General features: G+C 39.3%; 2 protein-coding genes across 2 annotated transcripts; both read left to right on the forward strand.

Annotated features, from left to right (window-relative positions):
• The first annotated feature begins 46,266 nt into the window (after nucleotides 1-46,266).
• ANKFN1 (ankyrin repeat and fibronectin type III domain containing 1) lies at nucleotides 46,267-108,675 on the forward strand. Its single transcript, XM_049811768.1, has 17 exons — nucleotides 46,267-46,458; nucleotides 53,732-53,942; nucleotides 58,442-58,636; nucleotides 60,125-60,238; nucleotides 74,566-74,663; nucleotides 76,168-76,258; nucleotides 80,074-80,181; nucleotides 86,733-86,832; nucleotides 87,992-88,124; nucleotides 88,744-88,860; nucleotides 92,616-92,831; nucleotides 94,962-95,128; nucleotides 96,567-96,717; nucleotides 98,493-98,661; nucleotides 102,128-102,294; nucleotides 105,582-105,801; nucleotides 107,879-108,675. The coding sequence occupies exons 1-17, from the start codon at nucleotides 46,273-46,275 to the stop codon at nucleotides 108,673-108,675; spliced, it is 3,240 nt and encodes a 1,079-aa protein (XP_049667725.1). The 5' UTR covers nucleotides 46,267-46,272.
• Nucleotides 108,676-137,404: 28,729 nt separating this feature from the next.
• On the forward strand, nucleotides 137,405-138,847 carry NOG (noggin). The gene has a single exon (XM_049811807.1). It carries the CDS (start codon nucleotides 137,953-137,955, stop codon nucleotides 138,622-138,624), a length of 672 nt encoding a protein of 223 aa, XP_049667764.1. The 5' UTR covers nucleotides 137,405-137,952; the 3' UTR covers nucleotides 138,625-138,847.
• The last annotated feature ends 5,332 nt before the right edge of the window (nucleotides 138,848-144,179 follow it).

Here is a 144,179-nt window from a genome sequence, read left to right on the forward strand (position 1 = left end):
GTCTTCAAAATGAACAATAACTGTGTTTTATCTTTCATTTCTCTGTCTCTAGACATATTTCTCTTTGACCTAAAAAAGGTAAAACCAAGACCTGAAAAAAGTCCTTCACTGCTCTTGCAGCCTGCTTCTGTGTCATCTTCAAACCTGTGTTAATGATCATCTCATGTATGATTCAGATTAGGTTTGTTCTGTAGTAGTAAACCTTGAGAGCTTGGAGTGCATTTTGGAGAAAGGTCTGGAAGTTCACTATGAGCTTAAAGTTGATGTCTAAACTTACCTTCCCCAGAAACATATGAGAAATGCATATACAACGGCTCTGAGTTCAGGGTTACTTTCTTGCCTTAAGGCAGATGGTGAGCTGAGAAAGATAGAAATCTGCAGAGGGATCCTAAAACACTCTTTTCTAAATCTTTTAAGGCTAATGTCTCCTTTTCCTTTTGCATCCTGACAATGTTGAAATAAATGATCTTTGGATTTAAATTTCACATGGAGTCAAGCTGAGAAGATGTACCTGAATCCAAGTTTCTTCTAAATACAAAGTTGCTGCAGCTTTTGTTCAGAGCTAATCCTTGTGTGAATCATATGGCAACGCTCAGCATGCCTGGTCTCCTGAAGATGTTCCTTTGAGGTCAGCAATTGTCTCAGGCAAATATTTGCCACTTCATAAATCTCTGCTTGTATAGGCTGGATTCTATAGCCTCTTTTTGGGGCAGTGCAAGATTATACAATAGCTATCATGCATCACCAGGGGAGTAACAAATTCTTTTGGATAAGGAGAGTAGATATTCAGACTGAAACACAATGTTTTTTGTAGCCAAACTAAGTTTCAGATCAGTCAGATTGTCACTTGAAATAGATAGGAATTTCAGGTCCAACATTTTAATGACTAAAATAGTATGTTGTGGAAGTTGACATATGCAGTCAGTGGACTTTTGAAAAGCAAAGGAAAAAGTTTGAAATATTTCACTGAATGTATGATTATAGTGCTTGGGGAAGTTTCTGTAATAATATTTAAAATTATGACTGTATTTCAAGAATTATTATAATGAAGTGTATCAAATTTGTTCAGAAGTTAATGTTGAGTTAGAATTGCCATTTGGCCATTTGTACCTCCTGAAAAGTATATATATCACTAGGCATTTTATATATGGAAAATTTGACCTATGGTCATTGCAAAAGGATATGGAAAAGAACTGGCCATTTTTATTGGATTCTGTCTGGTGTGACAATACTTTTTTTGGCTCACAAGTGAAGGTAATCATTCAATTTTATGTAATATATAGCCAGAAAGTTATTCTTTAAAAATAATCAACATAGCATTTTACTTTGAGTTGGAATTTAAACCAGATGAGGGTTGTTAGGGACTTTTGAAAACTAAATGGGCTGATATATTATAAAATATCCCACATCTAATTAGTTAATATTGATTATTTTAGAATTGACTTCCATTGTATAATTACTTCTGTATAATCTGATTGCTTTTCACTGCAGTACTGTGTACAAAGAAACTCTGTGACATCACTGGGCAGCTGAATGTCTCTATGTTGTCTATTTAAAGGGTTCTTCAGATTTCTAACACAATGTTATAAGGCTTAGACCAATGTTGTCTGAACTTGACCATTGTGGTCAATTTGGGATTAAAAACAAATGTCATAATAGCTATATGTTCACTGCTTTCCAGGATATTCTTAGATAAAGTATATTTTGGATCTCATTATCTACATCTATTTTGAGCATTTAGGACAGAAAGTGTGTAGTCTGAGTGTTCACAAGGGTAAGGAGAGAGCCTCAGCTGTGACATGTTTCAGCACGACCAAATTCAATTGAACTACTACAGTTTATATTAACTAAAGAACTGTTACTTGCAGCAGTACATTAAAAAATAATTCAATTTCATTTAGATAATAATAAGAGGCTGAGAGTTGCAGCATTTGATGTCTTATGGCGAGGCTTGTATTTTTACATTATGTCATGCTACAGGCATTTTTAAAACTCCATAAGTTGATAGGAAGAGGAAGGTTTGGAGAGCATACCAGATTCTGAGCAGTGCAAGAGAAAAACAGGGTGGAGGGAAAGACTGGTTTGAAGAGTTGAAATTTCTTTTTTTGTCACTGCTTGTCTGCAGTTTGGTGATAAGCATTGCTCCAGACGGCTCCCATCCTATCTTGTTATTGTGCCTACTGAACAACAGTAAATCTTTGCTATTTTCTGTTTAAGGGAACAAAACAGAATAGCAAAAGCGTTTCTCCAGTTGATATCTGCTGTTGTGTTCATATGGGTATTTATTTAAACCCACAGTATGCAAGAGTAAAGCTGTGGAAGTGGTACTATTTACACTGAGCATTGTCAGTCCTCACAGTCTGATTATAGTACCAGTTAGGATTATGTTTAGATTCAACATTCAAGAAACAAAGAAGGAATTGGGATAGAGAGAGGAGAGATGCTATAGGAGGATAGTAACAGGAAAAGTAAAAATATTTTAGCTTATTACCTCCTAGTCTACCTGGCTACCTGGTCACAGTGTACGGTGAGCTTTTGCAGGCAGAAGTCGCTAAGTGAGAGATAAATGTATGTGGTTTTATACAAACTTCATATCTTGCAGCTAAACGTTGTTTATAGATATTAATTAGTTCTCTGCCTCTGTTATTTTGTTATGAGCCTCTGTCCAGGTTTCTGGCATGCTTTTTATGAGGATGATTAATAGTGAATTTTAAAATTATTTAAAAACTAACTCCCCTGCAGGAATCTGTAGAGAGGAGAAAGCTGATAGTAATGCACTGCTTTAGTGCAATACTGAGAAACTGTATGTCGAGAATAAGTGTAGTCATTGTTGCGTGTGATTTTTTTTCCTTTGAAAACTTTTGCTGAGCTTAATATTGCTATTGAAAAAGGTGATGTTTTAGACTTCTTATTTAAGTTGTTGACATAAAGTGTATTTAGTTGTAAACCCAGCAAACTCTCTGTAAATTGTACGTCTCAGACCTTACTCTTGCAAACACCTACTCATGGGTCTTACCTCATCAAAACCAGCTATTTATACACATAAGTGTGCCGATTGGGCTTTCTTGCTTTAAATCAATGAGTTAAGAAAGACCACTGCTTTCAGGACACTGATTGATTTATGCATGTTAGCAATAAAATACGTAATGTACCATAGTTCTTTCAAAGTGCCCAGCCAACTTTATTGGGACTTTTATCCTGCTCACAAAGTTTGCCTTACAGGACCAGGTTTCAACACTGATAGACTTCCCAACAAGTGGCTAGATTGTTTATTTCATGTTAGTTAGGCCACTACATTTCTTAAATAGGGTTTTTAGATTTATCTTGGGATTTCAAATTAGTATTATAAAGGGGTTTTGTTGGGACAGAAAGGGAACATAATCCAAAAGCCTCTGAAATTAATGCAAGTTTTTAGCTGATTTCAATGAGCTTTGAGTTTAACTTTCAAAGGATGTTTTGGAGAATTATTTAGCCTATTTAAATAGATACCTCATTTATGAACCTGATTATACTTTTTTCTGTCTTGCTAAAAATCACAGAGTCTTTAGGATCAGAATCCCAAAATGTCCAGTACCCAGTACTGTAGCTGAAATAGTAGCTCACACTTCATTTTACTATTCTTTTTTTCTTTTTGTTCTTAAAGAAAAGATTGAAATTATATATAAAACCTAAGACATCCAACTGGTCAGGCAGCAGAATGGGACTGATCAGGGTCAGCTGCTAATCATGTCTCCACCACTATGTAACTAAACTCACACATAACTATCACCTCTTCACTTTGTTGCTTCCTCTGTGTCTTACTTATTTATATTGAAAGCTTGAAAGGGGAAGTATTCTCTCCTGATAAGTGTTTGTAGAGCATATAGCCCCAGTTCCATCAGGGGCCTCTTGATACTACAGTAATAAAAATAAACAATTAAAGTCTAGAATAATTGCTTTAATTAGATGTTTTAGAGCTGACCAACTGCAGATTATGGTAGAAATGTGTCATGCTGGCTGCTGTACCGGGTGCAGAATAACTGGTTTGTATTCCTAAGCTTGCAAACAATATTCTTTTCAACTGGAGTTATTAACCTGTATTCCCCCCAACAAATGAAATGTAATACCAGTATGGTAACAAACATAACAAAAGTGCACGCCATGTTTCCATGGATTACTAAATTGTTTTATTAAGAACCAGACTTTTTCTCCTTTATGGAAGTTCTGGTTTCTGTTCACAGTTCTCTGTTTTGCAGAGTTGAAAAAAAAATGTTTATTAACAGTTGGTTATGTGTAAAGTTCTAGTTTGCAGTGGGTGGCAGTTTTTAGTTTTACTAAATTTGTGTTGTCGATTTATAATAGTTGAGTGCTACAACACAAAATGTGCACCATGTTTGATAAGTATGGAAAGTTGGAGAGAGACACACCTTGGTTTTGTGCAAAGATTTACTGGAATCTTCAGCTGTGCTTGTCTTTCTGGTGTGACTAGGGAAATTCTTGCAGACAATAAAAAAATAGACTCAGGTTTAGAAGTGAAGAGTAAATCAGATAAATTATTTCCTTTCCGTAATGAAACATGAATAGTTTATACATGATTCTACACATGAAATTAATCATTAATGGTTTCCTGGTCCTTGGTTAAATCTGAAACAGGAATGGGTAGCTTTTGAAAGTTCTTATAGTGTCTTACTGTAGCCACTAATAATAGTTTCCACCATATATGTGACAATGTTCTCTATGTGTGAGAGAACACTGAGTGTTGAGAGTTCAGTAGACATTTAATAAAATAAGAGTTTGTTCTTCTGAACAGAAAGTGTTTTAAAAGAGTGGCTTTTAGAAATCTGTCCTTATTGGGAGTCACTTTGTTTTTTGATTTAAAGGCTGGACTCAGTTTTGTACGGGAAGAACTGGATTATTAACACGGAAAACCAGTCACCAGCAGACACATAATATACATGTCTCAAGATATTTTTGAAATGTCACCTAAAAAGTTAATAGCTAATAGAAAAATTGCTGCAAAGGAAGCTAAGGTGTCAGATTATGTGTATTAGCATATGCAGCAACTCTGTGTGGTCACTTTGAACACTCAGTAAGTACAAGACAGTTTATTCCACTTTCTAAGGATTTGCGGTATGGTGAGTGGATTAACACAGAGAATTACTGCAAGGTAATCGGTATGCTCTAAATTTATGTCCCAGTGTAATTTGCAGTAATTTCCTGTTAGACAAATGCAACAGAAGATGAAACGGAAATAAACGAACAGACAGAAGCAAAGCAAACCCCAGCTTGCAATCCAGACTGCAAAGCTGGAAAAAACCCCAAGTATCCATCTGGCTGAATATAAAGGAAACACAATCCATAAAAGGGGATACTGAGATCTCCTACAAATTCAAATGAGGACAGCTATGCATCCTTAGAGAAGCCATGACCAAACTTGTATGGGTAGAAGTATAAAAATAGACTGTCAGTAACTTTGTGGTTTTGTTTCCACGTTCTGTAAGAAAGGCAACCACTGGTGGTGGACAGACCACCCCAGTTTGCATATGACTAATCTGTATAGGAGGTTTAAAAATTAAATACGATTTTTACCTAGTTTCTCCTAGTCTGCTTGATAGTGTGTGGGCATGGCTTTTATGTGGCATATTGGGTCAGACATGTTAAGAAGAAGTGGTAAAAATAAATTATTTGCTAACCACTATGAAAATTAAATGCAGCCCCTGTGTATGGGAAAGGTGGAGAAGATTTTTTTATGTAATTCTGTCTTGGTGTACTGAAGCATTTGTCCCTCAGTAAAGTGCTGTTGACATAGGAGTGGGACCTAAAGGCCCTGCAGCCATCTTTTCTGCCTTGGTTAAATGTATTCATTGTAACTAGAAATATAAAGATAAAAAGTGGCTCACATAAGCCAGGCACCTGAACATGTCTTCATTTCAACTGTTACAATCTGATCTTTTCATAAACACAGTGTTACATTTGCTTTTGAAATTTTAATTTATTTTTATTTTGAAATTTAATGATCAAACACAGCAATTTGAAATTTTTAATGGGAACCTCAACAACTAAATCTCGTAGGCTCCTTTGCAAAATCTCACCCTTTGAACAACAGTGAAATATATGGGTCATTTCCTGGTCTGACTTTTGGCAATGGAACAGCAGTATATTTTTGCAAATGAGATGTTTCTCCCCAAATTTGAGCACCCAGTAACATCAGTCTTCAGTGATGCTTGCAGGCTGGCAGGAAAGACATAATCTCATAAAAGTGTCCTGGTCACAGACATAACGGGGTTTGCCTGTTTTCCTGTTTGCCTGGGCATACTGTGCAGGTTTATCTGGATTCGTCACCTCCAGTGAATAAGAGCAAGAGAGGTCTTATTTGCCTCCACCTGCTTCTGCACCAGGCAAGGTTAATATTGCAAGAAAAAAATTGTTCTAGCAAAGGAAAAAGAAATGCTTTTCATTGCAAAATTGGAAACATCAAGACAGAAGAGAAAAAGGGAAAGAACAAAATAGACTAGACTTGTTACCAGTCCTCTGAGTGAAGGAAATACAAAGGGATCTTTCTACCCCTCTTCCTCAGTTAGGCAAGACAGATCAACCAACATTCATCTTTTATCCTGTTATCTAAAAAAGTTCTACAGGGACATGTCTTTAACTGGAGCGAGGAAACAGGCAGTTCATAGATGGGTTCAGTATCATCAGGTGACACCAGTCCATGACTCTTAAATGCTACCACACTATAACTACTAATAATAGTATCTACATAGTGTATCAACCTGAGCATCCCTGTAGTCATCCCCAGATCCATCTCCTTGGAAATCTCTTTGCAGCACTTCTTGTTGAAGATGGGAAGCTAACTTGGAATTAACTCTGTTCATGAATGGGGTAGTGTCCCTTCATTAGGTCATGTAACAAACTCATAAATCTTATTTTCATTCCTAGTTTGTTCCAGACAAGTTCTTTTGTATAAATGAATGTTGTGGTTCTCTCTCCAAGAATGATGTGGCTTGATGATATGGGGAATGGTATCTTTTTAGTTTACATAGAAATTGCCAAGAAAAAGACGAAACAAAAAAAAGTATTTTCTTAATTTAGAAGTTACTGCAGGAGGTTGATTTCTCAAGTGCATAAACCTCTGCCACATCATTTTATTTTGTGCTTTTCACAGCTGATTAGGGAAGATAATGCTGGAGACCTTTGAAGAAAAAAATGAGAAAAACACAAAGTTATGAACTGGAATAAGAATGAAAGCTTGACTGCCATCTGTAAATAAGCTGTCTTGATAGGGGGGTGTTCCTACTGGCCTTTTCTCTTTCAGGGCAAAAACTAATTCAGTATTATTTTCCCAGTTTTCTCCCTTGAAAACTTGAGCTCTGAATCTGGCTATTACCCCCAAAACATTTAAAAATCACATCCCTGATGTTGTATGTAAAGCTCTTCCCCTTTCAGGTATCAGCTGACCAAGATATTTCAGCCCGTGCCTAAACATAAGCAGATTGATTAATTAGTTGTACTGAAATGGCTGCGTGAATTTCCACTCATAAAGAAGGACTCATGCTTTCAAGTATCTTTTTTTAACTGCATCTAAAATCTTCACCCGTTATCAAGAAATCTGCATTTCATAAAATGTATTTAATGATGAAAAGATTGTTTCAAACTTGTTTTCAGATATACCTGTGAATTCATGCTTCAGTCCTTTGGATTGTAACTGACTTTCACTACAGAAGGTATTTGCACCACTTAGCTTAGGTGGCAAAATGGGGGGCCCAAACTCACCTCATTGGAGGTAGGTGACATCCAAATTTAACCAGTCTCAGTTACTCTAAGGTGCTTGCCTCACTGCTTTGACAATAAAGGGAGCACTTACTACCAATGTATATACCTAAAATGAAGGCAGAATCACTGTCTCTTCCTCACTATCTCTTCCAACAGAGCTAACAGCATGGCATTTTGATTACAGGATTATCTGCCTCTAAGGTAGGTATTTGTTGCACGTCTGTTTAAACTTAAGTGCATATTTCAATGTTTTACTGCATAGGAGGAAAAAAGTCTTTCCATACCGATTGAATGAATGTTAGAAAAGAGACTAATGTAACAGGAAATTCTAATGTTGTGTTACTAACTGCCATAGTGATGTTCACCTACTTGATCTACAAAATTAGGATCTGGGCCATATTTTGTCAAAGTTTTATAGCCTAGATTTCCACAGTTTGCAAATTGTAGAAATCTGTCGCTCTGAAACTTCTAACTTGTTTTTCAGACTGTCAAAGCTCAGAAGTTCAGACAGACATTTGGCTGAGAACCCGAAACCTGAAATTTTCACCAAACTGGAAAATGAGTTGAGTTTTACTTGTCACTGTGTATAATACTGATGTTTACAGCAGAAAATATTCCTTTCCTAGCTAGAATTGTAAAGGTTTTAAAATAAGGTTCTTCAACTTAAATACTGTGACATTTGTGAATTTCTGCCAATTTTACCAACAGCAAAATCATTGGTTCTCTGGAAATAAATACTACAAGCCTCTTGGTAAACCACTTTAGGCTTCAGAAATTTCCAACTTCCTAACTGTGATCAATAAAGGATTCTTCAGCTGGCAGAATAACTTCCCTTTATATAGATGCTTTCTTTACACACCAATTTTGGTGTCATCAGTGGATTCTATATGTGAAACAGTACTAATATACAGTGGAGAAATGTCCTAAACAGCAAGAACAATTTTTCAGTAATTGAGCTTGCATATAGAATAGTGAAGAATTTGCATGGTTACAGATGGTGTAGAAGATTAAATATAAAGGCACTGTTACCTGCAGGAATGAAATCCATCTTGTCAGCTAGTTGGAAGACTCACGAGAAGGAATTTCCTGTTGTGGCCAATTTCATCTCTCCTTCCTCCGCCCCCATTACGTCTTTGCTGTGCCTGCTTCTTCAGCTCTATCCGAATATATTTTCACTACGGCACATTTAGTTATCAATCAACGGGAATCTCAGCTGCTGTTGTGCTTGGTGGACAAACTGTTCTTTCTTTACACTAACAAGGAAAGCCTGAAATAGCCAGACACACAGCACTGATTGATGCAGCTACAGTTTATACACCTAGATTCAGACAGTCTGAAACTGCCAGAATTAATGGCTTATTATTAGAAAAATACTTCTGCTAGACTTATAATTTAAAACCATTTAAATGTCTCAGGCATAATCACTGAAGTTAAAGTTTTAGCTCGTAGCTTGATGGTATGAATTAGACAAATGTCCGCATGTCCCAGCTGCGTTTTCTCTTAAATTTTTTCCTGGTTTAAGGTTTTTCTGTATTTCTAGGATGTGATATCTTGGATGATCAAGATCGATGCACAACTTTGTATAGATTACATTATGTCCCCAATTTACATTGCTGAGCAAAAGAGAAAACTGTCTCTCTTCCACTGAGTCAAGCCTGGTGCAAGCAGGGCCTGGATCTCCTGTAGAATACAGCTCCCACTTTTCAGTTCGTGTAGCTAGCGATGTTCTGGTGTTAACTTCAGGGAGGGAGGAATAATTAAAAAGTGAAATGCAAACTTCCCCACTCCATGAGCTACAAAGAAGGAGAAGAGAAGGACATGGCAAACAGCATCAGAGATAGGAGCTGTTTCCTGCTTTTTTTCACTTTTTTTTTCACTTTTTCACTAGTGAAAAGCATGTTTAGAGGCTCTTGCAATGAGCGTGGTTCTAAAGGGCTGAGAGTATAAAATGACCAAACTTGAAATCAACTAGAATTCTTAAAGCACATTAACAGTCTGATGTGGGGGAAGTTACAAGAAAGACGATGGCACCCCAAAAGTTTAGGACTGTGGAATGTCGTTGCATAGAGTATGACCATACATTTTCACTTACAATCTTGAACTATCTAGTTAGATCAACTCAGTGAGTGCGCACTGCTCAGGGAAAACACCAAGAGGCCACCCCCTAAAGGCAATCTACATTTACGGTATTTTGGCAAAAGCAACAACTGCTTTTTCTCCTGGACTTATTCTATGACATATAACACAATTAAGGGCTTCAAAAAGAACATGTTTGAAATGAGGGGAAGGTACAGAGTGAGATGTGAGGGGAGTAAGATACCACACAAACAGGGGCTATGGGACAAATAGCTCGATTTTGCCACACACATTCTTACTGCCTATGGCTGTGACTCTTAACCTAATGGTTAGCCTTTCTGTTTTATATATGACTGGCTTTCATCATGAAAATGAACCATGATTTAAAAGCTCTGGCACCACAAAATGCAGAATATCAAGCTATGGGAAACCTGTCCAAAGGTTGTATTACTACTGAGTGCTCAAAAATAGTGCTTGGGCTGCCCAGTTAGGTGAAATCAGAAAACATGAGGATTGTGGCTTTGAGATTCAAAGCATAAGGCTGTGTGTTGTCTAAGCAACAGTCTGCACTCAGAAAAAGCTATCAAACAGACCCGGATATTCTCATCACTGAGCGTGGTTTGTAATGTGCAGTACACAGCAGCAGGATGCCCAAGCAAGGACAGTCTCTTACATTTTGCTGAACTGTAAATGGCTATAGCTTTGCTACCTGTGTTAATATAATACGCTTAGTTTGTGTCACTGTGTAAAGTTATAAGAGCAAAATTATCAATGCACTTAAGGAAGCTTTTAACTGATGGACTGCTTCTGTTAACTAACTAAAATAACTTTTCTGACAATACTCAGCATTTCAAAAATCTTTATGAAGTCTAATGCAAATATTTACTTATATATCATCTGCTAGATATCTTTTTGTCTCTATTCTGTTGTAGCCTAGTCAATCAGAACACCTAGTGCTTGAATCAGGGCAAGCTTTTTGTGAATTGCTAAACTAAAAAAGGTGGTATATGCTGAACAGCATATTTTTTTCATAAAACGTTTGTGCTTTAGCAGCCATCAGTGCTGTTATTTTAGCAGTCCTCTTTTTAAAGAGAATATTTTTCATGGTCTACTATCCCATTCTCTAAGTCATCAATAAAAAAAAAAAAGGTCTCAGCACTACTGCATTTTCCCTTTTGAACTAAATGTGTGCTATTCATCAGCTTTTGAAGAGAGAAAGGACTTATGGGCTAGCTGGGGGGGAATAGGGAAGCTCCTATGTAACCTTGAGAACATGCGGGGCTGCATCCAGAGTTGCCTGTGTACTGTGGACACACAATGTCAGTCTGCCAGCTCGGCTGGCAAAACAGATTTTTTTTCCTGCTCTTGCAAAGGGCATCTTTTTTTTTTTCCAAGCTAGAGTTCTGGTAGCTGAGCTCAATGTGTTAGCCTGTAGAGCACAACAGTCTGAACACTGGTTGTTATGCCAGACCATTGTTCTTTGGTTTGGCAGAGCGCTAAGTCACTCTGTAAATATACATGGGGTGTTAAGCATATCTCTGTTCTCTTTCTATAAAAGCTGCTTCTGAAAAGGTTTTTTTAACTTGAGCAGTGGCAGGAAAAACACAGTTAGTATTGATTTCGCAGGTTATCTGAGGCAAAGTCTTGTTTTGCTTTCTCTGGATAATTTGAGGCATCCTTTATAACCATGACTTTCAGACGTCCCTCAGAAAAGAAAGAATTTTAGAGCCTTTTTTCCTTGCATTTTTTTAAGTGAATTCAAATCTGAGTCCTTTATATTTAGCCCTTCTTGGTGAATGTCAATGCATGTGCTGTATTTAAATAAAACATAGCTTTCTTTTCTATTTATTGACATTTCATTTGTTTCAGGAATAAATTCATAATATAGTCAGTTGCAATATGCAAGTGCTTTTTTTTTAATCTGGCTCTGAGTAGTTAATATACTTTTACACAAATTAGGGCTAAATTAATGATATGTTTGCACTAGGAACACTAGGACTGTTTGCACTCTCATTGCACTAGGAAGTTCATGCAAGGACATATTTCTTACTTTTATTTAACATCCCAAATTTTATTGACTCAGAGTCTTAAGGTTAATAGGCATATTTATAAATATACCCACATCAATTTATATTGTGGCTCTCAGTAAGTGCTAGAGAAGAGTTGTTTGCACAGGAAGTTAAGACAAATTAACTAAAGATATGATTTTAAAGTATATTAGTTAAAGTGCATTAAAGCTTGGTGTGAATGTTCTCATTCAGAAGTAAAGTGACTGTAGTTCACTTTACCTTAATGCACTTTAAATTCACACCTTTCAGCTAATTTAGCTTAACTTCCTGTGTGGACAAGCCTTAAGATTGTTCCCATTAAATGGCTGTGCTGAGCTTTATTTTCTACTTCTTAAACGCAAACATGTAAAATAGTCTTATGTTCTAAAGAAACTGTGTTTTAAAAGGAGATTTTGTTACAAGTTTTCCAATCATGACATTCACTTGAATGGGGTATTAAGTGGTGAATTTTAGGATAAATTATAATTTTATTTTTTTATTTCAGTTATGAGATTAGTGAGAGAGGGAATATATTTATCCAAATAAAAAACATAAGACACTATGAGTAGCACATGAAACTATGACAACTCTTACTCAGTGACTCTGGAGTATTTTCCTTGGGAACCTATTGGAGCAGAATAATGAGAGTTTGAACTATTTTTTTCAGGATTTCTGAACATTCAAAGCTCTGCAGAAAAGGTGCTGTACATAAGCAGATCAACCCACCAGCACATACATAGTGACTTTGATTGCTTTGAGGATGTGCGAAACTTGGGAGTAGGGAGACGTACACACACAGAGCTCTGCCTAGGAAACCTTGTTACTAACACGGTAGTGCACAGACATTTTCTGTGAAAAAACCCCTATCTCACTAGTTAGCAGTCATTTCAGTACAGGTATTCCGTTTTAAAGATGGATGTTTGATGATTATTTATTACAGTGCCTTTGTGTATTTTGGGGTACTTAAGGCATACAAACTAATCACCTCATTACTCAGCATAGGTTTTTCATTAGTTGAAGTTTAGGTTTGCATCTTTTTATTCTTATGTTTATTATCAGAAAAAAAGATAATTGCTCTTCCCAGTTCCATTAAAAGCTGTATTGAGCTCTTCTCACAGAAACTTTTGGTTTACAAATTGTGTAACATTATTTGACATGTTAGGCTCTTATTAATATTGCATATTTATAATATCAGGGATATAAGCAAGATTGACCTAACTAGTACTAACTGAAGTCGAACCCCTGTTATGTGAATTTATCTAGTGTACTTGTAGCAACATCACTTACCCTTCACACAACTAGTGCTTCTGCAGTTACCTGTAGGTTGCTGTATCAAGCACAGCACAGAGCTGGGTGATCTAAATGCGTTCAACTGAAAACAAGGATGTGAATTAGCGGCTGGATCTGCAAGCTGTGTTGGTCCCAATCCAGCAGCCTACCTGAGTTTCCATTTAATTTTTAAGCACTTAAGTGGTCTCATTGTTTTCAGTGGAACTACTTAGACTTCTGAGGGGTTAAAGAAAATCATGTGCTTAATGCTTTCCAGGGTTAAGACCAGAATGCTAAACACATTTTAGGGTTTAGCACTATGCATTTTACTCTGCCGATGACATGAACTTTAACCAGGGAGTGTGTGTTACATTTGCCAGCTGTTATCCATGGTGTTCTATGTGTGTAATAAAAATTGTATTTTTGGTCTTCAGATTATGGTGAAAAAAGCTCCAATTCTCTTTCATACTCTTCTTTTCCCGATTTCTCTTATTGTTCACATTTTTTAGGAAGCAGTAATACCTTCTAATTAGACTAATTAGATCAGTCTTTATTCACTATATTCACTTTCTTCACTTTGAACATAACTTCTGTTCCCTTTTTGCATTGTTGATAAAAGTTACAAATTCCTTGAGAAAATTAAACTCTCAAGTACCAGTAATTCCTGGTGGCCTTTTCCATAAAAATCAAACCCTATGTGAAATAGAAGAATAATATATGAAATTGTGGGTTTCAAAAATGGGTAAAGAATAGTAGACAGATATAATAGTGAGATACATTGCCAGAGACCAACTTTTCCACACACTTTAATAAGTAAGATATAATATATTGATTGGTGCTTGAAAATATATTTGTATCTGATAGGTACTAGGGATTTACAGGGTACAAAGGAAACAAAAAGCCTTTGGCACCATTAGTGGTTCACATATTTGTAAGACTCTTTTGCCACTGGGAATTATGACAATAATGTCTTCTGTGGGTTTGGTGGTTACACGTTGCCATCTCTTGAATCATAAACATAGAATATCATGGAGGGAATATGTCTTAATCAACATAGGCAAGAAACATTGTACAGATATTATTTGTGTTACAGGATCACCTACAGGCCCTATTTTATTAGGTATTGCATGTAAGAAAGCAAGCTTGCGTTGCAGACAGATGATGGATGAGGGTGGCAGGGGTCAGAGAAACAGGAAGCGACTTGGTCACAGCCATATAACAAGAATAGAAACGAAGTCTCCTCGCTCCCAAACCCAGCGTGTTATCCAGTATTCCACACTGCTTCTCCATCTGCATGCTTAGGTATTTCTTAAGCTGAACCACTGCTTGAAATCTGAGCCTACCTACCCTGGATGTGACGATAAGCACCACCAAAGTTTTAAGTACGTAAGTTGAATGTGCAGGTATAGCAAATTACTTAGCAAGTGTAGTATCGGGTTTCTAATTGGATCTGCAGAGACCATCATTCCAGTTGTATTTTAGCACCAAAATAGCACATTAGGTGAAACGAATTTGGCACAGATAGTGAGTTTATCATCTCTTTGCTTCCTAGGTACATATGATAGGTTCAAAGTTTCATTTCTATTTGCTTCATAGAGAAAAGTGTAGTGTGTGGGAAGGACTGTAAACAAGTAGTCTCTGCAGCCAAGTTTTTAGATTTAGGGATGATTGTCAAAGGAAACCTCTTTTCAAGCAGTTTTAGCTTCGAGAATAATTAACTTGCACCAGCTTTTAAGCTTAAGTCGTAACCTCTGTGGACTTTTCCCTGGTATGCCACGTTCATCTTACAATAAGCTGTCTTTTTTGTAAAAAAGAGAAAGTCAATCGTATTGTTCTGAATCAAACATGCAATTTTATGGCAAGCTGAATCTCTTCTGTAGTGAGAGGAGGAGGAGTGAGATTGCTTCCTTTATGCTGCAGCGCAAGCGTAGCAAAGGATACGGGGAGGCAGATGAAGTATCCCACAGCTACAAGAAACATTGTCCATGTTGTATACATGTACACTATCTCACAATTCTAGTATGGGAATGTTTAGCTTCTTGTACTTGGGTCATGTGTCAGACTAGAGACAATTGACATGTTTTAACATTATAGTCATTGCAGTCACTCAAGAATTTCAACTGGGAAACACTTTTTCACACTGGAGTTTACTGACAAAGAAATATGGGGTACCACACCTCCACATTTTCCTCTTTCTGGATAAAAACTTGAGCTTCAAAGATTTTGCCATATTCAAACATTTATGCAGGATTTGCGGTAACACAGCAGGCCAACTGGAGCATCAGTGACTGTCCCCCGGGAGGCAGTTGTAGTAAGATGGTTCTTTCAAGAAATGTTTGACAAAGTGCGCATGCACTACACAGTTGCTGTCTGCATGCAATAGATCTGATGCTTTACGGAAGTTTTGGACAGACCTGCCCTACCACACATGTGCTTTCAATTCAGGCTGCACTCACTCAGTAAGTCAAGTCTTTCAGGAAGCATCTGAGCTGCTCCACAAGCTCTGTGTATTTTTTCCCTGCACGCACAGATTTGCTCTGTTCCTCATGTGCACAACACTCACTCCCCATACAGTAGGTCTGACATAATGTTTTCAAGGTGTTGAGCTGGCTGCACAGGTGTTGCACAGCATACGTGCACGTATTTAAATCTGGATTTATTATAGGGACCCTAGAAGGCTGTGTCTTACGTTTAGCTGAAACAGTTGCAATCGCAAACAATTGCTGTGGCAGAACAAGGGCACTGAATTGTTACTGTATGGACAGAACTACAGATGAGGGAGGGTAGAAACACCTCAAGTCAACTCTGCTGTCCAGCCTTTATGTGCATGTGCCAAAGAGTAATTTCAAGCATGCGTATTACTCCACCATATCTCATCATACTAGGTGATCTGATCACTATCAGACAGTCTATGCATCACGTGTGCACTAGGTCTGGTGACTTGCAGAAGTTTTAAACTTGCTGTAAATGTGATACACAGATCATATTTGCCTAGGGCAGCCCTGAGTATAGACTCATTCATAGGCTGCAGGGACACAAAACATAACCATGCTCTACAGCTATAGTAGCTTTGAATATTTAGGAGAGTGGCAACTTGTGCTTCAGTTGCAGTATTATTTAGGAGTTATTCTTCTGCTGAAATACAGGAGAAAATTTGTTCCTGGATTTCTATAGAAGAAGAAAGATGACCTTTGTAAGTGTGGTAGATTATTTTAATTGTCGATGGAAATAAAATGCATTGTGTAGTCACTCCTATGCCCAGTTTATTTATACCGCATGTCCTACCAACATATTGACTTATTAAATTTTCTGTTTACAAAAAGAGTATGGCCAGTATGTGCAGATGTGGCTGGTTGTTACTTGTTTAAAACTTCATTGTCTGCTCTTCCAAGAATTCATTTGCATTAGAAATTAGACTTCTGCACAAATTGTTGGCAGATAGTAATTACAGCTTAAACTGTCAGCCACAATACACCAAAGCTATGGTTCTTATATTTGCATTCTGTATTCCTTCACTGTCCACTAAAGCAAATTAATTACACTCTGTTTCTTTTGCAAGTCAGCAGGAGGTAAATTGGTATGGTAGAAATGAAAGGGAAGAGTCTAAAAGAAAATTGTCAACCAATTTGTTAAGTTTTCATTTCTCTTTGCTGCATTGTTTTGCAATATCAAAGCCTGAAAATGAAATGCCTGTCATTGCTTTGGGCATTGTCCTAGCGCTGCTGGCACGGGAGCTGTTAGTGGTAAGTGAAAACGTCAGATGGTTTTCTGAATGGCAGCTAAAGGGCATCATGAAGACCTAAAAAATCTGTTTCCTTTAATTTCTAATGGGCTTCATGATTGATTATATTTAGGGGATATTGAATAACATGGCCTTAATTTATTTTTTTGAGGCTTCTGGTATCTTGGCCTTTGCACATGGGGGGATTCCATCTTAATTTTTTCTTGAAAATAAAATCATCTCTTTTGCTAAAGTCTATACTCCAGAGAAATAATGTGGGACATCTTCCATTATATTCAATGGACTTGAGGCTTGCGTTTATATATATAAAAAAAGAACAATGTTGTAGGTGCATGTATTGCTCCTACTCTTTACACCTGTGTTTAGATTAGAGAAGCTGAAGAAAATCATTACTGAAGGATGAGGAAGAAGCACAGTATCTATATATTGAGCGCGATCCAGGCCCCTACCCGCATCCTCCCCTCAATACCGTATTACACCCCTCTTTGCTCACTCAGTTATGATTTACCAGAGTGCAGAGATCTGGGAGGGTAGAAGTTATTAGTAATGCAGCTGAAATCTTGTGGGTTAAATATCGCATCAACATCCTACCAATGCTTCTACTTCTAGAAATTCACCTGGAAATTGAGTTTTGTGCACCACTAACCAGTCTGATTGTGAGCCCTTGTTGATAAAATTCAGGTGACCTAATTTTCTGTATTTTGAATCATATGGTCTCTAGTCCCAGTGAGAAAATAAGAAAAGTGACATCTCCTGTTATTACACACACAGAAAAGAAATAATAGCCCTTGCTTCAAAATACCTGGGGTAACACAAGCAACAGGTCATCTTCAATGGCATAAGAATTTTTAGAGGTGAATAATTGATTTTGAATTGAATCTTGTTGTCTAATGTAGAAGAAACCCCCTCAAACTGGAAGGTCTCAGAGCATTTAAAAAACATCTTTGTTCAATATTTCTAAATTAAAAGTAGAGGGAAAAATATTTTTTTAACCCATTGTGTAACAGGTAAAAAAGTAAATATGCATTTTCTATAAAAACTTTCACTGAAATTTGAGATTTAAAAAAAAAAAGAAAATTAAAATCATCAATACAGCTAAACATTTTTCTACATTTCTGAGTATCTTCAAATAATAATGCTCAAACCCAATCATTTTAATCTCTATAGTATTGACTTTCAATTATATGATTTCAGTTTGCTGAGCACATGGTGTGTAGTAATACAGGGGGAGTGACACTAGAGTTGAAAGAACTTGCAAATATTAGAAAAGCCTTTTGGTTTGTTTTGTTTTGCTTTGCTTTGTTTTGTTTTATTATATTTAGGGGCAAGTCTGTGGAGTTCACAGAAGTCAAGTATGTTGGTTCTCTTTTATGCAATAATTCTGGTTCCTTCATTGAAGGGGTTAAAGATCCAATCTCAACCTTCGACACAAGTGCAAATTGAAAGATGTAAATCTGGTCTCACAAGTCTAGACATAACTGTCAGCTACTTTTAGCCATTGTTCTGTATTGATTTTTATGTTCTTAGTTTTATTTAATGAACGGGTTATTTTTCCCTTCCTCTGTAATTCTGACCTTATTCAGTAGAATCTCAATCTGCAACTCCCCTTTAACTTTCAAAAAAATCTCTTCCATAACAGGTTCGGAAAGCAGTTTCCTGTGAATTTTTATGAGGATGTTATGAAAATTAGGGTTGCATTTTTGACCCCATTTAATCTGCAAGCATCTGGCTTGCACTGTTCTGTTTGGTGATGTTTCTTTCCCCCAATATGACTTTGATAAATACTTTTGGTAGGCTGCTTAGCCTTTGCAATTCAAAGCATTAGAGTTATTTACTACACTCCTGCAAACTTTCCTATTGTTTCCACTGTCCTTTGTATCAAATAAGTTGGAGACCAGCACCAGCTTTGCAGCAGATTGATTATGTGGCTGTTGATGGCTGCTTCTTTTGGTAGTTTTGAATTTCAGTTCAGAGCAAGAAGAACTGTGCAAGTACTATAAAATTATATCTTTCTTGCTTTTATTTTCCCTTTGCACATGATGCTTTTATTAAGATGATATACTATTTTTATTTGCCATGAAATCTTAGTTCCACAAAACTAATTTAGTTCAGATGGCAATACTTGACATATGAATTTTTAAGAACTTTGATGTCCTACAGGACAAAATTCTTTTCATGCACCTTTAGTTGACGAGCTGTATTTTTACTGTCAGTAATATTTACTTTTTTTTTTAAAGCATAGTAGTACCCCACTGTGAGCAGATACCCATTGTAGTAGGCACTAAACCAACATTTATTAACAAAATTCTTGCCCTGAAGAATTTACAGTCTGAACATCAACATATAGAGGAGAGGAAAGGAAGGACTGTTTATTCTTTTTTACAGAGGAAAAACTTGAACACAGGAACATGAAGGCTCAGATCACAAAAACATTTAACTGTTCTTGAAATCAACTAATTGATTCAAGGTCCACGATCACTCTCTGTGTAAGTATCAAGAGGGAAGACACCAAAGTTAGATACACACTTCCAAATAAAAATACTGTGAAAAAATCAAAATAACATAAACTAGCTACAAATACATGTTTACATATGGTAAATCAGGATGTTTCCATCTATTGGTGGAAAACACTCTTCCAGTACGGGTATTTATTGGCAGCAAGAAACTCAACTATATTCATGGAAATTTATAGCTCAGTGCTCTGATGATCAGAGAAAATTAAGAGACATCTCAGGGATGTAGTCAAAGAGATCTTGGAGTTTTTTCTTTGTCCTTGAAAGCTAACATTAGAGGCCTCAAAGTTTATTGACGTGGACTTGTGATTGTGTGGAGGTTTTGTTTGTTCTGTAACAGAGTTATAAATACATAGTTTATAATGCTTTTGATTAACATGGGAAATACCTGTTAGAAGCACAGAAGCTGTATGACATGTACAGTGTTTGCTTGCCATAAAACCTCTCATTGATCTGCTAGAGACCTTGGGCTTTTGATCTCTACTCAGTGGATGCCCCAAAACCAGAACGTAACCTGTAGGACTATAAAAATAAAATTCTGAAGTTTATCAGGGACTTGTATAAAAAGCCTTTTTGACTGACCAATCTTAGAAGAAGACTTAGAGAAGACTCATCGAAACTATGCACTTGAGATGAAAGGAATACTTGGGAACCTGGTAATGTATCTGATTATGCCAGCCAAAAAAACAGGTTAAATAAATACAATGCTTGAAAACCGAAAATTATATGTAAGCTTTGTTGTTTGCTGTGCTGCTTATTAGCAGCCAAAGCGATAGAAGCCAGCTCATTCTGTGTAAAACAACACTAAAGTTGAAATGACATTATTTTATTGAGGTATCCAAGCAAACGATGTATTTTTAAGAAAATTTAATGTTTCATAATTTGTGGGAAACTTAACTTTTATTATTCTCTTGACACAGCATAAAAATAATCGGATAATTTGAAGATCTATGTAAAATCTTAGAAGTTAACATTCTTCTAATAGCGGTTCGCTTAAGACATATCTCTGTAGTTAGCTTACAGATAGCTTTGTTTCAGAGTTAGGAGAGGAGCTGCTTTTACATTATCGCACTGGATAACAGAAAATCCCCAATAATTAATGCCAGATCCTCAGCTCTGATAGTTTCATTGAAACCATTAGGTCTATGCCAGTTTACATCATTTGAAGATCTGACCCAGCAGGTATAAAAATGAAAATGGCAAGGCAAAAAAATATGAGCAATTTGATATCAATAAAAATGTGCATGAGGTCAGTGGGGACAGAGCCTTTTCAAGTTTTCCTTTGACTTTTTTATCCTAAAGAAGAACCTTTTTTTCAGCCATTGAGCAAGGTAATGTACAGCAAATGATAAATTACAAAAGAAAATAATCTGTTGTAATAAAATCTGGGCAGAGGCCCAAGTATTTGTTCCTAAAATATTTTTTTCCCCAGCTGTATTTGTGCATTAATACACTGATGTTTCTAAAGCAAGTATTGAAAAATGTAACATCTTTTAAGTAAGAAACTGGGCTTAGTTATGCACATCTCCAAAAAAAAATTTTTCCTTTTTCAAAATTCGAACTTTGACCTTTCTGAAATCTCACTATCACAACAGACAAGTTCCAACTGTTTTTATTTGACAATGTTTGCTGAAAAAGAAATTTCAATTCAGAAGTCTGAATTAAATTTCTGACATTGAAAGTTACTCAGTTGCCCAGGAAAGAAACTGTAATAGATCAGAGGACAAGTTAGCCTCTCCCTTTGAATAGCAAAAATATATTCAATAGTTTGTATTGAAATTATTGTCACTATAACTTATGTCTGGAGAAGATACATTAATAATTCTTTACCAAAGAAAAAATTAAATCAGAGACAAATACAGAATTTGCTGATAACTCAGAGGGGATGTTTTCTTTTTATTTCACTGTAGCACTAGTAGCAAACCTCAATTAAAAATTGTTGTAAGGAAAATTACAGGTTAAATAATGAGCTTAGGGAAAAAAAAGAAAGCTCAGACCTGAATGTAGGAAATGAAAAGTTTGAATTTTACTGAGCCACAGCAAAAGAATATTGTATTAAGGAGTTGGGTGTGTAGCCCCACATGTGATTAATTAGCTGCACCCAGGTGGTGAGATAAAAGAACAACAAGCAGCTTAGCTGAGAGTGAGCTGTAGGGAATAGGGGGCTACTGTAGAAGTGCTGGGTCAGGGAAAGGGGCCTGCTCTACCAGCTAGATGAAAGGCCTCGCTGGGTACACCTGCTGTGTAGACAGCAGCAGAAGCCCTTGGAAACAGAGGTCTTAAGAGAGGCCAGACAGCAGGATTTGGTTTATCTGTTTTCTTTATTGATGACCTGTGTTTGAACAGTAAATATTCGCCTTAGAGGAGAACCCAGCGATGCTAAAGATGCTTCATTAGAAAGCGCGACTGGCTTATAGCAGAGTGGGGAAACTGAGGCAGGAATGTTGGAAGGTGGCGTTGTTGCTTGTACTGCGGCAAAGTAGTGTTCGGTTCTCCTAAGCCTGTGTCTGACTGCCCCCTCCAGCTTTGTTTTGCCTTGCCTTGCCTTCGGAGTGTGTCGCGAGCAGTGGAGCAACTTGGAATGTTCTTCAGATCCCTTACTGAAGGTGAATAACGATGATAATACTGGCTAGTAGAGAGCTGCACAGAGGATCTGCGAACAGAGAGTAAAATACGTGGATCCTACGGAGAAGTTCCTTGTCTAGAGTGGTTTGGGTGTACGCTGGGGCCTAGCCTTGTTATAAGGAACGGAATACATAGAATCAAAGTGAAATTCTATATGGGACAAGAAATGGGGTGGTCTTTATAGCAGGGTGGTCTTAAACTGAGGTTTAATGTATGTACAATATACAAACATTTTTGACAGACCATTAACACCTATAATCTTGTAAATATTTGCAATTTTCTAGATCATAAATATAGCTGCATAAGCAGTTCTTTCAGGACATCATTTATACTCCATTAAAGGTTAATTTACAAGTTAGTACCTTATAGAAAGAAGATATGTGTACTTTTATGTTAACTTTCTGTAAAGGGAGACTGGTGTCTCCAGCAGCAATTTGTAATTCTCCTGTGACGCTCCCAGTGGCACTATTCAAAGCACTATTTGAATTCTTTTCATCAGCTCATGTTCACAGCAAACTTAATCTTCTGTTTTGAAGACGGAGGGAGAAAGAAAAAGAAAAAAGAGCAAGATCTTAGGTCTTCTGTCTGCGTTCCCAAGCATCCAACTGTTTGTTTAAATAGTCTCCCCTGACACACATTCTCATTTGTCACAGTGCTGATGATACCTGCTGCTGTATCTTAGCCCAACTTAACTAGCTTGGTTATGCTAGAGTCTTGGTCGTGAAGGGGGGCAGGGGCCAAAGAGGTAAATAGTAGGGGATTGACTCTGTGGGCTATGACTTTATTCACTGTAATGGCATTTGTGCTTTCTAAAGATCAAAGGCCAGAAAAAGGGTGGGGGCAGGGGCAGAGAAAGAAATTGTTCACTGTAGACCTTCTCAGAAGAGCCTGTGAGAAATTAGGTGCCTCTCTGCACATTTGATCATCTAACTTTGAAATCCTGATGAGAGAGCTTAGAGAAGGATCTGAAGAGAAGGGAGAATAACCACTCATAAGTTTGAACTATTGGGGAAGAATGCCAAGTTTAACTAATTTTGATTTACTTTATTTTTCTAAATAACAACTTTCCTAGTTGAGCCTGGTAGTTAAACAACTGAGTGGCTTTAAAAATTGCTGTTAGCTGCAGATACACGGGGGAAAAAAAGAAATCTTGTAAATTAATATACTTTGTTGTCAGTTAATGGGATAAAAGAAAGCTTTCTCAAATGGTATGGCATGAGTTCCTACAATGGTCTCTTGGGTTTATTCACCTTCCATAGGATTTCCCATGAAGAGAGATGAAAGCTTTATGCTTGTTACTCACTATGTAGTATATGTTTATCTTTGTTATTCATATCTTAACAGCGTAAAGTTTTCAGCTTTTTTTCATGTTTCAAACTACTGTGCACATTGCATAATGTTCCAAGCTTCTGTTTTTCATATATTAAGATTCTTTCAGTTGGTTTCATACACGAAATGGAGGGTGGTCATTATGGTACATTCACAACACACTAAATAGAAGCTAATTAGGTACCCTTACTGTACTGTTTTCACTAGAAAGCTCGTTATAAAAATTGAAGCTTTCTCAGAAGAGAATAACATCAACACTTACGTAATTTTCCAAGGCTCACAGCTGAATTTCTGACTAAGGGATGTGAGAACTGGAAGCTTTGACAATTAGACTTGAATTTGAGATCTTCAGATCTATACTTACAATTCTTTTCTGAAAGAGGCAGATCGAGGAGTAATTAAAAACTCGTAGACTGCAGGTTGGTGTGAAGAGGGAATGAGCTTCCCTCTTACCAGGTTAGTGATCCAACTGCAACACGACAGAGGCAGTCCAAGATGTCAGAACTACTCCAGTTGGTTTAAATAATTGCTTGCTGTCTCAGAGAAGAACTTTCTGAGGTACTGCTTGTAACCTCAAACCAGTTTTCCCCAATATTTTTAAAAATACATACTTATTAGTGCAGTTGTAACTCCAGTGTTGAAGTAACTGCCTTCTTGAGGCCTGAGTGAATTGGTATGCATTTCAGTATTAAATTCAGCAGAAGGACTACTTCTATAAATGTAGCTGGAGTTGTACCTGGCTCTAGGAGACACGTGGTATGCCAGTGGCAATGCCTAGAGTCCTAGTGTCATACATGTGCTTGGAAATCACTGCATTTTGCATGACCAAGGAGACAACTTTAACTATTTTAGCAGGAACGTAGATCCTGATGGCGAAGAGCAGCTGTGTGGCATGATGTTGCTGATTAGTGCCATGTGCTGTGTGGCACAGGAATTCCAACAAGGGGTTGGAGAGGGGCATATAAAAATGGCAGAACTACACAGGTCAGTCACAAGTCCAGTCAGTGCCTTTATATGGCACAAAGATGGTTGCTCTAGTACGTGGAGTGCTGGGTTTGTATATACGTATCAAAAAATGTGGTCTTAATTTATCTTGTAGTAGCAACCATAAAAAGCGCTGTTATAGCTGAGGTTGGAAGTGGGTAGGCAAAACAAGAGTAATCATAAAGAAAAGTCTAAAATGTTTCATGCACTAGGGAACACATCAAAGACCAGTTTCTTCCTACAATCACTAGTAAAGCAGCTGTGGTGAAGGAACAGGAGGTTTAATGGCTGTGTAAGTGCTTTAATATAATTTAGCCTTAGAAATCAGTTAGCCTCAGTGCGTGCAAATCCCTTCACTATTTTTTTGATATCGGGCCTGCTTGTAGGCCTATGGCTCACACACATGAGGTAGCTTAAAGAAGTATTTACATTAAGAAGTAGCACAAATATTTCATGAGGGCATTTGTCACTCATTGCAGTCTGTGAAAGGACCGTCTTAATCAGCTGTCTGGGCTTCTTTTGTACCTCCTCAGATAACTCCCCTCCTACCCTTCAGAAACAGAAAAATCTTGTGAAGAAATCCTTCCTACTACCTTTTTGCCTTTTCTCGTCTCTGCCTCTTAGCTCTAGAAACATGCAGTCCCCACCGTTCTGGTTAAGGGCAGGGCCACAACTCGAAGAGGGTCTTCTTTCATCTTACTCTGCCCTGTGCACAGCTGAAGGATGGCTGACAGTAAGCTTTGCTCCTGCAGCAGCTCTGTTGATGTCTATAAAGTGAAGCATGTGCTCGTGAGTTTGCAGGATCAAGCCCAACACATTTGCTCTTGGCCTTCCTCGCCCACATTTCATATATAAATTTACATAGTGGAACCTAGATTTTACAAAAATGTTCATGAATAATTAAATGTGTGATTGTCTCCCTATGTTTTTATCTAGACATTGATCCGGAAGGGTTTATTCCTGCAGTAGCAAAGTTAATGAGATATTAACCAGCGCTTTGCAGTTTGATCAAAGCTGTCATTCCACAGTACTATTTTGCTAGTTCTCCAAATTACTACTTTTATAGTAGAGTGTTAGTGTGAAAGAAGACCTTTTCATGTTTTCCTGTCACTTCTAAAAATGCTTTGTTATAATTCCAAATACAAGAAAGCAATTTCCTCATTGCAATAAACTTCTGGGTGTAATAAGTTGTCATTAAATTGTTTTGCTTTAACTGGCTTGTTGCAAATTGACGGTACAATGTTTTTCTGGGTAACAGTTAGCTTTGTTTTTCTGAATAATAGTTTTCATGAGTTGAAGATACTGATAATGCTTGCTTGAATGCACCACACTTCCGATCTTTCAATATAAAGCATAAATAAAAGAAAGAGCTACCAGAGCAGTTTATCTCCAATCGCTCTCTGAAGCTGTGTATTTCATAGGATTATTGTCATGAAGATGACAATCAAAGCAGTGAGAAAACCAAGATCCTGATTTTCTAAGAGTGAAACAACTTAAGTTATCTAAATATTTGCTTTAGGAAGTCTGATGCAACTTTTAAAACAAGAGGCTTCTATTACCTTATAAGCAGACAGCACATAACTAGAGCATCTTTAGACTGTAATAAACAGTTGCTAAATTGCAACAGAAAACTTCATGTTGAAGGTTGCACAGATTTCTTATTTTATAGTATCTTTTTATTACTCCAAAGCTACTGGAAAACTCTTTGTCCATCTCTTCAGTAAGCTAGTATTATTTATATTCCCATGCATGATACTTCAGCAAATGCCTGAGATTTTGGAGGCTTTCCAAAAAGACAAAATGCTTTATATATATACATACTCTAGCAGAGATTCTAAGTTGTTTGTTTATACTTTCAAGATCCAATAAATTAGAGTTGCTTTCATTGTTACATGAAGTCTGTGTAATTGTGCTTCATTTTGCTTTAGGAAAAGCAAATCCCTATTTCTTCTGTCACAGAATATACTTAATGGGGAGGGTGTCCTATTTTTTCAGCTGTTTACGAACTGCTATTGTAATTGAAGAACTACGATCAGAAGTTGCTCTTAGTCCCATGTATGTTTTCCTTTCCCAGACCCTGTCACAAATCCATTCTATAAGGACAAGCGTTAACTCATCCTGGACCATTTCTTATTTTAAAATTTTCCTATTGAGTGATTCAGATACACATCTATTGGGGCTTTCAAAATGATTTACCAAAATAGTGGCTCGCTTTCTTCTACTGACTGAAATTGTATCAGTTTAAACTGGTGAGAAGTATTTATTTAAGAGTACAGCTACTCATAAAATAAGGGATTATTCCATCACTGAAATTACATTTTTGTCTACTTTAGTTTCACTATGATCTATCCTTTGTCTATCTTCTTGTACCGATTTAATTTTCAGCATGTCTTCCTGCCTTGGTCTTTATCTTGGAAGAATACTCTAGGTGCAATAGTAATTTCCTATATGGTCCTAAGCATCTGCACTTTTTAAACAAAATGTGTTTTGAAATTTTAAAAAAAAGTCTCCAAAACAGTAATAGGTGGATGCTGCTCATTTTGATTCCCTCACAGCTGCTTATTGTTGCTACAATCTATCAGTGGAAGTTGAAGAAGCTTTCAGCTTTGATGTTCAGATTTCATAAAAGATGCCCATAAAAGAACATAGACAGATGAACTGGGGGTAATAAGAACAAATTGCAGAATGTTCAACCTGTAGTTAAGACAAGCATTCCACATCTTCTGTGCTGTCCAGTAAAAGAATGAAACCAATCAAAATATACTCCTGAAGCAATTGATTGGCTCAAATCCTGCTGCAGTTAGTACTGATCAGTAGCTTTGGATGGTAATTTCTGATCTTCGGTTGTCTTCATTTGTCATTTGTTGAGGTTTTCTGAAGATATTTTTTGCATCATTCATTCTTAATACAGTAGTATTTTCAGAACAGTGCAGATAATGCAAATGCCATTTTTTGACCTTTTTTTAATCATGACCTGTCCATTATAAGGAAAGGGGGGGGGGGGGGGGGCCCTTTCCCTTTGTTCCTGTATTAATGACAGTGTAAAATCCCGTGTTATATGAAATAAGTGAAATTGTATGTCAGTGTGCTGCCTTGTCTTCTTAGAGACAGAGGTGAAAATGAGTTAATATCTCTTTGTGCAGAACTAATGGAATAAAATTCCATTGTAATTACTTTCAGACTTCACTGACTTTCATATTTCAGTCATAAGCTTAATTTTCTCACCCATCTGTATATGTTATTCAGTTGTATTAATTACTCCGTATTGAAAGACACTACTTGATAATTAGTTGGTTGTATAATTTGAAGCAAATGCTGTAGTGAATTTTGCCTTTCCTTTTACTCAGAAAGCATCTGCAAGCAGTTTTCTCAAAAGTACCATTTACAGAAAATTATTTAACTGGTAGTTATACTTTAGGAAATACAGTTGTTCTTCAATCACATCTAAAAAGCTCATTGTGTGCTTCTAATATTTTTCTAATATAGTCTAACTCTCTTGGTTGCTTTTTCTTAGATGGACACATATCAATATAGTAATTTTCAGTACAGTAATTTCTTCACCTGAACAAAACAACAGAATATATGGATCTAAGGATCAATTACTTTCTGGGTTGCTTTTCAAGGAAAGGAAAAGTTCGTGAGTTATCTCTGAGAAGTTATCTAGTTTTATTTTATTGTTTGTTTGGAAATACAGTTCAGATGCTTCTTTGGGTAGACAGATAGATGAAATAAATCAAAAGGAATTGACTCTCTGCTTGACCACTTCTTGCAGGCAGGCAACTTTTACCGCAAATTCAAAACTTACCGCTGCAATCCTAACTATTTTATTTTCTTTTATACTTGTGATCACTCATTTATTTCCCACTTTACATTTCAAATGTATTTCTGGTGTGCAAGTGGCACTTAATTATTATGCTGTCATCTACTGTAAGCCCCATGTGCACAATTGGAAATACTGTCTGAACTTAGAAACAGCTTTCTTCTACATTTTGACAAGATAGAACAGCAGTAGCTCAGTACTGGCAAAGTTTGTTAGGATTGGTGTTTCTGTTGTGATTATGTGTTTTTAATAGTTGAATCTAGGGTTGAAGAAAGTAGGTATTTCTCATACTCATGAGGTTTCAAATCTGTAAACTACTGAGAGATTCTCCCTACCCAAACCTAAGGTCAAAGAGCTAAGGAAGCTTACAGACCATCAGATCTTTAGCAGATATCCAAAAGGCAAGAACTTAGAGGGGTGCTTATTTGCTAACAAAACAGGAGCCCCTGTTATGTAATGAAGATCATATTGCATGGAGCTGTGGAACTTCACTTAAAATTACAGAAGCTTCATTTAACTTTAAAGCCTGAACAACTTATTTTTCATGCGCGCTGTATAAATGATTCTGGCTAGAAGTAACCAGTTGTATTATTCTCCTTACTATTCTCAAAAGCCTACTGAGCAAGATGCTGCATACTAAAATCACATTGAGTTATTTGTAGATAAATTGTCAGAAAACGTCTGACCAAAATTTCTATTTTTAATGTTGTATAGTTATTTCTTTAAACACATATTAGAACTATTTGGAATTCTATGAATCATATTTTTTCTCTTACTTTCTTATATAAAAAAGTTAATTTCTGGTACAAATAGATGAAAATCCAGGCAATCTTTGTGGTGGGCTTCTACTACTCAGCTTGTAAATGTGTTTCTTCCACTGTTGGAAAACATAGCTGTTTCACTTGTCTTTTTGTGTGTCCTACAATTTTTTATTCTCCCAGCACAGTTTGTATCTGATATATCAGAGCATTCAATTTTTAGACACTTTGATGCTATCAGTTTGTATGTTCAGGAGGCTGGTAGTTACAGTCTTGGATTACTCACCCTTCTAAAGAGTCATTCTTTAAGGACTGAACTTGTTTGAATATGCTTTTTTAAGTGTCTGGATGTTTTTCAGAAAATAGAAAGTTATATTTAAAGTGTGAGATTGTGATATAACGGCTTAGTAATCAAACTTTTCCATAATCCTGATACTTGGCTTTTTGCTGAAGTACAGGTTCACTTAGAGTGTTTTCAGTTGGAAGGGGCCTAAAATGATCATCTAGTCCAACTGCCTGACCACTTCAGGGCTGGGAAAAGTCAAAGCATATTATTAAGGGCATTGTCCAAATGCCTCTTAAACACTAAGAGGCTTGGGGCATTGACTACCTCTCTAGGAAGCCTGTTGCATTGTTTGACCACTCTCTCGGTGAAGAAATGCTTCTTACTTACTGTTAAGTTGTTTCTTAATATAGCCTCATTTAAAGAAAAAGATGGCATCATACATTGGCCACTAACTTTATTCTATTCTAATTGTATGTAATCTAATCTATGGACTTTTCTAACACAAGTACCAATGTAGCATGTCAGTAATTTTAAAGTTCAGTTCCATGGTAATTTCTCGAAGTAAGGAGATAAGTCAGATGAGCCAAGCTTGGACAAAATTCCAGCATTTCTGTTAAGCTGTATGATGAGGTATAAATAGGTGTAGGAACAATATTAAAGTCCAATTTTAACTCTGCCACAGGTACACAGAGTAACCATTGGACAAATCGCTCTCCCTACCTTCCTTTTCCTGTCCTGTCTATTTGCAATCCATTGAACTTTCTGGTATTGGTACTCACAACAGGAATTCCAATACAAAACATACACTTTCACACTGACTTCAGTACAAAAATGTATCTCAGCTTTCTGATAGAATATTGTAAAAGGGATTACCGTGTCACTGAATGCTCCCTTTTTTTTAAAATTTAAAATGGAATTTTTACATGTTGGTTTTTCTCATGGTTGCCTCTTATCTATGATTCAAGATGGAAGTAGTTCTTTTCAGCTTCATTTCCACCCCCACCCCCCGCCCCGAGTTCAATGTTGCTCTCAAGAAAATTCACCTTATTTGTATTGAATAGTAGGCAACAGAACCATCTGCACCAGCAATTCTAGGAAAGATTCTTACATGATTTATGTTTAACACTGCTTCTTACGAAGTGCAGCTGGAATAATCAATTTGACCTTCTATTTTTCAGCACAGGTTTTTTTGTTTTGTTTTGTTTTTTTATGAGAAGACAGTGAATTCATCCTGCATACTGAGAGTGGGTAATTCCCAAGTTCTTTCTAACTGAGGCCCCTAAATAAAACTAAAATACATAGTTTTATTAAAAAGTACAGGCAATAGAAAAGATCAGGTGCTTCTAAAGCATTAGAGCACATGATTTTCTGTTACAGGACTGTATATATTAATATATCGTCCATCTGAGAATCTCTTAATACTTGACAAATATCAGTGATTTAAGCTTCACAATTACCTATCAGTTGTATATTTATTAGATCAGAAGCTGAGGAAAGGAAATTGTAACATACCTAGGACACAGTGAGGTGTCCATATTCCTATTAAAACTGGTACTGCTGTCTGGGTTTCTTGAACCTTCAACTTGTTCATTAATCTTCATGACTTCCTTTCTCTTCTTAAAGAAACAGTTTGTTCTACCTAAAAAGCTGTTGCTATCAACATTTCAACTAATATACCATCATCAGAGTAGAAGTGGTTTTGGTTTATAGCATCATAACACGTGATTGTGGTCATGCTTTAGAAGGAGATCAACAACATACCACCAAAAGACAGGAAAAATAAGTGCTCCGTTTCTGGCCAGGGTATGCATATTTGCCAATACTGCTCAAGTCAGTGCAAAACCAAAAACTGATCAGAAAGCAAACTTATTGCAAATGCATGGCTTTATTGCTAGCTAAGTAGCAACACCAGATGTTGTATGGAATCGGTTGCAATAGTGCCTATTTGGAAAAGTGGATAGAGGCCCAGAGGCAGGATTTCACTCAGAATGGTATCTTCAAAGCGACAAATTATATTCCCAGTTGCAATCATTCAAAAGATCTGCATTGAATGAAACAGTGCAGAATATGATCTAAAGCATATTATTCACCAATCAGAAAAGTCACCAAAAAAAAGGAAATTCAAAACTACTCATTGGTGTGATAAAACTGCACATTTTTTGGTTTTGTGTTGGTTTTTGTTTGGTTGGTTTTTATGTTATGGTCAAGAAAAGCACCTGAATTAAAACCTGTGGGCATTTTTTCTGTACAAGGGCTCAGGTGTCACACTGGTCAGTGCTATTTGAACTGTAATTCTCTTGTCCAGCACTTAATATCTATGAGATTTCATTTGGATTCAGTGTGGTCTATAGGAGAGACTGACTGCGTTACCATATAAGATACTTCTGTGCAGGTTTGTAGGTCACTAATATACAAGTTATCTGTGAAATACCTGCGTACAGATCATGGCCCCTTTTTTAAAAAAAAAAAAAAAGAAAGAAAGAAAAAAGTGCAGAGACAAGGTACTGAGAGTTTTCACATTGTGTGAATTCAGTTAATTTTTCCTTATAGCACCTCATAATTTTTCTGAACAGAGATCATTAATCATTCCAAATTGTGTACAAGTTTGTGCGATAGCTGTAAGACCACCAAACTCTGACCCTGGAGGAAATGAATTCCTAAAGGTGAAAAGCAAGTGTTTTCTTAATTAAGCCACCTAAGCTGCCTGGGTTTGCAAATATTTATTAACTCAATTCAGATGAAGTCAGATTAGCACTTCTAGCTGCAGAGAATGTTGTTTCATTGGACCACGAGTCCTTGTTTTCAAATCAATATTCAATCTTTTAACAGAACAGCAAATTATTCTCCCCATCTGTCTCCTATGCCAGCTCTAATGAACGTAGTATCTGGATGGTGATGTACAAACACTTTCGAAGTACTTCATTTGTAAAAATATAGGTAGTAGTTAGTTATAATAGGCTGTTGGGGTTTGGGTTTTTTTCACTTTTTGAAGTTAATTTTTAATATTCTTTTAAATTTGCTGAACGTAACTGAAACATAAGTGAACACATAGGTAACAAAACATTCTTGATATAGTAAACTTGTAGGGTATGTGAGCTTGGTATCACAAAGGCTTTCCCAGCCAATGTCTTTGTACTCTAGGACTAGCAAGTGTTTTAGTACGAGTTGAAGAACAAAAGGTATTTTGAAACTTGGCCCGGCTGGAGACTGAACCAGCTCAGAGTGTGACTTAGAGCAGGCCGTGCCAGTTGTACTACCTAGAGTGGATCCCGGCACTTGCCAGAGTGCCGTTGTGTGTTACAAGCACTTTCTGCCCCAAGATTAACCAGCATTGTTCTTTCTGATTTAAGGATGAGCGAGAATGAGTAAGGCATGTCCCAGATGGCCTATTGACAAGATGGAAGTTCCGAGACTTGTGCTAACGTGTCAGGATTTGGCCTACACCACAATCCCTCGTGAAGGGGATTGGTTTTTTTAGTCCTGAAAGGAACTGTAAGTGGCTCGAAGGCTGTATCCCAAGTACTTTGCTAAGTCAGAATTTGAATGTGGGAAATAAAACCAAGAATCTCATGGTCTGAATCAAATTATCTTTGACCTGTTGGAAAACAGAGTAATGTTTGCTGCAGCCCGCCATGAAAAGTAGGAATTTATTTCAGATTAATTTCTCCCCTTTGGTGTTGATTGATGCAGTAGTTACGGCATGAGGAAGATGGAGGAATGGAAAGAGAAATTGTGAACTTAATCTATCCAAAAAGTATGTGCTCATCAGAGAGCAATGATCAGTTTCTATTCTGTTCTCATTTGTAGTGGTGGTGATGGGACTCGTGGCAACAAAGTGAGGACTAGTAATAATGTTTATTGCTTACTGAGAAGCTGACATAACTAATTGAAAGGAAAGAGATTCCTCAGTTTTAGCGCTTAAGGAAAGTGACGAGAGGATATTTTTGTGAACTGCTATTGTAACTGCTACGTATTTTAAAAGCTTCCACTGCAATAAAAAAGCAATTCTTTTTGGCAAAGTATGTTACAGATCTCCTATATTCTACACAGGGAAGATTTGGTTGCATTTCCTGCATTTTAATTTTATTTTATTGAAAGGTTGGACTTCAGGAAAGAACAATCACATATTTTGAGTTTTGCCCCCGATTTTGCTGTGCCTTGTACCCCTTGTAAAGTATACATAATCATATGTCCTTGCCTCTATAAATTATAAAAAGGCTTAACAAAAACTCTTTTATGTCCATATACATTGCCTCTGTAGTAAACCTTGGATATTCATGATTTGAAAGCTATCATAAATGCTCAGCAAAAATGAATGTTTAAATGTGCTTTTTAACTCAATGTGAAATAGAATTGCAGTGGAAAGCCTGGAGTTACTTCACAGAAATCAATTCTATTCTTTTTAGGTTTTTGTATTGCTCCTGTGAGAGACTGGTTTGGAACTCCTCAGAGTTATTTTCATTTTAACTAAAATGTAAATGAACAGTCACATCAGACCAAATGATTGCAGTATGAATTCCAGCCTGTGTAAAACTATCACAGCCAAGAAGTGTGATGTTTCTCTATTACAGAAATAACCCGTGGGGCTATTCACCAAAGCCGGTCTAGTAAGACAGATCTCCTTGTGGTTCTTTCTCTGATAATGCAGACAAATAGGCTCTTGTTTTGAACTGTTGTTATCTAGAATAGTCTGCCTCTATCAGGATCTGGAAAAATTATTATCCCCAGGTAAACGTTAGCCTTTGAAAATAATCCCCCTCCTCCTACTCCTTGTCCTCAGTATCAAAGCTTTTCTGAAAGAGTACTTTATTCTTATTTTTTTGAAATGCCTGATTTTAATCACTATAAAATATTTGTTAAAGAGAAATTTTTGCCCTTAAAGAGATTTCTGCTTTTATCAGGGCAAACAGGAATATCTGTTTAGTGAAATAAACACTGCTTGGGTTTCACAGAATAATAGGAAGTTGTTCTTCTGTTATCATCAAAGTTGTTTCTTTACTCATTATGAAAAATAATGACACTTTTTTTAGTGCTTTATAATAGGTGCTCTTATACATCAAGTTTTGAAGAACAAGGAGATTCACCTTCAGAAATAGGCCTTATATTAGTAAGTACATTGCTAATTACTGTAATCATACAAAAGTTGCAATGATACCTATCTATATATTTATAAGTTCCTTTTGGTCCTTTTAGTGACCATGTCACAACCCTAAAAATTGTTCTGATCTTTGAAGACAGCATCACTTTATAGCTATAGTTTGGGGTTTTTTTAAAAAAGTGCTTGTGTGGACTCATGCATCTCTGCCTTTGTTCAGCTTTGTTCCATGCTCAGTTTTGGTAAATCCTGTTTTTTCTTTATTCTTTCCTAATCTAGAAATTGCCAGCTATGAAAAGCTTGTTAATTTCTGTTTGTAAAATGTTCTGCTGTAACTTGGATTAAATGCAGTGCAGCTGGGAGTAGTCATGGCCAAACAATACATGGCATAAATTATCTCTATATGGAGTGTCTGACTAGATAGCATAATCAACATGAGACTGACAAAACAACACAGTTGCGCTGTTGTTGCTGACAACTTCATTATTTCTATGATGTTCAGCTGGGTAATTGTTTCTGAGGAACAGCAATATCTTCAGATATGTCTAATGGCCTGTATGTGCCTTTATAAGCTTTATGAAGATGGATGTGTTTGCATAAGTTTTAGGTTTTTTCCTAATATGGAGAACAATTGCAGGAACCATTAGCAAAGAGCATTCTGCTCTACATTGTTTTTGCAATAGGGCAGCATTTTTGTCAAGCAATGTTGATGAGCACCTCTTGATATGTATGTTCATCACTTAGGGTACCAGTGGCTGCTCTTTGATTCCTTGTTTCAAACAGTAATGGCTTTAAGGAGCTGATGAACTTCTTATACTAAGGTATTTTTGTTCACCTTAACTTACACTCCAAATGATCCCAAATGACTAGTGTTTTGTGGCTCAAACACTCCAGGACCGATTCTATTCCACTGCAGCCAGGGATGATTATTCTCAGGAATTTTCCAATTAAAAGGACTGGGCGGGGGGGGGGGGGGGAAGCCACTTTGTCAAAAACAAACGGTACAAAAACCATGCTGTCTTTAAAGAGTTCTGACCAAACAGTTCTGGTTTCCTGCTAGTTTGTCTAAAACCGTACTCTGAAATATAAGCAACCAGGGTCTGCAGTTCCAAGGCACTGCTGCCATACAGCTGGAGAACTCCTGGCCTCCGTGTCCGTTCCTGTGGAAGTGGGAGTCTGCAAGCCCCAGGCACTGGTGTATCTGCCAGCTTCAGCCCTGTGGCAGAGCCCGAGTGTGTTGAAATCCAGGTTGTGCTGAGCGGACTGTAGATTAGGAACCACAGCTAAGGCAGGAAGTCTGGAGGAGCTGGGGCTGCCAAGCTCAGTTTCTTGTAGTCGCTTACATCACGGGCGTCTCAAATATTTCAAAACACTTGGGAAAATTATTTCATTGGGAAATTTTCTAAACTTAGTCCAAACACAATTATTTTTTCTTCACTCACAATTTCAGAATTTCTTGAGTTTGATCACGTCTATGACTGATGAACTGGGAAATATTTGTCTTTTTTTATGAATACACTGAATACTTCTGTGTCTCTGTGGATAATGGGTTATTTGCTATGGATTTGGATCAAGAACACTGCCTAAAGGAGCTAGTGAAACAGTAAGACTCAGATCGATGTCCTTGAGGAAACACAAGAAACCAGGGAATAGGACAGAGAATTAACAAATTGGCAAAAGGGTATGTGTGAAAGATGATAGGTAAACAAGGAGCCAGAGCAGCAGAAATTGCCAAAACCAGAGTTGGAGTTTACTACAGGAGCTTATATGTATAAAAAGTTTGCAAGAAAGAATAAGTGTGGGGACAAAGATAGATATACTTTTATAGGCTTGTTTGGGTTTTTTTGGTTTGTTTTTTGGGGGGTGTGGGTTTGTTGGTTTTTTTACCTTTCCTACTGTATACCTTCAGCTGTATGAAAAAACCACCCCAATATCTTGTTTCAAGGTCAAGAGTCACTTAACCACCTTTCTAGTCATGGATTTCCAAAATGAGAGAGCATACAGGTGCCAGACAGAGTTTGTCTGACCGTGTTACTTTGGGATGGAGGCTGGAGATCCCATTCCCAGGTATCCAATCTGCCTGGCTACATTCCCCAACCTTGGCCACAACAAGTGAACGGGATGTCAGATCTGACATTTGAGCAGTATTTGTTCTTTTAGGGGCATTATGAACAGTCTAAACTACAGCTTTGTCTCTAATGATGATGACAGTTTTACCATTGTCTGATTAGGAAGTAAAGTCAGGCTCCGTGCAAAGTTTTCAAATTCAAAATGTTTGAGTGCGTTTCTGTGCACTCAAACATTTTGAACGAGCTGCTCCCACCCAGTTTCTAGACTATTGGTCTACCAAGCTTTTTTCACAAATTCAGTGCACGCGTAGTGCCGAAACACAAGGCGACATAAAACGTAGGAACGTTCGTTTCTGTATATGGAGGACGTGCTTGCTGCTGAAATACCATCTGCGACGGAGGGTTGGACATCGTGTACTTGGGACAAATGTAATACCTGCGTGAGGCTGCTGCTCCATGGACCACATCAGGCTTTGGAAGAGCTGGGTGAATACTGCCACCTATTGATTGACGAACTGAAAGGGAACGTCTCCGGCTGCCCTGAGATTTTAGGCAGAACAGCTTTGTGAGCTTCTCATCCTCCGCATGAGAACAGCCTCCGTCATCCCAGAAACGTTACCGGTGTCCAGAAGAAACAGAATTTGCTAGATGGAATTAATGGCCAGTACAATGTGCTGCCTGGCTGCTAAAAATATCTGTGGTGTGTAAAGCTGAGAACAATACGGGGTAAGCGTTTTGGTAAACGTGTCAGTTAATCGGCCAACTTGGGTGGCCTCTTTAAATGAAATGTACCCCTAAACGTACATCTTCATAAAAATGTGCAGCTTTAGCAACAGCAATAACAATAATAGCTTGTAGAATCAGCTCATGATGTGTGCTGTAGGTAGGTAAACTTTTAGAGGGATCAGACATGGAATGAAAATCTGTCACAATAGGTTAAAGTAAGTAGTGTAAGCACAGCAAACAAGATATTCTGTTCAACTAATAAGCGTGAAATATAGGCAAATGAAATAATAAACCACTGATATCTTTGACCCATCTAATGGAAGCATCAAAGGCTAAGAACATGCAGGTTTCTGTACAAGATCAGACTAACGGATCTGCTCGCATGTGTTTTATCATAAACCCAGGGTTTTGTTTTCTGTACGTCTTTTAGTCTTCTCCGTTTCCAGAAATAGATGTAGGTGCCTCTCACACTTATTTACACACATTCATTCATTATTTTTAGTAATTGATTTCATGTTTTTATCATCTGGTAAATTTATGTTTACTTTTCTTACTGAGTGTTCATTTATATCTTCTGGCTTTTGAACAGCTTAATAGTGAACTTAAATTCCTATGGCAGGAAGATTAGAAATATGTTTACTTGATGTAAACAAACTAACTGTCTTTCACAGAACTAGCTTGGGCAAGAAAACATCTTGTCTTTTATTATTCTACTAAATAATATTTGGGTAGCAATAGAAAAGTATTAAGCATTATAAAAATTGAAATGGCAGCTGCAAAAGGTCTACTTTCCACCAAGCTGAAGGGAAAAAACCAAAAAAGACAAAGGGGAGTATTGACCCACAATGAGGAATTGCTAGAAAAATGTTTAAGAATAGACTAGTTTCAGTAAATTTACTTTAGATTTTTCCCCTGAAAACAGCTGGAAATTGAGAATTCCCTCACAAGTGAGTTCCATAGATGTGGTCTATACAGACAAAAAAAAACTTAATTAGGGATTTTGACTCAGAAGAATCATCCCTAATTCAGCACAGCACTGAAAATGGAATTTTTATACTTACATTTAATTTTAACTAATTTAGACATTTCAGATTTTCAGCATTTTTTTTCCAGATAGTATCCCAGTGTTAGAGAGGTACTCGGTTTTCAAAAGATTTCAGATCTTCCCCCTGTTGGCAAGGAGCAGTGACCTCAGTCAGCTGTCCTCCAGCCTTCTGACTAATGATCCTTAGAAGCAGCAGAACAAAAGAGGGAATCCTATACACGTATAGCCTGTGATTGTCATGGTATAGGAGAAGGAATGTTGTGCATAGCGTACCGTCACAGCACTTTGTAATTCTCTGCTGCAGGAAAACATGCAGGTAGTTGCATTTGATGTTTTTGTTATGTCTTTGAAATATATGCATATGCGTGTTTACATACACACACATATATATGCGTGCATATGTACACACAGAAAATCTCTCAAAAAATGGTTTGGTCCCTATCCAGATTGATGTAAAAAGTATAGAATAGGTTCAAGTGCCACGACGTACAAAGGTCAGGCCCAGGACTACAGTAGCTTCAGCTCCTTTGGCAAAAGGACAGTATTTGGTATGAGGTACAGTACCCTTAACTGAGTTTTGAAGGGTGGGAGAATCAGACTGGTCACCAGCTTTTGGGAGGTTTCCAACATCTTCCAAAAATCAAGCATCATGTCTGAATAAAGACAGTGAAATTTTTTCAGCAGTTTGTAACAGTAGTTCCAGTATAACTTTAAAAACAATAAAAAAATACCTTTTCTGTAGATATTAATGATCATTGGCTAAGACAGACCCAGGGATTAGTGTGGTTTATTTTTTCTTTATTGCCAGATGTTACACAGGAGTGTTCTGGTTACATGAATTTAACCTGGTGGACTGTCCAGGAAGGATAACAATTTTCTAGATTGTTGTTTATCGCCCACACTATTTTTAGAATTCTAAGGCTGTGTATGATTATTGCATATTCTGACTTTTTAACATCTTTATGGGTTTCTGTGGGATCCAGCATTTGTGGGTTTTGCCCTACAGTAAAAAAAAAAAAAATTTTGAAATATGACCATTCTACTATTTTGGAAGCTCTTAATGCAGACATTACAGGATCCGTTTTAGCTGAAATGTAGGCATCAATAAAATATGTTTTTCTTATTCATTTAATAATCTTTTTTAAGCGTAACCTGTTCAGGCTGGGAGCTTTCAAATGATCTTGCAGATGTCCCATAGCTATGGATATGGTTGCTGCTTTTGTTGCTATGATTGCAGGCAGCTGTAGTGATAGCTTGCTTGAAGAAACAATACATCACATGCAACATGCATTACTGGACTGAGTGTAGGACTGTGACTTTTTTTTTTCCCCTCCCTTTTATTGGTTTAAGATAAAACTGACAGCTTTAAGAGGCTGCATTAATGTCTTTTTGCTCATACTTCATGGCAAATTAATTACAATCACAGTTTTGTTTACTCTGGCAGTAATTCTTTTTTCTACTTGCACGCTGTGCTGCTGATCAATTTTAAGGGACACAGCAAGCTAAAAACATACAGAAGTCATGGCATCTTTGACTACGGAGGCAAGAGCTTTATATATTAGGCATTCTTACAGCTGCACAGGTAGCTAGTATAGAGTTAAGGAACCAAGCATTTTACCTGTGATACAACACTACTTGCGTTAAATACTGTTTTGCAATGAGATCTTATCAGTGATATTGGACTTCAGTAATTGCTAGTAATAATGTGTTTTTTCATATCTGATCATTCATGCAGTATAAGGAAGAGGTTTATTCATTCTGCCCAGAGGCTGAACCAGCAGAGACAGCAAAGCCAATGTGATTCATTGAATGAAGACAGTGGACAATTACCAGCAACTTGTTCACATTTTGCCTTGGATAGCCTAAGCTGGTAAGTCAAATTTAACTCTTTAATGCATATATTTTTAGTTATTAGTTTCAAGTATAAAATTGTTTCATAAACGTATTTAAGAACACGTACAGTGTTGAGTGGTTTCTTGGCTGTTGTGCTTTCCTAAAATCTGAAGTTAATGCTTTTACAGCTATGCTGTGTCCTACTAGTGCACCTGCCTATCCAGTGCAGCATATATGTGCTGCATACAACAGACAGTGATCTATAATTTAGATTGGTTTTTTTCTCTCTCTGCAACATGTTTTTTGAAGGAGGTGAATATTATTTGCCAATCAAATAAAAAAAAAAAAAAAAGCTTTTATAAGGGTAGCTAATTTATATTCATTTATATTTGAATTTGACTTTTAAAGCACCCCGCTGTTGGGGAATAAAGCAGTTACTTCAGCGCTTAGAAGTGCCAGTAGAAATCCGATCACAAAGATTAAGCTACAGTATGTGCAGCATGAAATGCATGTTGGAAGACTTCGATCACTGACTTGGTACATGCTATAGCAGGGTGATAATCACACAAATTAGACTGTTTTGGTGGTTATTTCCAGGGTAGTGCAGTAACTGTTTCCCCAGAGAACTGCCATAAGGCTTTCATTTTGTGTTTTTTTTAATTCTTGGAAATGCAAACTACTGTTAATTGTGACTAGTTATAAGGGGAGCTGCTGTTATTCTGTCTAGTTCTGCCTTTTACTGAGAAACCTTGTAATGTGCTGCTTGTAGTTCTTGACTTGCTGTGACAATGCTAATTAGTCAGACCACACAGGGCTACTCTGAACCATACCGAGATGGCCCCAACATTTCATTCTGACCTATGCTAGATATGGGCAGAGTCTTCCTTAGGTGAAAATCTCAAAATGGGTCAGTTCTGGACACCACCTGTTTCTAAACTGTTAGTCTTTGATATACTGCAACAATTTTGGTTGCAACAATGATATCTCCCCAGGCTCAGTGCATTTCAGTTGGAGGATTTGTTAATTCAATCAAGACAATGCACATTTCAGGGTTTCACCTGATCAGCGAGACGAGGACATGGCTGTAAAAAAAACCCAAAACCCAAAATGAATGACTTACAAGCAGTTTTAGGCTCCTTTTTAAAAAAACAGTTCATGTCTGTAAAAATAAAATGCCAACATCCAATAAAAACCAGTAAGTTTTCAATTACAAATTATGTGAATTGAGCTGTCTGTTTTCCTTATTTCTTATTATACATTTTACCCATGATTTTGCCTGATCTCATTTCCATTGCTGTCCCGGGAGTCATTTCTACAGCCTAAGATCACACTTCCGGGAAGTTTTACAGAATATGCAGCTTGCCTTTACCTTTTCTTTCTTTATTTCATACCTTCTATGTGACTAGAGAACATACTAAGTGTGATAATCTTCAGTAGCGTTTTGCATCTTATTGTTTCATTACACTGGTAAAAAATGCAGTTCATTTGCATTATATTATTCCAGCTATTGCTTTATTGTTCTGCATTTATTCCATGCACTAGTTCAGGATATTGATGGTTAGTATACAGGAAACATTTATATGTTTCAAGTCATTTGTGATGCACTGATTCTGTGTGGATAGCAAAGATGCCATCTGTTTTGTTGTTGAATAGCTGCAACTTTTACAGTGCTTATTTAGCTTCCCTATAGACACCTGCTCTTGACCTAAGAGAAACTTTCAACAGATTACAAAAGACTCTGTCCTCTTCTTACATTAATGTTAGTCTTGGGGATCTGCTCTGGCTGTGTACTGAAAAAGCTTACACGCGTAATATGGACACCCTATTGTTACTGTCTTTGGAAGTCGTTGTTTAGACGGTTACTAACACACTATTGTTTTCTGCTGAGTGTATACCCTGTTTCATTGACCAGATCAAGGTGGGAAGGGGTCCAGCAACCCCCAGGAACTGTAATAGCTGGAGTCAGACTATGGTTGGATAGAGTCAATATGAACGGTAACCCATGCCATGGGGAACAGGCCTGAGCAGTCTTGGTATGAAACTGCTGCTAGGCTTTTCTGGAGACATAGGCTAGCAGCCCAATGATACCTAAATTTGCTTTGGTCCTGAGACTACACAGCATCCTGGAGTGCTGTAACACTTTTAGAGAACCTAGTTTCTTTTTACAGTGTACGTCTTGAAATAGAGACAACTGAACTGCGAACTGTCTTAAGTTTGGAACGTGTATCGGGAGATGTGTGACTAGAACACCTCTACCAAACCTTCAGGTTTTGTGGGAAACTGTTCAGAAACTGAGAGGTGCTTCTCCTTTACTTGCTCTAGTTAATATCTCCTCATAAAAGGAAATCTTGCTGTTAAGCTGTTCTTTGTAAAGAGTTGGGATTCTGAAACTAACTTCTCTGCTTCTCAAGAAAAGCTTGAATTTGATGACTTTCAAGACATTCTGTGAAAGACATCTGGGCAACTGTGTTTAAGGAGATGGACACAAATACACTTCCTGCATTAGTGAAGGCTGGAGAAGAGATCGGGTTTTTTAGGAGTTAGGCTGGCAAAATTCCTTTTTTAGTAATTATTTCAATCCTCCAGAGTCACAGTAGTAATTCTATGAACTAGAAAGCACTACAGCTTCTACAAGCATGACTTTAAATATAAATAAATGCCTCTTCATCTCAATGCCAAAAATCTCCAGCCAAGATCAGCTCTCCTTCAGTCGCTGTCCTCTCTACAGATAACATAGGGTCTTGAAGTCAACAACCAGGTAGTTTGGTCCAGCAAGATGGAGGGAGGACTTTATCAGCCTAGGGAGGACTGATAAAGGCATAAGCCTTGTTAGTTTTAATAACAGGCATTCTTGTTTGGTTTTACTAATACCACAATAGGTATGAGAAGTCCTACTAAGCAGATATGCCTAATTTATTTAATGTAAACTTACTAAATGTCTACACAACTTCTCAGTAAGTTGGCATACAGGTTAACGAAGCTTGGAATTTCTCCATAATGTAATATTGTGCCACTGAGAGGTGCTGAGCTTGTTGCTTTTCAAATAACAAAAATTAATCCCAAAGCAAACACAGTGAAGTATGCTGAGCTACCTTTGAATTAAGTATTGGATGGGCCTACTCTTCTTTTTTGTCCTCATCTTGATGATGTTTAGGTCTGTGTGGTAAATGTAAATTGTTCTTTCTCTCATAAGTTTACTACTAACTGTGTGGTATTTGGTATTCAATGACTGTACTCTTGGCATCAAATGATTTGGGGAAATTGAAACTTCCTTTACAAACATGCCTATAACATTTATTGGCCTATTTTTATCCACAATTTGGGACTGATTCTTGACCCCTACTTTATTGATGAAAGGAAAAAATTCTTGAAAACAGAGGTAAGAGGAGAAATTTATGCAGGATAATCTAGCTCTATATACTAATAGAAATGGTGGAAGTGTTACTCTAAGTAACTGAGAAATTATTATTATTATTATTATAATATTTGGAAAATTGCTGAGTTTCTTTAAAATATTAATAACATGGAACAGTGGAAGATGGGTAATCAGCTTTGGGGGTAATCAGCTATTTCTCAAGCTTATTTTTAATAAATATCTGAAAATAAACTGAACTGTTGAAGCTATGCTAAACAGAGACAGATGTGAATGAAATCATTTGACCATCTTAAAAAGAATTTTGTTTCATGTTTATATTCCCAAATGGTTCCACGGATGCATCTGTAAAACAAAAGGCTCTCTTCTAAGTTTGTCCAATATTAAAACCCAACAATTACCAGCAACTTCCATACAGTAAAGCCTAACCCACACTGATTCCAGCACATGGTTCCAAATAATTCTGGCATGTCTGGAACATTTGTGAGTTGGCATTGGTGATCGTAATTTTAGTGTTATGCTCTAGTCTGACATTAACAAGCAACTTCTCATGACAGAGACTTTGATTAAACATATTTTGCTATGTTCTTTGGTTTCCACTCAGTCCTTCTAGCTAGGCTATGCAAGCTTGCTGTTTAGGCCAGAAAATAAAATGCTTCATTTGAAGAGACAGTGATTTCAGTTAGTCCTTGCAGGGACTGCTGAAATGCATGTACTAATTAAAAGGTAGGATGAATTGCTTGTGTAAGCCTCACTTTTTACCTTTATTCCATAAGCTCAGAGAAAAGCCGTCCAAAATCATTGTATTATTGTCGCTCCCTCAGTCCCAGAGAGCTCGTTTCTTATCATATCCACTCTTGCACATTAGTTTCAGGGCTGCAGCTCCCACAATTCCCTTCTTCTGATTGCACACACTGTCGTTCTAATTTAACAAAGTCTTCTCATCACGTATGACAATTATGTTGACTCTGACTCTCTTCATTCAGAGACTTGGTCTCTCTTCAGTACCCCATGAGCTTGGAAAATATGTGAGATATTACTTGTAATCAGATACTTTTGTGCTCAGGATCTCTGCTTCACCACAATTTACAAATGAGAAAGGAAGATGTAGACAGCTTATGAGACCTGGGTGGTGTCTTTAATCTTAGGGACCAATTCATGCCAACAAGCAGCCTCAACAGCGGGGTGAGTGTTTAGTAAAGAATGCTTTTATGATTGTAAATAGCTATTAGAGTCTGGTCCTGCAGTCTGATTTGCTTAGATGCAGGCTGAGACCACGAGAACAGAAAGTTACAGGATTTGTATCATAGCACAAAAAATTTAAAGCTTATTTCCAGGAAAAGATAGTCTGAAAGGGTAGCCAGATTTACTATTGCAACTGTGAGGTCTTCTAGAGGGACATTCTGTCTTATAAATGTGTACACACTCTTGTGAGGGGAAAAAGGAAATGTGAAGAAATTGTGCGTTTTCGTCACCTTTTCACTTAGAGATCCCTGGGGATAGTTTCCTGTGCTTGCAGTTGGGTCAAATCTGATTCTTAGTTTCCCTTCAGAAAGGCAAAACTATTCCCACACTAAGTATTTCCAGATAGTTAAATATTAATTCAATTTTTCCTAATATGGAAAAATTACTCTAATCCTAGAGCATAGAAAGTATTGTTTAATTATGAGATAATATGGAAATCCTATTACCCTAGACAGTCTTAGAGAGAGGAGGCAGTCCCTCTTGGAAGAGTTTGTAGTCTAAATGGTCAGGGCAAACACAGAACATGATAAAGTTATACAATATGTAGACAAAGGCAGTGCCTGTCCACTAACTGAGGGAAGAAACTACTCAGTATGAAACTATACACAGCAATAGTTAGAATGACAGATTATTTTAACTGTAAAACATAGAGTGTAAGGTCTTTGCAATAATCTGGACACTAGCTGGCCATAGGTAAGTTAAACTAAAAATGCACGTATGCCTCATTATGCCCACAGCAGAGCCTAAATAGGTTTTCTGTGTTTCAACTGTTATTTGCTAAAACGTAATGCCTTAGGAGCCCTGGTCACAGAGCAGGTTCCCTCCCTGCCAAATTCTCCTCAAACCTCTAACAAAAAAACCATTCTCTGTAGTAATGGACTTTCATTTGGATGGTAACATGTCAGCATTTAATGCAAATTAAATGTAAGTTCATGCTTTCTTTCTGTAGTAGCTTGTGATGGGTTCAGAGATGAAAAAATATTTTGGAGCCAGCCATACTTCCTTTGTGAGAAATACTGCTTTGAGTCTCTAGAGAAAGAGAATCCACCCACCCAACTGAAAAGTCATATGCTTTTGGAGCACACAGTTTGCTAGCAGATAGTAGTGTGGGAAATAAAGCACGTCTTGCCACAGTTTTGCTTGTGTCAAATTTAAGTCACTTGACCAGTTAAAAAATTCAGTCCTGCATTCTGTTCTGTAATCAGACTTTTTTTTTTTCCTCTCGGTTGCTTCAGTTTTGTTTCAAGAAACCATTGTGCTGACAAAACGCAGATTATGTATGTGCTATCCAAATTGTATACTAACGTTTACATTTGGGTGTCATTTTTTCTGACACCTGTATTGCCAGAACTCATTCTGTCAAAAGGCTATTTCCCTCATTAAATGAAACCCCTTGTCCTTTTACAAATCAGCAAATAGTTCTGAAGTGGTCTGTTTTAGTTTTTCCATCCTTAATTCTCCCTCCCCATAGATATCCACACGACTAATTCCATGAAGAGCAATTTGCCATTGAAAAAGCCCAAAAACGGACTTCTGAGTGTTCAAAAACTGTGTGTGAAAGTGATTTTTTGCCATAGAAGTCTTGCAATGCGCATTTTGATGATACAGTTCTGATCAATTATGCTACCGTAGCAAAACCTTGTTAAACAGCTGTTGTTTTTCTTCTAGAAACTACTAGCTGAAAATGACACAGCAAATGCATAACTTAAGTCTCCTCCAGACTAAAAAGAACAGTGTGCCATCCTCTCCAAATGCGGCAAAGCGATTATATCGGAACCTGTCAGAGAAGCTTAAGGGGAGTCATACATCCTTTGACGAAGCATATTTCAGAGCTCGATCGGACCGGCTCAGTCTCCGTAAAACCTCAATGGTAATTACTTTGTATTTATCAAATTGCCAACTTACTGTCCTATTAATCTCCCTAATCGGTTTGCTTTTATTCTGTAGAATTTTCATTGCCTCACTTTGTCTGTTCCCTGACCAGCACTGTACATTCTTCCCAGACTTATCACTTATGATCCTGTGTCAAAACAAAGTCTGACCTTCTTGAAGGCTAAAGAAAAGCTACCTTGCTCAAGTGGTGATGCTTTATTTTAGGAGTAAGATCTTAACCTGGCATTAATGTGATAAAATGTGGATAAACTATATATACACAAGTGTTTCTCTTACAAGAAATGAAGAAAAAGTATTTTGGGAAAACTGAAGATTACTTTAATAGAATTTCCCACTTTTCTACTTGCTCTCTTGTTTGGAACTTATATGCTGTGACAGATAAATGCAAGGTTGTTCACAGACTGTGGTAATGGTCACTAGATAAGACCACGGAAAAAGGAGACCGCACATGAAGCAGTTTGGCCTGGGTACCCTACCCTAATCACAGAACACAGTCAAGCACTCTGGTGCCAGTACAGGAAAGCATATAAGCACCTGCTAGACTCAACACTCACAAGTGCTCCTATTTATGCCAGTGCTGGTGAAGTTACACAACCTCCGGCACATACATTTTGAAGAATGTACTGTGTCCCTGCAATAATAGCACAGTGTAAGTTCAGTGCACAATAGAATCTCTTATATTTGCTGGAGGAAGATGAATCTGCTGTTGATATTGCCAAAATAAAATAAATTCCCCTTTTCCATAAGTAGGAAGAACAGGCACATCCTTCAAATTTTCCTCTGAATTATTTTGAAGGAAAGAGTTCCTCTCCACTTCTGAAGAGCAGTAACTTATGACGGTGTCTGTGAATGTGCCAGGAGACACCTCTTGGAACCATTACCCTGCTGCACTAAAGCAGATGCGAAGCGCAGTGCAGGACAAAACTCTGAATATGGTTGGGCCAGATAATAAAAATATTACATTTTGTCAGAATAAAAAACACACTTTGGACTCCTTTAACACTCGCAAATCTTTGTTACATTGAGACAAATTATATGAATCAATGCAAGAATTGAAAATAATTTTAAGATCAGTTCAATGATCCTATCCCCTAGGATCACTTCTCTCCTGAAGTCAGAGGACCCATGCATGCCCCATGGAGGAGCTAAGGTGAAATGTAGCTCTAGGGCATTGAAAAGTCAAAAGACTGTCGTCTCTCTCCTGTGAAGAAAGACCATGACCTGAAGGAAGCAGGGGATCATGGCTCCTTCGTCTCAGCTTTGCCAGAGCCAATAGATTTTGTTTTACAGAAGGAGAAGCCTGAAACTCAAACAGGTCTTGATAGCTGGAGAACAGCCTTTGCATAGTAGCCAACAGCTGTGCTTTTGAGGCAGTGGGTTTCCAGATGCTTTCGGTTTGTGGGGATCATTTGAATTTGGGCCTCTAAGTATGAACTGTGGGAAAAGATTCTTTAGATGGATTTTTTTAGCCACTGACTTTTCTTTCCTTTTTCTTTTCAATTGCAAGCTTGTGTGTGACTAAGCAAGCGAAAGAGAAGAGGATAAACTAGTGCTGGGGACCATGCCAGAGCACACTGACATGTAGACTGAACGAATGCCAGTCTGTTAGCATATATTCTGACCAGTGTTTCTCTAAATATACACTTCAAATTCCATATTCCTTCAAGCATGGGGTCTTCTGTCATGCTTAACTAATGAGAAGAGACATGGCAAATGAGCACAGCCCAAAGATTGAGGAGCAGTGTACTGCTGCCGAGGCTCAAGTCCTCTGCTCTCCACAGAGCTAATTACTTAGTCTCACTTTTCTCCCTTTCCAGTCTAGGTCTGTCAGGTGGTGGGAGTGCCTATTCAATCGGTAATCATAATTAGGAGACTCGATTTTACATTGTGATGTGGGTGGTGGTTTAGTGGGATGTAGACTTACTTGTGCTAACTTTGTCTCCCCCAACCCACTACAACGTCACGGGAGTGACGTAACTTTTGTAACTTCTGACCTACAGTGAGCGTAGGTACCTCAAGGTATTGCCAGTCTGGGGTCTGAGCTGGTATCCACAACTGTCAGTGAATAGACTCCCACTGAACTCAAAAGTCTTTGGATCCCATTCTAGCCATTCTGCCTGTTGTTTTCACAGTTTTCCCTAAAAATAAATAGCAAGGACACCATCAGTTAAGGGGTGGAAATATTCCTGGTCAAGTTGCTGGCTGATATATTTTCTAATCACTGAGTTTATGTGCTACAGAGCTAAGTCAATGACTAAAATCATGTCTCCAGACAAGTGAACAACATTTGTTAGGATTTGTTTTCTTTCTGCTTTGGCTAGTGAAGAGTTTTCTTTCCATTCTCTCTTGCTGTGCAACACTTTCCATTCAGTAAATTGTTGTCTTGCTGCAGACATAGCAATGTCCCAAAATAGCTTTATTCTTGAACTCATGTTTATCAAAACAAATCTTTGCAGAAACTACTTTGACGTTTTTTCCAACTCCAGTAGCACATAGTGGACTTTTTCAGTCAGACGTAGAGCAAATATCTTGAAAGGGGCACTTCATTTTAATTAAGCTACATAAGATTGCATTTCTAAACACTCCACCACTGAATCACTTACTGGAACATGGTTATTACTTACTGCAAAGCAGTACTGTAGTCCTTTTCAGTATATACATTTGTGCATCAGAGTAACACCTAAATAAATTAATCACATAGCACAGCTGTCTAGCTAATGATTAGAGGCTGCAGGACTGAGTCAAGGAAAAAGCAATGTAAAAACTGCCCCTAAACTTTACCTGATCACTTGTAAATGTGATTCAGTTTCTCTTTGAATTCAATAGTTTTGTCTTTTCAGAGCAGAAGAAAGCTATCTAGTAAACATGAATGAAGGCAGAAATCAGAAGGCTTTTGTTAGTATTTGTGACGATACCAGCTGGGCTAAAATTGAGCACTTGGGTCTGAAGATACTACAATTTACCCTATTTGAATTTCTTACCCCTGGACTGCAGACTCCTGAATCCTGCTGCAATACTAGAGTCTTTTACATAGAATATGATCAGCTTTTTGCAGGAAACTATATAATCCTCAAATATATTTCTGTTTTCTGTGTGAAAGCAGATAGTTGGGGAAAATTTGGTCAGGTGTGTAGAATATTTCTCTAGGCTTGGAGAGCTGGGCTCGATGCAGACTTCCAAATGGGGCAATTTACTGGCATGGCTGAAAATGTAGATATTTCACTGTCTCACCAGGATGTTTTTTGACTGAAATAGATATAGCATGGCTAGATGCACACTGCTATGTGGGTGAGGGATGCGTACACGCACAGTTAGAAAGGCCATGCCACAGTTCTCATGTTTTTACACTCTTTGAAGTTAGGAGACTTGCCAACCTGTTTCGGCCTATTGCTTGTGTCTGAATTGTTCATTCGGAAAAGCTGATATTTGCAATTTGGTCTCATAATTGTTTGGATTGGATGAAGTAACTTATAAAATTCATGCTCAGTTTCTTGTTTAAATCAGTGCAGCTTTTTCAATCAGATTTCTAATGAAATGAAGAAATAGAAATTTGCTTTTATTTTTTCCCTTTTGGTGAAACATTTTTTGCCAACAGATTGGCTTGCAAGAGCATTTATGAGTAATTAACTTAAGTATGTGCTTAGATTCTATTCAGCAATTTACTTAAATCCAAAATTTCACAAATACTTCAGGTAATTCATTTGGCAAACAAAAATCCAAAGATGCATTTTCAAAGGTATCTAGGCAGGTCTAAATCTTGATAACTAAATACGAATTAAAAAAAAATCAAATCAAAGTTTTAAAAATAATTTTACCATAATCATTCAGGTAGGAAAAATCTCTTATTAAAGTGTGTGTCTACGTATTTGAAAAGGGCCAAATGCTTTTGTCAGCCATATCATTGAGTTAATTTCAGCTGTAATACTGAAGGTAGCCGTCTTTTTTTTATTATAATAGGGGTTTTTTGGTTTTGTATAATGCAAGAAATTCCTGAGATGTAGTACAAGATGTATTGAATTTCACACAAAATTGGAATTAAGGCCAAATAACGGAATTGAGCACTTAGGATACCATTCTACAAATGCAAACTCATTTAACCTTTATGCATGTACATGAAGTCAATTAAAAAAGAATTACTATTCTGGTTTCAAAAAAGGTGAAAACCATGTATGTACTCAGTGCCACAGAAGTGGAAATGTGAAGCAAAAAGTACTTTGTTTCCTATCCTAAGTAAGCACCACAAGCCTGTCATTGAGTAATACCATCAGCTGTACCTTTTTGTTCTGCTCTCACACTGTTAGCCGGTGTTTCCAAAAATGAACTTAATTGAAAGGAATGGAAACTAATGTAGTCGTTCAGTTTACTTTAACCAATTCCTTTTGTTGTAAGCTTTTTATGAATTTATTGCTAAATAAGTAGATTTTCCCAGCTGTGATCAGTTAGGAAGGTAATATGATTTTGCTTGTTTTCTGATTGGATCAAAATGCAGATGGTTCTGAAGCATAATTAGTCTTTATTTGCATAAGCAACAGTATAGAGGAAGTTCCAAAATCAGTAGAAAAAGAATTTGAAATGGGTTTCAACTGTGATGAAATTAATGCTTTTTAGAATATTGATATAAATTTTGGGAGAATTGGTGAATGTGTTTTGCATTTCTAATAATTTATATAAAAAACAGCCTATCAGTTCACGGTTCTGCATTCATAATAATGAAGTTTCAAAGAGTGAAGGAGCACAGCTTTTTTTTTTTTCCTCTAGGTGGAACATCAATGATCTATTTATGTTAATTTTGAGTACCTAGTACAGTGACATACAGCTGTTAAATGTGTATCATTGACTTGAGTGGGAGTTGATGACATATAGCATGTATCAGAATCCTACCATTAATTAAAATATTTTCTAATTAAAATTATTTTAATTTCTAGCCAGAGCACTTCATCCCTTCAGGGTAGGGGCAAAACGCCAGAATAAGATCTCTGATTTCAGGGTGATAAGGTGTTATATAAACAAGACAGCAGATGTGTGGAGCTACTGGAATGAAAAGAAACATTGCTGCATTGCAGTAAAAATTTCTGTCATTTTTAAGTTTTACCTTATAATAAGAGAAATATGTGCTGCCCTCTTTTCTAAAATTTTCTGGAGATGTGCCCTCTCTCATGACAGTATATGTCCTTAAAGACAATGTTTTGCTTTGAACCGAGGGGCAGATAAAGAATGATAAATCTAGCTGCTTACCATTCAACTATTTCTTTTTCTGAGACTTTTCTCTTACACCTAACACTGAAGTATGATCTAGATATTTGATAATTAAATTAAATCTGAATCTTACAATGTAAACAAGCATCCGAAAACAAGAATTTGACAGAGGCTTATTTTGATGAAGCATTTGTTTAAGTAGTATCTTTTATTCTGCATGGAAATCTACAGAAAAAATATTTCTCCAGCATGACTTCTCTTTTGTACTTAAGTGTCTAAAAGGTAGGTTCCCAAGTTGGCACTACTCTCCTAGATTTGCTTTACTGCTGCATCATTCATCTCATCCTTAGATAGTCATCTAACATAAGTATCTCATTTCTCTATATTGACAATTTGGGGTAAAGATCATCTTATGTGCACCTGTTGTTCTGCTGATCCCTAATATTCAGCATAGGTGGGGTCCATATTAAAACTTTAAGATAACATCACCTTTGCAAATTCTTAGTGTGGTACCAACACTTCACATGCAAAACAGTAGACCAGAAGATCTCTGTCAGGCCTGAGAATTTCTGAAGACACTTTTAACTTCAAGCACAACTGAAAAAAACCCCTGTAGAACTGATCAAATTCAGAGGTTTAGCTGTGGACTCTAGTTTTCAAAACTGCTTGCAAACCATTAGTCTATGTGTTTTAGGAGGAGACAAAATACGTTCCAGCAGATCAGTGCTCTTCCAGAAAGAGTTGTTTCACGGAGAGCAAACCTTGCACAGGGATATGCCAAATAAAACTACATGAATTTAAAAAAAGAAAATGAAGTTTTGGTGTGACTGAAATGTTAATTTCTAATCACAGTAGAAGACGGTTTCAATTCAGTATTTATTTCATATCATAAAACCCACATCATTACATAAGAATTTTCTCTGCGTTTCCTCCATGTGGGTTTCAGGACACAGGAAGCTAGTTTACGTTATGTACCTGCATTACTTGCTCTCTTATGTATGCATTTCTTTAGTAAGCCTATTGGCACAATATGTCTACATAGATCTCAATTCCTTTATGTGACCGCATGCTGAGCCATTCTTGCTCAGCTGGGCCTCTTGGTTCTACTAATTCATTCTTAAGAGGAAAAAAACTCTATTGGGTAATTATGGCAATGGGACGCTGGGAAAGAATTTAACGAATCTTGGCGAATAACATGTCATTACTGTAGGCTCCAGAAGGATGTTCTCATAACAGAAACCTGCAGGCCATGCTACTCTCCTGCACCTGCTTCTCCCCAGCTCAATTAAGAAACCACAGGTTTCTTTGTATTATACCATTCTTTTATCTCCTTGGCATTGGTAAGAAAAAGGTTCAGAGGTTCTCCCTGCTTGAGAGTCGGTGCCATGTACGTTCTTGCCTTTGGCTGCTTGTGTTCTCTGCTGTTGAGACACATCACTTTCTGTTCATGCGCACCAGATGGTGAATGTTTTCAGTCTTATTTCTACGACTATACATTTCAAAGCTGCTTCTAGTTACAAGTTAAGTGCAAAAATCTGAGCACATAGGAATGATTGAAGTATTTAAATGAACAGCACCTATTACTAGCTCACACTGGAGCTGTGAAGGTTTTTCTCCAGAGTAGCTTGTTTTATTTGGATTTTGATCACTTGACTTTGTAGATTTTTAGTTTAAATTTTGAGTTTGAAAAACTCAGTAGTCCAAGACTCTGCTAAAATCATAGTCTTTCATCCAGTTTCACTGAAAACATATAATATTGCTCATATAGTTTGATTACAGGACAGATGTCCAAATAAGTATCGGTTTGTTTTATATGGGTTTGAATCTCACTTGAATCTTCCCACAGACCTGAAGCAAGTTCAAGCACACAAGTCCAGAAGCAGACCAAGCTCAACTTTGCTGCAAACAATTTTCATGTTTCTAGCTTAACCTGAGCTGGGCCTGGAGGATCAATATTTTATAGCAATGTCACAAAACACAAATTTTCTCAATTTATTCTTAAACCACCGATATTTGAAAAGTTTTACTGAATTTCTGTTTTTATTGATACACAGAATTTCCAGTGCAATGAAGCTATGTTTGAGGCCGTAGAACAGCAAGATCTGGATGCTGTTCAGGTTCTTCTTTATCAATACACACTGGAGGAGCTGGACCTGAACACACCAAACAGTGAGGGACTAACTCCTTTGGATATTGCCATTTTGACAAACAACGTCCCTATTGCTAGGACCCTTCTACACGTTGGGGCAAAGGAAAGCCCACACTGTAAGTAAAGAACACAAACTGAATTTACTTAAATAATTGCCTGTAGGACGTTAGGTTTGCTGCTCTTTTGGGAAACTAATTACACGCAAAACCTGACTGGTTTTATCATAAAGATGGTTATACCAGCAATAGTACCACAGTGCTAGAGGACATTTGCAGCAATATCCGCTTGTTGAATGCGTGCTCAGTAGATCTTTTTTGTTTTCTGTCAGATACACTAACTGAGGAACCAGGTTGAGCGTCTAATGTGATTAACACCGGGGCAGCAGAGTTAATATCAATACTGAGAAAAAAATCTTTAAAAATATGGAAACAGGAACTGAGTGAGTGATTCAGAGATTATGGTCTGAAATATGGAGTTTGTCATCAAAAATGAAAGGACGATGGGTTGTCTAGACTTTGGTTTATTTTGATTATCCTTTTGATTTTGGCTATGCTGCCTTCAGGAGAGAGGTTGTGTTGAAATCTATCATTTCCATTACCCACAGACTCCTCACTTGTGGTCTTCAAATGGCCTAAAATCCCACTTAAATGAGAATTTCAAAGTTCTACAGAACCAGAGAAAATCTAAACACAAAACAGACCTTCTCACTTTACTGGAATACCAATATTTCTTATAACTGCATATTGTAGTTATAAAACTCCTTTGTATTCCTTCATGGGCATTTTTATGCACAATTTGTGGGTTGGAGGGTGACTTACCAACCCAATTAATCAACCGTATACCATGACACAAGCTCTGACGCCTTACTTGTGTCTAAAAATACACCAATGTATGCGAATTTGTTTTAAACTGTCAATGCCTATATTTAGGACATTCCCAGCAAGGCTATAATGAGACTGTGTTTGAGGGGTTCGGCCACTGCAGACTCTGCCATTAATTTGAAGTTAGTTAAATTAACAACATTTAGTGCTGGCATGTCAATCTCAGTGCTCCAGGAAATTGCACCTTGAGGCTACTAACATTGCCAGTTTTTTCACTGGAGAGTGTGTGTGCATGTGCATGTGTGTTGAGTTTTTTTGCCAGACCCTCAGTGTTGGTACACCTTTATTGCTTTTCTATGTCCACAGCACTTATATTATCATTTATTCTGGCCTCCTTTAACCTTCCCTGGAGATTTTTGCATAGTGTAGCTGCTCAGTGAAAAGAGTTTTTTAGTTTTATATTTATTTGTTTATTTTTCTGTCATGGTTCATGACTGAGGCTTTAAAAAAAAGTGTGACAGCATTTAGAGTACATGATTGACTGCTGAAGCAACATTCATTAACCATGACAAATCTAGAGGAAAACACAGTCTTGAGTGTTCTAAACAGCAGTAAAAAAGACTAAACTAATTTTTCATTGACCTCATCTGTAAATAAATGTAGTCTGATGGCGAGCAGGGGCAATCATAAATTAGTATTCATTTCCTGTAATTAATGCAAACATGCCTATGAACACAGAGAATATGAATATATAACCACCTCATTTCCATTTCAAAATATACCCACCAAATTTCCACTTCACTTATCTTGATTTTTAGTTTTTCTGATTGAAATAATGGATGAAGCATTCTCAATAAAAAGCAAACGATTGTTTGTTTTGGGTTTTTTTACCTTAAAGGGTTTACAGTTGCTACTTGAGAGCAAAACGCAAAAAGTTCTTTTCAGCATTCAAAACAAAGGTTCGCAGCATCTTTGTATGTGGTTTCATTCGAGTGGAACTGATAGCAGTCACTTTCTATTTTCTCTAGTCTTTCTGCTTTGCTTTCTGTACTTAACCAGCCCTGTTAGAATGAAATCCATTCTGTTTGTATGATCTCAGGGCTGCAAGAACATGATACAGCACCCAGCGGGAGCATTTTCATTTCTCTATGGTGGGCAGTTGAGCAAGACTTCCCCAGGCTGAGTGGGAGGGGAGGGGATTTCAAGGTAAAATTCTGACCCACTCCAATTTTGGGACAGGACACAAGCATCTCTCAATCTGATTGGAAGTGTATAGGACAGATGCACAGATCTGGGAGACTGCAAGGTAGAGGAATTCCCCATCCCAAGCGCACACAGAAAGCTTCCTACAGAGAAAGCTCTTGCTTTTCCACTATATTAGCCATAGTGATCCAGCCGAAACCTCATTATAGCCCCTAAACTAAAGCTGTAGAAAAGAGGATCTGGAGGACAGATAGCTTCCATCTGTATCACCTGGATTTCTGCCTGGAATAGGAACAGCAGATAAAGCAATAGAAAGTAAAACTATGATCTTCATTTCCACATGGAGTGCTCAGACTATAAATCTTAACAGGAACCCAACATGTCTTAAACACAAAGTAAGTAAGATCAGAGAGTACAGCATTTAAAATATTAATTTAGTTGGGGAGCAGGCAAAGTCCACTGTGTTATCTTTTCAGTTACTCTTATTCATCATATACTCATGGTTTGGCTTGGCTTGTTCATGTGAACCCAAATAAAAATAAGATTAAAATTTCCAGTGGCTGACTGGACACATTTCCAAGACCTGACAATTGTGGATCAGAATCTTGATTAAACAGATAGAGCCAGATCCTTAGTGAGAATTTGAACCAATGCCAATTCTCAATCACCTGAAGTTCTGGCGCATAAAATCTCCTTCCTTAGTCCTGTTGTGCTATCAGATGTGTTGCATGTTTATTGTAGGCACGGATCCAGAAAACCATATCACCTTTGGCCTCCCAGTAAACAGGCAGTTCTTAGGATACCAACGGATTCCAGTAAGCCTAGCCATATGTCTCTGATGTCCATATGAAGAACGATCAAACTTCAAGAAGGATGGCTTCAAGCCAGCTTCTGAAAGCGAAGTCTTAGAGACAAACATTCTTCAAAAACAACCTTTTGGATGTCAGAGGCGTCGAGTAATTCTTTGCTCTCCTCCTGTGGCTTTAAAGATCCCATGGTGCTTTCCACATTAGTATGCAGGGTTATTCTTAGACTCCGCTAAACTTCGATTGTGATATTGTTATGAGAGAGAGAGGGCAAAAGTTAAAATGAGAGGTTCAGACTGGATAAAACAAATACCTTTTTCACCATAAGGACAGTAAAGTAGTGGAACATGTTGCCTGGAGTCATCGTAAAGCCTCCATCCTGTGAAGTTTTCAAGACCAGACTGGGTAATGACCTCAGTAACTTAGTATGACCTCATAGCTGACCGTGTTTTGAACAAGAAAGTTGAACTAGAGAAGGTCCTTTCCAATCTGATTTGTCCCATAATCCTATGATTCCTCTTTAGGAAAAACACATTCGTGTGCTCAGACATCTTCGCTCATCAAAAATGTGTCAGAGTCTTGGTCCTTTATATGGTACAGTTTGAAGTTTTCAGAAATGTGTACTGCTCCTGGCTTATGCAGGTGAATGATCGGTGCATCCTGTGCAAGATTCACGCTGCTCCTCTAAAAACCTTAGGGAAATGAAGAGCCTGGCTGTCCCTACATAGCAACTCCCCATCATTGCTAAGAGTAGCTGCTTGTGCTAGGGTAGTGTTTTCAGTAAATAGGGGTCTTTTAAATTAAGACTATTTCAGAGCTCTTCTGCAAAAATACCAGACACCAGAGAAAAGTTATTGTCTGTAATTTCAGAACTCCTTCTCTCGTTCAATATGCAGGAAATAGCATACATCAGATCAGTGGTTGCATTTCTTTTCAGATTAAGCACCTTTACAACTCCTATTTTCTAAACTGCAAATAGTTTGAACAATTTCAGGCTAAGAGCATTTCTGAAAATACGGCTTGATTCACCGTCTTGTTGACTTGGGCTAAAATCAAACCTATTTTAGTTTGTAACCTATGCGATCTTCACTTTCACCTTTACGTAGCACGCAGTAGTTCATACAGGCAATCCGAACTGCTAAATGTCAAATTACAATTATTCTGAGCATTGGAGAAAACCAAACTCTCCATGTGTCAAGCTGTTTTCTATCTGTCCAGTCTGTCAGAGGACTAATCAGATATTACATGGGCAAAATTCTGGCACAAAGGAAACCTGGAAAGAGATCCATTCCATACCAGCCATGGCCCTTAGGCACAAAACTCTCATTCTTAAGTTTGCCCATTAGATCTCTCTTTGCTTGTAGAGATTTATATATTGTATGTGTTTATAACCAGTACAACCTTCTTTTTTTCTATGAAAGGTTATGATATTATGGCAAAGTAGGGGTTAGATAGAAATCAAATGCTTTACTATTTTAAGTCATTTTTAATATTCCACCAACTTAAAACATATATGCGATTTCAGTCTAAGACATTTTTAAGCATATGAGAAACATCAGAAGATAAAATTTGCTCAATTTATTAATGTTGTTAATCCCATTTAAGTGGCCAGATCCTTAAGTGGTACAGACTGGCATGCTCCAGCCCATTTGATGACAAGATAACTACTGGAAGGCAGAGTCTTCAAGGATTTGACCTTACATGTGTTATACCGGAATGCGTAAGGCCAGAATTTTGTCACATAAGTCCACCAAGCAATCACTTACTTTTCCCTTTTCTTGGTAGTTGTTAACATGGAAAGCAGGTCAGTGCATCTGAGTACATTGGTCCAGGAAGCACAGCAGCGAGTTACTGAATTGTCTGCACAAGTGATGAATGAAGGCCTTGGTACAGACAACACAGAAAAAGAGAAGCAACTAAAAGCATGGGAATGGAGATACAGGCTATACAAGCGCATGAAGGCAGGCTACGAGCATGCTAGTAAGTAGAAGAAAGTAGTTGCAAAATTCAAGACAAGAACTCTACAACTGAGAAAACACTGCCTTTGTTGAGCAAAGATGCTCTCCTCACTAACTGATCCTCACAGCACTGCTGTGAAGCAGATGAATGTTAGGGTGGGAAAACTGAGGCATACTACTAAACGGCCTTCCCAAGAATGAGAAAGGAATTGATGTTAGAACAACGGGGACCAAATATCTGAGCACAACAAGCACATAGCAAGTTTAGGAGTGGGCTGCATAAAATTGATGAGACCTCCAAACTCTTGGTTCAGGATCTAATGATTCTGTCCTGCTTATTTCTCTTCACATTTGCTCCTGAATCTCAATGTGCTCAGAGTTCACAATGGGGTGATTAGAAAAGAATATGTGAATAGGGAAGAGAAGGGATGGGGGGACATTGGCCTTTTTTTCTGTTGTAATTTGATATTTTTTTTAAGTATTCTGTTTTAGAAGAATGGAGTTGTTCTAAACATTTGATCAAACAATGGAATTTCATTTTACATATAAAATTGTGAAAACTTAATTTTGGCATCCATGTATGGATGCATCAGCATAGTCTTAGATTGGGTAACTTTAAACAGTTGTACAAGTGAGTCTGTGCCCAAAGTAAATGTGAATTTGGGCCCATGGGAAGGAGTAAACAGGGCTGAATTGTTTCACATGTAGATCTTTTAGCTGTATCCTATTCAATGAAATACAATCATTGCCATTAACGTTTTTACAACCAACTTTATATAAGTGTACTTACAAATAATTTTCTCAAATTTATTGTATTCTAAGATTACTTCTTCAAGACAGATGTAGTACTCCTTGTATTAGATACTAAATACAGGAAATATAGCAGTAGTGTGAGTTAATATAATGATTTTTTAAATCAATCCCAGCAGTAAGTCATGACATTTTGTGTTTGATTTCTGAATTGAGTCTGATTGATATTCTGTGAATTAAGCTTTTTTTTAAAAAAAAAAAAAAAGGATGTTAGGCCTCAAGTGACAACTGTATTTTGAACTGCTACACTGAAATATTTGTGGAATTTGCAATTTCTGAATCACAATAATGTAAAAATGTTTTCTGTTATTTGATAAATTTGAGTTTGTTAGTGAAACCATAAAGGTTTAATTAGGTCTTTGTGGTTTTGTCCTTTCTCTCTCCTCCTACCCACCCCAAGAGATTTATAGGGGCTTTTCATTGACATAATTAGCATGAATCTGTTTTATTGGGTTACATATATGCAGGAAGATATTTTTAACCGAAAGGAGCCAAAAACCATGATAGAAACAAATGGTGTCTGCAGGATATTGTTAGCAGGGGCACTAATTAAAATGCTCAAAAGGCAGAGAACACAAACACCTACAACCCAAAGCTCACAATTGCAGGGTGATTTTCAGTGGGTTCTTTGAAGACTCAGAAACGTTGTTTGAATAGGATTTGTTGTGCTGAAGAGCTGATGTTTTCTCTTCTCTCCCAGGAGCCCCTGAGGCGCCAACCAATGTCTGTCTCATGGTAACAAGCAGTACATCACTCACTGTCACCTTCCAAGAACCTCTGAGTGTCAACTCAGCTGTGGTGACCAAGTATAAAGGTACTGGGTTTAGACATCTTTCATTTACCTTAACAATGTACAAAAATTTGAGGGCTAAGTGACAAAGGTATTTATCTACAAGAGATTATATTACAATGCTAGTAATGTTTGAATTTAATTATTTCCCCATTTAATAGCTGTAAAAGTGGAATCTTCTTAAAAGATTCCCCAAAGACAATATTTTTATTAAAAAAAAGAAAAAATAAATTAACCAAAACCTTTCTCCATGAGTGCTTTGCAGAAGTTTGCTTGACTCACTGTGGTTAGGACATCAGCTCAATGACTGGGTTGAGATGAGCAGTTATAAAACACAAGCTAACTTTTGGTGCCTGTGGGCTCCTGAAATCATATGTATCCTTGTAAATGCCAAACCCACACCACCATTCCTTCAAGGAATGCCTCTGGAAGCTGAAACTTTTGGCAGAGGCATCATACAGCCCAACTAATTAGCTATTCCAGGGCTGCCACATCATTCTTGGAAGAGCAATACATTCGGGGTGGCACCAGTTAGTTGCAAAGTGGAATGAATAGGAAAATGCTTCCATCTGAATAGCGCTGTTGAATAGAAATGGTTTTAAAACAGAATTTCTGTTCCACAGGAAATTGCAACATTAAAAAAAAAAAAAAAAGTTTTATTGAAGATTAGAACAAAAATGAGAAATTTTAAAATTTCCTGTTTAAAGGAACCTCCAGGTTTTCTAAAATGTTTGGAACAGTAAGTTCTTCAGTATTACATGCAGCAATCTGCAGCCTCCATCTTCCAGTGGGAGCCTGAGTCTTTCCACAGGTCAAGAGACTGAAAAGCACTGTTCTGAAGATCTGAGGCCTTCTTTGCTCAGCCCAGGGGAGTCAAGGAGTGGGGAGCCTGAAAGTCCTCTTAGTTATTTCCCACTGTGTCTCTCTTAATGCTTCCTGTTGTGTTTGTTTCTTTGTATTAATAATTAAAAACTCATTTGAGAGGTACTCGAACCTTGGATTTCCATACATATAGCAAGAACACTACTGGCTGACTTGTGGGGCAGTCTATTTCATGTTTCCGTGTGTGGGTGTCACAAGGATTGCATCAACAGAAGAGATTCAGAAAGCCTCAGTCCATCGAGGGTTCAACAGCTCATGGAGCTCTTCTGAAGGTGGCACATACTGGTGCACAGGCTCCACTGGCATCAAGCACAAGCACCCAAAGGACTGCATGAGTTTATTTTGAAAAAGGCAGATTCTCCCTTTCTTTCCCGCCCCTGCTTCTGGTCAGAGATTCCAGTCATCACTGGCTATGCCCAGTAAAATTTTTTTTACAGTATGAGAAAAAAAACCCAGCCTCCCAGACATCACTAAAGCCATCAAAGTGATTCCATTCCCGATAGCCTCAGTAGAAGGGTAAATTACTGTATTACACCTAGTCAGCTGTGCAGTGCTGCAGAAGTGTGATTTTCAAAAACATCAAAGCCCTTTAGGAGCCTAAATCTAATTTCAGCAATGGGTTGGGTTGCCAGGAAACTAAATTTCATTTAAGGGCTTCCTAGTGCCTGGTTTACTTGTGAAAATGATACTTGGGCTCCTAAAACACTTAAGTTCTCTTGAAAATATCAGCCTGCTCTTTGTAATACATGTATTTTAACCAACCTTGAAATACTGTCCACGCTCTTTTTACAATGATTGTTGATATCTTCACAGTAAAGGAAATTCCCCAATAGAATTGATTTTTAAAAATAATTTTCTAAAGGTTGTAGTGTTTTTCTCTTGTGTATTCCTTTGGGTTGAGCCTGGTTTGCACCATGTCAATTCTTTCCTCTTTTTGGTAAGCACAACATTCAGAGACATTTAATCCAACCTGACCTAACTTTCTAATCAGACCAGGTAGCGCTGCCATTGTATTTCGAATTACCCTCACTGGTGATCATTTTATGCTTTACCAAGTTGACAGTTAGTTTTGCCAGAATGTTCTTTTTAAATCTTTTACCCCAGGAGACTTGCATATTTATGGTTAGATAAAAAGAAAGATCATTAATAGCTCCTTTTGGTGACTTTCGGGAATTAATTAAGCACTGGTTGTAGAATTGTTTATTACATTATGGAGTGAGATTCTTTGTGCTAGTTTGAGGGGTCATAAAATGAACCTTTCAAATGATCACTTGCAAGAATGATTAGAACCAGCTAGCAATTACTAACCCTGAAAGGAGAGCTCGATAACATTGTGAGAGGATCTTTTTAGGCAGATATATAAACCTCCTATCCAGAAAACCATCTAAGCATTTTGCTAATTCAGGAACAACAATAAGCTGTTAGGGGTTTTTTCCCCTCAGTACTTTACCATTTCTTTTCCTAAGCAAATTAAAATTCAGGAGCTTTTGCAGCAGTGTTTAGGGAATACCTGCTCATTAACAGAAGCTAATAACGTTCTTTTCTCTGGACCTGAATTATAGGGCATAAAAACTAACATCACTTCAGTTTAGTTTAGTTCCCTAAAAACGGGGAGAAACTGGCAATTCCCTTTTTCTGTGTCATCTTTTTTTCGACATATTTTTTCCAAAGCTTTATTTGCCCAAATGTCATTTAGAAACTGGGCTTGGAACATTATCTAACTGTCTGCTATTTTCCTGTGTGTGATCTTTTCCCTTGTTAGCTGTATAGCTTGCAAATAATAATACAGGAGCATAATACTTTGCACTCACTCTCTAACCACTAAAACCATCTCACTTCATTAGGAGATTTAATTTTAACCACACACGGTGAATGGGTATTGACTTTGGTGTCCCAGCTGGATGGCAGTTCAGTGACTGCATTCTGTTGAGCCATTGCTTTAAGGAACCAGAGTATTCTTTACTTCCTCTCCTGGATTGTTGTTTAATGTTGCAGGCACCATCCTAATGGCTCCCTTCAGCTTCCCTCCAGAGAAGGCTACAGCGTGGTGGTGGCTGACATGAAATGATTCCTATGTATATTGTAACTTAGTAAAGTGTTTTGAGGCTGGAAGCAGACAGGCATAACATAAATCAATAATAATAGTAATAATCTGCTCCATACTAGAGAAAGATTCAAAGCCAGAGACACCTCACCCCAGCCAGTTTTAGGAAGGATGTGAAGCATCACTGTAATATTGAGAAGAAAAACCCCTGCCCTTGGCTAATCGTACCCTAAAGCCAAACTTTACATTCCATTGTGGAGGTACTTAAGACCTGCTTTAGTTTTACATCTTTGAAAACACAATCAAAACGTTCCACACTAGTATACAAAATAACTCGCCACAGTTTGAAGCTAGGGTGAACCTACTCTTTACACTGTCATATTGTTACTGATGTATTTTTATCCTAGAGCTACACTACTGCAACTATCTTGATGCAAAAAATCCCAGCAGCAACATAATCCAGATAGGCACCACTTGATTCCTAGGAACATTCCCAATAGATCCAAGTGGTAAGTGCTTGTAGGGCTTTTAAGAACTGTTGTCTTTCACTAATTAGCCTTTCTAGGGTTCACATATTCCACACAACACGTACATATAAACAAAGCAGGTTTTTTTAAAGAACAAAATTATAAATAATGGCAAGTAATTTTGTTGCACTTATTTTCTGTGCATTTTAAACCCAATTATTATTATGCTTTTACAGTGAATAAGTACAAGTAAACCTTCTCTTGCTGCATAATAATTTTTTCGTCCATTTCCCGTCAGAAGTAGTCATAATAATGCTGTGATCCCCAAGTATAGGATAAGGAAGAAAAATAGACATAGCTCTGATCATTACCTACTGGAAAGGATCACTATGCAATGGAAAATCTCTGTTTATATTTTATTTACAATTTTTAAACAAATATCTATGGATTAAAAATGAAACAGCTTGTATAACCAAAGTTGAGCCAATTTATTTAAGAGCCTGGAACTATTTATGTTTGAAGAGAGAGGAAGAGAAAAAAAATGTCTGAGCCGTGTTTGATGTAGCAAACAGAGCTGATCTTCACTCTGTTTGGATGTAGCTGTGGACTTGGGTGCCAAATTATTTTCCAGATAGCGATGCTAAATTGTCTAGGCTACTTTAGCCCTTGTTACCTTTTTGGTTAGTTTGTTATTTTAGCAGAATATGTCATGTTTGTCAGGACTGCCCAGCTGCCTTCTAGGATTTCTGTTGGATGGAGAGAAGACTTTTTTATTTTCTATGTCAGTGTAGCTCCTAAAAAAAAAAAAAAAAAGCCAGCTTGGGTCAGGAAAGGAGGAGTTATGTCTTGCTTAAATTTTGACAAAAAGTTGTTCCCTGCCTTCCTTCTTCCAAGGCAATTTGTGGTTCATTTCAGAATTTTTTGCATGAGAAAAATTTAAGTTGTCTTTAAATCACTGGTGCAGTCCTAGCTAGATATGCAGTAGCCACAGTGTGTTGCTATTGCATGGCTGCATGAAATGGGTCGGTTATAGGCAAGTACCCTTGTCCAGGAGAGGCTGGTGCAATTTGGTGTTATCATTGAAAGTCTCAACTAAAGAATGAATGGAGCTACCTTTTCATTAAGGGTCAGCACGTGAGTTCATGGGATAAGGAAGCCTGCCAGGCTGGGCCTATATGATATAAGTTCTGTAGCTCAAAAAAAAAAAAATCTGTATTTGAGATTCTCAGTTGACACGTCACTGTCAATGGAAATTTTTCATTGAAAATTTCAGCGTGAAAAACCTCAAAGCTTTTACAAAAGCTATCTACAATATTTGTGTGATTCTGCATCTTTTACTCTCAGGGGTAATCCTTTCACAACCAAATCATCTTATCATATTGCATGGGCTTCTGCTTCTCCCTGTGAGCACATACAAACAGCATATACTTATGTTTTGTAATTATGTATTTGACTTGTCTATCAATAGTTGACTTGCCATATTTGATCAAGTTTGGATTAGTTCCCTAGCAGGATTCCTGCAGTGATCCTTCTAGTACTGTACAGTGGGTTTGACTCCAGACAGGTTTGCCTGGTCTAATAGGTAGGGCTTACATAAAGACTTAAATACATACACACACATATATATATATACACACATATATATATGTGTCCAGCTTTTTTCCCCACTTTGGTGGCAATTAACTGTTCCCATAGAAGTGTCAGAGTAGAAAACAGCAAGTCTGTGCTTTCTTTGATATCTAGAAGAACCCTGCTTATGGAAATGAATGCGTTTAGAAATGAATCTTAGGTATGAAAATGTGGTGCTTTAATATTAATACCTATGCATCTTTCTACAGTAGATGCTATGTCACTGTTTGATCCTGTTCCAGTCTATAGTGGAATTAAGTAGCATTCTGCATTCAACTTGATCTTGAAACCCTTTTCACTTATTATTCAAAGTTTCTTTGTATATTCTGAAACTCTTTCTTTCTTTCTTTCCCCAAAACAGTTCTTACTCCATAAAAAGGAAAGAGAATACATTTCTTTGTAAGACATTTGAATTTATCCTGCTGAATAGGTGTGGTCTGATATTTTTTACAGTAGTTCATTTATGGCATTTTATTAGGTCTCCTGGGCACTTTATTTGCACATTACATTTTGGTAGCTAACAGGACTGTGCAATTTGCCTTCTATTTTTATGCCTAGCAAGTACAGAAATGTATAAATGTTAAAACAAACCTTTCTATTTCTAGCTCCTGTCAATGTCTGTAGTATGTGTTGTACTTAAAATTTAAGAACTACTATTTTTTAAGTTTGCTGTGTATTTAAAACCACCTTTGAACATGGGTCACATGTTGAGTGATGGTGTAGTTAACTAATATAGTTGATCAGACACCAGTTACTCAATTCAATCATTCTTTCCTCCTGCTTTGTGTTTTATAGGAATTTCGAACAGCAGCTCAAGATGAATGGCTATGAGAAAACCCAGACATAGAGGCTCTAGTTTTGTCTGCCTTTGGTGTCTAAGAAAAAGGCTCATATCATGATGTTGCTAAATTTTAGACATTGCTTTACCTTTTACGTTTGCTTTGCCTTACCAAAATTAACAACTATTTTTAAAAATTATTTGCATGTGGCTAAGTGTTACAGCTTCCCATTCATAGGTATTGCATAGAAGAGGTGAATTTCTTATAGTCAGTGGCAGGACTGGAACTCAAGACCTTCAGCTTCCGTCTTGAAGGAGGTTCCTAATTTAGCAGATCTTTTGATTCATAGGTTTGGGAATGGTTCCTCACTGGAGACTTAAACAAAACCAGCATGTCTTCAAAGTGATTGCGGCAAAGTTTCCTGCTCACCACTTTGTCTGAAGTCTTCTCTGGTCCATCATGGGCTTTTCTGGACCAGTTACAAGCATAAAGGGTCTAAAACATAGCCAGTTTGCCTCTCCAACCAAAACCGATACTGTTCTAGTAATTAGATCTGACCCACAGAACTGATAAATGAATGTAAATTTGGAATCGGGCCTTTGGATCTGCTTCGAACTCTTACCTCATGTACGAGCATAAATTGCAGGGTTTACTGTTTTCATGCATGAGTGCCCAATTAGTTCACGCATGAACACCCAATCAATTTATGCATGAGCGCCCAATCAGTTCATGCATGAGCACCCATTTAATTTACTAATGAACACCCAGCTGGTTCACACATGAGCGCCCTATTAACTCATGTCTGAGCAACCAATGAGTCCATGCGTGAGTACTCGCTTAGCTCATGCCCGAGTACTGTATTGGGCTTATATGGCAGGTTTCAGTAGCCAGGGGCCACAGGTGTGGGAGGGGGTCAGCAGATGCTGGGTGCTGGTCACAACTGGCCCGGCTAGCTCTAAATGCGATGGAAAACCCCATGGCTGAGTGTGGAGCCCGTGGTGGAGACAAGGGAAGTTGACCGGAGGAAAGGGGGAGGATAGGTGTTTGGCTTAAGTTGAGCCTGGGAAAGGCAGTGGAAAGGTGTTCACTTAAATATTTGTTTAATTGTTTATGTTTTCTTTCTTCTCATTCTGAATAAGTGATTAGAAGTTTGTGTTAATTGGCAGTAAATTAAATTAAGTAAAAATACCCCAAATCAAGACTGTTTTGCCTGCAGCACCTGGCTGCAGTGCAGTTCTTTAAGTTACTGTAGGGATTAGTTTATAAAGAAATAAAAGCCTTAAATATAATTAATTAACATCTATGCAGCTAAGTCCTTCTTAAAAAATATATTACAGGAGAACCGGAGGAAAAGCAGTGGAATCCCATTAAACAGATTACTTGAGTTAGTGTTTGTGTGTTTATTTTCTTTGTTAACAGTGCTGTGCAGTGTTCTCGTTTGTCTCATACATTGTGATAGATTACTTTTTTGTTTGCATTTTCCCAACTGCTCATTATTAATTAGATTTTAATGTATTATGTTTTGGGAAGAAGCTGAGCCTAACTCATGCATGCTCCACACAAATAAGTAGTCCTTACGTTCATAAGCTTCCCCACCAGCTTTGGTTACGCAGACTAGATGAGTAAAACCTACCCACTGGGAGTGGCAATTTGCAGAATTGGAGACAAGCCTGTTATACCTTTCTAGGATGTGAAGCCTCTGCATAAGAACCCCATTTATTCTCCAATCGCTTTTCACAGTTCCAACACTTATGTTCTCCCACTTTTCTTTCCAAGGCCAGAGCGGGATATGTTTGTCATTGCATTGCAGGGCTGAGACACAAATCTTGGCTGTTATTATAATCCATTGTAGCTTTTTAACCACTGGCCCACATTGGAAGACAATATGCACCCACATGGCACATTTTCTTAGTTATTTATAAAATGTTAGTAAGAAATGTCATTTTCACTAACAGAAAGGAAAAAAGTTCCTTCTTTGTACTGGAATAGCTGACCTTATTACAAATAGATAAAGAATTGTTAGTACTTAGAAAACAATAATTAAATACTTGTGAAAAAAACAGTCAATAATTTTTTTTATTTTCTCTTGGTGAGAATTTTATTACAATGCAATAAAAATAGTATCTTATAAATCATTTATATAATGTAGACTTGCTATAAGATGAACTAGTGAAGCCATGATCAAGCAAAGATGTGTCTTTGGCACACAGCCTGCTGTCATAATGCTTCCCATAAACATCAAGACATAAAATAGAGTATTCTGGCCTGGGTCAAAGGAACATCCAGAAACAGGGCCACAAGAAAGGTTATTTAACATCACCGGTTATTATTAGCAGGCGTAAAAGGTAAAGGAGCCCACAGCTGTTAGGGAAGAAGCTTTACTGCAAGTAAAGTATTTGATTATTAAAAAAAATCTCTGAAACATGTATGATGAAGATTTATAGCCACAGAAGTTTCAAATGAAGATGTGCTCTCTAGGAATAGTCTAGGAACACTCTTCTTGGTACTCTTCTGATGAGAGGCCCTTAAACCCACCCATAGATCTTTCACATTAAAACGCAGCAGTGCTTTATTTACTTCAGGTGGACACAGTGCTGGCTGTTCGCATCTTTTTTATTCCTCTTCAGCCTTATTGACGTTTCTACTGACCCAGTATGAAAAGCCTTGAATAAGTTTACAGAAATAACTGAAATAATAGATAAGATCCAAAATAATGAACACTAGTACTTAGAGCACGTAGGAGCTCAGGTTTTCATTTTAGTAGTATCTAGAAATCTTAGTCCCAGGCCATCACTACACTGTTTTAACTTCTGTGTTTGCACACCAATATGCCCAAGTCCCTTAGGCATTGTAGTAAATCCCAGTTAGAGTCCCTAAACAAACAAATGAAAAGTTCACCTGTCCCTTTTATAAATGCTGTGGCTCTTACCATATTGTCCCTGTCTACGCTCTTACTAAGCCGATGCAACCAATTCCAGACGTTCTACATTAGTCTGCATTTATGGTTGGATTATACCCTTCATGCAAAAAAACAAATCCATGGGAACAATTGCAAACTTCTCGGTGCCAAACATTTGTCTTTTCCTAATGGAAGCACTATGCTGGGATCTCTGTCAGTACTCCCTACAGCTGGTATGACTTGTCTTTCTCCTATCATTCTTTGGAGAATTTCCAAACAAGAGAGAGGCATGACCAAAGCCTGAACCGAAATCTGCAAAAATTGGGTTCCTTTCTTAAGTCAAGCTGGAAAGAACAGTTCAAGACAGCTAGGAGGAGCTGACCAAATACTGCAAACAATGTTCTCCATCTGAGCCGGTGATGCCATCTACACCAACAAACTGATTCTTGCTTTTCAGTAGTGTTCAATTCTCTTCACTTGTGTTATACATCTAAATATTTGGTTTGGCACTTTCATCCTGATTTTATTCACACAAATGGCAGTGTTCAATATCCTTACACCAAGCTGCTAAGACATTATGAGAGTAAATTATTAAAATTATTTTTTAAAGTTCAGCAGGCAGAAAAAGATGGTGTGAAGTGGTTTCTGGTGTTAGTGCTCTCTTTTAGTTTTACATTTCAAAGGAAGCTATTGAACAATGCAATTATTTGTTTGGAGGCCCTTGGAAACACAAGCCCAAGATCACAGTGTCCTTCACCCTAGGCCCTAGACATGGGGAGGAAGGGAAGGAGAGAGAATCTTTGCTGCTTAAGTCTGGGTTAAAAGTTGTAGTGGCATAATACTTTGCCCAAGGTCACGCAGCAAGTCAGTAGCAAATGCGCGAATAAAACCCAGAATCCCAGCTCAGTACGCTATTCTGTAGACCCCATCAATTTAGCCAGAGAATTCATGTCCCTCGCTTTAATTAATCTACTCAGTAATGCAGTGAGTAATTTAAGTGCAAGCAAAAATAATGCCAAGAGAAGTGACAAGTTCTAGTGTGGCTCGGGCTATTTACTTGACTCAGGAGAAGGTGCTGAGTGAATCTACAACAGGGTCAGGAGGTATTTTGTGCCTTCACTTTGTCTATTGTCGCTCTGTCAATCTCTGATAAGCTGTTTAAGGCATGCTCAGTATAACAGATAGCGAGTAGAAAAGAAACAGGTGAAAATAAACTTCTCCCTTTATTTTAAAGTGCATGAATTGAGTATTAAAAAAAAAAAAAAAAAAAACCAACTTGGCCACAAGTAAGTTACATAACTTAAGCCAGTCTAAAATTATGTGCCAGCAATTTACATGAGTTTTATGTAACTGTTTATACTGCTGTTTATTTAAAAATTACTACTTATCTTGGCGACCGCAGCAACACATCGTGCATTTGCTAGTTCTGGAATACAGGGCACCTTCATTAAAACACATAGTCACCAATATATTAAACACACAAAAAACCCCTGCTCTGACATAACGTGAAGTGTCAGATGGAAAGCCGCAACAGCAAAGACATTCAGCGTTCACGACAAAGCAGCCCTTTGGGGTGTTCAGAACAGGACTGGAATACGCTCCATCCTTAATTCACCCAACAGCTTTCAGGTCCTTTACAGCACAGTTGGTACAGTCTACAAGACCAGCTCTTGTTCCCGGGCTCTTATAAAGGACCCTCTTCATCCTCAGGTTTTTATATTTGAGCATTTTTATATGCAACTTCTAAAGTGCTGAGGTTAGCTAGCCTTTTGTTCTTTCTTAAAGTCCCAAGTACTTTAGAGTTACACAAATGGTTGATATTTTTTGTTTACTGCCAGAGCAGTCTCTCCCAGCACTCTCTCTCAGAAAGTAGACAGAGATTTAACAAAATCTTCATTATGAGTTTCTCATGCACAAAGTTACATAATTTTTAGACCCAGATTAATCACAAGGGTAAGACCATGGACATGTAGCTTTTTATTGGTACCAGAAAGTGCTATATATATCCCACATAGCCAGAAAGTGTGAGCAACGCTGGCCTAATAAATGTTATATAGGACATAGGAGTTTGTCCCATGTTGTTTTGGGGTCTGCTGAGTGAACAAGATGCTCTACCTCTCCTTGCTTTCATTTTCCCATCTATTAAATAGCAACACTGGTATTCACAGACTTCTAAAATGTTTAAAACCCAATGAACGAGTGTGGTAGAATATTATGGATTATCTTTAGACAACCATTACAGTAAAAAGCTGAAACCTGGCAATGTATAACAGGAGATATAAACTTCATTGATAAATGATTTAAGTTGATTTGCATTTCTTTAAAACTATATCATGTCATCCTCTTCGCACTTCAATCAGTAAATTCATGGGGAAAAACGTTTGTTAAAATCAAAAGTAAGCAAAAAATATCCAAAATTTGTTATGAGTTTCTTTATGACAGATATCATGAGTCAGAGAATTACATTCTGTCAGAAATAGCAATGTTTCAGTGTATCCTGTTGATATGTTTTCAGTAGTACTTTGAAACAAGAGGGAAAAGAAGGCACTGTTCCAACACAGCTGTTCAAAAAATATTTATTTTTCAGTTATGGAAATTTTTATTGAAACTGGGGGGCAGGGGATTTTCCAAATGTGAAGTTTTTAAATATATATATATGTGAAAATTTGAGTAACTTTGTATACACCATCTTGTTAGGCAAATATCCTTTAAAGGGGATGGTTCTCAATCATAATGATAACCATAACCTGACCCACAAACTAATATCATATTCCTATGTTTTCAATTTCATGGGGCTCAACCACCACACGGTAAGCTAAAAAAATAAGTGCAAAATGCTGGCAGTACTTGGCTGTATAATGAGAAGCACAGCTGAGCCCCGGCCTAGCAGCCAGTGAAAATTCAGCTGGTTGAGGGGATCAGAGGGGTACGCAGCCCTCCTCAGGACCTTGTGAGAGGACGAGCAGTCTCGGTCGCTCTCCCTAGCAAGTGGCTGTCCTCCAAGGGACTGGGAGATCACGGTGTCACCCAGCAAGTGGATGAGGGAATTGCCCCGGCACACGGGGTTCCACTAACAACATGAGCTGGGGCAACAGTTTGCCCTAGAACGTCAGAGCAAAGCTGTGATTTATTATTTCAAACCTCACTTCCTCAGCTGTTCCTAAGATGGCTTGAAAGGCAACGTCAGCCTTTTCTCCCTTGGTAATTCAGCGGTCCTTGATTATTCCTGAGAACTGCCATGCTGTTGCTTCTCCTAATACTAGTATCATGATGTTCCTGCTGTACACATGCTTGCAAACGTGTAGGATTGCAATCCTGTTTAGATTAAGGCAGTTAATTCCTTTTCAGACAGTGTGTTAGGATGTCTAAATATTAGGGGCGCTTTTCTAAATGCCAGAATACAGGTGGAAGGGTTGAGAAAGAGACCCACATCAAGAACAGGGCTGCAGCGTTTGTCTGTGTAAGCTACCCAAATTAAATATGCCTCTTGAACTACCAGTTTATATTCAGGCAGTCTCCAGTCCATAGAACAGCTAAAAATTTGGGAACCTCAAAAGCAGCTTAAAGCTGCTTATTTCAGCCTTGGCTTTTGTTTTGTGCTGCTTAAAGTGCAACCTTACCACTGCCCCTCATGCTGAGAAGCACACTCAGTCATGCCTGGGGATTTCAGTGAATACAGGATTTGTTGGCAGAATCTGTCTTGAGTGACACTATCTTGCTTTACAAGAATCTTTGAAAAGAAAAATGCTCTCTAAAGTGACTGCAAGCCTGTTGATAACACGTTCAGCAGTTTGAACAGGGTTTCTCAAATTTATCCTTCTGGAAAACAGACAACATGGCTAAGTTTGCAGCGTGTATACAATGTCCTCAATGATTTAATACAGTGGAGTTATAAACCCTGAAAATCGTGGTTTACAATGGAAACTCTGACGGGCCATCAAGTTCAATGGTACTTATAAGTATTTCTGTAATTAAGTTGTCAACAAAAACCTACAATACAGTACCATAACACTCTCTACATTTTCATACTAATGTACAGAGATAGCTTCCACTAAAGGTGGCAGTAATTAGGTATTTAAAACCCCTGGAAAACTAGAAAAACATACCCTGAAAAAGTTCAAAGACAATAGACGAAACCAATATCCTTTTCATTGCAGAAAATACAAAAATGTTGCAGAACATGCTGTGCATTCACAAACTGCAATCACAGAAAAGGAGCATTTAGGAGAAAGAAAAAATGAGTTGTGCTATTGATACTTGGCTATTTTAGAAAAATGTGTTGGCAGTTAAATGTTGTATATGCTGAGCAAAAAATTCTATGAAGCCTTTTTCTTTTAATGTGAAAATACTAGTATGACACAGCCAGAAGATGAAAATTCCACATGTTGAAATTAAAATACCTATACCCTCTGCTCTGTTCTAAATTATTGACTCCAATACTAATAAATATGCACATAAAGTATCTATAAACTATTTTGTGAATTTGAAAGGGAAAGTTTGGGGTTGAATTCTCTACTTTGGTGTAAATCCAGTAAATTGATGAGACTTTCCCATGTCTACAGTAGAATAATTTAAGAGATTAATTTCACTATGGTTTTCCTGAAAGTTTGAGTCTTAAGGTACAAGTTACTAAATCCCAGAGGTACGACTCTGGGATTAACCTTAACTCTAATCATGGTACCTGTCATTAATAAAGCATAATTTAAGAAAAAGTGGCTGTTTTCCTACCTGCAGCCTCCAGTTCCCCACTTGCATATATTCTTTTTTTTTAAAATCATCTAGTAGTTTTTCATGGTCTGTTTGATACTATTTTACGTGTACATTCATTTTTGCAAGTCCTGAGGAAGAGTACTGACAGCAGGACTACTAATTTCATAACCCCTTAAGCAGGAATATGAGTTGTCTGTACAAGTTGATGGGAGCATTTTGGTGAAGGTACCCATTGTAATTTAGGCTGTAGGATGGGTTGGGAGGCATGTGTCAGTCCAGCACCACTTAATTCACGTCAAAATTGGATACCACTTAACAGGTCCTTGTGGAGCTCTGTAATTTCAGTGACCACAGCAGCATCAGGCTTGGACAAGAGAGCCAGAACCCACTGAAACCAATGAAGAGACTCCAGTGAGTGTCAGACTTAGTCCAAGGAGGATATTTCTATACAAATTAGCCAAGGCTAGGTGATGAGAGTTTTGTGGACCTGTAGAGCCAAAAGGGCGCTCTGCCCATGCCTGCCTATGCAGATCCAATTGCAAAACAGTACTTTTTCTTGGTTTGGATGCATAAACTGCCAAAGGGCATTAGCAGGTCCAAATCCTCTACCTACTCTTTTCCACTACTTCTCTTTCTTTAAACAGAAATTGTTTAAATGAGGGCAAATGTTGACTGAATGTAATTTTGATTGCAGTGTATTTTTAAGCATTCTTTCCTGAAAAGCTTTTGAGCAATATTTTGTTTTTCTCTCTCATACACAGGGATATAATTTAATTATTGTGTGAATTTTTGCTAAAGATTATTGCTAAACATGACTTTTAGTATCCACATGGAATGGGAAACTGCTAGGAGAAAAGTTAACCTGTGAGTGATCCAAGCGCTTTGACTTCTTTGCTTGGACTGGTATCTGATTTGATTTTCTCCTGATATTTCTTTCCTAGTGGAATGGAGCTCTTCAGAAGACTTTTCTCCTTTGGTTGGTGAAATAATTATGGACAATCTTCAGTCTTTGAGGTGCACCATCACGGGTCTCAGAACGGTAAGTGCCCAATGACTTATTTAGATCTTGATGCCCCCTGCCACCCCAGTGATAACAAAAACATTGATAACTTGCATCCATGCCTGTTGGTAATATGTAGAGTGCCTTTCTTCTAGCAACAAGTTCCACTCACTAAGTATATGTCTGGTATCCATAAGACGAAAGTCACAAAGGAATAGACAAACAGCATGAACTGTTTTATAAGCTGTCATGCTTAGGGGAGATCAGAAAAGACTGGAGTGAAAGCTGCTGTTTTCTGGATCACAGGGTAATCTTAGTGCAGATCAAAGGCTCGTGAAAAACCTAGTGCTGACTCTGATGACCAGTAGCTAAAATAACAGTTCTTTCTCTTCTACATCTTCTGGGAACACAGATGTTAATGGCAATCATTTAAATTTTTGTTATTTATTTTTGTATAAATGTTTTACACTGGTAAGAACTGGGCCAGTGATGGAGAAAATTGATGAATTCTTAAGCAGAATAATTTTGACCACATGTCTGAAAGTCTTTTTCCTACAGTCTGTTAAGGACCATTTGTGCAAGCAAATTTTGATTCACAAAATACTTGATGAAAATAAAGCTTGCTCAAAATACAACTATTTCCACTGGAAACATCATAAGAGGGGCCCGATCCAGCATCTGCTGAGCTGGAGCTTTTCCACTGAATTCACCACACAGTGGATCAGGCCTACAAAGTTATAGTAGGGGGAGGTATGCCTGTGACCCTTGGACAGTGCCCCCAAAGATGGGCTCTCAAAATGCGAGAATTAACTTTAAAGAGTAATGAATAGGCACAATATAAAACCCCCTACATAAAATAGAAAAAAAATACTGTCTTTTTCTAGCTTTTTATCTGAAGAAATCTTTGATTGAAGCACACTGTCTTTCGGGGAGCTGAGCCACAATATGCATTTACTCTGTTTCACGTTTTCTAACAAAACAGAGTAACTGTTCTTGAGTTAAAATCAAGCAAGCTTGCACAGTCATTTCCATAGACACATGTTAAGAACAGTGCTCACTGTGTGTTTGTCTATACTCTCCAAAGTATATAACACATTTAAATTAAAAGTTAGACTCTCAGAAGTGCTTTCCGTTGGCCTAGATTTATGCATCAAAATCAGTGACAAAGGTCTGACTGCTTTCAGTGGCAGCCAAACGAAGCTTCTTCCATCGCTGTGCTGGTAGAGAGACTCCGCTAAATACCACAGGAAATGGGGGAGTCCCTGTTCCTGAAGCCTGATTGCAAGAGTTCCCAGGGTTTGGCTTTGGTAGAAGAGACTGTGGTTTGTCAGTTGGAATTGGTGTGTTCTGTTAACCCTCAGCAGATCACGTGTCCTGCGATCTTTGCACTAGGTTTCAATCTGTCATGGTGCATCAGCTAATGCTGCTGAAAGCTATTTAAGTTTTTCAAAGAAAACATCTTTGGGAGGGACTGCTTTCCAGTTATTACAGCCAAGAGTTTGAGTCAAGTGACAGTTTTGACTCCAGTTGTTTCCATTTGCAGGGCCAGAGGTATTATGTCCATGTTTCAGCATACAACATGAGAGGATGGGGACCTCCACGCAAATCTACTCCTGAATACGCTTCTCCTTCAAGTAGGTTGAGTTTCTCTACCCTCCTAGTTTGACTAGTGGTGTTGCTTCCTAAGAATTTCTCCCTCTTCAAAGAACAGAAAAAGACAAATATTCTGGAGTTCATGATTTAATTGCCATGTCATCTAGGAGTGAAATAAATAAATAAATAAATAAATAAAACTCAACTCCTTCCACCCCCCAAAAATAAGCAAAATAATCATATATGTATATGTATATTTATTTGTCTTATCTTTTATTCGTCTCCAGTCCTTTGACAGAACATTGTCATCTAGTCACTAACACTTAAGAAAAATGAGAAATATTTTGACCTTCATTTCTCTTAATAGAGTCCTGCTATATAGAACCTCATTTGTCAGTACATGAATGGATCAAAACCTGAATCTGAACTGCTAGAACAAAAACACTTACATGTATCATATGTGATTTTGTATTCTGCCTTGTAGCATTATAGAACCCATTCGCTGGACCATTCTTACACTATCCTGTATGTAAAATACTCTAGTGTGGACATGCATGTTGATAGTATCTCGCCTGTAAAGACTAAAATGTTCCAGACATGTCCAAAAGCCTTTCTTTCTTTTCAAACCTATGACAGGCTTTCTCAGACTCCATTAGGACTATGATTTTTCATTTGTAATTTTTAATCTATTATAATCACATTGTATTGTTAGTTGCTTTTCCAGACTTAGAGTTCACTGCCAAACTGGCTCAGCATATTACAGCTTTCCTTGTATTGATTAATGCAGTAAAGTGGGACTTTTCATTTTATTGCATTAGCACTTGTTTTTATTAGGCTAATGTAACAATTTAATAACCTTGCATGCTAATGTGAGAAAATAAAGCAATCTGTACCTACTCTCAGTAGTCATAATGGAGAGGGTTGGATAAATGAGGCTCTTGCAATACCATTGTCCTATTTTGCTTCAGTCTTGCTCTTTTTTTAGCCCAGAATAAAACCAGAACTAGGCTAAAGAAATACTCTGTTTGAGAACAAAAATGTGCTACAGTCGTGGGACAAAATTCTACTCATGGCTATGTGGATAACTCACTACTTTGGAGTTGTTTTGAATAACTTAGTGACATGCAATTACCTTGGCTATAGGCAGGTATAACAACACAGGATTTGGCCCCACAAACCAAAAATTTACATCAGCTGAGATACAGACTCTTTTACAGTAGCTGCTAGTTATTCCTCCTAGCAAGATAGGTGGCATTTAAGACCGTAGCTTTGTACGATATGAACTTTTCCTTTAAGCGTATTGCATTGTCTTCCTTGATTATCTCTTGCCCACTGTTATTAACCTTCTGAAATCTGACAATATGTGCCAGTGCCAAAGCTTTGGGATGTAAGGAAATTTTTCCTGCAGATTTCAGTGGATCAACACAAAACTATGCAGAGAATTAAGTTCATTTCCCATGTTTAGTGTCTCAGGGATTCTGGGCTTTAGAGTAGCAGAAAGTCCTAGACTTGCTGGCATTAGGGCCATGTTGTCATGTGCAGCTGCTCAGAACTCAGTGAAGTCCCTGCTTCCACCAGGGAGAGCAGTACCATCCATGGGAGTACTGCTGAAGTGCCTGGGACAATCATTGTGCTGGTGTGTCTCTGAAAGGCAGCCAAGGTAACAAAAGGAGTCTTTTGGATTTCCCTGTAGGAGAGCGGGAGCGTCACTTGATATATATGGGATTTTCTGTGAGTTTACGGCAAAGAGAAATGTTTCCTTGTGGATATATATGTATGTTTCTTTGTTGATGAACACAGAAGCATTAGGCATAATCAGCACACTGTATATAGGTAGCTGGCAAGAATGTGGTATTTTCATTAAGTATCCTTAGTGACACATGCTCAAGCTTTACAGCAAGTGACACCATCAGAGCCTAAATGCAAATTCTTTCATTAAGTAATACTAATGTCAGAATTATAGCTTGAGTGACAAGATGCTATTTACCACTGCGGTTACTGGGGGCAGAACTTCTTTATCCACGTGACTGCCTTCACCACTGGTTTTGAAAACTAGCAGATTTGTGCTTGGCAAGGAGGCAGCAACCTGAAATTACACCAGTGTTGCATAACAAAATATGGCCCTAAGCTAAAAATTAAATGTGAATACATTAATACTCTACAAAGCTGTCTGTAACAGCAGCCAGAAGAATATGCAAGGGAAATGAGAGCTTCAGGGCTTAATCCTGATCCATTCCAATCGCAGAGCATCAAAGGTTAGTGACATCCTTGGAGATGCATCCGTGTGGCATGACAGTGAATGCTTGCCACTATCCTCCTGTATCCCCCACGTACACAGTAGCAGCCTGGAAAGCGGTGGCCAGTGTTGTGCAGCTGGTCTGTGAAATCATAAGTAGACAGTAACATTTCTAGGCTTATTCATTAGCATGTGAGTGATGGACAATGAGATAAGCTGGTCTGATTTGCATGTCATTTTTAAGGTAGTCAGCAATCTGGAGGCTCAAAAAGTTTGGAAACCACTGGGATAGAGAAATCATGAGGTTGTTTGAAACTCTACCAGTTTGATGACACCAAAGCACTTTGAGATTGGTGAGTTCCAGTTGGCTCCTCTCGGCTGCTCACGGGAGATCTAAGAACTGGCCTCCCTACACAGAGCTATAAATGCACCTGGCCCTTGATCTCTGCAATAGCATACGACATGCAGGATAGCCACTCTGCAGCTGTTGCAACTGCCTACAGGCTCTCAGGATAGCAAATATCTTCTCTTTCCACCCTTTCATGGGGCTTACTCTAGCTGCTATACTAAATGGCTGCAAATACATGTTTATATCCCTGGCATAGTGAGCCCATTGGAAGGAATGCTTGACTCCAAACTTGCACTAGAAACTAGATCTGTATATTTAGTGAGTGAGCAAACTGTTTGTTGGTGGCTGTGAATATGTACGTGGCCTCTATGCCACCAAGATGGAAGCATGTCTTGCAGACAGATTTCCTAATACCTTGACCCATCATTACTTTTAGTCAGGAAACTGGTGCAATACTTTTTTTCTCAATATAATGTAAGTAGAAAAATAGTCAAATCTGGAATTAAAAAGCTCCTCTCTGATACACACAGTTTCATCCTCCTATTTGCGATGAGATTGTTTTATTTTAAATCAAGACTGAGATTGCAGCTAGCAGCAAATGTGTGAAAACAGTCTTTTGTAGGTTGAAGGTACGTGGGACAGAAACCGCAGCTTCTTGCCTCACGAGTGCAGTGCTGAGCAGACTGTAGACTCTAGGGCAGGGATTGCCAGCGTTTGTTCAGGTCTCTGCTGGGACCAGATTTTCAGAAGCGAGTTTACTCAGAGCATGTTTCTCTGGCTACAGAGCTAGCTCTGGATGCAGGAAGATGTTCATTCCCTGCTTTGCAAACGGTTTCCTGTATAACTGTAAGAGAGTTATTTAGCCTTCTGGTGTCTCAACAAAACGCAGAAGGAGCAGTAGTGTGATCTTGGTGAGGTACTGAGAGTGTCCGTATGGTAGAGGCTGAGAGCAGCTCTGACACTACAGCCACAGAGACCATTTATGTACTGAAGAGAAATAGCCATTGTCTAGTCAGTCACTACAGGAGCTTCTGGGAGCTGATTGTGAGCTCTTTGTTAATAATCATTATGATTAATTACCTAGCCGGCATAAGGCAAAGGAAACTTATTGTACAAGTAACAACAGCAGACTTAAAAACAACTGCCATTTTTTCCCGCGTGCCCAGATGTAAAACTCCTCTAAAGCCAAGAGTATCAGAGGCAAGAAAATATTTTAAAATCTTCTCCTGCTCCTTTGTGTTTCATTTCTGTTTATTTCCTTTGTTCAATAGACTGGAAAGACTGCAGTGGAAGAGAACCTCGGCACAGGGGACACACTGAAGCACTGGAACGTCTCCTTCAGCAGGTTCGAGCAGCTCATCAGCATTATAATTGCAGAGGTAAGGATAAATATCTATGTGGTAGGGCACCAGCTGAAGCCTCTGTGGCGCCTGTAATTTTAGCAGTTTTCTAACTAGGTCATACCTTCTCATTCATCAGGAAAAGAAAGATATTAATATTGGCCCATCTGGAATCACTTTACTGCACTATCTTGCTCTTAACCCTTGAAATTAGTTGGATGAAAACATCTGAAAGCTAGAATGCACACAAGCACAGACACATCCTTTCTCTCTGTGTACCCTACACACCTATTGATTTGTTTTTTCCTACAAATTAGTTTCACACAGGATTCCACTAAAATGTTTCAAGGATCTCTCTTTTATTTTTTCATATAAAGAAATACTTTAGAGAGTTAACAACTGGTTTGGATCAAAAGAGGGGACTTGGCTGCCTTCAAATGGAAGACACTAAGTACTCTACTGGACGTGATGCCAATCTATAATGAAAAATACTTGCACAATGCAGTGGGAAGATAAGATTGCTACATTTTCAAATAGAATGGATCAAAACTAGGAGAGAGTTCGAATCTCAGCCAGCTCTTTGCTCTTCATTCATGAGAAACAGACTGCGCCTTTAATAGCTTAAGAGCCAAGGCAACAGCTTGGCATTCTTTTTAAAGCATATATAAAAACTCCTGTTCTATATGGGTTGTTGAAAAGTACTATTTATTTTCTTAAAATAAACTTCTAACTGGAATAATGCTTCATTGCAAAGGAACTTATTTTAAACTGAAAAGTTGAACTACCATGAAGTTTTCATTTTTCTTCACCTAGTATGACTGTTATGTCAAGCTTCATCAATTGATTTAAAATCATAGAAATACTTAGGGCTAAAATCATCTGGCTGAAATGGAAAGATGCAGCCTTTGTTCTTTACATGCAAATATGTCACTATCACGATGATCCACAGTCTGCCACAACCCATTGTAACCATAGCAACTTAAACTATTCCGCTATGTTGCTTGGAAAGGGAAATGAGATATTGCAAGAAAATGTTGTTTCTCTAATTAATATTCAAACAAGCATTAGCACTTGCAGGTGGTCTTGGTACTGAAAATACAGATGATGTATTCTATCTCTTACATAGCTTTTTCATTCTATTAAAGTCTTTCTTCCATGGTACAGTATTTTCTTTCTGAAGTTAGTGCATATCTCAGGTCTTTCAGGCCACTTGCCTAGTCAACAGGGAATAAGTGATGGAATAGCTGAGAATATTCTTCGTATAAATTGTTTAACTGGCATACCAGCCCAAAACAGAAGCAGTTATAAACAACATGCAGAAAATCCCTGCTTTTGAGAATCTGACACCAGTGCCTGGTTCTTATAAAATTCCACCGCTGCAGAAATTAACCCCAGTCTCAAAGCAAAGCACAGACAACTCTGTTGTTGATCTCCCTACTCCTTTTCCTTAAATAATAAATAACAACAAGTAGAAAATCTGTTTAGCTCAGAACGTTTTCTTGCATGTCTGAAAGAGGATGTGGGAGCTTACACGCAGCAGTACTACACTGTGGAGTCAGCTTGAGCAACACCCTTGCCTCTAACCAAATAAAAATCTCATAATTGCTTGTAATGCTAGCATTACACAGTAGTACATTTTGGATAAATCAGGATTGTAAAATAATAGGAGAGCCTTTGGAACTTGCTTTAAATATACGACTGATGTCAATCCCTTGTATTTCAGTAATTTGGTAGAGAATCAACACAAAGAGTTCGCAGAAAAAGTAAGAATGATGACATCACTTTGACTCTGAAATTTGATTCTGGTATTTATCGACCTGAGTGAAATCTGAGGAGTCTGATCAAGGATCTGAGATAAACTACTGTATATGACTGAAAAGCCTCAATAATGTCTTTCACTTCATATAATACAGAGGCCTGGGCTAGATTCTTAATTAATGTAAATTAGCATGATTTGACTGACATGGATAGAAGTCAGCATGGATCTGCTGTTACACATAAGCTGAGGACCTGTCCAGGCATTTATCCATTCTTTACCGTGCTTCTCTTTACCACACTCTTCTTTGATTATACGCTAATATTGTAACCTCTGTTTTCCTCATTTGTTTTAGAGATGTCAGTAAATAGCTGAACATTCTTTGTAGAGTATCCTTGAATCTGCTTACAACCACTGATTTGCTGTGGTTTATAAATGAGAGCAGAATCAGGCTCTGCATGAATTACAGCCAGGTGAAGACAGGTCTCAAACCTGGGGTCCCGGCACCTTGGCTTTTCACTGAGTGATTCCTCTGCAGGATATCACACTCCTGCTGCTCAGGCTGAAGAAGAGTGGAGGTTGAGTGCAAAGGAGGTGGAAAAAACTGAGCATAATCGATCCAAAAGGCCTGAGATTACTTGGATAACATAGGCAAAAGCCTCAGAACACAGAGGAGCTAGAAGAGCAAGGCTGCGTGCTAGTGCTCCAGCGTGATCTGGGAGGGTTAAATTGCCCAGATTCCACGAAGATCTCTTGCCCAAGTCTGTTCATTCAGGCTTTGCACTGCAGCCTGCCTTTTGCCCTATGCTTGCATTTCAGGGGCTGAAGAAAACAAGCTTACAAAAATACCAGGAAGAATACATTGGAATGTACAGTGAGTTTAAGAGCTTTTGGAATTAGATCAGCTGTTGCTTTTGAACCTGCTCTGTGATATGATGAAATCTCCTAGGGAATTACTTAGGAAGCTTTGCTTTCATATGTTTAATCTTCTGGAAAACCCTGATGATTACAAACAACAGTCATCCATTTGTCTTCATAATACCATGCTACAGACTATCATAACTGAGTTACTACAATCATACGTCCTGGCAACACTTCAAGTATATTTTTTAAGTATTTTTTTTTCTTGTAGATCATTCTTTCTAAGCATTTCTCAGTGGATTAAGTAATTGTGTGATGCTTCATTAAGAAAGGAACCCAACTCTTCAGTAAAATGCTTACCAGATATTTTCTTTCTGAAATTTGGTTGAAATGTGTTTTACTAGACAAGTCAGAGGTGAAATAAAAATGTTCTAATTGTAATTTGATTCACAAGCAGAGCACATAGTTTCATTGCACTTAACAAAGAGAAGGATCTCTGATTACACGGGGCGTTTAAAATGTTTAATTGTTTGTGAGAATATAAAAAAGCAGGCTTGAGAACCAAGCCATAGGCTGAGAAGTTCAGGTAGGGAATTTAAGAAGTTATAGTTTCAGCTGTTGAGCATGACTTTGTAATCCAAAATATACCACCCAGTAATATGACTGTCATGCCAATAGCTTCTTCAGGAGATACAGAATTTTCCTTTGAAAGACATCCCACCTTGAGGTGAGGTAATACAGAATCTATCCTGGTGTCAAGCTATTGAGGTGTCTGGCCACTACTTATGCCTTTAACTTCTGTGTGGAATTATGTCTCCATGAACATTATCCCAGTGTCAGTTGTCTGCAGTGCTAAAAATGTGCAGCTTTAAATTGAGTTTGAATTCGCCTGCAAGTTTCCAGCTATTTGATGTATTTTTGTAAGGTTACACAATTAGTGAAAACTCTAAGCCCCGTTTTATGCCCTCCACTAGGATTTCAGTGGGATCTAGCTCATCTTGTGCTAATTTGCTTCATTATTCAGGATCACCCTAAGTGATATTTAGCTGTTCCACTGGCTGTCTGATTTGTGGGGCTAAGATCTCAGATAATTTTGCACTGAGGTAATTCCATTTACTTCACATCTGCCCCACTTGAGGAGAGGCACCTACTTGTCTAGTGATAGGACAAAGAATTCCAGATGATCTTCCTCCTCAGAGAAATGGCCTGGCATAACAGACATTCCTCTAGAGCAGAGACCCCAGATGCATACTAGCAGCCTGAGCATGCAGCTTTGTTCTCATTCTTCCACAACTGACTTACGCTGCTTTTAAGTATCTGTTGTATTTAAGTGAACTGCAAAGAAACATTTATATATCCGACTTGAGAAGAGAAAAACTGCTAATGTTGTAAATATACCTTTGTAGTTAATTGCCTATTTCAAACCAGGTTTGAATGCTTCTGATCTAAATCTAATCACTGGAAATTCTCTAATCTCGGCCACTATTTGTTTGCTCCTGAGCTTCTATTAAAAGAGCTCACAGCTCTATTGCTGTATCATTTATTAACATAAACTTTTTTTCTTACTAGTGCTTTTCTATAAAGGTTACACTATGTTATTTATTAGTTAATTAAATAACAGACAAAGTTCCATTTCCTGTAGATCCAAATTATCCTCTAATCTCAGCTCCATGTTTTTTGGCTTCTAGACACACTATACTGTAAAACAAAAGCAAATAGCAGTGTAGGATAGTTTACAGCCTCCGTCTAGTTTTACATTATTTCTTTTGCTGTTGGCTTCTGTAAAGCTGTGGACTAAACCCAAACCACTGAATAGCCCAATAACATATATTTCACTTGTAATGTGCCCTCTTATTTTAATGCTGCAGTCTCTGGGTGTTTATACAGAATTATGTTGCTTTGCCTTCAGCAATTTCCTCCTTCATTCCCTCCACCCTTAATACAGAAGAAAATAAAAATTCCATAATTAGAATGAAATTTATATTCCTAAATTGGTCTTAGCCTTGGAAGAAGGAAACAGTAGGACAGCAGTTTTCATGTAGCATTTGGTTTACCTTACTCTGATATACTGAAAAAGTTTACAGTAAAATAAAACTTTCCTGAGGAGATATGGATAGAAAAACAAATGATTTTTTTTAAAAAGAAAAGAAAACAAAGATCAGTTGCATCAAAGAAGCAGTCATAGATTTGGATGAGTCTGTTAAAACACATTGGAGAATATGCCATGGAGAACAAGTTTGCCCTGGAAAGACAATGGATTTGATGATCTAATAATTCTCATACATCCGAATTGTATGATTTCACCCCCAGTATAACTTTGTTCTCTTTGTACTTGCTGTTCAGCAGAGTGGTAATTATCGCTAACAATGTGTCTTCTTTCTGTGGTTTTCAATGTGCAAATTATGGTGCAAATTTATTCATCATTTAAAAATATGTTGAGCACTTCCACAGATGGGGTTTTGACAAGAGCAAATTTAGATGTTCTTTAAATGTTCAAACTTAGAACTCACTAGGGAGACACAGATAGACACCTCCTATTCTGCATTGGAGGTAAGTAAGTGGGAAATGCATTACTCTGAAAACACCTAAGCAGACTGATTAGCAGCTTTCAGCAAATAGTTCTTCATGAGTCATACTGTTTCCCTACTGGAGAAGGATGTCCCTAAAAATGTTTCACACTTCAGTCTGGATGGGTATCCATGCTTCATCCAAATAAACTATCAGATCCTGGAAAACCGAGATGTAGTTTCACATGTACATTTTTCTTCTTGTCTTTCTTTTCAGATCACAGTAAATATCTGAAGAATTAATTCTTTTTTTAAACTAAATGTTTCTGCTGTTTCTCTTACAACAGCATTAAACAGGAGGGACATCACAAAAGACAATGCAAAAAAAACCCGAAACAGTTTTAATCACTCGTTCCTTTTGAATGCTGTATGTGGACAACAACAGACAATACATTACACATTATACAATCCTGCATGTTCCTGACTGCCATCTATTGGCATACCCTCTAAAATCTGCTTACAGGTATACAGGTGGACACAGCTGTTTCACAGAGCTTGTGAGTTCCAGTTGCCACTGGAAGATTTTTCTTTGGCTAACAAGGAAACTCAGGCCATGCATGAGAGAAGGAAAGACATTAAGTCAAATTCATGAAAGTGAAAAATAATAGAATGTATAAAAATGTAACCACATTTTTTACAATATTGGGCAAATATTTGAATTTATAAAATTCTTCTACTGAGAGAGTTTGTCCAGAGATCCTTGCAGGCACATAGCAGGTCTCAGCTTTGACATGAAGTGAACAAAAGAGTTAAACACCTCTTCCTTGGATTCCAGATTACTAGGGAGCAAATGTAACTGTGAAAGCTCTGAAGCGATACAGGTGAGCAGAAATTCCTGTGATGGGGGGAAAAAAAAAATCCAAACAAAGGCACATGCATTTAATGTGATACAGAGAAAGGTGAGGGTCAATCTAGGTGTTTCCTTAAAGCTTTTACTTAGGTTAGACTGGTGATGCTGTGATGATAGTGATTGTCAAGGCACCAATTATTCAGTTCTTAGAAGTTTAAGCTATATATGGACAGAAACTGAGGAACTGCAACACCCTAAAATGTTGGCTGATGGTTCGAATCTCTTCTTGGGTTTTTGAGACCACTCGCAAAATTCATATCCATTCTCAAAATTAAGAGTACTGGTTCAAGCTATACTTTGCCTAGGAGCAAAACATTTTTACCAAGTCTGAGTTTGCGGCAAGTAAGGAAATCGTTTGCTGTTGCATATCACCAAGATAATGAAAACACAAACAAAAGCTTGTATTTGAGCATGTTTCTAAATATTGTCTTTTGAAAGGAATATAGTAGGCACTGACTGAAATTTAGCATTGTGATTCAAGAGACAAAGGTTCTTCATGAGATACTAACTGAAATTTAAGTGCTGGGTTTGGTTTGCTTTTTATTTTCCATTCCAGAAAGTTCTAAATTACAGAATGCTGGTCGCAAGCAATCAGTTTCCAGAAGCCTGAAGCACCTTTTCCACTCTTCAAACAAGTTTGTGAAGACTCTTAAACGGTTTGTCATTCATTTTATCTCCCAAACATCCTGAGGTTTAGCTAGCAGTTGTTGCTCTTATGTAATGGTGAAAACCACTTTAGAAATATATGTGAAGATTCCACTACCAATGAAACAGCAATCAATCAGAATGAACCTGATAAATTCACATACATATAAGACTGGTGCAGCTGATAGGAAAATAATGCTCCAGTTCCTACTGAAATCAATAGAATCTTTTCATTGTAACTGTTGGAAAAGGGGTTGAATTGTAACAGAGAAATATTCTGTGCAAACACAAAGTGTAGTTTCTGAGCTATTTTGGAAGTACTGCCTCTGCTGCTGCTCAGTAATGAAACTATGGTATTTATTTCAGTCATAATATAAAATGCAGAGCTCGGATAACATGTTTTAATAGTCCATTGGCAACAGGAAACACATCTAGAACTCTCTAACATCTTTAGCTAGGTTTGCAACCCAGTGTGACTCAAACAACCCTCAGCCTCGATAATTTGTTTTAGCAAATGGAAGTTGCTCCTTCTGGGTTATTTCTTCTTTCATTGCCACGAGTGTTCAGTTTGCTTTTTCTTCTTTGTATTTTGATAAGAGTTTGATTTTTTCCGAGGAGCTCTCCAGAGTCTTTAAATTCCCTAAGGCAACTACTTAACCTATGTAACTAATTGCAAGGGTAAATATTGAAAGGAATGATCTCTATAAACAGTTTTGCAGATATGCTGGCCAAATTACACTCAATTACACTAACATAAATCTGTAATAACCTGGCTGATTTCAACTGAGTTACTTCAGATTTACTCTGAAGTAAAAGAGGGCAGAACTAAGCCCATTAATGATAAAAAGTTTTAGTAAAATTCCTGATTTCTAAAGGGCATAAAGCCTCCATTGTGTACTGTTTACTCTGACAAAATTCTTACTAAAACTGATGTCAGTGGCTTGCACAGATTCATAATTTCTTAGATTCCTGTAGTTTCACATCATCTAAAGTGATAAGCTTCCCAAATATTTTTCAAAATTCACTGGCTGAAGTTGCATGATCTATATAACACAGAAGTTAAGACCAGATTGTTTGATTTGTCAGAACTTAGTATCTTTGATTCTTTGACTAAAATTTGGCATGGATGTGAATAGACATGAACATCTGACAATGTTTCCTTCTTTTTAGGGGACTCTACTTATCTGTTATATTTTTTTACAAAGACAATTTATTAGTAACCAACGAAGATCAAATCCCAATTGTGGAAATTGATGACTCTCATAGTAGTTCAGTTATGCAGGATTTCCTGTGGTTCACAAAGGTAACGGGAGCCTAATTTCATATATTGCTTCTACAAATTTGTTGCTGGCAATTCGTAGGCCTTAGCTCATCATTCTGAATATATGAAATTATGTCATTAAAATCTAAATGATTAAGTGCTTTACATGTCACTCATGTTAAAATGCAATTTTCATGAACCATTTATATGGATTAAATTCTGACTGGGTCACTGACAATGGCACAATTAACTTTTTTAAATGTGTGATCCTACGTAAGTGTTTGCTACTTGGGTACATAAAGGTTTTATGAACATTTAGAGGAAGAGCCTAAAGAAATAACTAAAAGTTTGAAAGTTGGTATTATGGTTATGCCATCATTCAAGATATCTTCACACTATTTTTTATACCCCAAAGAACAGTAAATCACTTTTACACAGTAGTCAAAAAAACAATTTAAATAGGTGCATGATGTTTACAGAACAACTTCTGTGTCTGATTCAATATCTGTTTCATGTTTATCTAGGCAACTCATTGCCATCTGCAGAAACTCAGAATGAGCAATATCTACTGATTTCTCCAAGTCCAAAATGCTTTTAGTTTCATTTCTGCTTTTGCAAATGCTGAGAACAAAAACTGATTGAACTGGATATATTTTTGCAGTTGTCTTGTATGTGGGATGATATCAGATGGCTAAGGCAGAATATGTCTGTGTCCGTGTCCTCATCAACAGCACTTCAAGCCAGGCAAAAGATGCTTTCGGCAGCAGCACAGCTACAGGTTGGTTGCATTGCATATTTCTAGCTATTAACTTAGTGACTTTCTGATCTCTAAGGGATAGTACTGCCAGCTGTCCTATGGTTCACCACTCCCCACTGGCCTGTTCTTGAAGCAATGTTATCATGTACAATGAAATGAGCCACTGAGCCTCTCCTGCCAGCTGGAAGGAAGGAGTAAAGAGTAGGAAAAAGAAAGGAAAGAAACAATAGTGGCAGATGAAGAAACAAACACATATGAACCAGTAAATAATGACCACAGATAAGCCTGTGGGTTTGCAGATTGGGAATTTAAGAGTTATAATTCTAACATTTGCTGCTTAAAAGCCTCTTAGAAGGCCTATTAATTATTCATATTAATATATTAATGAAGCATTTAAACTCTGGGTAAGATTCAGCACTCCCTTGTGCTACATGGGAACCTGCAGCAGTAGGTAGCTTCTGTCCCCAACAGGAAGGACAAGTAGACTGCTGAAGTTGCCAAAATAGTACTCTTGATTCACCCATGGCTTACAAACTGCTCAAGTACAGCTTCCAGGGCAGAACTACACTGTTTGACAAACAGGATGGCTATGCTGTTGTGGATCATCAGCGGGGAAATAAAAATGAACGGTTCATTAAGTTCTTAATTAAGCTGCCAAAATTTTTAAGGTGAAATGTACCTTTGTTCAGAGAACCAGTCAGAGACCTATTTAGACCCTTAAAAATAGAGACTAAGTGGTGCATAGATCTTGTGGTGACCCCTCAGCACAGTAGTAAGGACAGCAGCACTACATGCACTACTCATACCGTGTTGTTAAGGCACAGCAGTGACTCTCAGGACTCTTCTGTTCCAACCTGTGCTACACATAAAACCTGAGTGGTACTGAACAGGCCACTTAATCCTTCTGTGTCTCAGTCCACTGTTTGTTATGCAAACAGTAATTACACTTTCTCCAGCAGAACATTTTGCCATTTATTGTAAAGTTTCTGAAGAATGGGTTTCATGGTAACAGAAAATCTCTAGCTGGAAGGCAGACACTTCCATAAAATATTTACTTTTGTGGGAAAATACATTTTCAAAAAGATGTGTGTACAATTCTTACAGAAAAAGTATATCCAGGCCTCACTTTCTCCTACCTTTTGTTTGAATGAAGCCACCAAAGCTTCCCAGAAAAATCTATGGTTCAGTCATGGAATTAATGAAGATCTTCATATTGCTTGGCTCATATATTAGCCATACGGCCATCCCTCTTGTTATTGCCAGTCAATGCAATAAGCTAGGTTTTATAGCAGCTACGAGAGCCAGATACTTTGGGGGCATTATTAAGTATATCCATGTGGGGTTTGTTTTACCTTTTTTGGCAAAGCACACTGTACAGGAGAGTAGCCTTCCTGGGCAACCACCTGTCTTGACTGATTTCCCCAAAGTATCCCGAAATACATGGAATGCCAGTCTGCTGTACCTTTATTGGAGGACCACCTGTGTTAAGCAGCAGCTGCTTGTCAGTCCTTTGAGCTGTCACTAGAGAAAGTTTTAACTATATCTGCTGAATGTTCCCTCTGGTGTGGTTAGCTCAGCTTAGGTAGCACGTATTCCTTTGGTTAGCTCAATTTCATTCCCTCTGTGCAGATTGCCTTTAACAGAGCATTGCCAGTATGCACAGACTACACTTCGAGATAACCAAGATTCCTAGTACTTTGTGATATTATTTGCTACTGGAGATGTTAAGAGCAGAGCTAGAAGCACAGAGATACAGCAAATGTGTCCATGTGGTATATTGCTCTGTTGAATTTCTGGCAAATTTATTGTCCTTAACATTTGTTCTGTTAGCTTGGTCCCCTGATGAACACAGGGATTGTCACCGGTCTGCCAACCTCTAACAGTGTGTGGCCTAATGGGATCCACCAATGGAAGGATCTCAATAAAGTTTATACGGTTGAATACATTTTATTGAGGCAGTTAATAGACTGACTCCGCAGGAATTTAGGACAGAATGGAAAAGATCAGTGACAACACAGCTGCTAAAGGACTAGATCAGTGGATTCAGAGACAACAGGGACTGTAATTTTGCCTGTTGTTACCATGAGACAACTAAAGCAAACAAAACACAAGTGATGGGGTGCCAAGCTAAGCAGACACAAAACTTTTTTAGCATATGAATTAGTCACATATTCATATTAGTAGGTACCCCCATTCACTATGCTGGGATGCCATTCAGAATATACAGTCAGTGACAGTAAAGAACTTTGTTTTCATCTAGGCACATTCATATGTTGCAGTGATTAATATGACAACTAGATGGCTAACATCTACCTGCAATGATTTGACCCACCTGTGGACACATGGATTAATACCAAATATATACTCAAGATACCCAGTGTTAATCAGTTATGGAGGCTAACCTCAAAAGTCAGAACAGTTAAAAAAAGAAGAGGGGAGGTGTTATATAGGCATCAGAAGTATGCCCTGGAGAGCGATGCATAAACTAAAATAGCTAAGTTATGCCACATAAAGGGCAGTCACTGTGCTGACTACCTAGAGTTTATAAATAATTTAATAATACAGTTTATAAGTAAATATTGCCTGCTAAGTACAGATAAATAATTTCAGGATAATCTATCTGTTTACAGTGTCATTAAGTTAACCTACAGCTCTTCCCTAAACATACCATGGGCTACATTGTGAATTCAAGTTTTCATTTTAAACTACTCCCACCCCTACCCAGCTTACTGTAGATCTCTTGAAAAGTCGCAAAGTAATGAGCATATTTTAAATGTTAGGCATTTTTCTTTAAGACATCTGGGAATCTCTTCAGTGGCTGGTCACTGGATTGAGTGTGTTTGCATCTATAAGCAGATGCCTTACTGTGTGAGGAAAGGGATTTTGACCAAAATATGTATTTTATGTGGAGCCTTTTAAAATTACTTTTCTTTAATCCTCCCATATCTTCCTGAAGAGCTTTGCCCTGGCAGTTTGTTAGTTTCTGCCGGTTTTGTCCAGCACATTCTTGGAATTTGAAGTAAAAGGAAAAGGGTCCACATCTCTTCAAATTCTTCTGTGTTCCTTTACAAACACACTCCACAGTTTAGCTCCAGAATTATTTACATTCAACACAGATAGGAGGGCCTCTTGCTTTTGTTCCTGAAAATAATCCAAGTAATTTTAAAGCAGAGAACAGAAACTGGACATTACAGTTAATGACCCTAACAGAAAACATTTGAAGTGTCTATTATGAATGATTTGGGGATAGAGGAAGCATTTTGTATCATCTCTGACATTTGGTTATGGGGAAGTTAAGATAAGCACCTAGCTCTTCAGTAAGTTCAGATCAGAAGGGCTTCATTGATACCGAAGGAATCACCACTAGACCAACACTGAGTGCTTTTGAAAATTGCATCCTTCATCTTCACATGACTGGGCTAAAATAGGAAGTTCTGACCAAATAAGTGAAATACTTTTCAGTGTTTCCTTTTACAAAGGCATTGGGTCGTAATAGTCTTTCTGATGTTCTCCATTAAATGTTGGAATAAACAGTGCTGGACCAAATATATCAGAGGATCCATAATTCAATCCACAAACACAACCTAGGGAATAAGTTTTCCTTTTGCCACTGAATGATATGACTGTAGGGCAAGATTTTGAGAAACACTGTGTGTCTAGCTTTTATTGAAGTCAATAGGATGGCTGTCAGTGAGCACAAAGTTAAGCTTCAAAAAAATACTACTCTCCTGATATGTGATAAATAACCTTCATTTTATAATTTGCTTGTTTTCTAGAATTTGCTGGGAACTCACAACTTAGGCAGAGTTTTCTATGAGCCAATCAAGGATCGACATGGCAATATGCTGATAGTTACTATAAGAGAAGTGGAGAGTCTTTATTCATTTTTTAATGGCAAATGGATGCAGGTATCCAAACTACAAAGCCAGAGGAAATCTCTTTCAACTCCAGAGGAGCCAACAGCATTAGACATCTTGCTTATAACAATCCAGGTAGTGCTTTGCTTCTCTTACTGTACATTATTTGCTTTTGTAAAGCCTGTGCCAGAGCCCTGATTTTTGGGAGAGTTTTGTAGAATTTTAGGCCTTAATCCAGTGCCCAATAAAATTAATGGCAAGGCTCCCATTGAAAGCAAAGACTTATATTACTTCCAGTGGGTCTGGGATCAGATCCTTATTATGTAAAATATCCATGAGATTCTAAAGAAATTACTTCAAAGTCCTAGCAGAGAATAGTAGTTTCTATCAGTTTCGGGAAACCATGCTATAGAATTCTGTAGCAAGGGATATAAAAACCTTTAAAATTCTCTGGGATGTTCTTAAGCACCTATACAGACACAATTGCTACACTCCATAAGATTTTTCCATCCAACCTTGAACACTAAATCTAGGTTTAAAACCTTACTGTTCTACTTAATAAACTTGTTCTGTGGGGTTCAGAGTTCCTTGGAGCCTGGTATAGCTGCTAAAGAATTCTTTACTGACCATAACCCTCTTTAATTTCTGCATAACATGCCCCTAGACTTCGCAATTAGAAAAATACCAAGGTAAGGATTGATCTTAGAAGTTGCTTTGCACAGTCAGTTCATTTAACTTCATTGAGAGCCATGGGTTTTCAGCTCTTCAAGAATCAGGGCATCTGTAAACTCATGTTAAACGTAGATAGTTCACATAAAGATTAATGCATGTTTTCTGTAGGTAACAGCGATGTATTTCTCACAAAATGTCAGTAGCCAATCTCTCTAAAACTCAGTTGCATAGTTACCCAAAATACTACAAGACAAATCATTGTCTTAGGCCCTTCTTTAGCACCCTCGACTAGACGATGACTGCTGTGATTAATTTTTGACTTAGAGGTACTTTCTTGGGCAGAGACTGTGCTTTTCAAACCGGAAACTGACAGGCAATCAAAATATACATTACCAGGTTTTAGGAACGTAAAAAAATTTCCAAAAGACAATAAAACTTACCTGATCTATGTTAGATTTAATGTATTAAAATGTGTTAAAGGTGTAGAAAAATGTCAATCTGGGCAAAAGTTTTATATTAGGAAACCCAAAATACAGGCCTGATCAGATTTCCACAGAGATCCTAGTGGAAAAAATGTTCCCCTAATGGTTTACACATTCCTATCTAATGCCCACCCTTTCTTCTATTACTTGTTTAATCATCGAATGGGTATTTTGTTCATGACGTGCTTGTGAAAATGAGGGTCTAATTGCATTGGTCAGAGCCAAGCATAGCACTGGCAGATAATTTGATGGTTCCAAGACTAAAGGCGTAAGGCCAGGTGTCTTACTACTCACCCATTGCAGAAGCACACATTTCTCAGGATGGCAGCAGACATCATTTTTAGGGTAGTTTTGGGGGACTGCTATACATAGCCTTAAAAACGTCTCTGGCTTCAGCAAATACACCATCATTATTAATTCCTTCTAAGCTCTATTTGCTGATAAAGCTATTTGTTCAGAAAACACAGCCAGTAATTAAATTTTGCAAACCACCAACCCCCATGCTCATAGAGATCTTCCTTTTGACAGCAGATGATACCGAACAGGTTTTTGAGAGATGCAGGCTGGGACTCTACAGGGATATTTTGGTGACCATACTGCCTTATGCAGCCCCTCTCTCCCACCTTCTCCAGGTGATAGCTTTTTCCCAATGCTGCTCTGCTCCATCTGTGTAGCTATGCACCAAACCAGGGAACCATTCTGGCTGAAAAATGACTGCTCCTTTCCCTGAGTTGTTTTTCAGCTGAATCAGTTCCCTGAACCAGGTCACTGCAGAAATGATCAGACAGGAGTGCAGAGGTGGGTGTTATTTAAGCTAGTTTAAATACTACAGTTGTAGAAAATTGAAACCTCAGTTTTTTAAAGCCAATTCCTGCGTGACGTGGAGAGCTTAGAGGACCTGTGTATGACTTTCTTAAAGTTGTCCAAGTGCATCCAAACTACCAGAGATTATTTATATGCTTAAGCATGTGCTTAAATGCTTTGCAAATTGGGAACACTGTTGAAACAAAAAGATGGCTGTAAAAACATTTGTTGCTTTTTGATCTCAAACTCTTCTGCTTATGTGGAAAAAAAATGAGATTTTTATGTAGGACTGTTTCTCTTGAAACAGGACATACTTTCCTATCACAAAAGAAGTCAGCAACGCCTCCCCCCCGGCTTGTATCTGGGTTACCTTAAACTCTGCAGTTCTGTGGATCAAATCAAAGTGCTTGTGTTGCAGAAGTTGCCTAATGTCCTGTGTCATGTTAAAATCCGAGACAACAGCAACGTCTCCAAGTAAGTGAATAGATACATATTCACACACACATATGTAGAGAGAGAACATTTGTTTTAACTTGGAAACAACTGATCAAATTTAAATGCTAAGGCAATTTCGCCATTGCAAAATTGTAGGTGCCAGCAAAGTTTGGCTCAGGTGTGGACCACCACAGAGATCAGCACTGAACTAAACAGGTGCACCTGGGTCTTTCCAGCAGTCTGAAGGCCTATCCAGAACACATACATATGAGCCCCCTGGTTTCTAAGGATAGTATTCTGTGGTTGCTCAAATCTGCACAGCGGTAATGATCTTCCATATATCTGTTAGGAAGCTCATAGCCTGCAGCCTTGATTCAGCCTCCAGTGAATTCAATGTCAGCCTTTCTATTGATTTGCACTGACCATGGGGTGTTGGTGTTGGCGATTTTTCTGTGTATTCTCTTGTGTAGTATCTGGTTTCTCACTCTAATCCACAGCAAACATACAGCAATTAAAAACACATATTCAGACAAATGCTATCAGTCATTGAACTACTGTGCTCTGGGAAAGCCATTTTCCCCTTTGTTCATTGCTTCCCTAATCTATTGGGCAAGTGCACTTATTTGCACTGCTTAGTCCTTGCCTAGTGGGCAACACATTTTATTGGCTTTTTTTCTGGAGCTTTTTAATCCCATATCATTTCAGCAACCAATTGATAATTTTGCATGAGGAAAAAGGAACTGGATATCTATATGGATAACAAGGATATCCAGAATGTAGTAGTTAATACTAACAAAAATTTTGGAAGGAATATAAAGCCTAGTGCTTCAAAGTTTATAACCATCTCTGACTCTTGAAGTTTAAGATCAGATCTTTATTTAGGAGCAAATTGTACCACATCTATTACTCATCTTGTAGTGGGGTTTCCTGTACAATTTTTTCTTGAATGGTTGGTGCTGGCTGCTTTTCAAGACTGAATACTGGGCAGGGTGAATTAAGGATTTGATCCAGAAAGATGATTCCCATATTTATCAGGTCTAAAATGGATATATGTCAAGCAAACCAGGAAGTTCTTTGGCTCCAGTGAGTGCAAGAGAGTCTGCCACAGAAATTAAACTTCCTGCTAATTGTCACTGTTGTCATTTCCAATGCATGCTTTTTAAAATATTGTGGTAGACAGGGAATGAAGTATGTGAAAAAAGAAAACTTGGAGTGGGAAGCCTTAGTGAAATATTTCAAAGGCAGTTGGACTTTCAGAGGTTTGCAAGGAATGTTCAGCCTGATGTACATGTGCTAGAAAAATTAAACTTTTCAAAGTTAGATTTTTAACCACAAACAATCAAGACTGCACAAGTTTAGAATGTTTTGCTATACGAGGATTAAACTATCAACAGATCCCAAATGCACATACACTGAATTCCTGCTTGTGCACTGAACTTTTGTTATATTTCTAATTTTAACTTGACTCAACATACAGAGATGAGTGGGAATGGATCCAAACACTTTCTGGCTCAGAATCTGTGGAAAGTATGGATCATACTTCAGACTGCCCTACTCAATTGTTCTTGTATGAGCTCCAGATGGCAGTGAAAGCTCTCCTTAAACAGATCAATCTACCTCTGCATCAGGTATTTTCCTTTGTGGTATTTATCACCTTTTTAAAAACTGATTCTTAAGAACACAACTAAAAGCTACAAGCTGTGTAACTTACAAGTAGGGATTAAACATTACGGTTGCAAGAAAAGAAAAGCAGAGAAGTTTTGTATTCCATTATTCTAAGTATGTGTGTGTGGAACATCTTCAATAAAACAGATATTTTCCTGGATATTTGAACATACAAGGATTAAGAGACACATTTTCAATTAGTTCCTATTTTGGCATCTGTTAGCATGTTTGTGCAACTTCAGGCAGGTGCAAATAAGCACTTTTGCAGGAAAAAAGTAGTTGCAAGCACCTTTACCCAGCTGGCAAAGAAAAACAGGCAGGCAAACCAGGCAATTGACTGTTCTTTTAGAGGTAATAGTGAGAGTGTATGAAAGGCCTGCTGAAGACACAGCATTTTGCTATTCTTTTGCACACAGATAAACGTAGCACTTCTAAAACATAGTTCCAGACCTCCAGATTGCTGTGGGTGAGGAGAGGTATCTGGCTTCTGGCTTTACATTTAGGTATAAGAAATGCATATGTGAATAAATAAAGTCAGGGAGGATAATCTAGGATGTGAAAGATCCATGAAAAAATAAGCTAAGGAGTTTGTTTCTTGTTTACATGAATTCCATTTTATTTTGGTCTACAAGGGTAAAGAGGCCTTAAAGTAGAAGTAAATCATCTTTATATTCACTTCAAGGTCTGTTTGTGGAGCTAGAAAGAAATGGCCTTAAAATAAATTAATCTGGTTCTACATTTCTTGATTTTGAAAGGTTTAGGCTTTGCTTTTAAAAAGGAATCCATCAGTGCTGCACCTTCTAGCCTGGGAAGAGCCAAGTAAGACTCAAGTAAATCTAAAATTAAGACAGATGGTGTGCTGCCTTGTGGTCAATCACTCTAATTCACTAGGGCTCTGTGCAGATCTCTATGCTAGTGTATTTTCTTGGAGGTTATAGCTTTTGTGGCTTTTTTTTTTTTTTGAGCTAGGGACTAAAATATTTAAATCAATGTGCAATATGTTCCTTAGGCTGCAGTTCAGCCAAGCGTTTAAGCTCATCTATTGTGCATGAGAGATAGACATAAACATGACCTTGCAGTTAAACATAGTTGTAAATGTTCCGATGACGCAGGACCAAAATTCTATGTTAATGAATTGAATTTTTAATTCAACAGATTTATTTATGTATTTTTATTATTTTTGTGGTAAACAGAATCATGGACAGTGACACTGGTACATACCCAGGGTAAAATGCAGTGCTGCACACAGCAGCTCTACAGCAGCCTCAGGCCAACTCCTGTGTGTGCCATTTTCTCTTGCTGCAGCACTTGTTAAACCTTTTCAGTGCTGTGTTGAGGGAAAGCTGCATATTTCTCTTAACCAACCCTAAATTGAATCTTAAAGGTTTTTAATTGAATCCATTTTCATGTTTTCACATAATTATGCAATCATAATCTTGAAAAGCACATGGCATGTGATCATTTTCTGCCTAATAAGAAACATAAATGTTGTTTTCAGGGGGGTTGTGCCTGTGTGTGTTGTTTTAATGTGGAACATTGCAGCTTTAAATCTTTATTTTATGTAGTGACATGAACCCACATTTAGCCCCCCCCCCCCAAATATTTATGTTTTATAAAAATTCCGAGCTTGATGTTGTGCAAATTTTCTTTAATGTTTTATATCATTTGGGGTGTTGTTTATATAAGTGCCATGTTGTAATTCTCTCCTATTTCTTCCCCTGCGCGTGTCCCTCTACAGGCTAAGCACTTCCGTCTGTATACACAGGAGGTGTTGGAACTGGGTCACAATGTCTCCTTTCTTCTCCTGCTCCCCGCCTCAGACGACGTCTGCACTGCCCCAGGACAGAATAATCCTTACACCCCACACTCAGGATTTCTTAACCTCCCTCTTCAGATGTTTGAACTCGGTATAGTAGCTTGCTTCACCTAGAAATATTAACCCAGTCTCCTTATAATAAAATCACAAAGTTGTATCTGTTTTCCCCCTTGTCCCAGTGGAGAGTCAATAAATCACATGATGGCTTTGGCAACAACACTACCTATAACTGTGTACAAGTTACAGAGAGAGCAGAGCGGTTAAAGCATATACTGTAGCAATCGTTATTGAAATGCAAAGCATAGAGCAAAGCCCACAGTTATCCAGTATGTGTCTTTAAGCTTATTTGGAAGATGATGTTCTTTAAAAAACAGAACCAAAAAATCACACACGACATAGCAAGGTTGGAGTGTGAAAGGAGATGAAAAAATACGTCCCTCTAAATTGTCACAAGAATAATCACCAGTTTTGTAGAGGAGAATTTTTGCAGTTCCTGACTGCATATAGTCCTACTCAAGGGCTGACTCCCTCACAGCTTTGTGAAAGGTCTGACTAGAGTTTCCCACGTAAGGGTCGTCTTTTTCCTTCTGATTCCTAAAAAAATGCAGGAGACTCAGTCCTATTGCTGTGGTGCAGAAAAAGCCTGTTGTGAAAAATGCCAAAGCACTGGACTTGAATCTATTCCTTTAGGGAGCACATCCTGTGCTGTGGCGGATTGAACCCTCTTGTTCCATGGCATTGCTGACCAGGTAAGAATTCCCCAAACCAGCGTTTTGCAGCGGTCTCACAGAAGACATAAGATGCTTTAGCTTCAAGGTCCTCTATTTCTCATTTCTTCTTCTTTGGTCCACAGAGAAAAGAAAGGTTCCACATAAAAGCAGCTCATAAAGACTTAATAGTTCTTTTTAGAAAGAATATTATAAGTATGGGGACTGCTGAGCCTTACACGTTAGTCTCCTCTGTTTCCTTCTGGCCTGTAAAACTGGATATCTTTCTTTCCTCTGCCTTGGAGAGGAGAAAAAGATACAAGCCAAAACTGATGGGTGTCAGTACATGAGGAGCCACTACAGAATAGGTCTCTAATGGCACCTGTGTCCTCAGCGATAGCTCTCTCAGGTGTTTATGTGACACCATTACCAGCACCATCCTATTTCCTATATGTCATTGTAAGTGCTATTAGAGTCACTAATGTAGGAGAACAATGATTAGATGTTAATGGAGGGTCTTACCAAGACTACATTTCTGCAGTCACAATAGATCTGCGACCTACCATCATCCAGCAACACAAATTTCATTTGGATCAGGCAGGAATATACGATTATGTTTATGCCACATCAGCCAGAGCACACAAAGTGGTGCCTGCGACAACTTTGGGTTTTTATGCTGGTTGTGGGAGGACAGATGACAGCTGAGCTGCCATAAAATTATGAGTGCTATAGACAGACAATACATGAGCTGGTGTAGTCTGCCAAGGAAAAGCTACCCCTTCAAAAGAAGACTAACATAATTGAACTAGAAGAGTTAGTTCAGTGCTTTGGGCCATACGGCCATGGCTGTTGTGCCCTAAAGACAGATCTTCTTGACACACAACCCTGAAGTCTACAGTTAGACTCTGTGTATTAAGCATATAATTTCTCGCTGTGAGAGGTGACTGCTGCATTCACGGTGCAAATTAATGCATGAAGCATATTCATCTCTGGTGAAATTAATCTCCGCACTAGAGGTTTTGCAGACTATTTAACTCTCATTATGTGGTACACAGGCTGGGGGCAGGAGTCATTCTCACTTCTGGGACATAGTTTGCATCAGTCCAACAAAGCGATAGATATCGAATGGGATGATGTGGTGCAGATAAACACGCAACAAAGTCATCTCTCAAAAGGCATTCTGGATGCAGATCTCTCTGTTTAGCAATGTTACTGCAGTGGGAAAGCAGTTCATGGTGGAGAAAATAGTATGGAAAGCTGAGTTTTACTTTTGAGTGTTTTTTTTAAGTAAGCAATCATCTGGCCAAAGGCAGATGACATTTCTATATGACTTATTATATATGTATCCCTGATGTTCTATAAAGTGACTGTGATTCACATCTCAAATATTAGAAGCTTCCATTCCCCATTAGGTGGTGGCTACCAACTATATAATTGCATAACCACAAAAGACTATGTTGAAGTAACATTTGTTAAAGTAACATTAAAGGGTCTGACTTAAAACCACAAAGGCTAGAAACTTCAGCACTGAAGCTGAAACCGCGGCTGTAATTCACTCAAGAGTCCACCACATATGGCATATATACTGTAAGACCACACACTATTCAGACTAGATCCCTGCAATATCTAGGAATCATTGAGAAACCAGGAGGTAGAATTCTTTCTTTCACTCTTTTTTTGTGGGATTTCTATGTTCAGATTAGGCCTTTATTGTTATGCTGCTGATGTTTCTGCGATTGGATTTCTTAGTTTGAGAAATTCTTCTCAATTATTCCTATCATGTTGTTTGCAAGGGATAAGTAGATATGTGACACTGTTTTTCTTTTTTTTTATATTTATTACAAGAAGAATCTATGCAATTTACTCTTGAAACACCCTGAAAAATATCATGCCACAATCCAGAAAAGTAGCAGTAGTAAGCCAACTGGCATTCGCTGCTATAACAAGATCACGCTGTATGCTTGCATTTATTGAAGCACCAATGAATGGGGAAGTATTTCTGAAAATTTGTTCTCCCTCAGCAAGTTTTGGTATGTCTGTACTGCAGTTTGTAGAGAGAACTGGTAAGTTTTGCCTGAGCAATTGCAGGTTCTAGCATAATGTAGCTTTAAGAGGCCAGGTAAATTAACATTTGTGAAGCTCCATGGCACTATAGCTGTTCTATCTCTGTTATCTAGTTACCTCTTTTAGAGGTAGCTTGGGTAGCTCTGTGCTATTCCAAAGTCAAATTACACAGAGCAAGAGGTCACGTCTGAAGTTTCTGTGTTACCCTCCTCCACGACAGTTCAGAGGATGATGTGTGATAACACCTAAAAGAGTTTTAATTGTTTCACCCAAACTGTGATATCACTGAAATGCTTTTACTGCTGAGTCATTTACATTTAAGTTACTGATTGAAGCTAGCCTAGCCCAAGAGGAAGTTATCATCCTTCAAAATGATACTTTCTTTCTGAAACACTCTATTAGAAAAAATAAAAGATGAGTTCCATTTTCCAGTCATGTCAGTACTTTCTTGATAAAAGAAATGATGAGCTATAAAAGCCTCAGAAACAGCCTTTCTGATTAAAGCTATCAAGGGCAAGATAGCCTCTAGAGTTGCATACTAAGGACCTGATTATCCCTTCACTTAGATATAAATTAGAAATGACTCTTTTGAAATCATTGAAGTTACAGAGTAAATCCAGTGTAAATGAGAGGAGAATTAGAGCCTGTATTATTTATTTCTAGCTTAAAGTAACCCATCCAGGGTTAGTAATTACATTTAATAAAATTTGTGTTCTGAAAGCTAAGGATTTCATATTTCATAACCAGAATATAACAATGTTTCCTTTGCACTTGGTCTTTTCACAGTTCATTTTTGCTGTTACAAGGAAAAATTTATAAGCCTGTATTGCCGCCTTTCTGCTGTCATAGAGCTGGACTCTCTGAAAACCCAGCAATCCCTAAGGGAAGCAATTTCAGACAGTGAAGTCGCTGCAGCCAAACAAAGACACCAGCAAGTTATAGACTACATACAGGTAATAGTCTGTTTCTGACTATTCCAAGGAGATTTTAAGGTGGCTTTCTTAAAAATTGCATAGGGCTGTAATTTGAAATCTAAATGGAGAATTATTCACAGACATCATAAAAAGAGCAGTTGTATCAAAAGTGCAATTCTGTTTTTATGAAATTCAAACCCAGAACATGATTTCCTTAGTTGTTGCTTTTATACAAGGATTTTTATGGGTAAAATCAAATGACAGTTATACTAGACTGTTATAAAGAAATGTGTCAGTCTGCTTGTAAAACTCACTCCCCTCTAATGTAAGGTAAGCTAGTACCATGCTTGGGCATTCATTTGTGTAATAGTTTTTCTCTGTCTTTGTGAACTGAGGACATTTTTCGCCATGATAAGTTGCCAATTAAAAAAATTAAAATGAAAATTCAAACTAGGTTGTAGAGGCAATCTTCATCAACAATATCACAGTGAAGAAAGCAGCTCTGCATTTAAGATGGAAAGCTAGCCCCAAAAGCATCTGAAAGTCTGTCCAGCACCATGCAGTGATACTGCTTCAGTCCCCGAATGCAGAAGGATCACAAATGTTATCATACTTGTCTAATTTGCTTATTCTCTGTCTCTCACACTGATTTTCCTGTACTGTTCCCAGATCAGGACTTTACCTACTCAACTCAGGGATCTTTGAACTACACCCCATTGTGCAGAATAGCAAGGCCTGTCCTTTTGCAAACTATTTTGGCAATTGGTTATTTATAGGTAAATAGTTGCAGAGTGCATCTATGGACATGATTGATCTGTCTTTCTACAAGTGAGGTGCAGATAAGTTTACAGCTCTGTATTCTTAATATTCAAGCAACCTTCTGTTGGAATAGGGGTCAAGACAACCATTTATTCCATTGATAATACGTTTGGCCCTCCATAATTATGGACAAGATGATAGTATTTCTGTTCCTCTTTGCTCTGAATTCAGATCCCCTTGGCCTTGTCCACTTTAGAGCTTTTGGCAACCTGCAGCAGGGCAGAGAGGAATGTTCCATTACATTTTCACTGCTCAATCATCTCATTCCTTCTCATCTTCTCATTCTCACACTCAGAAAATCTAGCTTTTTCCCAGTGTACAGGAGAATTTGGAAAAATTTTATCTTTCACATCAAAAATAAGTATATGTATATTAATATGCATGCACTGTATAGACAGTTCTGTGTTCCTCTTCTCCAAAGTGTTTGAGTCACATATATATGCTGGGAAAATATGGGAGAACATTTTAAACTTCAGTGTTTTGTGCTGAATTATTGTGACAGTGTATTAGCCTTGTCAGGTTTCCTCTCAAATGAAAACCAGCTGTATTCCACCTATTGGCAAAAATATCTCAGCCCACCACATACCGCAATCTTCAGTGGTGACCACAAAACCGCAAGAGCATTTGTGTGATCCTAGATCTAAGACAGTGTTGAAGTCACTACACAAACCAAACATTGTAAAGAGCAAGGGAGTCTATATAAATGCAGTTCTGAAAAGGAGTCAGAGGGCAACTGAAAAGTAAAAATTAGAAAAAAAAAAAAAAACAACCAGCAGATAAGGTACTTGGAGTCTTTACTAGAATGTTACACAGCAAGAGAAGAAATCTACAGACACTGAAACTAAAACTGAAGTTAAGCTGTAATTTATATAGCATAATACTTCAAATGTTCCTAAATTGTAAAAGAACCACAGTTCATTAAAATTACTGATCCATTATCCCAGGAGACACTGCAGAATGGCATCAGGGAGAAAACCAACAGGATTTGCATTTTATTAAACTGCATGCAAGATGACTTTTGTTTGGGGTTGAGGAAGAAATCACAGAAAGGAAATATAAAATCTCCAAAATCAAATAGGTGAGATGTTTGCTAACTGGCATTCTCTTCATGGAGCTACACTGAAGTCTTGAAATGATGTAGGATTACAAATTAATCTCTGAATCATTTGCTATTCTTATCAGTGTATATTCTTAGCCCAGACTAACTCAGTGGCAAGGTTTGCACTGACATCATTGGAGCTGGGATTTCACCTTTACATAAAAATGGCCATACTAGGTCAAAACAAAGATCCATCTATCCAGCTATCCCGTCTCCAACACAGCTCATCAAGAACTACCCTAGCTAATCTGGCATCTACAGTATCCTTTGGCAATAAATTTCACACTTTGGATGTGCGTTTTGTGAAGTATCTCCAGCTGAGTATGTGCTGGAGAACTCATCTTGGAATATATCAGTCTGCAGTCCCCTTTTCACTGATCCCTCTGTTACTTCCCTATTTGATAATACTCACTGCACAAAGTACAACCCACTTTTGCCTATCCATTTACTGACCCAGGTCTTTCACTCTGCGTTCTTGCAGAATGTAGCTTGTGTAACTGCAAAGCAGTTTCCCTTAACAACTGCAATATTAATGTGAAGGCTCACTTCTTCAGATGCAGAATCTTCTGTAAGAAGAGAAATACAAGGGAAGTTTTTGAAAGGATACTGCAGCAGAAGGATATTATAGCTACTGTCATTTGCTGGTTGCAGCAACATTTGCTCAGTCATCAAAGATCTTCAATTGCCCGAAGATGTTAAAAGTGTTCCATTATCAAAAGACTCTCAAGACCCACTTTAAACAGTATCTTTCCTCTCTGCATAGATACTTAAAGCTATATCCTGCCATTGATTTAGCACTTGTCTCTTATTGCCATCAACAGGCATGTGTTAGAACTGTCTTAGTGTAGATTTATACTCTTAAAATGTATGCAGACCAACGTGATGATAAGGGAGAAACCTGCAGTTTGGCTCATAGCTGTGCTTCAACCCTCCATGTATGTATATTCTTCTAGTTAAAAACTAGGTTTGATCTGAGCACTCTGCTGTTGAACATAATCCTGGGTTTGCAAGGATGCACAAGAAGCCTTGCTTTCATTCCAGTACAGAATGAAGCCAACTTTCAAGTGTGCTACAAATTGATCAAATTTTTTACTCCATCAAAAGACAATTTTCATTTTCTTTCCATGTCGGAGTTTAGGCCTGGATTCAACCCTCCTAACTACAGATTCTTAATTGATTCTTAATTTTGAGAGTCTGGTGGCCCCAAGCACCCTCTGCAGTGGTGAAGAACAAGCACCTAACCAAAGGCAGTTCAGACCACCTAAATCTGAAGTGTCCTGTCAGGGAATCCTGCTTCTCTCTGTTGGCAGTGACTACACACCTACTTGGGCACTTGAAGAAAGTACAAACTTAGGTAAAATTAATACAGAGACTTAATTGTACTTTTTCACCTTTTCTTGTTCTACAGCAAATTGATGAGATCTGGAGGGAAATGAGATGGATCACAGAAGCACTGCAGTATGCAAGATACAAGCAGCCAGCAGCTGGCCTACCCATAAAGAAGCTAGTGGATCTTTCAGAAGAACACTCTCAAAAGAAAATCAGTTCAACTTCTTCACATCTAGATTGTCTTCCTTCACCTCCCCCTTCACCTGAGGCTAGAATCCAGAGGAGAAAAGCTGTGAGTGGTAAGAGAATTTTTCTTCGTTCCTCAAGCAAAACCTTTGAACTCACTTTTAATTATAACAGTTCTTGTATGTGGTTTTATAAAAGGAGTAGATTTTTTCCCATACCTGCCAAGGTATTTTAACAATCATTTTACCAATCATTCACCACTCAATATCCTGAGATCCTTCTACAGTCTTTACAATCATTTTTTGTTTTCAACTACTTAGAATCATCACTTATCATCAGCCAACTTTGTCACCTCACTGTTCCAGATCATTTAATGAACAGGTTGGAAGGGACAAGTGTTATCACTGACTTCTCCATGGTGTTCAGAATTAGTAAAATCCTTCCATAGTGAAAGCTGACTACTTCATTTGTTGTCTACACCAACAATATATGGAGGGAGCTTTTTCTTTATCTCAATTACAGCTTCCTTCCTTCAGAACCTGTGGTAAAGAACGTTGTCAAAAGCTCTTCAGAAATCTAAGGATGCCTGTGTATTAATTGTGCACGTGTTCAGAGTTTTATTAGACTGGCGAGACATGAGTTCCTAAGCAAAAGCTATTGACTCTTTCTCATCACTCGTATCTATCTATTCTTCACCATAGTTTCTAATAATTTGTCCGGAATCTAAGTCAGACTTTTTCATGGTCTCCATTTGTCACCTTCTGTTTCTCTGATATTACAGCCATTTCTTTCCATGCTTTGACTGCTCCCCTGCTTTGGAGCAATTCTTTCTTATGCTCCTCTTGCTTTGTTTTGATAGAGCAAGTTTTAGTGCCAACAGTCCAGTTTGATTTAACAGTGATTTTCACATACCTCACTGTTCTCACTGTTTTAGACAAGCACTTTAAAACACAGAATTACACAAATAAGTACCCACCTCATTGACCATTACCGCTTCTCTGAACAGCTGGAAAATTAAACTGATGAAAGAAATGGATCACAGCAAATAAAGATGAAGCAAATTAAACAGTAACACCTAATTTGTTAATAGAATAAGGACTTTGGAGAAAAACGTAAACCACCATTCTGCTGAGCTGTCTTTAAGCAACAAGTAAATGAAACAGTAGAAACAAAAGCAACAGATGCTGCGTTAAACAACTGCCATGACCATTTTGGTAATAATAATTTGTTTTTTCAAATTGGCAGTTTTATACAGTTAAGAAAAATGAATAAATCTACTCTGATTAGATTAGGTTAAAAGAAAAGAAACCCAAAGACGATGGTGCTTTGATTCGCTCCATTACACAGTGGTGTTCTTTCTCAGCATCTCTCCCTGAGCTAATTTTTTCCCTGTATTACAGACCATGAATGCAGAATAATCCTTAGCGCTGGCACCATGTAACCTAGAATTATCTTGTCCTGCATGGGCTTGATTCATTATTGCTGTGCTATATGGTAATTTAGACTAGGTCAAGAGTGAATAGTCAGCACTGTATAAAATCTATGTTTTTGTCCTTAGATCTAATATAAACTATCCAGGGCAGTGGAGCATCAATCCATTCTATCACATATGCCACTATTTATTATGTCATTGTTCCTTCTGTAGCGAAAAGACAGCAGTGATTTCAGTGCCAGTGTGCATTTTGGTCAACAAATTCACATTCGAATTAAGTGTGCCTGCTTTGGATTTGAAGATACATAATGCACCTGACAGGCAAAAGGGTAGTTTTTGTTCATCTACCTCCCTGTCTTGCCTCAAGCCTCTTACACACATGTACAGTTGCACCCTACTCACAGTTACAGAGGTATAAACCTGGAGTAACTCAACTGACATCTTTAATTAAAACAGAACCTGGATTAGAGTTTTTCTCGCTCCCAAATCTCCTTCTCTATGAAATTTGGTGAAAACAAGATAAAAGAAAACAGATCCTTTCAGAACTTAGTCCCAATTCAAATTCAAGTTCTTCCCTGTACTTAACATAATAAATGAATCCTTCTGGGTTTTCCTAATTCTACCACCTCTAACACATCCATAAATCCTCCCTGACTACTGTCTTTGCTGTCACCTAAATTAAGAAAAAAAACCCATAAATTACAGTTAAGCAATTTCTTTCCTGTGCTTGTCTTAGTGTTAATCAGTTCTCTTTGCAGATTCCCAGCCCTGCTCAGATGAAGAAGGCTGCTCTGAAGTATTCCTTCCCACTGACAGTGACTATGACTCCAGTGATGCATTAAGCCCCAGAGAATTAGACCTGATTTACTCCTCCTCACATGACATATCCCAGCAGGCAGGCAGTGGCCTGGGTGGCAGTGCACCTGATGTTCTCCAAGTCCACGACATGAAGCCTTGCCTAACATTGAAAGAAGGCCTGACAGAGTGTAGTGCCTTTGATACTGATGCTGAATGTTGCACAGATTATATGAGCAATCTAACAATGTCAGGGCTTACATCCAAAAGCATAGACAAGTCCTCTAGCTCCAAGCAGCCATTGAGCTTTTTAGGGAAAAAAAAGCTAGGGAAACATCAGCATTACAACTACTTCAGCCGGCATCATCGTTGGCTGCGTGTGCACAGCGAGACACAGGCTGGCTCTCTGTCTGAAGGCGTGTATACTCAGCATCTCATGCGATCTTCAGATCTGTCTCAAGAACCTACCTCCAGTGAGCAGTTAAAAATTCCCATCGATGGGTCTCGGAGCACTTTCTTACCTCATGCATCCAGCCTTCCAGAAGACGGGAAAGGCAAGTATGAGGAATCAAGACAGAATGTCGATAGGATACATGTGGAGCCTTATAAAACGACATTTCTGGATGAAGAGGGCAAGTCCTGGGCAATGAGCACACAGCCTGTAGAACATAGGGATGCACACAATGCTATGCAACAGATAACGGGTCCAGATGACCAGTCGGGTTCTGCTGTCTCGGAAGTCTTCAGCAGCACACTTTAACCCCAGACTTCTGCACTGTTTCCCGTTGCTCCACAATGAGATAGTGAGCATTAGGCATGTAGGGCCATACTTTCAAAATCACTTGTAAAAATCCAGCTCCTGAAATGGCAACTCACGCCACTCAAATGAATCCTAATCTTTTGACTTCATCACCAGATCTCTGGTCTTACAGGGGTATCTGTCATGATGCAAGCATTATTATTGGCATCTGCAGTTTTGCAGGTAGCCTCCTAACAGTCACCACATAACAGAACAATCCGCGGCTGCAAATCTAGTAATAAGGTTTTGCAGTTCTCTTGATTTCCATGTATCTCTGAGCATGCAAAATTTTAAGCATGAGTGGTTCTGCCTGCAAGTTAGCAGAAACTGTAACATCCTTGGTGTCCTCATGTTAGGACTGTGTCCTAAACTTCTATTAACCTGTTTTCCACCATTTCCTATAAATTTTTCTACTTCTTAGCCTTCTTGAATGGATTTAGGTTGCATATAACTAAAGTGCTAACTGGTCTAGTAACACAGTTAACCCAGAGTTTCTAGCCACTTACAGAGAAATGAAAATTCTTTCTATATCTAGAAAATGCAGTCAACACCATCTCTGAATGCTGTCAGAGCCTGACGTAATCATCACAATGGGTTTTTTTCAGGAGCTTAGATTTCAAATTATATAAGTACCAAGTTATTTTAAAAGCTTAGGAGGTGAACCTTTGAGGTCAAGAGCAGGCAGAATGAGACCAAGTTCTGGAGGAATAATATGCAGGGTCTAAGTGGGATTGAAGTGAAGCTTGGTCTTTTCTTCTGCCCACCACATGAGTGCATTTCTTTATGTTGGCGGCATTCTCATACACCCTTTAGAAAGAAATGCCCCTACTTTTCTCCCTGAATAGTCACTGTCAACTTCAGGAGTATTTGATCACTGTGTCTGAAATTGGGATATTATGGCAATTCAGATTAGGGAAATTTGGGGTGCAATTTGAATCTGAGATTTTTTTATTTGGGCCACCAATAAATATTAATATCATAAAGAGGGTGGGAGGTGGTGTTTTAGCATGCCATATTTGTCAACAGCAGATCACAGTGAGTCATGATTTTGTCCTTTGCAACCAGAATAGGACTTACAGCACTACAGAAGATGATCTCAAAAATGAAATCTATATTAATGAGAACCATAACATTTGAGTCACTAAGAAATGAACTAATGTGGAGAGAAACCCCAGCTGTTGCACAAGCTTTAATTTTTCTTAAACAGTTCTTGAAGTTTAATTTTATGGGCCACATTCCTGCTGGTTAAATTCCCTCACTCCATGTTTGCGCAGCCTTCTACCTTTCAATTTTTCAGCCTCCAGGTGGATACATTCTAAGGCCTCCAATAAAGAGATTTGAGTTAAATAGTTGAGTTTACAAGTCCTTGAGGTAAAGGTAAGGATTTGGGCCCATGATCTGTGGTCCTTATTAAAATAGCACTTCCATAACCCCAGTGCTATTAAAATCCCTGTGAACTCAATCCATAAATTCAAAAATAAATGTTATTCACTATTTTATGCTTGGTCAGTATGTGGAAGCCAAGGAGAGTCTTTGCAGTGATATAAGGGTAAAAACTCTCTATAAGGGATTTACATTCGTAACGTCTCTTTTTGAGAGAGGGAAGTTAACTTTTTGCACCAAAAATATTCATTCATTACCTGATCCAAAGCTCAGTGAGGATGGAAAGACTTCAATTCACTTCCACAGGCTTTGAATGAGACCCATCCGAAAATTCCTGTGGGTGAGAAGATGCGGGGGGGGAGCAGAAGTGTCAGTGCCAATTTGCAGCTAGAAGGACATACATTGTACGTTTTATGCCACATGGACCTGCACGGGGAAAACCTGACTCACACGCCATAGAACTAAATAGTGACGGTTTACTGTCACTGAGGGCAGTAAGAGCTTATTACATTAGATTATGTTCATTAGCAGAAGGCTTTTCACCAGGGAGAGCCAGAACAATGTAATGCTTATATTCCGAAGTCAAAATCATTTACATTGTTTTCTAGTATACACCACCTATCCCAGGCTTCCCTAATCTGTTTAGCCTCTAAGTAAAACTGCCATAAAACTGTCTATTAAAGAATAAAAATAACAATATGCTGAGGCCATATGTTTTTGCAGGAAGTGACGAGATAAAACAAGATGTTCCTAAATGAAACCCACCTTGCTTTGCTTTGGCTCTTCAGGAACAGTGAGGGCAAGAAGCAGCAAAATCTACAGCAGAACAGGTACCCACTGCTGGTTAGATAAGGATGTAAAAAATCTCTCTTACCTACTCCTGCTGCTGAACTTTTCCAGAAGTAGTCATGTATCTAACAAAGAGCTGGATTCTTTACTGGTAGAAAGGGCTTGACTTCATCATAATCTTCTGTGCTAAGATGGAATTTGACTCTGGGAATGCAAATGCCAGCCACCGTGTACCCCATCTTGATTTTAACCTTGTTATATAGAAGTAGTGTTTACATGATGGCCAATGGGGCATGCTTCCTTGATCCTATTACCTCTAGACTGAGTTTTTTTCCACATAGTCAAAGTAGTAATTGATAGTTCTGACTTTAAATACTTCGGGTTATAAAGCACTGGAATTATCTTTTGGTAGAAGTATGTGTTCTTTTTTTCAAAATTGCTATCCCTAACCTATTCAGTGGGTGACTGAGTAAAGCAGCTCCTTAAAAGAATAGTAATGAACACCCAGAGATAAATAAAGAGTGGAAAACAGTGCCTTTCAAGTACTGTCGTAATACTAATTATAATACTTCTGCGATTCTCTTAGGAAGATCACTCAGACATTTCACAAGCAACTATAGCAGTTCAGAAGAATCCTGCAAAATACAGCACTGCTATCCCCACTCCATAAAGGCAAGAGTGACTCTTCTGAGTAGAACTTAAAGGCTCACAGTCAAGAATCAAATTTAAGTTAGGAACTCAGACCTTTGCTTTAATTATCAGGAACCCTTTCTCCAGGTTGAGCAAGAGTGCCCCTCCAAGGATTCTTGCACTGAAATGGGAAATGCTGTGGCTCAGAGCCCACAGCATACTAGAATTTCATTAGCCAGCAGACAGCTCATTCAAATGAGTCTGTACTCACTTTATTCAGCCGAAGTGCTGCTCTAAAATGGATACTTAGGCTTTGCAAACTTCTGGATATCTCTCTTACTCATATATCTTGCCACAGAACCTTTGTCCTGCATTTTCCAGGGACTATATTTTCACCTGGGCTGAACCCAGTCCCTCCTATTTCTAGGCATCACTTGGACTAGCTAGAAAAGAATATAGTGCTTTAATATTACCAATCCACAGGGAAAAAAAGAAAAAAAGAAAAGAAAAAAAAAAAGAAAAACCTGTGGACCACATCTCCTATGATCTAAAACTTTCCTGTTTCTGCTGGTAGGAAGCGAGATATAGGTACAGTGCAAGGTTTACACTCAAAATCCCTTGCACCCGCAAGAGGCAGTCTGCCCATGGACAGTTTGCCTCAAGAAACCTGTGGCTCAAGCATTTATTTCCCGTGCTTGTATTTATTTTTTTTCTTTGCCTTTAGATGTCAACAATTGGATTTTCTATACAGTAAGAGCACACACAGAGAAATCTATAATTAATATTTTAAAACATAGACATTAAAGGGGGAGGGGGAAGATGGAATATTTTATCCTGAACATTTATGTTTAGAGTGTTTTAGAAAGAGATGGTGCATCTTTAAATTCTCTATGGTATAAAGAAATGCATTAAGTTGCTGGTCAACTCTTTTAAGGTGTTTAAATGCATGGCTCATGACTGTTACGTAAAACTTCAATACAGCCTTACAAACAAAAAGGGTATAGTGTATTTGAAAATATGGTATACAGCTTGGAAACTTACTCTGAATTTCTCTGAGGTGTTGAACTTTGCCATCAGCAAGAAGTATTTTTAGTAAAGAGGCCTTGAATTTTCAGACAACGGAGATTTCATCAGGTTGGGTCTCTGATTTTTCCACTACAGAAAAACATTAAATAGCTAGAACACTTTATTTGTAAGTATAATTTATCTTTTGATTCCATGAAGTAGAATTCATAAGGCTAAATCCTTCCCAGAAGTGAGAAGCAGAGCTGTTGGCCCAGTATATTCTTTGCAGAAACCAAGGGCAACGTTCCCAAAGGTGGGCTGAGCGTGCTTTGGCCAGTCGTTCGCCCCTCTTTTGTGCTGGCACCAGCTACAGCCCTCTCTTCCGCTAAGTAAGCATTTGCAAAGTCATTAGGAGTCATTTGGTTGATTCGACTGGGCTTTGGAGCAGGCCCCATATATTGCTGAAAGCTGTACAGACCCTACCAGCTCAGAGATCATCTCTCCTCGGTACTGATGTTCATGAGCTCTTACCCAGCTAGCTGTTTCTCATACTGGGCTTTTGGGGTGAAGTAACAGCCAGGCTAGAATACCTTCCTCAGCCTTTTCGTACCACAGCATCCTGGGCAAGATTTAGCCTTTAAACCAGTCATCCTATAATAGGGTAACGTGTTACTAAGCTTGTCTGTCACCAGGCTACAGGAAACCTCCTATTTTGGTTGTCAAATAATAAGAACAGATTTTTTACGTTTATTGTCATTTTCATTTTCTTTCTTGGAAAAGCTATGTGAAATTGATCTAACATTAGAGCAAGTGATTGTCGTAGCACTAATCTACCTTATTACTGTGAACTGTAGTAATTTATTAAGCAGATTTTAAGCTAAACGCACAGACTTTTTCTGGTTTACTTTATATAAAGGTCAGTTTGGGCCCAATTCCGCTGTCCTTGGACCTCATTCCAGGTTCTTTTGCACCAGTGTAAATCAAGAGTAGTTCCACTGAAGCTGAGTCAGGTATTGCCTTGTATAAATCAGCATACCTCCACTCGCTCACAAGGCTGGCTCGCTGTCAGCTGAGGATCTGGATCAGAGGAGTCATCATGAAAACAACGCATTCATGCTGGTGTCAAAAATAATACATGTAAAGAAGACAAAAGGGGTTTTATCTCATGGAATATTCCCCTAGAGGTCACAGGGATCATTGTCGGAGCCTGGCTCAGAGAGCAAGCCCACCATGCTGCTGTGTTACCAGTTGTACTGGGGGGGAAATACATACTACATAATACATTGCTACATTTTATGATAGGGACCAAATTTCTCTCCCATATTATGCAAATGAATCCCCTACTGAATGCAATGGGAGTTCCAGTTATTTTGCTGATGAAAATGAAGACCGTTTAGGGTTACTGGGGGAGGGGAAGAGGGGTTGTTTGTTTTTTTCCCCTCAGAGAAAAAGTAATTTAAGTGAAATGTGCAAGCAGTGTTTAATTGCTTCCTGCCTTGTTTGTACATAGCAATTTGGCTGTTTATTGGTTGTCTTTGTTCAGATTTTTATTGTAACTTGTTGCTATATATGCAACCAAGCGTATGTTAAAGTTTAAACTTGGGTACATAATAATGCACAATTTTATGTGCTTTAAAACTTTGTAAATATATAGATGAACAATGTATGCTGTGCTAACTGTGATCTTGGGACTTGACACAACAATATTTTCATGCATATGTACCTGCAAATGGTTTGAAAATAGCAAAATATATATTGAGGATGGCCATGAGCCAAGAGTAAATGAGTGCCGTATGACTCATGCTTCTTTAATAATTCCTGAAAGAGGCATGTATAGTACATAAAATAGACAATAAAAATAATTTTCAAGACTACAAATATTTTTTATAACTTCAGATATTAAATACTATTTTAGAAAAAAGATTGGTTGGTAAAAGAAATCTTAGGTTTATTCAAGTGAATCATTGTCATAAAAATGTTCTTAACATAGATTTTTTTGTTTGATCTAATATCATAGAAACCTAGCTCTTTTAAGATTTAGAAGACTTGAAATGCTCTTGCATTCTTACAACTCCTCTGATCTTCTAAAATTATGTACTTCAAGTCTTCTCCCTCATTAACAAAAAAATGCTAGTGTATACATTCACATAATCCTAAATACCATGTGTACTTGTGTATAATCTTTAAACCGTGTTTTTTGAAGTATGTTCTATTTGACCATCATCAAGTACCCACGTACATGAGCTTTACAATCCATGGAAATCGGAATATAGTTTGTGGTTTTCCCCTGAATTCTTTTATTTTTATTGGAAAGTGACTTTTTCTAAGGCCAAGCTTTCAAATATGGTCTCTAAATTTTGATTTTGGTCTACATATTCAGAAATCTAAATGAAACAGGCATGGCTTCCAGAGTTTGTGGGGAAAAATAACCTCCCATCAAAGTCAACGGAAACTGAAATTCAATTTATATAAATGTAAATGCCTTAATACAGAAGTGATATCTGGGTAACCAGGTTTGAAGTGGCACCTTTCTAATCTGTGTGTTACAATTGCAGAAGTTGCTGGCATACAAGCATCTTTGCATCAAAGCAGCGAACAGCATAAAAATCTCACAGACTGACAGGCTGAGCCCTCTTTCTCCAAGCCTGGGGGCTGTCGTACAGGCTCCACAGCTTTCAGCTGTGTCTTTACAATGACAGCCAGACAGAATCCACTCTGCATTTCTGGTGTGAATCTGTGCTTTCAAGCCACATTGTAAACATACTGTATTGTGGGTATGTATAATCTGCTTCTAGTTGAGGAACACCCCAGATATTACCTACCGAGGGAATTACCTTATAAAAGTGAAACACACTCTTCTGTTGCGATTCCTCTTTTTTTTCACGTATTCTTGTACACAGAAAAGAAAAGCATGGCAACATTTCTAATGTAGTATAAAATTGGGTTACTGCATGTAAGCAAGAGAAGTAAGAACAACTCCATTCTGAATGCTGATGTGGAACTGGAAGGATTCTGGTTTGGGTCACTGTTTACCTTGTTCCAAAAATGAACAGGTTGCTAAATGTATTTTAACTACAATACTGTCTGAACCTCTCAACATTTCATGTACTGTTCTCCCTTTTGTACAGATAATGTCATAATTGGAATAAGTGACGTGCCCGAGGTCCCACAGAGAGCTTATGACAGAGCAGGGACACAATTTTCTGGCTAGCATCCTTACAGCATCAGTCGATTATCCATAGCTTGTGCACAAGTATATACGGTAATGTAACAGTTGACAAATGTCTGTATTTCAGCCATAACATGCCAACTCATTGAAAGCTTCAGAATAACAGCATCTTACTGGAGTATCTGTGGATATTTTCACACATGGAAAATATTTCAACCAAAACGCAGCCAAAGTGGAGTTAAGCAGCAGAGCAAAATAATTCTGAAAATGTAAGATAAAACATGACCGTCAGTCATTTCTGCTTCCTTGAGTTTTAATTTTAAAACATTAAGATTGTTACCACATTTACTAAGTTAGTAAAAGAAAAAAACCAAATGCAAGTAATTAGTCATGTACAGTAACCTAAGAAATTAACTAGAAAAAACACTGCAAGACAAAGAAGGATTTTTGTGTGCATGTACTTAAATTACCTTGGTGCATTTTTGCATGTACCACGCATTTTTTAGGGCCTGGTTGTTCGTATGTTTTGCTTGCCCTGAGCTGAGATTTCTTCTCCATATAAGAAGATAAGTAGGTGAACAGTGCAATTCTTACAGACCTTTATAACAAGTTTGCCATGGTTTCTTGAAGGACAGTGCTGTTTTATAATTGCCTCTGTGTTCTATGCTGTTTTACTGAAATGCTTTTAAACCAACTGGAAAGAAGTCAACAAACTCTTGTAGGCATGTTTTCGATTCATTCTTCTGACGGCAAAAGATAACCATTTTGCTGTTCCATTCAAATGTATTAACTTATATAAACTGTCATCTCTCTGAGAAAACTATTAACTTATTTTTTAATGCTGTCTTTAAATAAAAGCTTTGGGTTTGATTTGGGGTTTTTGTTTGTTTTGCAAACACACAAAAAATCTTTATTAATAAGCTTTGCTGTTCTCTTCCCCAGACGGCTGTTTTCAAACTCTCTTTTCAAACAAATATATGTTCATTCAGACAGGGGTTATTAAAAATGTTTCTATTTTCTTAGAGTTTTTAATGAATATTAATTAATTACTCCTAATTAATCAGTAGGACTTCTGCTCCTTACCTGTGTGAATAACAGATCTAATTATTCTGATTTTCCAGTTCATCTTATTATAGCAAACATGCAGGAAGAAAATTCAAGTAGAATCCTCTCCTCTGCTACTCACATACACACTTAGTTACAAAGAAAAAAAGGTAAACTGAGTAGCAATTTTTGAGCTTTATAAACTACTACTAAAGTCAATTTAAAGACTAAACAACCTTTTATACCAGTAAATATGCCTGCTTTGTTTTGGAAATACCAAAATATAGTCACTGAATTTGGTGCTATGGGCATTTTTTTTAGTGAATCAATGTGCTATTTTCAAAATTAAAATTATTTCAACATTTCAACCAAATTTCATTTTTCAGGGGAAAAAAGGCAATGTCAAAATGTTTTGTCCAGCACTGTTTGTAATCACTTTCTGAAAATCCTGAAGCAAAACATTTCAAGTGTGGGTGCCTTCAATAAGTGGCAATAAATAAATCCGTAATAGATGACTGGGTTGAAACACCCTTCTGTAAGAAATGCCAACATCTGCCACTGCTGTTGGTTTTAGTGGTACTTGGGAATGCTCCTCCCTTCTGAAAATCAGGTATTTTTTTTAAGTAAGTGCTTAGTATTAGTCACACATGTATGAGAATGTGTATGACTAATACTAGCACTTAAAAAAAATACCTGATATGAGAACTCTGGTTCCCCTCAGCTGTGATCATTTCTGGACCACAAATGATTTTGCCACCTACGTGGAGGTTCTTCACATGAACCTGCATGGCCTTCGGCTTTTCCCAGATTGCTTTTTAAAATGATTGAGAAAGGAAAATGTTGCTCTTTTTTTTTTTTTTTGCTTATCTTTTCTTTTCCTGAAATCGCAGAAAGGAGCTAAATCAGAACTTGGGCTTGAATAGTTTAATGCCCCATTCTCATGGCTACATGTGCTTTGAACCCAGTCCCAGCAGAACAAGGATTTTTCCAAGCTTTCTTCTGGGCCACACTTGCTTCTTCCCCCTTCTGTGCCTTGTGGTTTCGTTCTGATCCCCTGCTCTCTCGTGGCTCCATCCTGATCCCTCTCTTCCTTGAGTCTGAGTCACAAGAGCAATAACCCTGCCTGCTTCGACCTACTCAGTGCCTCAGCTGTTAGGGTAAAGCCCATGCTCCCGAGGGACTCACGTTTGAGTACAACCCCAGGATTGTCAGGGCTCTGGCTGGCAGTGCTGCCGAGGGGACAGTCTAAGGCTCTATTTTAATCTTCTGGAGTCCGGCCAAACACTGGAATGGAGCTGCCAGCACAAGGGGGGCCCTCCTGCTCACTGCGCCTGACCTCCCATCAGGAAAGGTGCTGGTGTGTTCCTTCTCAAACTACTAGGGCTCTTTCATTGCGCCTGACCTCCCATCATGAGTGCTACCAGGGATCCAGCTTCGACTACTGGGGGCTTAACCCTGGCACAGATCCAGCACACGAGCCACACGCTGCTTGTCTCCAGATGTAAGATGCACCAAGTGTAAATCCACGCGCCACAGGCTCAGCTGGAGGAGGCTGTTTCAGGTACTTTGCAAAAGCAGTCGTGGAGTGCCGCCGACTCCTCGCCCTGTCTTACAGAGGTGGACATACCCCTGCGCGGTTTTCAGCTGCTCCTTATCTTATTTGGGAAAATGCGTGTAACCGGCATTTTGCATGTGTTAATGGTGCTAGCCTGAATCTGTACTCCTGCAGCTCACTCTGCAGCTTGACTAGAGATACAGGCTCCTCTCTTGAGTGGTATCAGCTCCGCAGCCTGTCCCCACAGACAGTAATTAGGTAAATAAGACCTGGCTGTGCTGTGGGCCTCGGGGAGGAAGCCTGTAAACAACTGCAAAGCACAGAGTAAGCCTTACCCTCTCTTAGATGCCCAGAGATCTGAATTTTACAAAAGACCATTACAGAGGTTAGCAGTTCAGCTAACTCACGCCGGTTTTTGCTGCTCAGCTTTGCAGATCTCTCCTTCAATACAGGCAGCAAATACAGCAGCGGTCTCCCCCTGCCCCGAACTCCTGGCTTGCTCAGAGCCCCACGACGTCAGCTGAAGCCCATCCCGCGCACCAAGAGCTTTTCCCTGATGACAGCAGGCTCTGAGCTGGGATCTTACTTACTAGCAGCCTCCTACCCTATTTTTTGACATTTGCTGCATATCATAAGTACCCACATCACCCTCCATACCAATCTAACACACCTTGCAACACTAGTTTGTTGAACAAGAAATAGATTTTTACCAGCCTAAGGCATGCCTTTATTAACTTCATTAGTTTGCGACTAAATATGCCCATGGGGTCAGGTTTACACCTCAGCAGCCCGAAGCCTCCGAGGTGACAGAGCACGTGGCGGCGGGAAAACACCGTGTCCTGTGGCGGGTCAGGCGGGACTCTGGGTACCAGCCACACGCCAGTGCCGCCCTGCGGCCCTCGCCTTTGCTGCCCGCATGTTCTGTCTGTGCCCGCTTTGGGGACGGGGACGGGGACGGAGGACGCTGCCTAGAGAGCTCGGTTCGGCTCGGCTCGGCTCGGCCCGGCGGCTGCCCGCACACAGCCAGGCCGGGCCGGGCCAGGCAGCCTCACCTCACGCCCGCCCAAAATGGCGTCCAGCGGGAGCCGCGCGGCGCCCTCTCCTGGGCAGCCTGAGGTAATGGCGGCCGGGAGGCTTGGCTTGGGGTACGCTGCGTTAGATGTAATGCCCTAATGTGCTCTAGGGGCTTCGCGGGGCGCGGGAGGGGGGGATTATCCAAGGACCCATAAACGAGCGGGATGAAAAAAACCTTCTGGTGTTTTCCACAGCCCCTGGGCCCTTAGCTACGATGTTACGGCAGGGCCATGCTCCAGACATGGTGCCCACGTTGCTAAAGCTCAGCCTGCATGGATCGCTTTCTCTACGCCGACCACCAATGGCCACTGCTGCCGCCTGTCAGGTATTTATTGTTTTGGGGGCTCTGGGGTGACCGGAGACCTCCCGGAGGGCAGCAGGGGCTGTGACACAGGTGGTGTGGGGCGGGCGTGCCTGTGGCTCACCAACACACGGAGTCATGGCTGGTGTGAACCTCCCGAGCTGCAACCTGCAGCCATCACCACCAGCCTTCAACTCACTATACAGGGATCTGCGTCATGCCTTGGAATAGCTGTAAGGGTTTTCAAGTCAAAAGAGATTGAAAAGCACTGCTCTAAGTCATTAGGAAACACCTGACGTGCGAAAACATTCAGGCATGGGGCCACGTGGATGAGGCATTTCAACAACTAAGGGCACCTTGTGTGTCATCCACACTGATGAGTCTCTGGAAGACGGTTTGCACATGCATTCTTGGCAAAGTTAAACTCATAAAGATTACTCTGTTTGAGTGATTGCATCACCACAGGTTTCTGAGTGACTCCAAACTCAAGATGCATATTTTAAATCTCCCCTGCTGTTGCTGATAATTTGTTCCATATTTACCATATTACTTAGTACTTGCAAATGGGGGGTTTTTTAGAACATAAATGTTAATTAAATTAGATAGCCGTAGCCACAGCAGGCCAAACTCATCTCTGACCCTCCGTGCCATTGCAATCCATGATTTTAACATTCAGGATGAATTTAGCGATACTGACTTTCCCCCTACATTAATCCATCGTACTTGAAAAGAAATGGAGCTTTCTCTTCTGTGTAAGCTCAGATGGTAACTATTCTGTGTTGAGCTTCGTGCTGGCACTGGGTCCTAAAGGTTTTCAAAGGATGAGGCTACTGAAACTATTGCTTGTTAAAATATAAATAGGTGATGAATATATACAATTCTGGACTTATTCAAAGACCACATTTCTTCTATCTGCATCTGTCAAGGTAGGATTTGGGTAAGAATGCAGGTAAAATAAAAGGCTTAATGCAACATGCTTTTAAAACCACATTTACTAAGCTGGAGTTTTTATGGTAATATTTTTCCTTAAAGTAAATCAGTGAACTCCACAATATCGGAAAAAGGGGCAACTCAGAAGAAAATTATCTCATGCACAGGTCTCCTACATTCCGTAGCAATTGCATCCAGTGTCCAGTATTGCATTTTTAAAATCCATTGAATATAATTCTATTTAAGGCAACATAGTTACCATTTATGAATAGAACATCCTTTACGAGTTTGATGATAGCTTTCATTTTGGAGCTAGTATGAAGTAAATGACATCCATGCTGTTGGGCCCACTAATGCTCAAGCTGACGAGAGATGCATTGTTTTTGTGACAGCTTTATTATTTCACTTTCAACATGTTCTATGTTATTTGCTAAAGCAGTTTACAGAAAATCAGTTCAACCAATGATGAGGAATGTTTTAGTTTTGGCAAATAATTTTAAAAACAAACTGAAGATTCATTTCAGCATCCACTGAAGCCATGAAAGTTGGAGAGGATGCAGCTGTACTGAGCATCAGCTACCTGATTACATTCCAAGTAGGCAATAATCTAGTTTTCAGCACTCATGTTAAAAATCTCATTTGAAGTGACAAACTAATATCTTTCACTTGTATTTTTCTTGCTAAATGTCTCCTCTATTTGTGGTTTAACCAATTATTTTAACTTTAATTCTTTGCCAAATGACCAGATTTACCACATACAGATCCATGTTAATGCATATTAACAAAAGTAGTGAAGTATTTCATCCTGTTCTGGTAGTCAGACTTCAGAAAGGTTCAGAAGGATCAGTAGAGATTTATGAGAATGATTCAGGGATTGGAAAACATACCTTAGAGCAAGATACCTAGGCAACTCTTGTAGTTAATTTAACCAAGAGGTGACTTAGAGCTGTTAGCTCCTGTTCAGTATGTGTGTTCACAAGAAGGATGCTTCAGATTGTAAATGTGTCCTAACATTGAAAAGAAACTGCATTGTGAGATCCACTGTCTGGGTACCGGAACAGTTTGGGGTAGAAATAGGGAGTACAATTAACTTTTGGAGAAACTTCCTGAAGATTGACTTGCCCTTTGCACTGAACTGCCTCTCTGAATTCACATTTCTTATTGGATGTGAAAAAAAAAAAAGAAATAATTTGCCTCCCAATACCTTTTGTTAAGTAAGGAAAAGCAAAAAATGTGACTTCTGATGAGCTCTAAAAGTACATTTAATGCATACGCCATGAGATACATATACCACAGCATGTACTTCAATGAAAAAATTTTAGGAGGAGCTGTGCTCTCAAAATAGTTTGTATTTGGCCCTATGCATGCATTATTCATGCGCATGCATAATTTCTGTGAAAGTTGAGGGAAATGAATAAAGATGAAGTCATTAAAAGAAAAAATCAATTCAGGTGGTCACACTTCAGCCCAATATATGTGCCCAGGGTCTGTTTTGGGGGGTTTTTTAAGGCTATGTGCAAAGTTATAAGAAAAACTGAAGAATGGATTGAACTTTGCCTCTGGAAAATGTCTCTTGTATTGGGACATTCTTTGAATTAAGAAATCTGTTGAATACTTTTTCATACTGGGTGGTACAAGGTAGTAATTCCCCTCTTTAACGTGAAATTTGTAGAAAAAGAACCAATTGTCCCCATTCCTTTATAACTTCACCACGTAAATTTGGTGTACATATTTTCAGCATAATTTAGCTTGTCCTGCTGGTGTAACAGTTAATGTCTCCCATGCTTTAATTCATACAGGAATTATTTTGGTCTACATTGTTAACTACTCTAAATAGCCTGCATGTTAGCAGCCACTGAAATGAAGCATAGTTTTAGACTCCACGTGATGCTTAGCAGTTTATTATTAGCTTCATATTTTGTGGACTTTCATAACACAGTCACTGCCCTTTTGTAATAAAAATCAACAGCTGTGGAAAAAATGGTGCAGTTGGGCTGTACCTATTCCTCTATGGCCTTTCTGTCCCAGTCCTACTCAACTGATCCCTGCTGGAGAATGCAAAGAGCCCTGAGCAGTAGTGCAGTAATACCTCTGTGCTGCTTAACCAGTTTGGGGAACAAGTAGGTAGTCTGATCAGCCGGGTCATCGTCAGTCAGGAGTGAGTATTGCGCAGACGGTGACCTTGCTGTCTGTGCAGTGCCTGCCTGAGTGTTGGGAGCATCTCCTCCAGCTCTTGGTGCTGACTCTGCCCCAATCTATGGCCAGAGAACTTGTCATTCCACTGAGACCTCTGGAAAGGATATTGGAAAACTATTGGCAGTGTGAGTGATCTTGACTTAAATCTTCCAGCCTGAACAAATATACACCTGTGGCTCTAGCCTGTACCCGCTAGGCTGGCAAGAAAGCATGGGTTGAAAGTGCAAATTAGCGTACTTTGAAGATTGTTTTGGTGTGAATTGATGGGAGGCAGGCAAAAACACTTGTAGGAGCACTGAGGGTACAGAATAAATAAATTGGGACTTTGTGCATCCAGTTTTACTGGAAATGAAGTTGAGACAGAGCTTAAGTTTTTGAAAGAAGTGAAGGATACTGGAAGTTGAATGGCCCCAGAAAGAGTGTTGGTTCCGTGGGATGAACACAGGTAAGACCTGTCTTTTTGGATGCAGTTTGTCAGGAGTGAAAGTTGGCAGAGCAAAGCTGACAGCGAATGCTTTAAAAATCCCATCTTTGCCCTTTTAGTTCTCTGGGTAATACGTTCCGTCGGGCTGTGTGACTGTACACAGCAACACAACTTTAAGTACTTCCATGCTGGTTTTGAGTATTGGCTCATGCTCTTCTTTAGTTGCCTGTAGGCAGGTTTATAAATTATCTGCTGAGGCTTATTTTGCTTATGTGATTTCTTGCAACTTGCTTAAACTTATAAGGTATTTAGTCAGTATCTTTGTCTCTTTAAAGACATTCTGCTATAATATGTCACTCTTACTGTTAGCTTTTGGGTTTCACAGAAACTCCTAAAAGCCTCTTGACCAGCAGATCTGCAGTAAAGGTCTGCTTGCCCTAAAGACCGCCCGCCTGCTTGCTAACCATATACTGTTTGTCAAGGTGCCTCTTCTCCCCTGTTTCAAGTTCATCAACTGAACTTTGTTGGCAACAGTAAACAGTTAAGTAGCTAAATGTCTATTCAATGAGTGGCCTGCCAAGTTACCAATGCAAGCATATTTTTGTAAAGAAATATGCAGCTTAACTTGTGGTGGCCATTGAGGAGCTGAGCTGCAAAAACATCAACACCACAAGGACACAATATTTTTCTCCTGATTACAACACGCTCATTTATTTTGGAATTCTTATGCCAGCTGAGGACTACAGGGCAGTGACAGTAGAGGAGTTGTCCAGATGCCAAGGAAAAGAGAGAACTGTATATGTGCTCCTGTCCTGAAATGGTAGAGGGTAGGGAGAAAGGTTGGGTAATGATTTGAAAGAATACATTTCCATAAACTTTTCAAGGGAGTCCACAGATTGCTGCCACAACAGATACCTGCAATACTTTGAAAATACGTATAAATTCCAACTGATTGCTAAATTCTCAGGTCTGCTTGTTCACTTTGCAGAGATCTGCAAATTGAGAGCAACTTTTCTTTTAAAATTAAGATAAATTATTACCTTTCAAATTAGCTGGGAAAGCCATCACATAATAAGGTACTTGTGGTGAGAGCAATCCCTACAGCATGTATTCCTAGGGCCTGAGATATAGTGGGTTCTAACGTCCGACTGGTTTGGCCAGGCAGCAATACAAAGAATAAACAAATAAATATAATAGAGACTTTGTTTTGTTTTATGTGGAAAACTCAAATTGCCATGTCTTTCTATAGTGTATGTAGACAGGTTTTTTACCTCTTAATATGTGATCATTTCTGTGTGGAGGCAACCTCTCCAGCACTCAGCATTATTTAAAACTTCTAGATTCACTGGCAGTTCACAGCACTGACTTTTTGAAAGAGACTGTGTTCATCAAAATGTATGGAGCACAGGCTGTACAGCCTAGTGCATAGGCTGTACAGAATTTTTTTCTGGGTCTTACCACAGTATCTGAAGTTTTTTAGGCCTTTTTTTTCTGTTTTATCTGGAAAAAAAAATTGAACATAGGTGCTGTAGCACAGGTGTGCTGAAGCAAACCAGCAGACGGTACTGTTTCATTGTCTTTTTCCTGTCATACCATCTGTTACCTCAGATGGCTGTTTTAACTTATGCTATGAACTTTTGTGGCAGCAGGCATGCCTTTTTCTTACACATTTGTACAATACCAAGCATGGTCAGTCCATGTCCAAGCTTTGAGGTACTGTGATAATATAAATAATAAATCTTTGAAAGGATATGGTATTTTTATCTTCATCATGGGTATGATGTCATTTTATGGCTTGAGACCCAAGTCATAGATTGGTCTACAGTCAAAATTATCGAGTATCCCCTAATTGTGGGTGTGCTTATTCAAGCCACCTAAAAGCTGATATTTCATATCAGGACTTTATATGTTCAAAGCACAGTTCCAGTTGGCTTGAGTTGCAGCTGTTGTGAATGCACGCCCTGCTATGAATGGAGTCTCAACTGAGGCTGCATAGCTTAAGCATTGTCAAAAATGAGACATATACACTAAGTGGCCACCTGTGAAAAGTTTTCAGTTGCTTATATGCTACTGCACTGGGATTCTTTGGCAGAAAACAGAGAGATAATTCATTTTTCTCTGATGATGTTCAGTTCCTGCAAGTGTTGCCTTTATCTTCTTGCAATCTTCTGCTTCATTCACTACTTAGCATCTAATTACTGTAACAAATCAGAAAGTCCTATTTCTGCAACAGTCTCCTTTCATTGCATATCCATTGTCAGGTGCACAATCAGTGAGCTCCAAAAATGAAAAAGAAAGTCCACACACTGACTATAGAAAGAAGTACACAGGGAACAAATAGCATTTGCTCAAGTAGTGAAAAGCTGTAGCGTGAAGTGGGAGAACAATTCAGGGCTGTTTCTCCAACACTAATGGCATGTGATAGAACGTGGTTCATTATCAAAAATGTGCTTCCTCCGCGCGAAGGCCATTCATTTACATATCACATTTTTGACTGAAGGTGGTTGAAGGTCCTCCATCCCCGGGACTGGTATTTGAGAAACAGTGACTACTGAAATAAAATAGAGAGAAGCCCTGCAAAAGCAACTATTATGTTACATTTCAAAGGCTGCTTCTAAACTGAATTTTGTCTGTGTAGTATTTCCTTGCTGCAAGGATCACTTTGAGAAGTTGTGCAGAGAGCAACCAGTATTTCACACACTGCACAACAGCTCCCTGTAGCTGCAGTTCCTACTCTGACATGTTCGTTGCCGGTTGATAAAGCCACTGTTAGCAGCAGTGTGGAGTTTTGCCATTGTCTTTCATGCAGCTGTGATTTGGATCTCCCTTTCTAATTGATGACTAACTTCCACTGTAATGGCATCAGAAGATGCTATGAAATCCATGAGGCCCTGTGGCCTATGCCTGCCAATGTGCTACTCTTACAAAAGATAGGAACCAGTCCTCAGCAGGGAAAGTGGAGCCCTCTTCTCAGTGTTGCTGTTTTGTGACCTTGGGCAGGCCAGTTCAGTACTTTGTGTGCTTTTACCTTCTCACCTTTTATCTGTGTAATCTATTGAGATGATCTGAAATTCAGACCCTGAACTGCCGTTCAACACATGCACAATGCCTACTGCAAAGGGATCCTGATTACACTGTGCTAACATTCACCTGATATAGTTAGCTGAAAAAGCAAAGTGAACAACTGACAGAAGAAGCTGAACTCAACAGAATAATCACTGAGCAAGGGAACGTGTACCGGTTTGTCTGAAATCTGTTGGATTCTCTTCCCAATGTCTCTGATAAATCTTTTTATGACACCACAGCTGTTCTTGTATACTACTGCATACACATTCTTGACATTTTGAAAATTTTCAAAGCAGCCTTTCAACAAGGAGCCGTTATTTTCCTACGTTCTTAGTCCATGATACAATAGTCTTATCTCCTTATACAAAACGACTTCTTTGCCCAGTGAATGATGTAGTTTGAGCCAATCAAATCAAAGTCAAGTCTCATTATAAGCAGCATCATGTGTGGCACAGCAAGGTTTTAAAGCACTGTCTGGGATTTCAGAGCTCGGAGTTCAGTTTTCAGTTCTGTCATAGAGTCATGCAACCATCTCTGCTCAGGTGGTGACTGGCTGCACCTGTGTCAGGAATGAACCGTGCAGCCCAGCGGGAGAACAGTCAGGCTGGCCTGGGCCTTGGATAAGAGAGTGAGACAGGGTCCTCTCGCTAACCAAACCCTGGTGTTCCCTTCCAGCTGTTCTGTATCACAGCTCAGCATCTGGCTCTTCCCCTGGCACACGCTGTAGTTTTGCCACTGGTTTGAGCAAGCATTCACGCTCGGGTCTGGTGCCTACCGACTTAATAAACATGACCTGCGCCAGGACTGTGATTCAGTGACGGGAATCTGGAATGAAGCTGTTCTCTGAGGGGTTTGTTCCTCCCGGAGGTCGGCATTCGTTGGCGCTTGGCGGCAGCATCCCTTCTTGGGATACCTGTGTGTGTGAGCACACGTACTCACGTCTGCTGCCTTTGGGTCTGCTTTTTCAGCAGCTAAACAAACAGGGATCTAAGGGAATCAAGAGGCTTGATTGCTCTTTGTTGCTGTCTTTTGGAAGGCTCTGTTGACCATTAAAATCCATGTGAGCTTTTTCTGTCACTTGCAGGCTTCTTGAATGAAGCCCTTTCCAATGTCAGGATCTAAGCTGTAGGATCAGGCTCTTACCTTGAAAATCTGTGCATTAAGCGCCTCATATCTTATCTATATAGCTGTTGAACTAATCAATAAACACTCTACTAGTTACATTTATCCTCCTAAGCTGAGGGATCACGCACCACTGGCATTGAAAAGGCTGAATGATTTGCCCTGGTTCATGCTTTTGAATAAAATTGACAGCTATGAGATGGAAATGTTCAGCTCTTTTTTTAATTTGCTGCAGGAAAGATTTATCAGACAGAGGTGAAGTCTTTGACCCAGTTTTGTCCCGCTGGGGTCCCTCTGAACGCCTTTACAAGCTACAGAGGGAAAGGAGGAGTCCCAAGCACTGGTATTTATTTTCAGGTATCTCTTGCTCTCCCAGTTCACAGCCGCGATACCCCAGTGGGGTTTTAGGGTACCATGCTGGCTCTGCGTTGCAGCCCGAGCAGAGCTTTTGCGGGGCTGCTCAGAGATTGCTGCAGAACAGGACTCGGGGCGTGCTGCCAGCCAGCCGGGAGGGCCCAGGGGAAGGCCGGGCACCTCGAGGTGCCACATCCGCTCGCAAGGAGCAGTCAGGGAGGAGAGGAGCCCTCGGGATGCTGCTGAATGAGGAGCCTGAACGGCTCCGCCGGCTCCAGGGGCAGCTCAGGGGGACCCCTCGCTGGGGGGAAGCGCGGGATGGGACAGGGGGCTGGCGGGGCCGGCAGGGCCAGCCGGGAGGGCTGAGTTCGGCCCAGCCGAGGGCTGTGCTCCACGCAGGGTGCCGGCGGTCCGCGGGCCTGGGGGCAGGGCGGCTGTCTATTTTTAGTGAGGGTTTTATAGAGTGGATCCCTGCGGTCTGGCTCCACACTGAAATATTGTCCTAGTCTCAATGACATAAACACAGGGCCAGCCTGTGATCCTGGCGCCAGCTTCAGCTTAGGGAATGTGAATGAAAGTACCAGTGGGGTCCAGGCAAGAAGGAGAAGAAAAAAATCCCGACTGTAATTACAAATAAATCCCAAACCCTTTCACTCTCATGGCTCACTTAGTACAGCAAATAGCCTCTGATTCTCTACAAATAAGTCCCAGCTTAGTTACTGACAGATCTACCAAGAGGCAGTTAATGGAATAATGACTAAGGGAAGCTTAGGGTAATTTACAAACGGTTCCCAGTGTTGGAGGGTGATTGCCCCCACCTCGCTCCCCGCCCTGCTCCCTCCAGGTCCTGCAGCAGTAAGCCAGTGGGCAAGGCCTAAGCCTAGGCACGCAAGGGCCCTCAGGCTGGTGGGGGAAGGATGCTTATTTATTTATTTATTTATTTAAGAGATCTAACACAGAATGATGATAGGCAGACTCCAATATCTGGAGCCGAATTGTCCCCCTGGAGAGAGTGACTTAGGTTAGGGTCTGCAAAGCAAGGTTATTCCTACCTTCTTTTTTGATGAGAAAAGTGGGGAGAGCTTAAGTGAAAGTGGCATAAAAAGCCATCTCTGCCATGAGGTACTTTAAATGCAGCAGTGTTCCTTTTGCTTCTTTTTCTGTTACAAAGGAATGTCTCTCCTTTGAATCCCTTGTCCAGGTCTGTGTCAAAACCTAATATTTGAGTTGAAGTGCTCACTTTGCTTACAGAAGTTAACCCTCATGTTCAAAGTATGGAGAACTGTTGTGGAACTTCCACAGTGGTCAGGGCAATGCTCTTTTTTGTTTGGTTTTGATCTTTTTGCAAATAAAAACAGAACAGTGTTGCAAAGACGCATGATCCTATCAAGAATGGGAGTAACGGAAAGGCTGTTCCTACATGGGAACAATTGCACATGCATGCATACACACACAGTTGCACACAGACAGAGAGAGAGAGAGAACAAATCCAAATAATAGTTAAAATATATGCCATTGTGTCTGGCATCTTATTGAACTGCTGATGTGTTTATTATAAAAACAAGTACTTTAAAAGGTGATGTGGCTTCAAAAGGCATGCTAAACAGCAAGGATACTCGATTGAAGTGTCATTTCAATCTTGCTTGAAAGAAAATGATGCTAAGACTAAGGTATATGCAGGAAAGTCTAGCTGATTGTTAGTCCTGTGATGGGTTGTTTCTTCTTACTGTGCCATCTTAGACTTTCCAAGTATCTGTATTAAAAGGAGGAGGGCAATAGTCACCTGTTAATATTTTTTGATGAAAAAAAAAAAAACCCAACAAAGTCCTTACTCAGGCTTATCAAAGGAAATTTGCTATACGTAAGCGATGCTTTGCTCTGAGCAAAGTAGTAATTTGTGACCACTTCTTCCTTTGCTGTGGAGGTGTTTGCTGTGGGGCTGTTTGTCTCACATTCCTACTACACCCTGCTATACCCTGTGTCAATTTTTTTTGGAGATGGTGGTGGTGTGCGATGTTGCTCCATACCCAAGAATGGCTCTAAAAGCTTTTAACTCTATCCTGTAATTGATGTGTTGTGTAAACTGCAGTAAAGGAAGGATATTAAAAAAAAAGGCAGGGGGGAACAACATATTTAATGAGGATGAGTAAACACACCCAAGATGTAACTGTAGATATAAGAAAAATAAAAGCAGCTGGGGGGCTTCTGAGACATTGTTTGTCTTGAAAGTGATGAGAAGAGGCACCATCAAAAGACTTGTTTTACTACAGTCATGCTTCATTATGAGGAAGGAGAGTGTGGGGAAGGGGAGGGGTGGGGGTTCCCTACGTGACCAGGTTGCCAGAAGAGAGAACCTAACTCGTTTGCATGGCCTAATTAATCCCTGAACCCAGTCAAAGCCTGAGTCAGAGGGAGAGAGCAAATGTCAGATCTGTGTCTGGGAAGCCTAGATTCATTATTTTACTCGCCTGGGTCCCTTTGCCTTCATAGGCAAAGGCTTGAAACTCCCAAGCCAAAGAAACACAACCCAGAGATTCATAGTGAACATGAGCAGGTTTGGAAGCAGTCTCCTTTGTGTCTGTTTCTGTATCTGAATTAATCCCATACCCCCATGTGTGTGTGTCTGTTTCATCATTTGTGAGAGAAAGGGGAAATCGTTCCATTTGCCACTAAAGGTACAAGTTTCTTTGAAGAGTATCCTATTGAACATACAGCTTTTCACAGCCAGCCCAGTCACTGTGAGTTTGTATTTTGTGACATTTTGTAGTGGCTGCAAAGATAATGCTATGCACACAACTCTGGCAGATCATTGTGGTCTACTTCTTTTTGAAGAGCTCAGATTCCCTAAAGGGATAAAGCATAAGAAGGAGAAAAGAAGTGATAAATACAAAATGCTGGGGAAAGATGCACAGTTTGATCTTTTTCTAGTTATTAGAACTCCTTCATCCTTGCAGATTTTCTAGCCAGAGCAAATTTTAAGAATGTCTAATAAAGCAGTAGTTCTGAATTTTTTTACCTTCCTCTGCTGCATTTATTCTTGAAGCAAAACTGTAGTCAGGAGTTATTTTATTTATCAGGCTAAATTCTGTGATTTTATTACCCTGTAGCCAAAATACTTCTTGTGAGCACAAAGTCTAGCCACTCTAGATTGGGTCCCGGGTTTCTCTGTTAGATATATTTGTGATCCTGCTCCCCCTGGCTCCCTGTTCAGGATTAGACCCTGCCTTTGGGATTTTGTGCTTCCACAAAACCCGTAAGTCTCTCAGAACATTTTGCCCCAGCATCTGAGGCAACATTTACTGAGTGCAGGGGACCTGGGGGCTCAGGACTTCGTTGACAGAAGTACTTTTAAAATAACTTTAATTTTCCTTCATTCATAACCAACATGCTAAATATGATGTAATCGGATTTATTTTTTCCTCTTCACCCCCACTGGAGCCAGAAAAATGAAGTAGTTGAGAGAAAAGGGGTTGTCATTTTCAGTCAAGCAGCCATTCATCACATAGCATGAGACAATTAGCAATAAAACAGTTGAAGGGCTCCATTGGTGCTAAAAGGGCAAGGGGGTCTTTTTAAATATCAGAGGTGGGAAATGTTATGTATCAGGGTTATTCAGTAGCTGGCATCAATGAATTACTCACATGCACACAGAGCTTGATTGGGGGGTTGCTGTATTTTTCGGTTCATTGAATCTCTGTCACTCAGTTGTCTTTAGTGTTTTATAAAAAAGGAATAATAAAAATGTGGTTTATCTCAATAGATGTTTATCTTAATAAGCAGGCTGGCAAAAAAAGGATAAATACATTCCTACTTGTCATGTGTGTATGTATGTAATATATGCTGCTACAGGGAGTTTGTTTGGATAAACAACATTGCCTGTGTGGAAATTCAGATCCCTGTCAGGAGCCATTGCTTGTAAATATAAGTGTCATATTTTAACATAAAAAATGCCTTGGTTTTTGTTTTATCTTTGCCAATTCTCCCACTGGCCTCTCTCTCCATAACTAATAGGTCTGCAAACTGTGAGACGCTCAACCGGCTCTGGTCTCTTCTCTTGACTGCTGAGATGTTAGTATTTGGCACAAAAAATAGGATGGTTAGGGGGGGTAGAGGAGGGGGGAGGATTTAGAAGAACTTTGGGTTTCCTCTGTTGCAAACCTTTTGCGCGAATAAATAAATAAATAAATAAATAAAACTAATTCCTCCAAGAAGGGTTGCAGCCAAGAAAACTCTGTTCTGAGAGATTCAGATTTACGGCAGAAGACACTGCTGAGAGAAAAAGCAAGAAACAGAGACAGTGGATTTCCACCTCCCATGATATATAGAGCCAAGGGGAGGTATAAATACCCGTCACTTCCCGGACCTTCTTTTTAAAAAAAAGACAAACACCCAGGATCCTGTCTCTGGCTGGCTTGCAGCAAGGCGCCCTCATAAAAGCTAAGATAAACAGTTTATCAGCAGATGAATGCACAAGCTCTGTTCTAAAGACAAAAGTCTATACCTTAGGAAAAATGCAGGAGCAAGAGGAGAGTGGGCTGAGAATCAAAGAGGCACAGTATTTTAGGAGCAAGAATTACACGAAATGAGAAAAATAGAGCAATTCTTTAAGGACGTTGCAAGATTTTCTTCTCTTCTTTTATAGCCTTCTCTTTTTTTTTTTCTTTGCTTGTCTTTTTTTTTTAAGGCAATGGATACATCTCTATGTGTAGCTGTACTTAAAGACTAAGAAATAACTTGTTTTATTTAGAGGGTCTCCTTTTTTTTTTTGCTTTTTTTTCATTGCTTTAATGCATCAGTCATTTTAGGATTTACTCCACTATAAAACATTCATCCCAGAGCTTAGTTTCAAAATATATTATTTATACATCATTTATCACTGCAGATACAGGATCTTGGCCAAATGTATCCTCCCCTGTCTCCATTCTGTTGGGATTTCAAGGTAAAACTTTGCTCTCTCAAAAAATGTTTACCTTCCAAAGTATGTGATTCATAACTGTTTTCTTTCAGAGCAGCTGATCACCTGCTAACATCGTGTAGTCTGTTATCGCAATCCTTATTCTGTGGCCCTTTCTGCAGCACCACATTTCAAAGGTCCAGCAAGATCTCCCTGAATCTTTCCAGACATTTAAAGAATATAGCTTGAAAGCAGTAGAAGACTAATTTTCTACCTGTGGTGCATAGATTCCTGGGTGAGGTCATACATGACCTTTGATAGCTAATAATGTAGATTGGGTAGATTGTCATGTGGCAAATATGAACTATGTAAAATGTCTGAAAGCTGTGCATCTCCTTTAGAATTTCTTCAGGGATTCACAGTTTTAAAAAAGGTAGAAAATTAATCCGTAAGGAGTTCCTTACGAAATGTCTAGGCGTGTGACCAAGGAAGAGGGAGCTGGTCTAGCAGCTCACTAAGACCTAAGACTAAAATTTAAGTGATTTTAATTCAGTTATCTGCTCTATCAGTCACAGCTTTCCTCTATAATTTTAGTAAAACACTGCACTCTTCCCTCTGTATTGATACAGATTTACCGGTAGCATCTAATCAAATGCTCCAACATCTCTGTGAAAGAGGCAAGGATTAGCATTCCTGCTCTACAAATAAGGAAAGCATAAAGCTATGAAATGTGTTGCCCAAAGCCATATGAGACATTTGCAAGAGAGCTGGGCAGAGGACTCACTTGGTTATGTTGTTGGTTTTCCTTTCTTTAACAAACAATCATTGTTTTATGCCAATGGATTTTAAAAATAAAGTGAAAGGCAATGAGATTATGAATGAGATAATGATTTAAATAATCTTTAAGCGTAAGGGAAACAAGAATAGTTGTAAGGAAGCCTCCCCTCCTAAGGAAGGTACAGCTCTTCCAAGCACACCTGGCATAGTTCTTCTTCATCCCAGTTTTGTAGTGCTTTATTGCTTTCTGTGAGATTCCCCATGTTTTAGAGTGGTGCATGCATCGAGCTTGAGATCATTGCTCATAGACCAGTCTGATTCGACACCATGGGCTGAATTTAGTGGGATGTCCCTGAGCACTGGGTTGGGTGAAAGTAGGTCAGGCCATCTTCTGTTAGTAGATTTGATGGGAAACAAATCTATTCTGAATTCTTTCTATTCTGAATTCTTTCTATTCTGAATTCTTTCTGTGCATCCTTGCTGTTGTGGCCTGAAATCAGATCCTTACATAATGTGTTTTCAGAGCTGTGCCTCCAGAGTCATAAGCAGAGCAGTGCAGGCTGCATACCTCTTCTCTCCTCATCAGAGATGTGACCTGCAGAGTGGCATCTCACTCTTGCCCACATTGGCTTCCTGTGTGCCTTGAAGGTTGTATTTGCTTTGTCTACTGAAAAAAACACATTTTTACTACTGACAGCACTCCAGAACCAATAAAGCTGAGGCAAAGGGAGTTGTTTTCTCCTCTGTTTCATGCACCCTCGCCAGTAGAGTGACCAGCTAAGGCCCCTATGAGCTGCTGGCCTCTCTCCCTACCCCAGGAAGGGCTGGCATCATACACAGACCCTGGATCAGGCCCTTTACCTCCAGGTTTCATTTACTGCTGTTCTCAGCAAATCCTGAAATAAATCAGTTTGATGGGAATCCAAATCTTTTTTCCCTCCGACCCAGAGGATTCTGGCAGAGCTGTTACTGGCAGCTCTTCCCCAGTCCTGCTATCAGCCACTCCACCAAGAAATTCTTGGGCCACAAGTGACTTCTGTCACTTCTGCATCCCTCGAGCTTTCATGGCCTTGCCAGGAGCCTGGTGCACCCGAGGCGGATGCCTGCACTTGAGGAATTACCGAACCCCAGCCTGCTCCGCTCAGAACAAATCTCTGTACCTCAAAGAGGCAGTCCATCTGAACCAGAGTCATTCCAGAAAATATTTCCTCCTGCAGGTAACTCAGTTCAGGAGAGAGCGGTCTTCGAGTGCTTGCTTAGGATCACGGTTTTGAATGTAGAATCTTAAACACACAGCTGGCATGAAATAGACAGGACATAGGCCTTGCAGGCTTTATCTTTAGACTTAGAGACTCGTAGGTAGTTAAAGAATTGCTTTCAAATACCAGTTGAGTAAAACTGGATTTCTTCTTAAGAAATAGAGGACATTAGGTGTAACTTCTGAATTTTTGCTTTCTGTTCGAAACACTACTATTTTAACCTAGTATTGTTATTTGTGCCTTTGTGTTTAAACAACGTGGTTTAAAAGGGAATTCAAAAATATTTGCAGTGACTTTCAGGTGACTTACTGGCGGGAGGTAGGAACACAGTGAGGAAAGAGAGAGAAAGAGACAGACAGGCACCCCAAAAAACCCATTAACACCTTGCTAGGATTCGTCAGCCATCCTCACAACTGCTCCCTCCTGCAACTAGTCATGTCAGCCCTTCCCAGAACCAGTGGATCAGCCGATGAGCTTTAAGTGCGGGCTTAGCTCCCGTGTGTGTCAAGAAACACTTTGTCCTGCAGGGTGGGCAAAAATATGGAGTGTGTATGAATAAAGGAGGGATGAGTAAACCCTTCCCAGCTCAGCTCAGTGACAGAGGAACAGCTTCTACAGGCTAAATCCCAGGAGGCAGGAGCGGAACCGTGGCATGAACAGGCCAGGAACTCAGTGAGAACCTGAGCCAGGAGCAGCTTGTGTCTGAGCTCACTCACTGGCTCTGTGCAGACCTTAGCATCTCCATGTCCTCCTCATAGTCAGGTCAGCATCAGTCATAGCCATTTAAGTCCTAAATTCAGCAGAATGTCTGTCTTCCATTCCTGATAAGCTTCTACTCCTTGAATTTGGGGGAATTTTATTTCGAAAGATAAGAGGTGTGGCTTCTCACTCACTTCGGGGGACAACTTGTATGCCAGGTTTCAGCGATGAAAAGTTTGTCAGGTTCTAGATGAAGGCAGGGACCTAAACCTCCAGGTGAAAAAAATATCTAATAAAACTCCAGCAGATCCTTAACTGACATCATAGTAGCAAGCGTCACTGTGAGGCTGCTTTTACAGTGTAGAGCTAGGGTCAGTTTTCCATCTTTTTCACGTCCTTTATTTCAGTTCTGTGTTCTTTATAAAATGCCCTCCATGCTCGGGAATAAAGCAAAATAAGAGTTGTTTTAAATTTAACTCAAGGAGTGAAAGTAGTTGAAAAAATACAGTTAGTTTTTAGAAAAAACACTCAACCCGGGTAACACGATCTGCGTATTACTTTCATCATGAACCTAAATTTGCAGGTTAACGTTTACACAAATGCATAAATAATTTAGGTGGAATGGCTAAGCTTCAGTCCCATTAAACTTAGGCTCCTAAGTGCCTAAATAGCCTGCAGGAATGGGATTCAAGCACTTCAGGAAATTTTAACTCAAACCGTAAAAGACCGTTCGCCTCCCCTTACGGCACGCTGCCCGCCGTGCCTTGCGAGTGCTCTTTGTGAGACAGCAGTTCTGCAATGGAAGTAGCATTAAGTATCAATTTTTTACATCGCTTTATGTGTTCGCTATTGAGGTAGGCTCGCCCTCTGCTCCCTGGATGGACTGGGGGCACAACTGGGACTGGGGTTTCTGACGGCGAAGTCCGAGAGAGCTCCCTAGGAGAGTGCTAAGTGCGCGCTCCGAGGACGGCAGCGGAGCCCTGCAGCCTGCGGGCGCGACCCGCCGTGGGAGCGGAGCTCGGGGGACCTCAGGTTCCGTGCGGAGGGTCTCGCTGGGCGGTCGCCTCCGAGGTCTGTCTGAGCACTGTCCGCAGGAGCCTCCTCCTCCTCCTCCTCTTCCTCCTCCTCCTCCTCCTCCTCCTCCTCCTCCCAAGCCCGCAGAGGCTTTGCGCGCCGTTCTTTCCGCCCGCCTTCACCGGCGCGGCGCGGGGAGTCGATTCCGGGGGCTCGTCCGACCCCCCGAAAACGCGACGGCCTTTCCGCCGCCTCCCGCTCTCCCCGTGCCCGCCGCCCGCCCGCGGGCAGCCGCCGGCCCCCGGCCCCCGCCTCGGCCCGGCGCCGCCAGCAGAGGGCTCGCTCCGCCCGGGAAGGCGGCCGGCGGCTGCCGCGCGGCGCCGGGGCCGCGGCTGGGCGCGGGCAGAGGAGGTGTCTGCCGCGGGCGGGCGGGCGGGCGAGCGGCCAGGCGGGCGCGGCGGGCAGTGCATCGCGGGCCCATGTGCGGAGCCGGGCGAGCAGCCCCCAGCGGCCGGGGAGCGCGGGAGGCGACGGGAGAGCCGGCGCGGAAGCCTGCGCGCGGCGGCGGGGCGCGCCGCCGCTCCTCCGCGGGCGGGCGGGCCGCGCTCCTGCGCGGGGCGAGAGCGGGAGAGGCCGCGCTCCGCCGCCGCGCCGGCTGCGCCCATGGGGTGAGCGGCGCCGCGCAGCGCGGCGGCCGGGCCAAGCGAGGAGCCGGCGGCGGCGGCCGGAGGAGCGGGCCGGCGGGGCGGGCCGGCCGGCGGCCGCCCCGGCCAGAGCAGCATCTCCCGAGGCGCGGCGGGCTCGCGTGAGCGGCGGCGTGCGGAAAGGCGGGGGGAGGCAGCGGCGGCTCCCGCCTCAGCCTTCCCCACCAGAGGGTGTCTGCTGGTGGGAAGGGGGAAGCCGCGCTCTCCTGGACTTTTGTGGGAGTGGGGGTTGCGTTGTGTGTGTGGTGGTGGTTTTTTTTTTTTTTTTTTTTTTTTTTTTTTAAGGGGGGTGGGGTGGGCTAGAAGAGAGTCTGTGGTTTCCATGGAGATGAAGCTGAAAGTGCAGGAAATTTAAAGGCTTTGGGTCCTTGCAAAGCAGACAAACTGGTGCCAACGTGCGTGGCTGCTGTTGCTGCTGAGGAGGCTGCTTTGCAAACGGCGGAGAGGAGCGGGGAGGAAGAATCGGCAGCAACTTCTTCCACACGCACGGGCAGAGGACGAGGAGCGGCGGCGGCAAGCCGAATTTGCAACAAAAAGAGGCATCTCCCTTTCCCGGGGAGGGTGAAAAGAAGCAGCAGCAGCAGCAGCAGCAGCAGAATTTTGGAGCCGCTCCACCAGGAGAAATTTTATAGAGAAGCCTGCAAGAGAGAGTGTTTGCAGGGGGCTTGTTCGCCGGGCTTATTAGGGGGCCGTCTTTGCTGGTGGTGCGGGGAGTGGAGGTGATCCCCCTTAAAGACAAGCTATTTTGGATATCCCCGTACAAGTTTTCTGATGTGTTTGCTTGCACCTTCTTCCCCTGCTGTTTGGTGAACCCAGCCCCCCTCTCCCCCCCCCACCGGTCTCCCAAGGATGGATCATTCCCAGTGCCTTGTGACTATATACGCCTTGGTGGTTCTGCTGGGTCTCCGGCTAGAGCAGGGCGCCTGCCAGCACTATCTGCACATCCGACCGGCTCCCAGCGACAACTTGCCCTTGGTGGATCTAATCGAGCACCCGGACCCTATCTTTGACCCCAAGGAGAAGGATCTTAACGAGACCTTGCTAAGGAACCTCATGGGCGGACACTTCGACCCTAACTTTATGGCTATTTCCTTGCCCGAGGACCGGCTCGGAGTGGACGATCTAGCCGAGCTGGACTTGCTGCTCAGGCAGAGACCCTCGGGAGCGATGCCCAGCGAAATCAAAGGGCTGGAGTTTTACGACGGGCTGCAGCCGGGCAAGAAGCACAGGCTGAGCAAGAAGCTGCGCAGGAAGCTGCAGATGTGGCTCTGGTCCCAGACCTTCTGCCCGGTCCTATACACGTGGAACGATCTCGGCAGCCGCTTTTGGCCCCGGTACGTCAAAGTGGGCAGCTGCTACAGTAAAAGGTCTTGTTCGGTCCCAGAAGGCATGGTTTGCAAACCTGCCAAGTCCGTGCATTTAACGATCCTGAGGTGGAGGTGCCAGCGTCGGGGAGGGCAGAGGTGCACATGGATACCCATCCAGTACCCCATCATTTCGGAGTGCAAGTGCTCCTGCTAGGGCTTGCACTTACCTTTTCTCGCCCCCTTCTCCAGCGGACTCACGTGGACCTTTGCTGCAACAAAAATAAAAGACATTTGCTTTCTGGTTAACGTTGTAATGCACTGTAACGTGTAGGAGAATGTATATTGTGTGTATATATGGCACCGGTTTAATATACTATTAAAAGGTCAGTATTATACGTGAAATAATCAGCGTCTACTGTATTTTTAAGACTATTACCCTGATCGTTGCTAATGTATCTTTTTTTTTTTTTTTTTTTTTTTTTTTTTTTTTTTTTGGTATTTATATTCCAGAGAGAAGTTGCTTCGCTTTGGCGAAGTAGGGGGTTTGTTGTTTGTTTTTTGTTTGTTGGGTTTTTTTAATAAAAGGATTAAAAAATACAAACCAAACTTTTTGATAAGAAAACGTTTTAAAGCTATTTTCCATTATTCGGAAAGCGTGTGTGTGAGTTTTTTTCTTTTTCCTTATGGACTTTAGATTTAAAATAAAAATGAATAAACGCCTAGAGCACAATGTTATTGTAAATAGAGAGAACAGTTTGAATGACTTAATCCTATGTAAATGAAGAGTATCTGCTATTTATTCTTTATATCCTTGTAGTAAAAGTGCAGTGCAGAATTAAAGTCAACCACTAAAACACGAGCCGTTTGGATTCTGTTTGCTTTTTGGTTTGGCCACCTTCGGGGGGGCTTTCTTCTCTCTCCTCCTCGTTCTCCACGCTCAGCAGGACGTTTCGTGGTGGCGCGGGGGGGTGGGAACCTGCTCACGACTCTCTTAGAAGGCAATCTGGCACCTACACCACAGGAGTGCCCCGGGGATCCGGCCCCGCGTGTGGGGCCGGCGAGGAGCGGCCGGGGAGGGGGGGGGGGGGGGGGTCCCCGCCGGCCCCGCGCTGCGCTGTCCCCCCGCGGAGCCGCTCACCCACTGCCGCGCAGGCAGGGCGCGCTCGGTGGCAGCTGGTTTGGGATTTTTTTTTTTTTTTTTTTTTTTTTTAACCGCTTGACATTTCATTTACAACGGGACACGTGTCTTTCACACCTACCATTGTGGTGGGACACTGCTGAAACTTGACCCTTGGGCTTTGGGGGTTTTCAGCGCAGACACGTTATTAGCCTGATCCTATGACAGCCTCGCACACCCTCCCTGCCCGGCCGCAGTCGCCCCCTCGCAGCCCGGTTAACTCTTTGGGCTCCCGCCAGCCCCCGGCCGATCTCTCTCCGCTGACGGGCCGCCCCGGGGCTGCGCTGCCCAGGGACGGCCCCCCCCCCACACCACCCCCCCCACGCCCCATTCCCCCGGGCAGGGCGGGGAGCAGCGGGCTCCCCCGGGGCCGCCGCAGCCCCGGAGGTGCCCGCCGGCCCGCAGCCGCCCTCTTCCCCCGGCCCGCCTTCCGCGGGGCCCGCGGCGCCGCTCCCCCCCCCCCCCCCCTCCCCGCCTTCCCCGGCCGCCGGCTCCAGCGCTGCCCGCCCCCGGCGCGGAGCAGCCCTGCGGGGCTCCGCTCCGGCCCCCGCGCTCGGCTCTCGGCGGCGGGGAGCGTCCCCGGCCCGCGGGGCGCGTAACTGTCCCGCGGCTCCGTAAGGACCCGTCGCAATTAACGAAGTGTTTGAGTTTTACGTGCCGGGAGACCCGACGGTTTGTATCTCGGAGATACCGACTGCAAAAACAAACTTTCCACGTGTTCTTCAAAGGCTCCCTGACAGCGCAGAAAGCCTTTTCCTTATTTATCTTGGAATCAAAAAACTTTTTTCTTTTTTTTTTTCCCCCCCCCCCCCAAACTCTGAGGGAATCTATGCTAATTATTTTAAAGCCGCGGGTCTTTCATTGACACAACCCAGCCCTGCTTTCTCTAACGTTTGGTTCGCCTATCTCCGAATGCATATTCATTCCCTCTCTCACTCTTTCGGTGCGTTTTAACCACCCGTCTCTTCGCTTCTAATTTCAGTAGTTTGGGGGGGGAAAGAAAAAAAAATCAGATCTTGGGACATTTAGGGTATTCATTAACCTAGTGAAGAGGAACAGAGGCATTATTACTCACATAGAAGGCACCCTGCCCCCATGTCTATCTAAGGGTTCATTGTAAAAGGATTAAAAGTTAAAGACCTTCATCTTATGATTCTTTCATTTAATCTTCGTGGCGCCTGAAAGACATGCTGGATGGATGATCACATTTAAAATATTCCTAATGTCGGCTACCTTAGGACTCCAGGCAGGGCAAACAAACGTAATTTATTTCTAGAAGAAAGGGTATATTGAGATGTTTAAGTTTATGAACCACCATTACCATGTATATTTGTTAGGTTCTGACAAATACCCAAATAACATTAAAATCAGCCATTCATCACATATGAATTTATGCAAAACCTTCTATGCCTGGGGCCAATATTTTTTTAGACAGAGTTTCACTTGCAAAAAAAAAAAAAAAAAAGTTTATTTAAAAAAAAAAAAAGCCAAAAGCAAGAGTTTTTCATGACTGGTAAACACGAGAATTATGTGAACAGAAACTATTTCATGCTGGGATGGCAGCCAGGGACTCGGGAATGTCAACAAAAGTTCTCCGAAGGTTGAAAATGTCACTGGATTACAATACAAGGTCCTTTGCCCCATTAGCAAACTTTACTAAAGTTATATTCCCACTACTTAGCGAGGGGACTCACCCAGTGATTTATCTGTCTGTGATCCAAGAATGGGGCAAACAGAGGCTTCATCTGGAAACCACCTCTGACTGTTTGCTTAAAGATTTTGGATTTTTCTGTGTGCAGAGATGTGTGTGTATTTGGGAGTGTCATGTGAGTGTAAAATAAGTGTGTTGTTAATATAGTCTAAACAGCTATCGCCGCATCTGTCTTATTTTTAAGCTGATAGTCATTGTAATCAGTAAGACATATGTACGTACATGCTTTCTCAACTAATAACGCCCTGTTACTAATAAATTTACAAGAATATTTTGGGTCGAAAAAAATCAAGTTTCACCATCCACAAGGCCCATGATTTTTTTTTTAAATAAATAACTAAATTTTGTCAGCTGGTAGAGCAAAAATAAACTAGTAGTTTTCACTGTTGTTTCTGGTCAGGTTCACTTTCTGGTCCTCCTGCCCTAGTGTTGAAATGTTTGGCTTGTAGTGGAAGTGTTTCAAGCCAAACAAATAAAATATCTTTCTGATGAATGTTTCTATGCAAATCTTTTTAATATTAGATTTTGTAATATGTTTTTAAAGCAAAATTGAATTATGGCTCTTTTAAATTGAAATCAATTCATAACACAGCCAATTTTTGTTTGCTGATCTTTGTAGTGGCATCATAAGACCTCACAGAGACCACTGTGGGGAAGAAATAAGAAGGGAAAGGTTAAAAGTTTGCTTTTAGTTACTCTTCAGTTTCTTCTTCTGCAATTGTAGTGTCTTAAAGCACAATTTTGAAAATTTAAATCCATTTCTACCTCTCCCATAGGCTGCGTAACCTCAGTTCAGTCACTTAACCCATGTGCTGCTCTTCCTTACGAGGAGAACAGGACTTCGTCTACTTTGTCAGCCTAGACAGTCTTTATCTAGAATAATTTGTTCTCTCACACCATGTGTTTATTCAAAATCTAGTAATGTTAAGGCCCAGTGTTCAAGGGGGGTTCTTTGAGGGTATTTGATTTAGCGTCCGAGCCATTATTTTTGCCAGTGTAGAACAGTATCTTATGTAGCCTTCTCAAATGTTTTGTACTTCTGTTTATCAGGAAAAGCATGTGACTTTCGGTGAAAGTTGTGATGTTGTAGGCTAATTTGAAAGTGCTAAGAGTAACACAGTTGATAAAAGGATCAAAAAAGTAGACCGAAGTGGTCCAAATGTTTGTAATAAGCTCATTCAAAATTAGTCCAGGTAGCGTGAAGAAAAAGAACCAACTGGGAAAACTTTGTTACACATCCCGTTAAAGTGTTGTGTCCTCATATGCGTACTTAACTGAAAAAATATGTTCGATTCATTTTATCCTTTTCAAAATACTACCACAAAGGTAAATTCTTGAGATTGCATGAGTGCATGATGGAGTCATCACAAAAATAACCACAGCTAGAAATTAGAGCAGTAGTGTTTGTATAAATACCGGACAAGTTTTTCCTCTTCCATAGTTTTAATAGAGAAATAATCTCAATTTAGTAACGTCAACAGCTGTTAAAAAAATCCCTAGCAGTTCACCTTACTTGGGTTGTGTTATATAAATGTAATCTGCACCATGTTGGCTGGATCTTGGATCCATTAAAAAGAAGATATTCCAGCTCGGAGATTTGCCAGGAATCTTCACTGAAAGTTGAAATAAATATAATGACGTCATCATATAATATAACATCATAGCTTTCAAGGTAAGCCAAACCAAAGGTATGTTGGCAGGGGAATGCTGCCACCTGGTAGATCCACGCTAGGAATAGATACGATACTCTCATCCAGTGGGGAGGAGAATAGCCACACTCTTCCTGGAGTGCCCACAAGGATCCTGCAGTCTTTCTGTGCGTGCAGGTCCTCTGGGAGTCTTACTACACGCGAGAGCTGCAGAATCTGTGTCAATGCTCTCTTTTAAGAGAGCAGCTACAGCAAATTTGAAGAGACCCTTTCATTCCCTCTTCCTTGCTCCCAGACCAAGCAAGAAGCTCCAATGGTTAAAAGGAAGGGAATGAATACATTCACTTGAAACAACTGTTGGAATGGTTCAGAGGGGAGCAGAAATATTCAGCAATCAACATTAAAGACTCTAAATCCTTAGAGGTGTTATTGCAGGATCAGCAGCTTACAGCCCTCTTTCGTGAAGGCTGGGTACCGATGTATTACTGTTAAGCCTCCTGCAGCTAGTTCTCTGTGGGGAAAAGCAGCCGCTCTGTGTGATGTGCTTTCTGAAGAGTCTGGGAGAAGAGATACTGGAAGAGAAATCTCCATGGGTATAACGTCACAGTGAGTCACTTTTCTCTGCTGGACTGGAGGACAGGAGCTGCAGGGACGGCACTATTTCGGCTCTTAACTCTTTATTTAGGTGGATAGCTTACATGGAAAGTGGCTGAGAAGAGATGCTCTGGGGCTCACTGGTTGTACGTTCGTTCGTTCTGCCCTCTCCAGGGGTGTATTTATGCTGCCATTATGCATGGTTCTGAGCCAACGCTCAAGCTCAAGACCAGACCAACCTGTGTGTGCACTTAAGGCCCGGTCAGCCTGCAGATATCCCGGACAGCTTAGCAGCCGTCTCTGTGAGGGCCTCTGGCAGCGTGCGGGTGCTCCTGCGCAACAGCCACCACCAAGCTAAGGGCAGCGGTGCTGACCGAAGGCACGCCGGTCTCAGCACTGACTAGGCTGGAGCCTACTCTTCACCTAAGACGGACGTTCCCCAGGACTCAAGTCTCTCCCTTAGAGAATCGAAGAGTACTAGCTGCATCAGATAATCGTAACAGAGTTTGAAAATAGGTTTCACACTCCCTCCTCGGTTTTTTTTCTCCCCTCATGAGAGGGGGAGTGGCAAGACTCCCATCACAAAGAACGTTACTCAGAACCAGAACAGATCTTAAGGCACAACACTAAAAACCTGT

Source organism: Accipiter gentilis, chromosome 10 (assembly GCF_929443795.1).
Source record: "Accipiter gentilis chromosome 10, bAccGen1.1, whole genome shotgun sequence".
Taxonomy (NCBI): Eukaryota; Metazoa; Chordata; class Aves; order Accipitriformes; family Accipitridae; genus Astur; species Astur gentilis.

Bases quoted from the DNA above. Each gene is read 5' to 3' on its own strand.
- ANKFN1 (XM_049811768.1), top strand. From the start codon at position 46,273: ATGACACAGCAAATGCATAACTTAAGTCTCCTCCAGACTAAAAAGAAC. The intron at 46,459-53,731 runs GTAATTACTTTG...ATTGATACACAG, and splicing joins GTCTCCGTAAAACCTCAATG to AATTTCCAGTGCAATGAAGC. The intron at 74,664-76,167 runs GTAAGTGCCCAA...TTCCATTTGCAG, and splicing joins CCATCACGGGTCTCAGAACG to GGCCAGAGGTATTATGTCCA.
- NOG (XM_049811807.1), top strand. From the start codon at position 137,953: ATGGATCATTCCCAGTGCCTTGTGACTATATACGCCTTGGTGGTTCTG.